The sequence below is a fragment of the Arachis hypogaea genome, chromosome 2 (genome assembly GCF_003086295.3).
Source record: "Arachis hypogaea cultivar Tifrunner chromosome 2, arahy.Tifrunner.gnm2.J5K5, whole genome shotgun sequence".
Taxonomy (NCBI): Eukaryota; Viridiplantae; Streptophyta; class Magnoliopsida; order Fabales; family Fabaceae; genus Arachis; species Arachis hypogaea.
Window position 1 is genome coordinate 96,012,661 of NC_092037.1, and position 144,179 is coordinate 96,156,839.

The 144,179-nt window shown below is 30.0% G+C and overlaps 8 protein-coding genes across 21 annotated transcripts; 2 read left to right on the forward strand and 6 right to left on the reverse strand.

Moving 5' to 3' along the window:
• Nucleotides 1–16,575: 16,575 nt before the first annotated feature.
• On the reverse strand, nucleotides 16,576–29,843 carry LOC112753394 (ATP-dependent DNA helicase 2 subunit KU80). 9 transcript variants are annotated; one of them, XM_025801612.3, is made up of 16 exons: nucleotides 29,550–29,843; nucleotides 29,293–29,426; nucleotides 29,053–29,121; nucleotides 28,637–28,944; nucleotides 27,415–27,568; nucleotides 21,528–21,620; nucleotides 21,360–21,411; nucleotides 20,575–20,706; nucleotides 19,935–20,341; nucleotides 18,535–18,749; nucleotides 18,236–18,431; nucleotides 17,924–18,130; nucleotides 17,600–17,767; nucleotides 17,218–17,523; nucleotides 16,983–17,106; nucleotides 16,576–16,880 (listed from the first exon to the last, which is right to left on the reverse strand). In XM_025801612.3, the coding sequence occupies exons 4-15, from the start codon at nucleotides 28,858–28,860 to the stop codon at nucleotides 17,008–17,010; spliced, it is 2,253 nt and encodes a 750-aa protein (XP_025657397.1). In that variant the 5' UTR covers nucleotides 28,861–28,944; nucleotides 29,053–29,121; nucleotides 29,293–29,426; nucleotides 29,550–29,843; the 3' UTR covers nucleotides 16,576–16,880; nucleotides 16,983–17,007. The 9 variants fall into 9 exon arrangements, with proteins under 9 accessions (XP_025657397.1, XP_025657394.1, XP_072077327.1 ...); XM_025801609.2 differs by having other exon boundaries at nucleotides 17,924–18,145; XM_072221226.1 differs by having other exon boundaries at nucleotides 29,053–29,124.
• Nucleotides 29,844–46,987: 17,144 nt separating this feature from the next.
• Nucleotides 46,988–51,020, reverse strand: LOC112753476 (glutathione S-transferase zeta class). 3 transcript variants are annotated; one of them, XR_003177886.3, is made up of 10 exons: nucleotides 50,710–50,970; nucleotides 50,488–50,544; nucleotides 50,301–50,386; nucleotides 49,735–49,806; nucleotides 49,069–49,122; nucleotides 48,891–48,963; nucleotides 48,698–48,759; nucleotides 48,539–48,598; nucleotides 48,021–48,138; nucleotides 46,988–47,284 (listed from the first exon to the last, which is right to left on the reverse strand). XR_003177886.3 is itself a non-coding variant. In XM_025801616.3 (9 exons), exons 1-9 carry the CDS (start codon nucleotides 50,777–50,779, stop codon nucleotides 47,171–47,173), a joined length of 648 nt encoding a protein of 215 aa, XP_025657401.1. In that variant the 5' UTR covers nucleotides 50,780–51,020; the 3' UTR covers nucleotides 46,988–47,170. The 3 variants fall into 3 exon arrangements, 2 of the variants coding, with proteins under 2 accessions (XP_025657401.1, XP_025657402.1); XM_025801616.3 differs by lacking the exon at nucleotides 48,021–48,138 and having other exon boundaries at nucleotides 50,710–51,020; XM_025801617.3 differs by lacking the exons at nucleotides 48,021–48,138; nucleotides 50,488–50,544 and having other exon boundaries at nucleotides 50,710–50,923.
• A 957-nt stretch (nucleotides 51,021–51,977) lies between these two features.
• On the reverse strand, nucleotides 51,978–56,674 carry LOC112753460 (ATP-dependent DNA helicase 2 subunit KU80-like). The gene is made up of 12 exons (XM_025801615.3): nucleotides 56,517–56,674; nucleotides 56,229–56,321; nucleotides 56,055–56,106; nucleotides 55,442–55,573; nucleotides 54,640–55,043; nucleotides 54,191–54,477; nucleotides 53,894–54,089; nucleotides 53,569–53,775; nucleotides 53,038–53,205; nucleotides 52,618–52,938; nucleotides 52,359–52,489; nucleotides 51,978–52,264 (listed from the first exon to the last, which is right to left on the reverse strand). Exons 1-12 carry the CDS (start codon nucleotides 56,529–56,531, stop codon nucleotides 52,207–52,209), a joined length of 2,064 nt encoding a protein of 687 aa, XP_025657400.1. The 5' UTR covers nucleotides 56,532–56,674; the 3' UTR covers nucleotides 51,978–52,206.
• A 22,145-nt stretch (nucleotides 56,675–78,819) lies between these two features.
• On the reverse strand, nucleotides 78,820–84,102 carry LOC112753507 (ATP-dependent DNA helicase 2 subunit KU80). 2 transcript variants are annotated; one of them, XM_025801619.2, is made up of 12 exons: nucleotides 83,946–84,102; nucleotides 83,662–83,754; nucleotides 83,494–83,545; nucleotides 82,708–82,839; nucleotides 82,114–82,520; nucleotides 80,697–80,911; nucleotides 80,398–80,593; nucleotides 80,086–80,292; nucleotides 79,762–79,929; nucleotides 79,380–79,685; nucleotides 79,144–79,268; nucleotides 78,820–79,041 (listed from the first exon to the last, which is right to left on the reverse strand). In XM_025801619.2, the coding sequence occupies exons 1-12, from the start codon at nucleotides 83,955–83,957 to the stop codon at nucleotides 79,005–79,007; spliced, it is 1,950 nt and encodes a 649-aa protein (XP_025657404.1). In that variant the 5' UTR covers nucleotides 83,958–84,102; the 3' UTR covers nucleotides 78,820–79,004. The 2 variants fall into 2 exon arrangements, with proteins under 2 accessions (XP_025657404.1, XP_025657403.1); XM_025801618.2 differs by having other exon boundaries at nucleotides 80,086–80,307.
• Nucleotides 84,103–91,395: 7,293 nt separating this feature from the next.
• On the forward strand, nucleotides 91,396–95,296 carry LOC112753575 (uncharacterized). The gene is made up of 7 exons (XM_025801623.3): nucleotides 91,396–91,599; nucleotides 91,699–91,755; nucleotides 91,944–92,069; nucleotides 94,274–94,343; nucleotides 94,550–94,636; nucleotides 94,735–94,848; nucleotides 95,046–95,296. The coding sequence occupies exons 1-7, from the start codon at nucleotides 91,430–91,432 to the stop codon at nucleotides 95,097–95,099; spliced, it is 678 nt and encodes a 225-aa protein (XP_025657408.1). The 5' UTR covers nucleotides 91,396–91,429; the 3' UTR covers nucleotides 95,100–95,296.
• A 291-nt stretch (nucleotides 95,297–95,587) lies between these two features.
• On the reverse strand, nucleotides 95,588–98,345 carry LOC112753591 (proteasome subunit beta type-1). Its single transcript, XM_025801624.2, has 7 exons — nucleotides 98,152–98,345; nucleotides 97,941–98,048; nucleotides 97,644–97,725; nucleotides 96,645–96,774; nucleotides 96,424–96,566; nucleotides 96,249–96,335; nucleotides 95,588–95,969 (listed from the first exon to the last, which is right to left on the reverse strand). The coding sequence occupies exons 1-7, from the start codon at nucleotides 98,196–98,198 to the stop codon at nucleotides 95,895–95,897; spliced, it is 672 nt and encodes a 223-aa protein (XP_025657409.1). The 5' UTR covers nucleotides 98,199–98,345; the 3' UTR covers nucleotides 95,588–95,894.
• Nucleotides 98,346–98,426: 81 nt separating this feature from the next.
• Nucleotides 98,427–100,877, forward strand: LOC112753533 (pentatricopeptide repeat-containing protein At1g10270-like). The gene has a single exon (XM_025801620.3). The coding sequence runs from the start codon at nucleotides 98,540–98,542 to the stop codon at nucleotides 100,352–100,354; it is 1,815 nt and encodes a 604-aa protein (XP_025657405.1). The 5' UTR covers nucleotides 98,427–98,539; the 3' UTR covers nucleotides 100,355–100,877.
• A 169-nt stretch (nucleotides 100,878–101,046) lies between these two features.
• LOC112753549 (AT-hook motif nuclear-localized protein 1) lies at nucleotides 101,047–105,812 on the reverse strand. Of its 3 annotated transcripts, XM_072221256.1 has the most exons (7): nucleotides 105,632–105,803; nucleotides 105,407–105,510; nucleotides 104,133–104,556; nucleotides 103,561–103,628; nucleotides 103,061–103,192; nucleotides 102,087–102,248; nucleotides 101,047–101,767 (listed from the first exon to the last, which is right to left on the reverse strand). In XM_072221256.1, exons 3-7 carry the CDS (start codon nucleotides 104,506–104,508, stop codon nucleotides 101,450–101,452), a joined length of 1,056 nt encoding a protein of 351 aa, XP_072077357.1. In that variant the 5' UTR covers nucleotides 104,509–104,556; nucleotides 105,407–105,510; nucleotides 105,632–105,803; the 3' UTR covers nucleotides 101,047–101,449. The 3 variants fall into 3 exon arrangements, with proteins under 3 accessions (XP_072077357.1, XP_025657406.1, XP_072077363.1); XM_025801621.3 differs by lacking the exon at nucleotides 105,407–105,510 and having other exon boundaries at nucleotides 105,632–105,812; XM_072221262.1 differs by lacking the exons at nucleotides 105,407–105,510; nucleotides 105,632–105,803 and adding an exon at nucleotides 104,786–104,892.
• Between the last annotated feature and the right edge of the window lie 38,367 nt (nucleotides 105,813–144,179).

Sequence of the window (144,179 nt, forward strand, 5' to 3'; positions counted from 1 at the left end):
CAATGAAATTGTATTATATGATCTCATCTTTTTAATCTATAAATTGCATTCTTTGGTAATCTTTTATAAATATTATTTTTATACTTAACATGGTGAAAGAAAGGTATATTTTTATATAAATTATTTGTTGCAGATATAACTAAAACAATTTATTATCTTGGTGATTATTAGATGTGATAGATATTGATGACCCAGAATTTTTTGTCGGCATTGCGACGCCATGATATGGTATGAGGAGAGATCAGAGAAGTCCAAAACAGGATCCAATTTTGAGTTCTCAATATGTTGTATGCGAGGAAAGGTACAACTGCCGTTTTGAAGCACTTGATCGGACGCTCAGGAATCTTATGTCAGTTACCGATCAACATAAGACACATAAACCATTTGGTGGTAAGATTGTTGTTCTAGGAAGTGATTTCAGACAGATACTTCCGGTGATTCCGAAAGGAAGTAGACACGATATATTAGCATCTGCTATTAACTCATCCTAGTTTTGGTCATTTTGTAAGGTTCTGAAACTGCATACGAATATGAGGCTTCTAATGTCTTCTTTGGATCAAGATGAAGGTGAAATGAAGATATTTGCTAATTAGATACTTGATGTTGGAAATGGAAATATTATCTCTGTTGTTGGTGATGAATCAGAAGTTAAAATTTCAGATGATCTATTGATTACAACTACTGATGATCCTCTCTCTCATTTGGTAGACTTTGCATATCCAAATTTGTTGCAAAACATGTCAGATTACATATATTTTCAGAGTAGAGCAATTCTTGCACCCACACTTAAGAGTGTCGAGAAGGTAAACGATTTTGTCTTGACAATCTTTTCAGGGATGGAAAAGGAGTATTTGAGCTCTGACACAACAAGTCAAGCTGATGAGAATGAAGATGTAAAACAAGAGTGGTTCACATCAGAGTTTCTAAATGACATCAAATGTTCGGGACTACTCAATCACAAGTTGACTTTGAAGCCAGGAGTCGCTGTAATGCTACTGCGAAACATAGACCAGACTTCAGGTTTATGCAACGGGACAAGATTAATAGTTAACAAACTTGGTAGCAACGTAATTGGAGCGACGGTAGTGAGCGGTAGAAATATTGGAGATAAAGTGTACATTCCAAGAATGAACTTGATCCCTTCAGATTCAGGATTGCCATTTAAGTTCCAACGGAGACAATTTTCATTAACAGTATGCTTTGCAATGACCATTAACATGAGTCAGGATCAATCATTATCACATGTACGGCTTTATTTGCCAAAATCAATGTTCATCTATGGACAACTTTATGTTGCTTTGTCAAGAGTTAAGAGTCGCAGTGGTCTCAGGGTTTTAATTCTAAACGAAGACGGCAATCCAAAGTCATCAACAACAAATGTCGTGTTCAAAGAGGTTTTTAATAATATTTAGGTAAGAATAATATTATTTTCATTTTAATAGCATGTTATGATTTACACTTTTGTACAAATCTTTACTATAGATATAACTAATTTATCTATAACTCTTTTTTCAAATTTGAAATGAAATGTGTAACAAGGAGCACAACATCCAATGATTTTCTAATGAAGTTAGTAAGATATTAGGTTGTTGATAAATTTTTATTAGCTTTTTGATATAAAATTTAGGGTAAAATTAACATGCTATTATTATAGTTATATATGTTCTTTTTTTTATCTCCCTCCTTATGGTTCAAGAATATTATAAACTTCGAACTCTTCTATTCATATTTTACTTTGAATAAAGATAAAATAACATATTTAACACGTTTATTATATAACGATGATGATAGTGTTATACTAAATTTAAAAAATATATGATTATAAAATATTATTTTTAATTTAATTTATCAAATTTAAATATAAGCCCGTGCATCGCACGGGTTTAACACTAGTATATGACAGTTGCGATGAAGAAATTCATTGTGCCTCCAGCCACGTGTCACACATGCAGGTTAATGAGCCCACCAGGATGTATACACTCCAAAGCTGATTCAATGCCCCCATTCCCTTTTACTTTCGAAGCAGCAACACATTCTTCTCCTCCAATCCCACCAGCTTCATTCATTTATTCTTCTCTATTGATGAACTCAAAGACGGAGTTTAGTTAAGATAATGGGAGTCATAGTTCCTAAACTTTTGTTAAAAAAATTAATAATATTTTTTAAAAAAATAAAAAAATAGTTCAGTTGACTCAAATATTTTATTATAATTTAAAATATTAAAGTTTAATCTTTATCTTTTGCTAATTTTTAGTTTTAAACATTTAAAATATATTAGATTTGGACTGAATCGAGTGTATTCACATTTTGTAATTCTCTATTCAATAAGTAATACTCCCTCTATCTTTGAGTTCAAATATAAAAAATTAAGTATTTTTTATTTATGTAATTTAATATTATTTTATATTTTACTATTTATTTAATTTAATTTTTTATATGATAAAAATATTAAAATATTTAATAAATATTAATATTATTGTATTTATATAAATTGATAAAAAAATTTAATAAATATTATAAATTTTAATATTTGTCCTTCTAACTTTTGTTTTACATATTTTAACGGATATATATTCAAATTTTTATATAAAATAATCATGAAAAACCAAAGAATTGATGCATTTTTTAAGAGGAAGGCTAATATTCAAGAAGAATAATATATAATTTTTACAATATTAACACATATAGATAGTTCTTCTACTTTAATGAATCACGAAGAAAGTGAAATATAACCTTCAAAAGTTTAAAGAATTGCATCTGATGAGTTTGACCTTAATTCTTTGGAACGAGACCGTAAAAAACGACTTCAAATTCGGCAATAGAGGTTAGACGAGTTTATCTTAAATGGGGCTCATATCAAAAGTATATTGACAATTATCTTCTATCTGGCCCCCAAAATTTTGTTTTAAGCTCCGCGACTAGATAAACTTTTGAATAAAAAAATTGGACCACTCATTTTTAGCAATGTCTAAAAGAAGTAGAATAAAAGATGTCAATCGTCCGGAGTTCCACATTGCTAATTATCTTGATCATCTTAACTATGTAAATTTTTATTTCGAAAAATTTTATTTTAATTAAAATAATAATTATAATGTTAGAAATTAGTGTAGTAATAATTTTTAAATATTTTAATTTAATTAAAATAATTTTAGGAATTAGTAATAATAAATTATAATGCTAATGTTAGAGATTAGGGATTAGTGTAATAATATTGTTTAGAAAGAAGGATTATTGTACATTACGATAATAAATTAATTATTGTTATTAATAGAATAATTGCAATAATAAATGGCTCAAGATCCTTACTTTCATACATGATATTTAATGTCACATTATATGCAAATATTTTATTAACAATTGTCTTATTTCAGTCTCATTTCTCTTCTATAAAGACATAATTTATCGAGATCTCGTCATTTTCACAATTTTCAGATACCTGAACGTCTTCTACCGTTAAAACTATATCAGAATTTTGGACAATTGCAGGTGTCTTTAATATGTCTTTTTCAACAGGAATAGTATTTACTTCTTTTCTCTTTCGAGAATTTTTGTCTTTGGAATTAACCGACAGGCCTGCCACGCTTCTGGCGTGTATTTGCTTTGGTAGCAATTTGTCCAACTGGGACGTCAACTCGAATTGGGGCATTTTCTTCTAGTATATAAGACTTGGTTATCCTCTTTGTATTGAAAAATGCATCAGGCAATTCATTTGCTATTCTTTGCAAATATATAATCTTTTGAACTTCTAGTTCACATTGCCCTGATTGATGATCTAAATGCATCAAGGATGATTCATTCTAATTAAGTTCCTTTTCAGGAAGCTTATTCTCTCTCCCTAATGTTGGAAATTTTGATTCATCAAATTGACGATCTGCAAATCGGGATTTAAATACATCTCCAGTTTGTATCTCAAGATACCTCACTATAGAGGGAGAATCATATCCAACATATATCTCACACCCAAATATTCTTAAATGGGAAATATTTGGCTGTTGGCCAAAAGCTAATTGCATAGGAGAGAATTTATGGTAACGCGTTGGCCTCAAACGAATAAGTGTTGCGGCATGTAAAATAGCATGCCCCCAAACCGAGGTTGGGAGATTTGTTCTCATAAGTAAGGGTCTATCAATTAATTGGAGGCGTTTAATAAGTGATTCTACTAACCCATTTTGTGTGTGAACATAAGCTACTGGATGTTCAATACTTATTCCATTAGCCATACAATAAGCATCAAAAGTTTGGGAAGTAAATTCACCAGCATTATCAAAATGAATTGCTTTGATTGGATTTTCTGGAAATTGTGCTTTTAATTGAATAATTTGAGTCAGTAATCTCGCAAATGCCAAGTTGTGAGAAGACAATAAGCACACATGTGACCATCTCGAAGATGCGTCTATTAAGATCATAAAATATCTAAAAGATCCACATGGTGGATGAATAACTCCACATATATCGCCTAGAATCCTTTCTAGGAATTCAGGGGACTCAAATCCAATCTTTACTAGTGATGGCCTTAAAATTAACTTTCCTTGAGAACATGCAGCACAACAAAATTCACTAGATTTAAGAATCTTCTAGTTCTTTAGTGAATGTCCATGGGAGTTTTCAATAATTCTCCGCATCATGGTTGTTCCCGGATGACCCAATCGGTCGTGCCAAGTTATAAATTCATTTGGACTAGTAAACTTCTAGTTTACAGTGGCATGTGATTCAATTGCACAAATCTTGGTATAATATAATCCAGATGAAAGTGAGGGTAACTTTTCTAATATAATCTTTTTATTTAAATAATGTTTTGTGATACATAAGTACTCATGATTTCCCTCATTCATAGTTTCAATATGATATCCATTTTGGCGAATATCTTTGAAACTCAACAAGTTCCTCAGAGACTTGGTAGATAATAGTGCATTATTTATTATGAATTTTGTTCCTATAGGAAACAAAATGATAACTCTTCTGGAGCCTTCTATCACATTACATGAGCCAATAATAGTATTAACATATTCTTCTTTTGGCACAAGATGGGTAAAATATATATCACTTTTGAGAATAGTGTGCGAACTTGCACTATCCGCAAGGCATACATCTTCATTATATATCCTTGCCATTTTCTTCAAAGATAAATAATAATAAAATGAGTAGTAATACATGCACAATTAAATTGAATTCTTGATTAGAATTATTTTTCTAAGAAACACTGCACATAATGTCATATACTAAAATTTTATTTTAAAACTTGACCCATTTAATGATTTCAAAATTGATAAACATTAATATTTCATTATTTATATACATCATATTCGAAACTTAAATATATAGAAAATAAAATTTAACAATAAGTTCTTTGCATTGTTTATTTACATAAATACTTAACAATCTCACATATTAAACTATTCCATCATTGATCAAATGACCAATATTTTTTTCAAGATCCTCAAAGAAATCAGATACATCATAATGAGTGGTGAAATTTTCAACATCATTTGAAACAAAATTCGTTTCCTTCCCTTTGTCATCCTTTTTCAAATATACTTGATAAATATCGACTAGGTACTTTGGTGTACGACAGGTACGCGACCAATGACCATTTCCACCACAACGAAAACACTTATCCTCTGTTGATTTATTTTACCCAATATTTCTTTCTTTATCCCACTTCTGGTGAGATTCTCTCTTTTGAACATAATTCCTTTTTCTTCCGTAGTTTTTATTGTTACTAAAGCCTTGTCATTTACCTCTTCTAGGGTAATAATTTGCCACATTTACTTCACGAAATGGGACAGCGCCAGCTGGGTGCGCTTCGTGATTTTTTAAAAGCAACTCATTGTTGCGTTCAGCAACAAGAAGGCAAAAAATTAATTTAGAATATTTTTTAAATTATTTTTCTTGATACTGATGCTGCAGGAGCACATTCGAGGCATGGAAGGTTGAGAAAGTTTTCTCCAACATATCATTAGCAGTTATATTTTTCCACATAATTTCATTCGTGAGGTGATTCGAAATATTACATAATTATATTCATTATGGATTTAAAATCCTGTAGACGCAGGTGCATCCATTCATATCGGGTTTGAGGAAATATCACCGTCTTTTGATGATTATACCTTTTTTCAAGGTCTTTCCACGAATCTGCAGGATCTTTTAATGTGAGATATTTATTTTTCAATCCTTCGCAAGATGACGACGAAGGAAAATCATGATATTGGCTTTATCCTTCTAGGATACATTATTTTCAGCCTTAATGGTATCTCCAAGATCCATTGAATCAAGATGGATTTCAGCATCTAGTATCCATGATAAATAGTTATTTTCAAATATATAAAAAGCATTAAATTCAAGATGAGAAAGTTTCAACATAATAAAAATTTATTATCTGAGTCTTCCAAAAAATTTGATCAGAGTCTCGTGCTGATAACGTGTTGTAAAATAAATAATTAAGGAAGATATAATAAATATAAAATAAAAAAGTGTAAATAGAAAACTCTAGTATTACTATTCACCACAATTATTATCTCAATATAATAGAAATGGTTTATATATATATAAGTATTCAGTAAGAAAAGGGAGAGAATTGATTTTTTATTACTGTTATTGATATGTACAAAAAAGAGAATATGTTATTGTTTTACATTAATTCTCTAGAACCTTACTATTTATAAAGGTAAAGTATTGATTATTCATATATTCCAAACTTCATTTAATTTCAATTTAGATTGAAAGCTTCATATTTTTATAGGAAAGATCAACCATCCAAATAATAAATGGACATCCACCTCATTTGTGTTTATCTCAACATATAATTATTTTATTTTAAAATATCTTAATTCAAGAGAAAAAAAAATCATTTATGCAATATAAAAATAAAAAATTAAAAAAAATATTCCCCAAAGAACTAAAAAGGTTAATTATTTCGTATATCCTGTAACGTTTCTCTTAAAAAAAATTAATGATGAGACTCCACTTTTCTCTCAACAATTTTCTTTCCTAAATTGTGTGATTGATAAAATACACACTTTTATAGAGTTATAAAAGGATGCTTTTTCTAAAATATATTAGCATTGTTAATTTGTTATGTTTAATAAGAATTTGATTTCCTAACGCGTGCTTAAACAAATTAGACATAAGATTCAACTCCCTAAAAACGTTTGGATTATTAAATGGTTTAATAATAAAATATATTCTTTTAAGTTTTTAATAATTAATAAATAATTTTTATTTAATTTTAACTACAATTTAATTCTTTATATATTATTTTATTATTAACTCTATCCTCTATTTTATAAATTATTACTTTATTATTTATCTATCATTTTTATTAATAATTAAAAAAAAACAATAAAATGGATCTTCTATTAATAAATATTTTAGAAATGCAAATCAATGAATTTTTTTTGCCATAAAAATCGTGTTTCTTGGTAATCCAATAGATCGAACGTACAATACAATCGATTGAATATCGCACGGTTCTTCAAAATTCAATTGATTGGAATTGTTACACAATCGATTGAATTGCACTATTGAATATTGTAACACCCTAATTTTTAGCACGTCATGATCGTACCAAAAGTGAGGTGTTACTAACCTGTTTTTCTTATTTACTACTTAATATTGAGTCTTTAATTCAATTTCGCGTTTCAATTTTAATCAAACTCATTCATCAAAGAATACCAAGTAATAATAATCACATAATTATTAATAATAAAAAAATACCATACAATAAATTCAATATAAAATTCGAATACAACACCTATCCTTCTGGATAAAATAAAATCCTAATCGGTAAGGCGAGAAAACTCTACGAAGACAACTCAACACATAACTTAGCTCAAATAAGACTAATAATCGCCGGCAGCTTCAAACTGAGTCTTCAAACCTATGTCAATGAAAGGGTGAAAGATTTTGGGGTGAGAACAAACCACGCGTTCTCAGTAGAAAATGAAAATGCCATAAGAGTAATGAAATAAAATGCAAATAATTAACTTTACTCAATAAAATTATATTTTTATCAAACATTTTGAAAATACTTTTTACTATTACTTATTACTTTATATAATTAATTACCTTTTTAAAATTTTTGAATTTAAGACAAATCTCAATCATAACTTCAGTTCTCAGTCACCTCAATACACAAACTAATAGCACAGGAAATAAATCAACACACAAACAAATAGCAATAAAACAAACAGCATAATCACAGAGAGACAAGATAAGCAAACACAATCAAATGCAAATATGCAAACAATGATGATGCATGTCTATCCCTAACGCAGGCCATGAGCTCAAGTGTCGGTTGCCTACCCGCTTCCGACATTACCGGGCACAAGTCCCAGATATGGCTTTCCAGATGCATACAGTATGCTTATAAGTCGTACGGCTAGACCGCATACAGTGTGACTTTAAGTCATATGGCTAGGTCGCATACAGTGTGACTTTCCAAATTAATAAGCGTATATCTGAAAAACAGTTCTCAGTGTGTGGGCGTCCCTACTTTACATTTGGCACTAAGACTCAAACAATGTCGCATCTACTCTTCTGTGGCAGTCATTTCATTAATTCATATATTCCTTTAATATTTGTTCTCTGTTCTCCTGTGGCAGAGATTCCTTTAATTATCTTTCTTTCCTTTACTTTTCGTTCTTCCTCTTCTTTTCTTTCTTATCAAATCGAACTTAAAACATAACTTAAAGCAAAATCCCTTCTCAAAAAATTGAGTTTAAAACATCATACTTTTCTTAATAAATCGGTTTAAAAACAAAACTCTTTTCGTAATAAATCGAAATCAAGTAATATTCTTAAATTAAGTTTGTTTTTAAATAACACTTTAAATAAAGTCTTAGAGTTTTATAAAAATTTGGCAGCAATTCCTTTAAAATTCGGATTTTGCCACCCTTCAAGGGTCCAACCTAACCACCTTTCAAACCCTTTTCAAAACATTTTCAAGTAACAAATTATTTTCAATATTCACACCATTCAAAATATCAAATAGAATCAAATCATTTTCTTTAAAGCTATGCCTCTTTCTATTTCAATAAAATTAGCTCGTTTCAAATCTTTTACTTTTAAAATTAAAGAAAATTCATTTCTTCATTCAGACTTTTCAAATCCTTCCGACCATACTTGTTTAACATTTAATACTAACTAAAATCACATTCTTGCGTATTTTTACCGGTCCTTCATCAACACCTATTCATCATCAATTCAAATTCAATTCATAAACTCAAATCACATTTCAATTTAACAAGCAATACCAAATTGACCAATACTCACAATTACAATCAATTTTTATCAATTAGACACACAAAACACGTGTAAATTATTTGCAATTACTCAATAAACTTTTTGACATTCTTAAATTAAAAACTTGTAATTTTAAAAACGAAACCTCCTATCTCCGTATGAAATCAAAATCAACAAAAATTTTGAAAATTTTTTTTAACCGAATTGGTGAAAAGAAAACGTCAGAAATAATCTATATCTTCTAGAACTCCAATTAACCAAATTCAAGGAGAAGAAAAGTTACGTCATCGTTAACTTTTATCAGATAAAAATAACGCTAACATGTAAAAGAGAAAGATATAAACACTTTTACCGAATTAAATTTTTAATTGAAGTTACGAGAACTCGGACTCAAAAGAGTTGAGGTTCCAAGATTTTTCGTTCTTCTCACTCATGGCTTACTCTTTTTTTTTTCCTTTTTAGTTCAATTGGTGATTAATGAAAAGGGAAAAGGAAGATGAGTATGGATTGATAATATTAACTGAAGCTTTGTGGTTATCAAAGCTTCATTAGGTGTCATTTGTATTATATACATATACATGCATACATGCCACGTTTCATGTATATATAACCACGTTTCAGTTTCAATTTCATATATATATATATATGTACATGTGTATATAAGTTATGCTTTAGTTTTCTTTCTTTTTAGTTCCTTTAAGGCTTCGGCCAAAAGGAAAATAAATAAGTAAATAATATAATATAATAAAGTAAAGATAATAATAGAGTGAAATTAAGTGATAATAATAATAATAATAATAATAATAATAATAATAATAATAATAATAATAATAATAATAATAATAATATAGTAATAATAATAATGATAATAGTATAATAATGATATTAATAATAATAGTAATAATAATAATAATAATAATAAAAATTAATTCAATTTTTTTGTCTATCAAAATATTTTTTTGATAAATAATTTAAGTTTAATAAAATAAGTTTTAATTAAATTAAATTTTAATAATTATAAATTTTATTTAATTATTTTTGTGATAAATAATTTTTTTTAAAAACAAAATCTCAATATAATATAATAACTCATAAATAATTAATTATTTAATTTTCATAAATTTGGGGGTTATAAATATAAGTTTTTTCTTATTCAATGGATTGGTAGTGTTGCCCAATTAATTGAATTTCATAAAGCAATAAGGATATTTTCTTATTCAATCGATTGGCATGGTAATACAATGCGATTGAATTGTGCTGTAGAATGAGTTTTTTCAAAATTCAATCGATTAGTTTTGTAACACAATCAATTGAATTTTGTATGTAATTAAGGTATTTTCGTATTCAATCAACTGGTATGATAATACATTGAGTTTTTTGGGGTTTTTCAAACTTTCTAGGATTTTTAGGATTTTTTAAAATTTTTAAAGATTTTTTAGATTTTATAGAATTTAGAATAATCTAAATTTGTATCCAATTTATTATAATCATGCAAAAATAATATATCCAATTTGTTTCTTCATCATGTATTATAAGTATATAGATATTATTTAAAGTATAATTTTTAATATTAAAATTGTTTAATTAGCCACGATTAAATAATAGTAAAAATTACAAATTTTCAAAACAAAAATAAAAAAATTTCATGTTAAGAAAATTTTTGTTGGCTCATCATTCACTTTACTTTACTGTGAATTTTCCTCGTCGTTGCTGCGCTTTTCTTCTTTAATTGTTTGCCTTCACATTTTGTATTCCACCATTTTTGTTCTGTTTCTTCTCCAATTTTTGTTAAGGAATTTCTTTTTCTTTTTTTTTTATTTTGATAAAGTGTGGGTGCTTGAGCAGTTTCATAAAATGGGATACAAAGAGGAACAAATCAAATGAAATTAGAAATTAAACCTATTTTAGTCTGATTTCTGTATCAGAAGTCTCTTGTATGAGTTGTGAGATGGATCAAGGACTTGCGAGTCTGGACGGTCGCCAGATTATCTGGCTGGAGCAATGGGGTGGTACCTGCAAAGACACTCTGACGCTCAAGTTAAAATGGATTTGAGAGGTATAAGGTATGTAAAATGAATAACGTACCTAAGGGGACCTTTGTCTCCCCTTTATATAGCTAGTGGTAGTTATCTTATCGTATCTTGCTAAGATAAGGGAGGTATTTGGATTTGAATGTTGGTTAGAGATTGTGGGGCCGGTATGAACCGTCATCATCTTATCTTATCTAGCTAAGATAAGGGAGGTATTTGAATTTGAATATTGGGGCAGGATATTGGAAGTTATTGATCCATATTTGGGCCGTGAGGATGACCCAATCTTGGGATTGCCGGATTTGGTGACTGTTCCGAGAAAGAACCTGAAGATCGGATCCGAAACAGTTGCCCCTAGAGCATGAGAGCATGCTTGCTTGTTCTCAATGCTGAGTTGTTGGGGAGCCTGGTTCTCTGTAGTTCGAGAGACTATGAGGGACTAGAAAGGATGTGACGTCATCCTGCGCTAATTGGCAGAATGTTGGTGAGTTCCGCTTTTCGCGAGTTGAAAAGTCATTAGCTTATACTTTGATGCCGCTTTTGTTGACGAGTTTGATTTTCTATTATCGGGATGTCGTGAGGGGTCTAGAAAGAGTTTGACGTCATCCTGCGCCATTTGGCAGGATGTTAGTGAGTTGGCTTTCGTGAGTTGGAAGACCGTCAGCTTAAACTTGTTTTTTGTGGCATTTTTGGACCGTTATTGTCAACTTATTTTAAACCTATTAGTGGGATGATTTCAAAACTTTACTTCTTTACCTTATTTGGATATCTATTTTGTTGGCCTCAGAGGTGATCAGTTTATGGGGGTAACCGTTTAACTTATTTAATTTGGATATCCACTTTGTTAGCTTCGTGGGTGATCGATCTCCGGGTCATCGTTTTTTGTTATTTGGATATCCGTTTTGTTGGCCTTAGAGTGATCGATCCCCGGGATGCCTTTTTTTGTTATTTGGATATTCGCTTTGTTGGCCTCCGGGTGATCGATCCCCGAGTAGCCATTTACTTATTTGAATATCCGTTTTGTTATTTGGATATCTGCTTTGTTGGCCTTGGGATGATTGATTCCCTGGTAGCCGTTACTTATTTGAATATCCGTTTTGTTATATGGATATCCGTTCTATGGACCTCGGGGTGATCGATCCCCGGATCACCATTTTTTGTTATTTGGATATCCGTTTTGTTGGCCTCGGGGTGATTGATTCCTAGGAAGCCGTTTACTTATTTGGATATCTGTTTTGTTATTTAGATATCTATTTTGTTGCTTTGGAAGGATATTTCTACATATAATAGCCGTAAGTTGGTGGTATTCCAGGATCTCGGGAGCTCGGTCCCGTCTAGCCTTTCGAGCATGTAGGCTCCTTTTTCGATTACCTTCTTGATTTGGTAAGGACCCTCCCAGTTAAGCGTGAACTTTCCTTCTCCGAGAGTGGAGGGACCAATGTTGTTTCATCGTAAGATGAGGTCTCCTAGTCAAAAGTTTCATCGTACCGTGCTGCGATTGTACTTTAGGCTTATCCTTTATTTTAGGGCTAGCTCCCGTAGGTGTGCTATACTCCTGACCTCATCTACGAGGTCCCGTTTTGCTTCTTCGTCGTTTCCTCCCACAGTTCTGTGTGAGTTGGGGTCTTGGCGTGCATCGAGGAGGTCGACGAGGAAGATGCCTGCCGCGTCTCGGGATCTCTTACGGAGGGCCAAGCTAGTGTTGTCGCACTCTACTGCGACTTTTTGGTGCCCGTGTATCGTTCTGATGGTGTCGTTATCAGCTTGGAACTTCATTATTTGGAACTTGGTGAAGATGACGGCGGATAGGTCGTTGATCGTCTTTCTTCCAAATATGATGTTGTAGGCAGTTGAGTCCTTGAGGACTACGAATTCGGAGAGGATGATCTTCCTTTGGCATCCGGTTCAAATGGTTAGTGGTAATACTATGGAACCATCCGGTTTGAGAAAGTTGTCCCCGAATCCCATTACCCCATTGCGGTAGGTCTGCAAATTTTTATTTCAGAGACCCAGCTTGTCGAAGGCTCCTCTAAAGAGGATGTTGGAGTCTGCTCCGGTGTCAACCAGTATTCTCTTTACGAGTCCGGTCACGACTTTTGCCAAGATGACAAATGGGGCGTCTTCCGTCGAGGTGCCGTATTGGCAGTCATCGGGGGAGAATGTGATCACTTCTATAACCAGAGAGGTTAGAACTTGGTTTCTTAGGGCTAGGATTTTAAGATCCTTTCCTAGTGGCGTTTTGACTTTTCCAACGCGTCCTTTCCGGTGATAATGTTCACAATTATAGTAGGGTCGGCCTCCGGACTTTCCTGGGGTGCTTGTCGTAATGTCTTCGGATTGTGCCCTTCCCATTCTGGTGATCTTTCTTTTTCAGTTCTTCTGAGTTTCTGGATGATTTTGGCGAACTCGGGGAGTTTTTCGTCTCAGATGGTTTGTTCGAAGGCTTCCTTCAAGTCGAAGAAATCTTGAGTTTTATGCTCGTATCCTCGGTGGTAGTCACAGTATAGGCTCTTGTTGCCGCCTGTCCGTTCCTTCAGTTGTCGCGCCTTTGGGAGGATGCCTCGTTCCGCTATTTGGTGGTAGATCTCCGTGATGGGAGTGAGTAGGGGGTTGTAGTTTGAGAACTTTCCCACCCTGGGTGGCCAGTTAGTGTTTACGGGTTTACGGTGTTCTTTCTGGGTCTCTCTTGGTGGCGGGTTATTACGAGGTACCGTATTGTCGTGCTGCCGTTTGTTGGCGGCCACGACTTGACTCACCTCTTCGTCGTGTATGTATTCCCTTGCGACGTTTTGAATCTTGTGCATGGTCCAGACCTGCTTAATGGTGAGGTATTTCCGGAAGTCCTCATTTATGAGGTCATTGGTCAGATAAAAACTGGTGACTGAGTTCATGAGTCTGTCGACCGTCACACTCATTGTTGAACCTATCGAGGTATTTTCTCGTGGATTCATCTTGTCTCTGGTTGATTCTGAGAAAGCTAATGGGGTATTTAGCTTTGGTGATCCTAGTGGTGAACTTGGCCATAAACTTTTGGGAGATGTCGTGAAAGCTGGCTGTGGAGTTGTTCGGGAGGGCGTTGAACCATTTGATTGCGGGACCAGCCAAGGTTATTGGAAAGGCCCTGCACCGGACCGCATCGGCGGCTCCATCCAAGTTCATCCTGGCCTCGAAAGTCGTTAGGTGTTCTTGGGGATCTTTGTCCTGTCGTATTTCATGTCAATGAGATTGTCGAAGCACTTCGGGAGTTTGGCTCTCGAGATTCTTTCTGTGAATGGGGTGGCTCCCATTATCACATGTTCGCTTCGTGCTTGTTTTGTTTCCCAATTGATACGAAACGTAACCCAGGATAAGATGGAAGATCAAAGAAAAGGGACTCCTCTACCTCAATTTGATTTCTTGATGCAACAGCTAAGGGAATCACTCTACCTCACCTGTTCACACCAAAGTTTCTCAAAGAAACTCAAAGAAAATTTCATTCATCAAAGTTAAGGAAAAAAATGGCTACCAAGTTTTAGAGGGTTTTTATACATCTTAAATTTAAAACCCTAACTCATAAGTTCACTAGAATAAAAAAATGGGTCAAATCATAACTGGGCCTAAAACAAACAAACAACAAAAATAAAATAAACATAAAATAAATTCTAAGAAGGTGGTGTCTCTTTTAATTCATCTTGACTAATGAGAGTCTTCAATGTATCTTGTAAAATAGTAAGACGTTTGACTTTTGATAATCATTAATCATTGTCTTACCCAATTCTTGATGCATCTCCTGAACACATGATTTAGCCGTATTTACAAAACCTTCTTTTATTCTCTTAGTTGTTGCTCTTGTAATTGGACCAATTGGCATATGACAGTTCTCAGTTTGTCCCACATGACTCGTATCACCAATGGTGCCATCGATCGTCTTCTCCACGTCGATGTTTTGGTCTCGGGAAACGCTGCGGTCGTGTTGTTTGCTGTGTCGCCATTCTGGGACCTGTTGTTCCTAAGATCGCAGAAAGATCGGGTTCTAGCCAGGTGATACCGTTCTTTGGGCGTAACTCGGCCTTCGAGGTTTTGCACCCTGAAGTACAGCTCTTGGATTATTTTTCTCTCCCAATCCGTCGGGTGCCCGGGCTTCAGTGGGTGGACGGTCGTCCTCTTTTGGCTGCTGCTAGACCAGGGTTGGTTGATGATGCACAATGCTCATTATCCTCCCGTGGGTGGGAGGAGTGTTACCTTGGAGTTCGACAGTTGGGTTTCGTGGGTGTGAGTCATGATGGTGGTTTGAGGATTGCTCCTCGAGATTCTCCGTCATGCCGCCACGATTTGGTAGTCTCCACAGACGACACCAATGTACTAGAAGTCTCTAGTACGAGTTTTGAGATGGATCGGGAACTTGCGAGTCCGGACGGTCGCCGGATTATTTGGCTGGAGTAATGGGGGTGGTATCTGCAAAGATACTTCGACGCTCAAGTCAAAATGGATCTGAGAGGTATAAGGTGTGTAGAATGAATAACGTACCTAAGGGGCCTCTGACTCCCCTTTATATAGCTAGTGATAGTTATCTTATCTTATCTTAGCAAGATAAAGGATGTATTTGGATTTGAATGTTGGTTAGAGATTGTAGGGCCGGTATGAACCGTCATCATCTTATCTTATCTAACTAAAATAAGGAAGGTATTTGAATTCAAATATTGGGTCAGGATATTGAAAATTATTGATTCGTGTTTGGGTCGTGAGGATAACCCAATCTTGAGATTGCCAGGTTTAGTGACTGTTCCGAGAAAAGACCCGAGATCGGGTCCGTAATAATTTGTATATAGCCTTAACATGAGAATTGAAATTTATTAGAATTGAAATAAGTGCTATTTTTTTATATCAAAATATGAAATAGAATTATAATTCTCTAGAGAATTCTATTTCGAGGATTAATCAATGTAAAACATATTACTCTAAAAAATAATAGGAAATTAAAAAAAAATCTACGTAGAGATTAAAAAATATCAATTTATGTCACAAATATCTAAAGAATAAAAATAACATTAATATATGCAAACATATTAATATATGCAAACATATAAATAGAATGCAAAAAATAAAAAAATAAAAAATATTTTTTTATAAACAAATAAATTATACGAAATAAAATATAATTGACAAGACATAATATTTATATGACATGGTTGTTGAAATAATAAATGAAAATGATATTACTTCATTGTAAAAATATGAGTTTTTTAAACTAATAGACTAATAAATCTTATATATTTTCATAATTACAGGTATAAAATTTGTCCCTATAATAGATTTAGACAAGATATAAAATCAATAAAACACTTATACAATAAGTGGATCAAGTATTTGCTTTTTAAATTCGAAACCCTCAAGAAATATAAATTATACATCAAAGTTTTCGATTTGCTATTTCTCATAAAATAAGTGCTATAACATAAGGTGAGAGTACTGAATAAAGCTTTGCCAAATGTTCCAAAACAAACGTTTATATAACTGTATTAGACAATCTATTCTAATTTTTAACAAATGATTATCAAAAAGTTCTACCCATTTCAGCACATCCACCTGAGGAATCATTCAACTTTTGGCTCATCTTCTTCAGTAACTTGGCTGTAAGGTGAAACACAATACTGAGTTATGGAGAAAAAAAATAAATGAACAATGAAAGAATCATGCAAGATGCAAGCAAAGGAAGTAGAACAATGCAAAAACCTGTCTAAAAATCCTGCTTTGGGGATTAAGGTGAGTCCCTGGAAGCAAGATATCCACGGAAATTCTGAAGGTTTCTATCGAAATTCCAAAGACGGCGAAGGAAATCGTTGAACTGTTCCGATTCCTTCAGAGAAAATGCAGATGAGTTTAACCAGTTATATAATGATGAACCTCAAATAAAAAGTTAACATATAAAGTAATGATTGAAAGTGTGATAAGAAGTAAGATAGATTACTTGATCAACAATGCACTTCTCTTGAAGTGCTGTTAAACATTGCAATGCTTCAGGATAGTTATCACCATCATTTGATTCATCAATCAGTTCAAATATTTTGTTTCTCCTATCTTTGATTGCTTTCACAACAGAGTCTTGAGTATTTCTGCTTCCAGACATGGCTTCAAAAACTTGGGGTGGAGTAGGATTGCAGACGCTATCGACTTTAACCTCGATGAGATTCGAAGGCAGTGGGGTAATGTCTCGATTACAATCTTCTTCGCTAGAAGAACTCTTCTCAAGCAATAAACGCCTCAATTTCTTATGCTGCAAGATATTTTGAATGTAAAAGTTGTTTATGTTTGCAAACCATAACAACTAAGAGTAAAGTGGACATTCTTACCCTGGGATTTTCATTTGGCTCGAAACACCTCCGAAATGAGTCTATCACAGACTTGTTTTTCAAAACTAGGTTAGAATCAGGCTCTGTAATTTTCTTGAGTGTCTCATCAATAGGGGGTACTGCAGCACCCGGATTTTTTGACTTCAGCTCAAGACAACGATAAAAGCGCTGAAAAGATTTATGAATGTGTGTTTTAAGATCCACTTGTCAAAATCATATCCTTCTTAGAAAAAATAAAGTCAAAAGAGAATTGAAACATGAAAATAAACAGAATAAAGAATGTAGGAAATAAACTAGAAACAAACAAATGGGGCGAATTCATGCCTCTAGGACTGGATTTGGTGTAAAATCAGGTAGCAAAGCTTTCTCTTTCCCACATGGTGCAAGATCAAGCATTTCTACTAAATTAGCTGCTGCCTCTAGCTGCTGCTGATTCGGCTGTAACGCTGCTGGGAGCTTACTGAAAGAAGGGAACTGGAACTCACGCACATCCTCGGCGAAAGGAAGTACATTGAAGTAAAATGAATCAGGCTGTAAGAGCATGATCTTGGAATATGTTAAGTCATTTTAAAACAAATCAAGGCAGGGAAAGCAAACTAACTTAAAAAATGAAAAAAGAAGATTGACAAAACTCACAATATTTTCTTTATCAGATATATTCGGAGTCAGGACCCCAATAACAACTTTGGTTTGTCCCCGTCGCCACACACAACGTAGTATCGCCACCTTATTCATTTCCTTCATAGCCCTTGCCAGCGCAGAAAGCGCAAGCATGGCGTTCGTATTTTCCGGTTCAGGTATGAAGATATTGACATCTTTCATGTAGTAGTGCCTTTAATAGACATTGTAGGACAATAGTAAGTAGAATAATGATTAAGAACTCTCCATTAGCAAACTCAAATCAAATGAAGCATATTTGTATACATAATCTTTACCTCAATACATTAGAAGAATTAGTAAATCCTAGAAGCTTAACACCCTTTTCAGGTTTGAACTTAACAGCATCCAACGCGACCTTCGACATAGGAACTAATTGAGGACCATAATGATAACCTCTGACCCTTTGATCTGAAGGGACAACTATATCAGGAGATTCATAACATTTCTTTAGATTGGGAAGCTCTTCTATTGTTTTCTTATACACCCATACCTGATTATCATTGAAGTTTTCATGAAAACATGAACAAGTAATCATCAATTCTACAATGTTGTTCTTTGCACACAACTAGATTTAAATAACCACACAAACAAAATAGCAAATTGCAGGAGCCAAAAATGAATCAATACGAGAAATATGATACTTATTTTCACAAATCACAACACAGAAGCAAACAGAAACAGTAGAATTGAAATCAGTGCTATTTTTTATACCAAAACATGAAATAGAATTTTAATTTTCTAGAGAATTTTATTCCAATGATTAATCAATGTAAAACATATTACTCTAAAGAATAGTAGGAAATTAAAATAAAAATTCTACATAGGGATTAAAAAATATCCATTTATGTCACAAGCATCTAAAGAATAGAAATAACATTAATATATACAAACATATAAATAGAATAAAAAAATAAAAAAAATTATTTTTTTATAAACAAATTAATTGTATGAAATAAAATATAATTAACAAGACATAATATTTATATGACATGGTTGTTGAAATAATAAATGAAAATGACATTACTTCATCATAAAAATATGAGTTTTTTAAACTAATAGACTGATAAATCTTATATATTTTCATAATTATAGGTATAAAATTTGTCTCGATAGTACATTTAGACAAGATATAAAATCAATAAAACACTTATACAATAAGTGGATCATTAATCTGATAAAACATGTATTTGCAGCACAAATCACAGCACAAAAGCAAACAAAAACAGTAGTATCCTCAGTTCACCATGGCTCAAAGTATCCAACTTAATCAGGGATAAAGGTTTATATTGCCCATGGATAACTCAAGCTTAGAGCATTCAATCATCATTGAGAAACAATTATCATTCCATTGATCATTTTCCTAATTAAGTAAAGTAAGAATTGACTACATTTTAATATTCCAAGATATTGAAATTATCAATTTTTTATCAATTTTTTACTTTAGGATGATCTAGAAATACTCATAATCATTTATTTACATAGAGTAAATAGGCACACTGCCTATTAAAAAATTAAATTAATATAACAATGAAAATGAGAAACTTTTACTTTAACAAATGGTTTATCGGTGGGTTGAGTAAAAAAAATGAATACAATGAACAATGACACATCAAAAACATATTCATCATAGGCCTAGAAATTGAACTTATGTTATACATCATACCACAGATCTCACCTTGATCTTCATTTTTGAGCTTAGCTCAAGATCACCTCTGAAAACTGTATGTGGGGTTTTATTCTGTGTTTTAAGAGCACCAAACAAAGAAACTGGATTCCCCACATACACTATTCTTGTAGATGTTTCCTTTGAAAAGATATTTAAAAGGCGATGATTCTCACTAGCTGTCGTCTTATTTGCCTTCTTCCGACAAAGCTTTCCTCTCACAATTATGCTTTCCATCCTTGTACCATGGACAGACATTTGTTTAGCAATGGTGGTAACTTGCTCTTCTTTTGTTCCTTCTATAGATGCTTTTATTGGACATTGTGCATTCGTAATAAGACAGAGTCGTTTCTTCACCTTGTTAGCTTTCGGATACATTTTTATCAGCATATCCATGCCAACAACAATAGCATCAAGAACTAATATCAGAATTAAGGTATCCACAAAAAGGTAAAAAGACAATATAGTAATGGAACAAAATATTTGTCACGAGACATAAATTAATGTAATATTATAGTTTAAAGTCAAAGAACTTGCACAAAGTCTACTTTTATTTATAAAGGGTCTGGTTATTAATCAGTAGCAACTAAGAAAACATAACATTGAACAAGTAAAAGCTTCAACAGTATGAAACCAATTGCTCTGTGGATACAATCTCCATCTTTAGTTCCTCGGGGCAGTTTTTGTAAAGCCTCAACCATATCTCCATCCACATCTTTAAGATTTTTCAAAACCACGACATGTCGATAACCACCAAGTTCCAAAGTAAGTTCGTTATAAGTTTCTGAAAATTTGAAGGTAAAGACAAGTGAGGGAAGCCTTTAAATTTGATCAAACTTTGTTACAACAAAATAAGATAACTCACTGAATCAAAGTAAACAAACAGCAATAGTGTGAAGATTCTACATAACAATATGAATAGCATAAGTAACATCAACAATGGTAAATCAATAGGCAAAAACTCATTACAATCAAACACAGATAGTGCGAAGATTCCCCGAGAATGAGAAGCAAAATCACAATATCATTACTAAAAGTTAATCAAGGAATGTTTATTGAGTTCTACCTCTACTAATCTACTTTCAGCCATTAAATAACTATTATCCATGATAGAAAAACAATAGCCCCATTTGATCATACAACAATCCACTCATATCGAAAAGAGTAATGATATAGTATCACAAAATCATTGCCATATATCCTCCTAAATACTAAAATGTAGATACTCTCAATGTCTTCAAATTTTAAAAAACATGCAATTCTTTCTTTATTTAGTAGTTAGAAGAATGTTGAAGAGGATCAAACATTTTCAAGCTAGAAAATGCTGAATTCTTGTTATTGTTCCGGTGCAAAACTTAATACCAAATTATGTAAAAAATGCAAGAGAACATCGTACTCTACAACTTTTGTTTACATCATAAGGATCAAAGTAAGCACCTTTTGTCCCAAATAACACAACTCCCACTTTATCATGCCTGTTGTAGATCAGCTGCACATAAATTAAAACAAAAACACGAAAAGGGTCATGCAATTGTTATTGTTGCAAGTTGCAACTATTAGAAAACAAAAGGTGAAGAATAACAGTAGCAGTAATGAATAGAAGACCTTCTTCTGCACAAGCATGGAACAAAGCTTCTCAATTACAGGAATAACAGAATGCATGGATGGACCCACATCAAGCAGCAAAACCAAAGCTTCCTGTGATCATTATAAGCAAAATAAATATTAAAGTTTGAATTTTTTTTAAATGGGTGTCTGTTATTCATCTTTCTATTAAAGCAGAAAAACCCAAAAGGCCAAAGCCCCTATGTAACTAAATTTTGGCAATGAAAATGGAAAAGTTATTTCTTTTATACAAAAAAGGAAAAAAAGGAATATGATTTGATAACCTTGTTAGCCATGGAAAAGCAGAGAGAAAGATTTAAGCTTGAAGAAGAAAGTATAGTGTTGAGGTGAGGTGATGGTTTGTCTGCGTTTTTTTTTTCTTTTTTTTTCTTCTTTATTTTTTCTCTCTGGTCCGCTTCAATGGTTATAAATACCAAAAGTCACAAGTGTCCTACCATTGCGTAATGTTGTCTTTGTCTCTTGTAATATCCGTCATGTAGGATTGTATGTTGTCTTTGATTTTCACACCTAATAATATCTGATTCTATTTAAGGGTTTTTTGTTTCGTGTAATTGTTATTCTTATATACTATATTTATAAAAGGTTAATTACAAAATTTTCAAGAATAAATTTTATAACATATCATTTATGCACCTCATATGATAAAATACCAATAAAAAAATCAGTAAATAATATTAATCAAATATTATTTTAGAATCTTTAATATATTATAAATAGCTTAAAAGAAAAATATTGGACTTATTTTCTCTTCCTAGTGAGACCTAAATCCATTTTGGAGGCTGTCTCTTTATAGGTCTGCACCTATTTATTAGTATCTTAATCAAATTTTTTGAGGGTGACTAGAGAGTCAGAGAGTGAAAGAGTAATCATAGGATAAGAGAAAAAAAAGGAAATAGAATTCTCCTTTTTATGCAGAATAGTCAACTTTAACATAAATTTTATTTAAATTTTTGTTTTATATATTGTTGCATTTATTATTGAAAATAGAATAAGATAAAATATTGAGGATAAGATATAAATAATAAAAACATAAATTTTATACTTTTATATTTTGTTTAGTGATAAATTATAATAAATTATAAAAATTTAATTTATTCTCATTTTTTTATTTAAAATTTTAATAATAATAATAAAATATAATTATAAAAAATTAATAAAAATAATAAAAAAAATAAAAAATAAGTTGTGTTCTTTGTTAGTGTGTCTATATCCTTCTTGTCAGAATGAATACAAAATATACTAATTCAGTGTCTCTGTACACAATGTCTCTATACATGTCTTATCTATCAAACACGACTCTATGTTTTTGTGTCTCTATACATGTCTTATCTATCAAACACGACTCTATGTTTTTGTGTGTTCGTCTCCGTATCCCGTCTCACTAAATTGTTGTCAATAGCTCTCATTTTGAGTATTTTTTATTTGGGTAAAAATATTAAATAATACTCAAAAGTCATATTGTTGATAAAAATTCTATTTTCCATCGGTACTAGCAGCCTATACACTATCCGTTCAACCTCTTTTCTCCCACTATCAGCGACGTTTCTCAATATCAGACTCTTCAGCTTCGACAACGAGGCAACTCGCTATGTGCGCAACAACACGAGATTCTCACACTCAAACACGACCTCATTATCACCATTTCTTATAAGGCAATTGGAATACACACATACAACCAAATATCCGCTACTACTAGACATTATGGCTAATTTGCGAAAGAATAAGGTGTAAGAGAAGCAGTGAACTTGTTGTGAAGAATATAATGGGTTTCATATCTATTTATAGCTGCTGAAAATTTGTCCTAACGTATTTTCTTTACACAGTAAACAAATTAATTTTACATGTATTTCGTTTACCGTGTAAACGAATTTATTTTACACGTATTTCGTTTTCACTGTAAACGAAATGCAGTGTAGACGAAATACGTGTAAAATAAATTCATTTACACTGTAAACGAAATATGAGATGCGACGCAATTTGGTAAAAACGTTGAAAATTATTTATATCGGTAAATAATAGAATTATTTTATATAAAAAAATCACACAAAAATTTTTGCACATCACACAAACTTAGTAAAAATCATTTTGCACATACACATAAATATTTATATAGTACAGAATTTTTTGCCCCTAACACAAAGTTTTACTGCGAATGTATTTTGTTAGTTGCTAAGTCAATATGTTTAGTATGTTGTCTTCAAAAAAAATTTGTACTGCACATTAAAATTATGTGCTGTGCGCCAAGATTTCTGTGCTATACCCCAAATTTATGTGCTATGCATAGGAATAACAAAATGGATCGAACCCGTCGAATCTGCTAAAAAATATGAAAAACGCTATGATTTTGAACCTGTCAATATCGAAAAACTGCGCTAAACCTACGAGTTTTGGTGCCAAAGATTTTTTTATAATAAAAAAGTGATTAATTATACAAAAATTAACAATCATATAATTTTTAATCATAAATTTTTCATTTTTTTTGTTCTTCTTTTTGTAATTCACTTTATTTATTTATTTTACACTTTTATATATATGCTGAAATTATGTAACTTATTTATTAAAATAAAGATGATTCAATTCGTTGATATTATTTTCAATAATTTTATTAAAAATAAAAATTTAAAAGAAGATAGCAAAAAAATTGTATTATAATTTAATTATTTTTATTTATATTTAATTTTTTAATTCTCATATGTTTATTGTTTTTTTTTTAATTAAATGTTAACCAGGCTAGCTCGCCAATCCATCATAAAAAGTGGGCCTGACTAGCATTTTAATCCCACTTTACTTGGCACGCACGAGGGGCTTTTTTATTGATGCAGCCTTTGGTAGGGTGGATTACCCATTTTGCCACCCTTAGCTGTGTGTATTTTTTGTTGGTTGAATTTTAATGTTTTGAGTGTAGTGCGTATTTTGTTATACTTTGTTGAGTGGGTGTTGATATTCTCAGACATGTGGCCCTTCGAAAATTTTTGTGTTTTATACTAAAATTTTTTTAGCTCTGCTCCAAAATTCATATGTTGTGCATTAAAATTTTCATACTCTAGTTTTATGAACATATATAGAAGAAGATTATGATAAAGACGACGAAGACGATAATAATAATGATAATAAAGGAGGATGAAGAGAAAAAAAGAGAATAAATTAAACAACAATAATAACAACACCAGTAGAAACAACAACAATAACAACAACGGTTGCAAAAATGACGACGACAACCGTGATGGCAACCATAATAATACCGACGTTGAAGAAAGAAGTACAAAATATATGTATGAAAAAAAGAAGCACATGATGATTTAGTTGAAAATTTGGTTTAAAATACACTTGGACATCTAACTTTATTAATTATTTATTATTGTTTTTACATCAAATATGAATAATTATGTTTTTTTATATATAATAAAAGAGTAAAGCATCGTTTTTGTCCTCAATATTTGGGGTAAGTTTCAAAGTTGTCCCTAACATTTCAAATTAATAATTTTGTAATTAAATATTTCAATAATGTTTGTTCATCATCAAAATTAAATTAGAGTTTTCCAAACTCATCAACTTCTTTTGATTCAACCTCAAATCACTCACACAAATCTCACAATCACTACCTTTTAATCTAAACTCTAACTTAGAAAAAAGAGAAAGTATCAAAGAGGAGCATAAAATCACTAACTAAATAAAAAAAATGAAGTCCAATACTCTAATACAGCCAAAAATAAGCAACTTTGAAAATAACAAAAAAATGAAGTCAATTTTTATGTAGCAACTTAGCTGTGAAAAAGTGAATCCAAAGCCTTCAGGTTGCATAGTTAACTGTAAATGACAAATCATCTACAACATTTGCAACTGGTTTTATTCACAGCCTTCATTGAACCTGTTTCTTTTGCACATGATGTGATGACATTGACAATTAATAGAAGCAAATAACTTTGTATAAATCAGTGACGAACAGAAGCAATGCTAGATAATAAAATTAATTGAAACAAAAACAGGTGTATTTTTTTATATTAAAATATAATTTAACTATAGATCATACCAAGAATGAAGAATTCAACCAATACTAATTCTATACATAGTTTATTCAAAAACTATTCCATAATAATAAACAAAAGAATTTGTTAATAGATATGATTATATTTACGATGGTCTAACGCTTTTTTCAGTCAAACACTTCTACCTACTATACTATTATAGCATGACTTCTTTCTGAAATCTCTCGCCCATTAAAGGGAACAGAAAGAGAACAAAAGAAGAAAAAGTAGGACAATGAATTGAAAAACAAAGACACCAAGTTTATAACATTAGCTATAACCTAGTAACTATTGATGACTATTTTTGGTATAGAATAGAATAGTTATTTGCTTGAATATTATGGTACATTTGGTTTGCGTTTTCATTTTCAGCATTTTCTATTTTCTGGATTTTGTAAAGGTTCCTGTTTTTTACTTTTTACTTCACAAAATCCAGAAAACACAAAAAATGAAAATGCAAACCAAACATACCCCTAGGATTCAACAATATAATCAAGAGATATGATTATTTTAGAAATGTATATTACTCACTCCTATTGACTCACCTACTCTCCTTAACTCACCTTCTCTCTTTGACTAAAGCTTATTCATACTTTCTCAATTTTGTGAAGGGGAAAAAGATCTAAATCAAGTACTACTTGTACAAAAAGATGAAATAAAAATGATGATTTATATATCTCTACCAAATTCATAAATCACCTATCTGTAAACAAAAATTGTTTCGATTATTTTTTTTCCAATACTCAGAGCTTGTCATGATTTTAACTCATTAGAAGATCCCAAACACAAAAAGAAAATTTTTTATTCAAAAAGCCTCATTATTTTAAGTAGTATTAGTCTGAAGAACACCTAATATTATGATTTATGACCTAAACACATTTTTTTATTAAAAAAGAATAAAAGAAAAGTACTCTGCTTTTATAAGAGCAATAAGTTCATAATAGAATGTAATAATCACATTTAATTTTCATTAGCTCCACAATAGCTTAAAGGTCTTAATCTATTGTAATCTTCTTAGCCTATTTCAAAAAAAATTTGAGACAAACCAAGACCCTCCCAAAACAAACTTGATAAATAGTGAACTAACTCACAAGCAATGTCCCACAAACCCAAATTCATGGTGCTCACATCCACAATAAGCAATTACCAAGGTCCTACAATAGATAATCCTCTTTGTGATTATGATTAGTTTATAAATATAAAAAGGCTCCTATAACAGTATAGCCTCTGGTACTTCAACATTGAAGATCAATGCGTAGTTATTTCCAATTTCCTTACACAAAATGGTATTATTATAAAGAAAGAAGCTAAATTTTCCTTTCAAAAAAAACTTCACTTCCATAAACTTTTAGAATTCCAAAATATTCTTCTGCTTCTTTTTTTTTTTTAAATCAAGAAGCAAAATCTCTTTATTATAAAGACAAAATATTTAAGCAAAGCAAAGCTACAGTCAAACTAACATTTGGAATCTAAACTGAATTTTAACAATTGCACAATTGTGGCCCTAATTTTCTGAATTTCCAACAAACAACAAATGATTTACATTTCAAATATAAATTCCAAAATTGTACATTGACCACTTACAATTAACAACATTGTCCAATCTTTTTTCTTTCTGTTAAAGAGTGCATTAACATAGAATGTAAAAGACATCAATTGAAAATCATAGCAGGTTGAAATAGCAAGATATGCACAAGATAGACCCACGAATAACTTGAACCAAATGCGATAGAAAAAGGTAAAATATGTGAACAGGGCAATGAAAGCAACTACCAAAGTATTAGTAACAATGCACTTGAATGTTGAAAGTTGCTTTTCATTTATTTCGTTAAGGAACTGACCTTGAAATCAGAGAACAATTGGTCCTTTTTCTGGAATGTGTCCATTAGCCATAGCAACTTCAGTTTCACAAGCTGGAATCTCATCCACTGGAATCCGCAAAACATATCACAAGCAACTTCAGAAGCATATTTTTTACTATTTTGATTCTGTTCACTGCATAAAAGCAACAAACATATCAATGGTGCCCTTAATTGAATTATATATTGCTTAGTCGTAGAAACCCAGATTTTAGCATGATAGTAGATATACAATCTTAATTGCATACTTCAAAATTTAAATACTTTTTGGAACTGATATGAGTTCATATTATTATCAAATAATGATGCAAGACTTAGTAAGTAAAAAAGATGAGATCTAAGAAGGGAGAGAGGGACAGCTGGTAATGCATATAATCGGTTCCTTTTGGAAAAAGAGCTAGCCATAAAGGATCTTGACGATCCTTTAGTGTCGAAAGCATATAGTGCAGTATTTACTCATCTATCTCCTACTTCCACTCCACTGCAATGAACTTCATAATGTGAAATCCCCATCCAAAGACAGGTAATTTTAGGATTAATCTTATTTATCATATCCATGGTAGTTCTCATATTGAAATGGGATGAAAAGGTTGGAAAAAAAAAAGAGGCCAAATACTAAAATTTTATAAGAAAACATCACAATGGACTAGAAAAGAGCTGAGAAAACTGTGTCTCTCACAGCAACGAAATGGGAATTTGAAATTGAACATTCAGGAGACACAGAATAAAAACCCAAAAAGCAGAGAAAGAACAAAAGAAAGAATTGTAAGAAAACAGATCAAAATATATATAGCAACATTTTCCACCAATTTTGACACGCAAAAGAGGTAAATTGAATGGATTTTAGGATTTGCTATTTGTGCAACTCAATTCAATAACTTCAGTGTCAATATCATTATAGCATATAGCAAGATTGGAAATTCTACTATGTGTACTTAAAAACAACAACCATTTATTAATATACACAAATAATAATAATAATAATAATAACTCATTTGATTGATAAATATAAATTTTAAAGCACAAGATATTTGTTAAGAATTTAAGATTGCTTAAAATTGAAAGTTTTAAGTCTTTTTTAAATAATAAATATTATAAATTAAAAAAAAATAGTCAAAATTCAGAGCATATTGCTTAAAATGAGTTTATAGAGTGTGCACATCTTGAATATAATTAGCCTCTGAAGTATTGAGAAAAACTGTACCTAGATTTGAATCTCTGAACTACAGCCCCAGTGCCCCTGAACCAGCGACCCTCTATGTTTTCTGCACAATCATCAAAACCGTGATATCCATAACTACCGTCTCTGACCGTCGCAATGGTAGCTGGGATACCAGAGCTTGATGCCACGCCCCCATGTCCCGCTGCTGCTTTCGTTGTCCACCTCACTGCAACCGATCTCATAACTCTCCTCTTCTTCCCCAACATCGCACTTCCTAGTAGCTGCAGCTACTCCATCAATGTAGGCGTCGATGGTCTGCCTCCTTTCAGGGTTCATGATCATCCGAAGATCTTATTATCATGGTAAGAGAATATTATTCATCAAATCCTTCTCATTTCTGATGATAAATAAATTTTAACCGAATATATTCTGGGAGAAGGAAACCCAATAATCCTTACCTTAACACGCTTAAAATATTCCTCCAGTTGTTGCATCCTCTTCACTTTATCCTCTTGCTTTCTCCTTTCCTTCTAACAGAAAATCGAAAAAGAATCATTCTTCACGAAGACCGAGTTCAAAAAAATAATTAAAATTATTCAAAAATACTATGAATTGCATAAAAGAAAATCAAATTCAATCTAATGCCTACAATTTCTAGGATACATGAGAAATCCTAAATCAATCTAAACCCTACTAACCTCCGAGATCTAATCGAAGATCTTCACCACCGACATCACCAGATCGGAGAATCAGAAAGAAGAAAGTAATCGAACTTGTAAAGCTAAATATCTTTCACTCCCAGAAATCGGTACTCATCTCTCTAACCCCTAACCTAATAGCACAAGAGAGCCATAGCAGAAAGTGGTGGTAAATAGTAAAATATTAAATCAAACAACACAAAAAGATAAGTGAAAAATGGAATAAACGAAGCAATCAATCAAAATAGAATGCTCACCAGCCTGAGCAGGAGGAACAGGCTTAGAAGCAGATGAACTAGAGAAACGAGAATATGCCATCGAATGTTTGTCGTGTGATTAATTCTTAGCTAAGGACTAAAGGTTATATAAAGAGCCAAGTGAAGTCGAGTAGTCTGGTTGATTCTTCACCCTTATTAAAAGTCTCTATGATGAATTGATGATAGCTTTGCTTTTCTTAAGTGGGCTCATCCCCCTTCAATTACACTATGAGTACTGGTGTCTAGCTCTGTGATCTTCATTTAAGACATACAACAAGTACTACCAAATAAAATACTAAATTTATATTTTGAGTTTTTTATTTGTACTTTCTAAAAAAATAAAAAAAATAAGTAAGAAAAAAATTATTTTTTTACAGTTTTTGAAACAAATATTAATATTTTTAATGTGAGATTTTTCTATTATACTCATCTTTAAAATTGAATAACATTATATTTGGTTATTGCTTGTTAAAACTAAAACATCAAATTTTTTTTTAAATTGCTTTGGTGTGTGCACACAGTAATATGTGTATACAAAATTTTGATATATATATATTTTTTATAATATTATTAAAAGAAATTATTTTAAATTAAAGTGTAATATATAACGTAGTTGTTTTTATTAATAATTTATGTAATTATTCTATTTTATATAAATAATACAGAACAATACTTTTCAAACACAGCATATAATGTCAAATAGTTTTTTATACAAGTATAATAGTGATGTGTTTGTTGACTTTGTTGTCAACACACAGTATTATCAATTATGTATGTGTATCGGTGGAGAGTGAGTATAGATTCTCCGTGTCTCGTTTAGACAGGGACAAGTAGTATTGCTCTGCTATCTCTATATTTGTCACGTGAAGTAGTAGTCAATAACTCAGTATGATGGGGTATGAAAGCAGCAGAGTTTTGTCTCCAATAATTTGTGATGTAATAATTGATGTGATGTTAAGTTTTTCGTTGATATTGTTGTCTTTATGGGCAAAAAAAAATATATAGGCTTTGATGTCAATTACATGGGGTTTTTTATTGTTTGAAGATTTTTTTGGTTTTGGTTTTCTTTTAAAATTAAAAAATGATTATTATAAATAAATAAAGTTATGAGAAAATAATGACATATAATATTTTTTATTGTTGGTCAAATTTAGTTTGTTTAACATTAAATATTTAAATAAAAAGTTACAAAATTAACTGAACTAATTAATTTTTAAAATAAATTAAAATAGTTTATGAAAATAAATTAATTATTTTTATTTTATTTTTTAAAAACTAATTGATTCAATAGGCTTAGTTTTTTTTTTATTTGACCATTCCGATGCTAAAAAAACTGAATTTGACATAAAATTATCTATGTCACATATGACATATCATAGTTTTATATTGTGTGATCGTATAATATTATTTTTTTTTTCATAAGTTTTTTAACTCCACTTTATATATTTAATATACCAAAATTAAACAAAACTGTAAGCTATCCTGCGTTAAATTACTTAGGTAATAGTAGTACAATATGTAGTTAAAAGTTAAAATTTATTCTAATATAGAGAAATTTTCAGGTATTCCACTTACTTTATTGGAACTTCAATGTTCTATGTACGATTAAGTTGCAGGTTAATTTTTTGTCATATAGCTATTCATAAAAAGACAAAAATAATCCTTCAATCGTAAAATAAAAGGACAAAAAGATAAGTACGTAGCTTGAACTTTAAAAAAACTTGCACTGCTGCACAGAGAAGTCATGTGCAGAAATTTTATTTCTTTATTTATTATAAGTTATATTATTTGTGGTAGGGGTGTGTATGAGTCGGGTGAAACTGAATTTGATGTGATTTAGATTTGTCCCGAAATATATACTGGACCTATTTATTAGATCCGAACCCGACTTTAAATCTGAGGAAATCTATACACTCTCGGGCCACGATTATACCGGATAAAAATTGAGTGAAAATCGGGCTGTTAACATTACAGATACTTTCTTATAAGCTAGCATGTGAAAATATCCAAATTTTCAAGGTTCCAACTATTATTTGACATGGTAAAATTCACTTAGAAAAATATAACAATAACCAACTCTTCTCTAAAATTAAAGCATAACCATAATCAATACTAATATTGTATAATAACACTAAATATTTAAATCAATACAAATAACATAATATTATGCATTAGTCTAAAATCTTATGCATTTTAAACATAAAACATTAACTTATAGTCTTATAATAACTAATAACACAAAATATTAAGATTTACAATACTTAAATTTCACATAAGAATAACCATTATCCATCACTAATAACACAAAATATTAATTGTGTATGATGAACGGGCTACCAGGCCGATTTAGGGCGATCCGAGCCATGGTCCGACCCGACCCGAAATAATGATCAGGTCTATTTTTGAGATCCTTACCCGATAAAATCATACCAAATTAACCCTTAAAGTGTTCGGACCGAGTCAAATCTTCAGACCGGACCAGACCATGCACACCCTAGTTTGTGGAATCTCATAAAAAAAAGATTTTATTTACAAGATGCTTAAAAATAAAATTATTTACAGTAGTTTGAGCTAAATGTATAAAACTAACAAATTTATTAAAAGAAACAACACTTTTCTATATTTAAAAAATTATATATATCATGTTATTGTATATTGATTAAATAATTATGCATCTATTTTATATATTATTTTTTAATTTGAGAAGTTATTATTTATATAATTGGCACATTGATTTTAATTAAAAAAAATTAAAACAATAAATTTTAATCTTATTTCATATATGATACATGACAAATTATTAAATTTATAAAGACTTAAATTTAATATTTGCAAATATGATAACATTATGATGCTACAATTTACTTCTTCATTGCTCATCAAATAAAATTATTCAATTTGAATAATTTATTTTTTATTTTTAAAGGTATAAATTGTAATTGTTAATTATGATAAATGATATGCCTAGTAAAAAAATAATTAAAACTTATTTTACTTATATTTTTTTAAAATCAAAATATTATTGGTTTTTAGAAAACTCAAATAAATTTTTTTAGTAAAAACTTTTCTTTCAAATGTATCAAATATGTTTAAAATTTAATAAAAATACTTTATTATTTTAAAAAGTTTTTTTTTTTAAAAATTCTAATCCAAATAATTTTTAAGTAATGTTACACATCTAAGTTTTTTTATGAATCAAGTCTAACTAAGTTAAACAATAAGATTTGGAATAATATTAGCTATAATTGATTTGATTTTTGTTACGTTAAACTAATTTGGTTATATTTGGTTATTCAATATATTTAATATTAATATTATTTCTCTTTAATAAATATAGATGAATTAAAAAGACAATCATACTTACCTTATATATAATGACTTCTTTCTTATATAATAGTATTTAAATATAACATAAGCATATCGATTTAAAAATATTTTTATAATATATTATTGAAATTTGTCTTTTAATACTATATTATTTTAAACAAGAAAAACAAAGAGAAATAGAAAAAAAAAACTAGAGATAAATATTAAATAGATCTCTATAATTAAAAATGATTTTTTTTGTTTTTTTCATTCTTTTTAAATTTTCTATTTCTTTACTTTTATTTATCTACTTATTTATAATATATTAAAGGTGAAATTTAATATTGTTATCTTAAAAAACTAACACATAATATAAGTAAAAAATATTGTACATACATCTTAATAATAAAGTTGATATATTTTTTTTCATTTAATATTTTCTTCGTCCATCTTTAATTTACTAATATTAAGATTTTTTTCGTTTCATTTACTTTTCTTGATTATCATAGGATATGGAAAAAAAACGTTAACAATAATAGTTATTAAAATCTAAATTAAAAGATGATTATTCTAAATAAATTCTAAAAAATCACAACAAAAAAATTCATATGTGCTCATTTATTTTTTATAAGAACTATCATTATTTTTTAAAATGTTAAACTAAATTTTATCATAAAATAAAATAGAAGAAAAGAGTCAAACAAAAGAATATTAATTTAGAACAATTATTATTTTTACCTGATCAGGCCGATGTATAGCTCGTTCTTTGATGGAGATCGGCGAACTTTCTTATTGGAGTGTAGTATACGTCGGCAATGGAGGAACAAAGGAGGTGAATATCTGCGAAAGACACTCAGACGCTCAAGTAAGTGAATAGATATATGGATAAACGTTATTTCTTAGAAAGATTGCATACCTTCTAAACTTTTTTTGTCCTTATTTATACTTGAGAGGACGAGGTCGACCGTTTCTTCTGAATAATAACGCCTAAAAAGAAAATTAACTACATATCTGACGTTATAGAATAAGGATCAGTTGTAACTATAATTAACTATATTAATATGTCGGTTATGATTTGAATAAGAGTTTTACCTTTTCGAGTAACTGGTCATATCAATTATAATTCTAAAATTTTTCATCCTTAACTTACAAGTGTAAGCAATTAGTTAATAAAACTTAACGAAAATAGATTTAATATTAATTTTAAATTTATTTATTAAATGATTTTTTATATTAAAAAAAATTAATTCATTATGGGTTTACAAAATTTGTGAGTCTATAATTCTAGCTTTTTTTTTAATTTGACTACGGTTTAGTTTAATAAAGCTTTTTGAAGAGGTGTTTGTATTTTTTAAAAGTACAAGTTTTTGCTTATGTTGCAGCTTTTAAAAGATCAGAATACTTTTGAAAGCAACTAAGGTGAAGCTTATTAAAGTTGACTTGTATTTTTCAAAATTTAAAAGTCTAATATAACCTTATATATTAACTAATTTTCGAATTTAATGTTTAAATTTATGTTTTTTATAGTATTTTTAAATTGAGAAAATTCTACTCCCCTCTCCTGCAAGATACTAAAATGATACTCCCCTCCTTCTATTTTATAAATGTATATTTCCCTCCCTTCTAACTTTTAAAAAATCTCCTCTTTAATCCATATTAAATTTTGTGTTAACTAATATTAACTTTATCCATTTTTTTAAGAAAAAATAAATTATTTTTTGAAAAAAGACCCATTAACAAAAATTTTATTTTTTATCATTAAATTTTGCTTACCAAAATATCCTTTAATAAATTATTTTTTTATTGATTAAATTATAATTTTACTAAAATACTTTTAAAAAAATTAATAATTAAATTATTTTTTTTAAGATATCTACCCTTCAACAATTTTTTAATTATTAAATTATGATTTTACCAAAATTTTTGTTAACAATTATTTTTACATTTTACTGTTAATTTTTTTATATCAATATTTATTATTTTAACATTAAATAAAAAATTTTTACCACTGTTAATATGTATAACAATTAATATATATTGATATTGAAAAATAATCTTACTAAAATTTTTATTTAATGTTAAAATAATATATATAGATATCAAAAAATTAATAATAAAATATAAAAAAATTATTAACAAAAATTTTGGTAAAATTATAATTATCTGGTGGTACACAACAGCAAAAGCAGCTCCAATGAAATGCCCAACCCAAAAAATCCACTGCAATGAAAAAAAGAACATATGAAATTCAAAAAGAAATGAGTGAAAAAAAAAACCGAAAACAAAGAAGACATATTTGATCATTCGATGCATGGTCTCTGTTGAAGATGATAGCAGCACCAAGACTCCTAGCTAGGTTTATCCCAGTTCCTGTTATAGGAATGGTTGCTAAGTGGACCAAAAAGACAGTAAACCCGATCGAAAGCAGCAAAGACTGGCGAGGAGTAGCGACGATCGGCGATCGAGCAAGGAGAAGAAACAGAAACGGCGAACAACGAGCGGCGCACAACGTCCACCCTCCCGAATTTGCTGGCGTCGATGTCGAAGAACAACAACAAAGAGCAGCGGCAGCAGAATCCCTTCCCCTTCCCTTCCTTACCTTCCCTTTCCCCTCTTTTTCCATTAAAAATCCACCCCAGCATGATTAACTCTTTCGCTGTTCCCCAGCCTTTAACCCATTTTTCTTTTTCTATATATTTTTTAGTTAGGAATAATTTGGTAATAAAAAATAAAATTTTGGTAAAAAGGACGATTTTAAGGTTAAGTTAAATCTTTGAGATCATTTTATAGCAAAAAAAAAATAGGGATGAAATAAATTTTCAACCCGTACCTTAGAAACCAAAATCATACTTAACATTTTTACCAAATTAAGCCTCCATATATCTTTCACTTAAAGATGTTAATTAATGATTTAATATTTTTTTAATAAATATTTTTCACTAATAATGTTAACTAAGCACAAAATTTATTATTTATTTTTTCTATCAACCCTTATTATTATTTATCTATTGTCAATTTTTAAGTTGTTCTTGATAAGTCCTACTCATAGAACTATCCATACTATTATCCTATATTATAATTTAGTTAACAAGAATGATGACATTAGCTTTTTCTTTAAGATTTATCATTGATTAATTTATTGAAAAAGATTTTAATAAATTAATTTTTTTAATTAATGAATACCGGATAAAATTAATTTATTGTGAAATTCTATTTTATCCTTAAAAATTTAGCACATTAAATTTAATACTTATACTTTGAAATGAATTTAGTTGATAAAATTAAAATATAAGTAATATTATTCTTGTACAAATTTTTATTAATATTATTACAGTGTGCTGTAACGAATAGGAAGAAGTCAGAGTACGCTAAGGTTAACCATGCTACCTATGCAGAAAATAGTAATAACAATCATGCCTTAGAGTCACATATGTTGGAGGAGGAATTAGTTACAAGTCAAGGACAGATGGCAAGTATAGGGATAAACCAAGGCTCAAGAAGAAGTGCAAGAGTGAGAACCACTAATAGGCGGTTAGCGGAATACGTTAGCGTGATGTGGTAATTCTCACTCTTTTCTATTATTTTCTCTAGCCTTTCTATTCTCTCTCCTTCTCTTCCCTTCTTTCTGTCATAGAAATTCTTCTCTAATCTCACCTTTCCAAAATTCTGCACAGGTCTTTAGATGAGGAGCGTGGGATTGTCTTTAATGCTTTTCTTCATAATTTTTCTTCTCTTCTTTATTATACTGACTCTGTTCTTGTTATACTGTTACATTGAAGCTTGAGTCCTCCACAGTGTATGTGTTATACCTGCTACTGTTATTCCATTCAATAAAATTCATATTACACCCTTCCAGATGTTTACTTGAGCAATTAAATTTAGTTTGTACTAATATTAAAATTGTCGTATTTATTATTCTAGTCATTTAAAATATATATATTTTTACCTTATTTTACATTCAATTAATTAAATTAAAAATATATTTAGTGACAATTCCAGTCAATATATCATTTTTTTTCAATAAATCAAATTAATAACACTTACCTTACTAGTAGAGTATTATTTTCTATTAAGCAAATATGTAAGCTCATTTTTTATAAAAGAATAGAAATCTTACAACAAAATCATCCGTCTAACTTGCCCAATGATGCAGTTTTAAATATATCTAAAACTAGTTTGAAGCTAAATTGAACAAAAAAGACATTTTCAAATCAATTAAACTGTTCAAAGGATATAAGGATTGCATGCCTATCATACAATTTCTTTGTGAATGTCCACAAAATTTTATTTTTTTAAATTTAGACCATTTGTATTTTTTTATATTAAATATGGTTGGTTACAAACAATAGAATAGTCATATTGCAAAAAGTACACTGGAACAGGTGAAAAGCTTCCTGTATGTTATTCTATCTAGGATTTTAATCAAATTAAATAGGCAATGTATGTCTAGGATTGATGGGTTGGAAACAATTCTTATATTCACTTTTCTAAATAATCATTTTCTATAGTTTTTTTATGTTGATGACACTTAACTTAACAGATCTATGTAGAAAATATATATTTGGGATGAAGGTTATGGAAAAGACAGGCAAGGTATCAGAGGAAAAGGGTTCTGAGCAAAAACACAGAAAAGCAAAATTCCAAATAATTTAAATGTTGTAAAAAAAATTATTGGTTGGTGGTAAATTATTCTTAACTTAATTATTATACAAAGTTAGACCAAAAATGAAAAAAAAAGTATGATATGCTAAAAAGGTTAATTGAATGACATGGTGCTTACTATGTAGTATGTGATACTATGAACGATGATATCGGATTAGAATTTTATAGACGTTATCATAGTTATCATATTTTGGTTTAGGGTTTTTGGTTGAGGAAGATTGTGTTATTATTAGGTGGAAAATATGTTTTTCAAATTTTTTAATCGCAAAAATATATATTAAATATGTGAGTTTTTAATTATAATGTCATTTTTATAAATTATATATTAATACCATAAAATATCTAATATAAAAATTAATTGCTTAGGAGAAATGGAAGCAAAATAGAAAGGTCATGTCTTTCTTTGGAAAAATTGGCAACGACACTCATTAAGAATTTGACTATATTATTTAATTTTAAGAAAGAAAGAAAAAAACATTAAGAAAGAAAGAAAAAAACATAGAACAATAAAATTTATGAAATGTCTAGGATCCTTATAAGTCCCAATCTCTTGTAATATTATCTTGGCCTAGTCTACAAACCAAAAAATCAATAAGTTAAAAGTTTAGGAAAAGTTTAATAGCAACTTCTAATTAATACCAACTTTTAAATTTTTTAGTTATAATTTTTGGTCTATTAGAGTTGTAAGTACTCTACTAGGATTTGAATAATTTAAAAAGTTTTTCATTGAAATGAATTCTAATTTTACACAACAGTGAGATCAATTCTAATTTTCTATCACCACATTAATAGAAGATAGTGGATCAAAAACTGACAATAAAAAAAAAACGAAAGAGACTGAAAAAAGAGAGAGTGATTCTCTTTGATAATAAAGACATTAAAGAGGATTTGGAAGTATGTAGGAGAAGTCTTGTAGAAAGGATTATAGCTAATAAAATCTTAACTATTGGCACTATTGAACCAGCTATGTACACTTTCTGAATGCAGCCAGAGGGGTTCTGAGCAACTAAACATGGAGATAATGTATTCCTTTTTTTTTTCGGAAAAAAAAAAAAGGACATGATCAAAATAAAAAAGGAGGTCCCTTGATTACTAAAAATCTAGATTGTCAATATTAAGCGATGGAGTAAGAATATGGAGATTAATAATGCTGAGTTCTCTTATGTTTTGATTTGGGTTCAATTATGGGATTTGCTAAAATACTATAAAATTTGTGACTTAGGAGTTAGGACGAAAGATTAGAGAAGCGATTGGGGAAGTCTTGGAGGTTGGGCTGTTTGCCATAAGGGGAAGAGAATTTTAAATTGTTAAGGTTAAGATAAATTTAGGTGTCACCCAAAAACTCAAAAAAAAATTGTTAAAGTGGCTGGAGCAAATAAAAAGTCGGGAAATGCAGCTAAAATATGAAAGAATAAGATTTTACTGCTCACTATGTGGATACTTAGGGCATGAATCAAGAAACTGTAATGAAGAGGTCGTGAATTTATCCAATGGGAACGCTGTGGAGGAAGGTTGGTCGAATGGTTGAGAGCAGAACAGTTGAGAAAGAAGATAGAACCCACAAAGGAGAACTTAAATCTCAACAACAAATCCAACACTTTTTACAACAAAAACTATATGCGAAAGCCTACACCAGTTAATTTTCGTAAAAGTATGACAATATTATCAGTGAAAGAGAAGAATAATTGTGACCAAGCTGATGGAGTGGGAAGAATGGAGGATAGGGAGGTAATGGTGGGAGGAAAAAGCACAATTATGGTAGACCTTACCAATATCCAGAGTTAGGAAAGATGAAATGTAAGAAATCAAATCAGAAGTGAGAAATGGGCACTTTCAATTGTAAGCATTGATCAAAACTCAAAAGATAGGCAGAACACAATGGATGTAACTAAGGTGATTTGTTCCTAAGGTTTGGACAAAACGTATAAATCAATAAGAAGCAGCAACAAAAAAATCGAAACTCAAGCATCTTGCAAGAGGGAGAGGAACACCTATAATAAATATGGTGGGTATCAAGAGAGGGGCAGGTGAAATATAAGGGATGGAGGAATGGCAATACAAAGGATTGGATGAAATGGAGGTTGCTGAAATGGGAAAGGTGCCAACCCACAAATAGCACTCCAAATGCCATGAAGATGATGATGTGACCGAGGGTTGAAAAAAATCTTGGCAGTTCACAATATACAAGGGATCTGAAGATCCCATTCCCCCGAAGTGATATTCTTGCATGAGACAAAAAAAATAGTGCTTTGTTCGTTCGAAAACAGTGTGAAAAGTTGGATCTTAGTGAGTTTTTTCATGTTATCCCTAAGAAACAATGGATGAGTTGGCTTTGGCTTAGCAATCAAGTGTTCAGATGAGAGTGATTGACATGGATGAGTTCTTTATTCATTTTACTTGGTATGACAACCTTAAAAACAAGACTTGGGATGTAATCGTAGTTCACTTGCACAATAATGATCAAATACGTAACACTCAATATTTAAAGATGCTAAATATGGTAGAATCACTTGGAGAGTGGTATGTGGTAATAGGAGATTTCAATGCTATCTTGGCTTATCATGAAAATGAAGGAGGAAGAGTTAAATCAGCAAATTTTATAGATTGGGAGAAAGTTGAAAAGACACAATAGAAGCAGCAATGAACATGCATGGACAATGAACGTAGTGTGTCATATATATAATAAGGCTGACGAAGCTAGACAATATTTAGTAGGGGGCAATATTGTTTTTAATTTTTTTATTTTAATTAAAAATAACAAGTTAGACTTAGAATTAACTTTTTATAAGATAACTGAACATATCGTATATTAAAATAATTAAGCACAAATATCTCAAAATTTTTAAATATTATAAATATAGATTGTTACATATTTGTTTTTAGAATTTTTAAATACTATTCAATTTTTTTTAGACGTTTTCTGCAAAATTATTAAAAAAATGTATTATACTTCATGTAAATAATTTAAATCACAACCATAACTTATGCAACAAAAAAATTAATAATAATATTATTAGAGTTGAAATAAGTTAAAATTTGTAATTTACATAGACAATTGAGTTCGACGTTTTTTTCTTAATTCAAAGTCATCTATTATTAAGAATTTACATAGATAATAAGATAAACTTTATGTAACTTGACTAAATTCAATTTATTTTATTTTTTGTAAATCAATAATATCAATGTCACAAATAATTAATAATGAGAAAAAATTAAAAATAATACAAGAATAGCATTATAATTACATGATCATCATCTTCAATTTTTTTTAAAACCTAAATTATTATTGTAAGATTATAAACTAGATAAATAAATAAATATATAAATTATTAAAAAAATAACTTATAAAAATAACTTATAAAAAAAGAATAAGAAATAATAATAGAAGATCAAAGATTATTTATTATTTTTTAAGTTGTAATAATAAAAATATGAAATGATATTTTATTTTTTAATTGAAAAAAGAGGGAAGAATAAAAGAAGTAATTTATTGACTTGTTGTTACTGTCCTTTCAAATTCTTTATTTTTAATATAAATTAAGATTTTTTTTTAACTAAACATATAGTCCATAACCTTAAATAACACACAACTTTTCAATTATTTTTTGCTGCATTGAATAAGAATTAGTGACAACCATACATTTTTTAAAAGAAGATGAGACCAGACATTATTTTGAAAAGAGGGGGGTATTTTTTATTTTTTATTATATTTGTAAACAAATTTTTTTCTTTTGGGGGGCCACTGCCTCTCCTGTTCTATACGTAATTTCGTTTCGGCTGGATACGTAAATACATTATGATATTTAAGTGTGTTTAATTATATCTGACAAAAATATTTTTTTTTAAAATACAATTAATTAAATGCAGAAATTAAAAAGTATATATATTATCGTATCTAAAATATGTCTAATATGTAGACACCGTAATTTAACGAGGTGTATGTCCGTACTTCTTAGCAAACTATATACTTCTGTATGACTGTATTAATCTAACGATCCATTTTGCCCTTAATAAGCATCAATTTCATGCACTTACCCACAATTCAGTTTAAAACTTAGTTTTACCATTTCTATTCTAAAGCTTATGTTAATCATATACATATAGGCAATCTCAGATTTAAATAACACCTCATGCAACGTAATTATTTGTGAACAGAATTATTTATCAGGATTTCAACGTAATAATATTTCATTTCCTATTATTTTATATAATATCACGGTAAAAAAGTGTCACACACACGTTTAATTTCTATACGTATTGGTGAAATATTAAATGTATTGGTGAAATACATTTCATAAGTTTTAATTTATGACATTTTCAAAGAAAAACTGTTAAAGTTTATCTTTGAAAATAATTTTACATATTTATAGGTTTCTGGATACACTTAGAAAAATTGCAGGGCTGGGTTATTAAGAGGAGTTCTTTTTTTTTTTGGGTTCGGATTTGAGTTTATAATATTAGTGCCATTATATTTTTAGGCTATTCTTACGGCATAATTTGGGTTGATCTAACCAATCTGAAGTAATTATATCGTGGGATATCAAGGTGCCTAATGTGTTTATGCATGTGTTTAATTGTTTATACTTTATATATTTCAATAGTTCTTTTATTGACATTGCATAGAATAAGTAAATTTAAAATAATCAAAGTAAATAACAAATTCATTACACTTTCGCATATTAAGTTTATATATGTAAAGCCCAAAATTAAGGTCTCAGTTATTATTATTATTTTGGAGCTCTCAAAATACATTTATTTTGACCTATTATTAATTATATTATGGAAACAAGGCATATATATTATAGACACACGCATGCTATTATTCTATAATTATGGTAATTGTTAGGGGTGTTCAAATTCAAACTGATCCAAAATAAACTGATAATCTAATTTAGTCACAAAAAAAAAACTGATCATTTAATTCAATCTAAACCGATCGTTCAATTCAATTCAAACCGAAAATCGATTAAAACCGCATTAATTCGGATTTGATTGGATTCTATTTTTTATAAACCACTGGATCGGATCGGATCGGATTTCGGATATATTTTTCATAACCGATCTAATCCAATCCAAACCACACAATGTATTATAATATTATTATTTTATTATTATATTTACAATTATATTTTTTATAACATGTTCAATTTTTTATAATTTTTATATTATTCATGTATTATTATTATTTAATAAATATTTTATGTTCAAAATGTTATTTATTTATTTATTTTAACTAACCTATAATTTTATTTCTATCGTTATGTTATCGTTGGCTTTTTAAGATATTATTAAGACTTGTTATATTATTGTTGATTATTTAAAATTTAATGTTGAGACTTGTTATATGTATTTAATTTTTTTAATTTATAAACCGCAAATCTAATCCAATCCAAACCGCTTGAAATTGGATCGTATTGGATCGAAATTTTTTTTAAAGCATCCAATTCAAACCGCACCACAAGTAAAATTAGTGTTCAGATCGGATGAGTTTTTTACTCAAAACCGATCCAAACCGCACCGCGAACACCCCTAATAATTATAGTAGCTATATAAATTTAACAACTTAAAAAATATTATTAAAATCAAAGTATTGTTTTGTTTATTAGTTAATGACGCTTTTCAATTAAAAAAATAAAAATATTATCAAAATAAAAAAAATATAACTTTAATTGTAATGATACTTAAAATATATTAAGATTTAGTTAACATGTATTTTAAGGACACATGATAAATTTATTATTAGTAAAAAATTTTAAATATTTTTATTTAATAAATATAAAATAAATATATTAAAAATTTAAATTTTTTATATTATCAATAAAAAAATTTTTGTTTTGTAATTTTAACACATGCCCTAAGAATAGGATATATAATAGATAAACCCAACATATTATTATGCTTACATATTAGGTTTAATTATTCTGTTAATTCCTATAGTTTCACCAAATTTTTAATTAGGTTCTTATACTTTTTTCTTTTTAATTAAGTCCTTACACTACTTTAATTTTATAATTAAGTCTTTTCTAGTATAAAAAATATTAGAATCAATTAAATATTTTTTTGTAAATTAAAAGTGTTTATAATTAAAAACTTAATTAAATCTTTGATCGCATATATTTTGGTAAAAATATTATATTAATTTTAATATTTTTAACATATAAAAGGACGTAATTACAAAATTAAAAAACTTAATTAAAAAATATAAAATTTAATTAAAAATTTAATAAAATTATAAAAATCAACAGAATAATTAAACTTACATATTATTATGCTTATATAGCTATTATAATCATCATAATCATAAGCACTTGCCATAAACTGTAATATGCTTATATAGCTATTATAATCATCATAATCATAAGCACTTGCCATAAACTTCAGTTAACGATCAGACAACAACAACCTAATGGAGTAGGAGAAGTAACACAATGTCCTATAACATAGTACATGTCTTGACAGTACTTATAGCAAGCATCATCTTTTAGGTGCTGAGGATCTGGACAAAATAATTTAGTTGCTTCATCAAAGCACTGCATACTCTGCTTCTCATACATTGTTCTTGCTGCCATTGTGCAAATTGCTGCTTCTGCAATATTCAATACACATTGTGGTCATTAGAATTTGTATGTGCAAAAAATATATAACTTCTTTGAAAATAAATATATTCGTGAAAAAATTATAATATAAAGACAAAATTGGTTTTTACTTCTATAGGACATTTTTTTTCCTCTTTCTTCAGAAAAATATAATAAATAAATTCCCTTAATATCTATCCAAAATTTTAATTTTGTTTTTAAATTTTAAAAATTTTAATTTGTTTTCTACGATGTTTTTTTACCACGACAAACTAGGGACTAATATGTTGCAAATTATAACTCCGTTTAAAGTTTTATCGTTAACCAATGAGTAGTTACATGCACAAAATAAAATTTAAACATATGACACTTGTTTAAGTACGAAAGTATGCGGATTGAATTCGATTGGATATGACCAAAATCTCTATCCAATACACCATAAAATCATCAGATCGGATTTAATATGTGTTTCAAATCGAATTTAATATATTTTTTGAGAAATACATATTTAACGTTAGTTTTTTTTGCAAGATTATCTAACATTAAATATGTATTTTTCAAAAAATACATTAGAGATTGAATTTTGATACAATTTTTTTCAAGTATGATTAAAAAAATGAGATATTATTATTTTTAAAATTTAGTGATTTTTCGTTAAGTATATATTTTTTTGTTAACAACTAATAATATTTTTAAAAAATTACAAAAAAATATATACTTATGAAAAAATTACCAAATTTTAAAAATAATAATATCTCATTTTTTTAATTATATTTGTAAAAAATTACATCAAAATTCAATCTCTAAGTCAAATTTTAAAAATATATATTTATTTTTGGACATTTTTGTCAATAATAAAATTTGGATGTATTTTTATCAGTATTTAAATAATTCGAAAATATTTTCGGTGGTTAACTGTATATATATATTGGCTCGGCCTTCTTAGAGAGCCTTCTTGCAAGAAAATCCAATAATAATTTATCAATTCACATATTTGTTGTATTCGTTCTGTTTCAAAATAACCGTGGTTTTATTTTTTTAATACATTAAAAAATTTAATAAATTTAGACCTATTTGTATTAAACACACTATTTTCTAATATATAAAAAAAGTCAAAGAAATCATTATTTTAAAATGGATGGGGAAATATTTTTGCTTACCTGAAGCCAAAAGCAGAGCAACAAGAAGATTGCATAAGAAGATTTTTGTATAACCGTTGATAGCCATTGTAGAAAAGTTTGTTTTGTTTTCTTGAAAGATTAATAATCAACCTCATTGTTGAGATTATTTATAGTATCATGGAAAACTAATTAAGGGTGTGATTTATTAATGATTTTTTCCTTAAAAATTTGTGAATAACATTATCTTTTGGGTCCCCAACATATCCTTGTTCTAACTTCTAAGTAATATTTATTTTTGGCCATTGGGTCAACAAAAAATATCCATATATGTTTAATGCCGAAAGGAACTTTTCTTTTGGGTAGAAATAATAATTAATTAGAAGGCATAAGAAAGTTAAAATTATAATATAAAAATGAATTTGAACTTGTTCAAAGATATGGACTGTTTATTGATTGATATTGGTTAGAAATAAATACTAATTTGATATTTGGAAGATTTTAACCTTGACAAAATAGTACATAATTTTTGTTATTTACCTTTTTTAGTCAACTATAAGATTTGTATCTATCTACAAAGAGATTTTTCTTTAATGTTTAAAGATAATGTTATTACAATTCTCTAAGAAAAAAAATCATGAACAATCACACGTTTACTTAGTTTATCATGAAAGACGAATTAGATCAAACATATATAAATTTTATAAAATGAAAAAAAAAACCTTCAAAAATCAAATTTCAAGTTAAAAAAAGCTCAAGTTGTATAATACTTTTTTAAGAAATTAAAAAACACAACCATAATTAGTTTTCGTAACACCATAAATAATCTCATCAATGTTATATTTAATATATTGTTCTAAAGGTCTCTGAATTTTTTTCCTTAAAAATTATTATTTGGATATAAAAAAAACTACAAATCCTATGTATTTTAATGGAATATTTTGATTGATTCAAAATACTTTCATAAAATAAAAATTTTCAAATTTTTTTCCTTATCTCTTTTTTTAAATTTGACTAATAACAGAAAGGAAAAAAAATCAGGATCAAATTTGCCACATATGTATACCTTTTTATTTTCTCTTATTGCAGATAGGAATAAAATATTTAAACTTACATGAATCTAAATTTTGACAATGTAATTACATAGCATTTTAAATTCCTGAATTTTTCTATCCAAACATACTTAAGGTTGTTTCAAAAGAGGTGAAGATATAATCTTTCTGGTCACCATTAAGCAAATTATTGCTTCTTTGCAATAATTATATTGATACACAATATCAGTAGATTAATTTGCATGATGCATCTTACTATGCTCTTACATGTGAATTTTTTTTTCAAAAATGCTCCATAAATGTTAAAATTTAACCATCATATATATATTTATGTATATTTATACATCTTATTTTGTATAATTTTTTAATAAATAATTAATTATCGAAGTAATCATAGTAGAATAATCTCCAAACTTCTTAGGTTATTAGTATTTTGTTTGTAATTTTTTATCTGTTAGTCTATTACGAATGCGATTTTGAATGTTTCTCACTCTCATTTTGAGTTTAAATGAATGATTATAACTATAAAAAAATATTATAATCAAATTTTTTTATAAATAATAAACACGTGCATATTCTTATAATTAGTTTATTGGTGATTACTTTTTAATATACATATAATATTTCTTTAGTATACCAAATATTTTTTAGTAAACTATGAAAAGTTCTGTTATTACCTGAAGCCAAAAATAGCAGAACTATAGAGGGTAAAAAAACTTTGGAAAGATATAAATATAAATAGCTTTATTTTTTCCACCCCTAGTTTTGTGTAGAAGGAGGACATGTTACAAAACATTCAAAATTATTGATCCATTAACAAATTCAAAATATTACAAGTTTACAGCAACAATATTCCCTACATAATGAAGATATAGAAGATCTCTACATAATAACTATTGACTAGCTAGTCAAAGGTTATTATTGGTAATGCAAGCATCAGGTTGACTTTGTGGTGATGAGGCATGGAACTCTGCTAAACCTTTGTATGTTTCAGACAACCTCCTCAGAGTAGGGTATTTGGACTGTAAAAAACAACAATTTTAAAATGTTCATTTTAATATAATGTTTAACGATCTATCGTAAAATTTCTTTCAATGTTAGAGAAAAAATCTATCGTAAAATATTTTCCAATATTACCAAAGTTTATGTAAGATTATTTCTGTAAGTGTTATGAAAAAAAGGCCTATGTAACGCTCTTGCTAAATATTATTGAAACTTTTAGAAGAATGAAATTAAAACTTTGGCGACAGAAGGTATATCTAGGGCTGGAAGGGAACCAAATTGACTGAGTTAGACCAAATTCAAATTCGACTCACGAAAATTATGCTTGACTCATGACTCCACTCATTAACAATCAAGCCTATTTCGTAAGCTTAACCTTAGCTCAATAAAAGCTTATGAACTAGCTCCAGCTCACGTGCCGACTCAAATAATAGAAACATAATCTATAATTCTATATCAATAAATTATAACTTATATATATTAAAAAAAATAAACTACCTATCAATTATAAATTTTTTATTTATGTCCTACATTAAAATTATATTTAAAAAATGTCTATAAAATTTTAAATAATTAAGAGCATTAATATATATATATATATATATATATATATATATATATATATGCATTTAATCTATACTTTTAATATTATATATATAATCGAGCCAACTCATGAGTTAATGAGCTGAGCTTGTCCAAGCTCAAGCTCGACTCATTTAATTTATGAGCTCAATTCTAAACTCAAGTTCGGCTTACCAGCTTACGAGTTCACTTATCGAGCTATTAACGAGTCGAGCCCGAACTGGCTCATGAGCTGGCTTGACTCACTTCCAATCAAGTATATCCAACACTTTTATATGATTTGACAACACTTCTGAAATATTAGGAAAAGCCAAGTATGTAGTTGTGCCGGTCAGAAATCACTTATACTGTTATACACCTAGCTTTTCTATGTTAACCACAAATATGAGAATTGTATCAATAAACCATGAGATGTATATATACTTTTTGAATAAATGAACAAAATTACACATGAAAGAGTTTGAGTGGACAAAATTACGCACCAAAGTTCGTAAATATGAAATCACACCCAAAATACTGATTTCAAAGGACAAAAATACATTCCTAAGTCTTACAAAATCACTAACAGCATGACAATGTTGTCCATTGAAAACAATTTTCCGGGTGTACTTTGATGTTTACAATCTTGTGTGTACTTTAGTCCATCCCAAATTCTATCACGTGTACTTTTGTCTATTTACTCTATACTTTACCATATCAATATCAAACCTATTAACTGCTTGCATAATCTGTGGAGCCAAGAATACATCAGCCTGCACATTACAAGTTTTTTTTCACAAAAAAAAACACTTTGTTAGATATGCATCTTTTAGTATGATATCTTTAATCTTTAAGAGCAACAAGAAGTGCACCATGTAGATATGTTCCCCTGTTGCATATTTTCCAGCAACATCCTTCAATAACTTCTCAAGAGCTGCACATATAAGAAAAGATTTTGAAATTGTCAAGAGCTGCACATATAAGAAAAGATTTTGAAACAATTTCAAAATGCAAAGGACATGCCATATATACATATCTTAGTGTGGTAAAATTGTGCTTAATTACCCAAGAAACCTTTGTCAATCTTATATTGTGCCCACTGTTTTGTTTCAGCACCAAACATTTTCTCCATATCTTTCTATTAGGAAAAAGGAAATCAGATAAATGAAAAATGTCAAAAATTGCAAAAACATTTTGTGTGGATAGAGGCAATCCTAGCATTTCAAATGAAAAGAAGATATACCAAAGCACTAATCATATGATAAGGTTGAATGCTGGAGTTAATCATACTTGCTATCTGTGAAACAATACAGTATAATCATTAGATGATACGAGGCCTCGATGATATGACCATATAATAATGTAATAAATGCAGGTATATGTACGATTATATCTCTATCACATCCACTCATGCAAGATCTTCTTTTGGAAAATGCTAAATCTTTTTTTTTTTTCCTTTTGGGGTTAAAGATTGATTGAATTCTAAATCTTTTTGGTCATAGAAACTCTTATACCATATCGTGAAACTACTTGTTCTAAAAGTTTAAGCCGATAGTAGGAGGCACACACATGGTTATATATCTAACATCATGTAAAATTCAACTATTATCCATTAAAGATTGGATTACAGAATCAAGAACTAGTTGAAAATGCTTACAATGCATGGTTTTCTTGTTCCTTTATATATATATTGCATTCTGTAGAAGCTATATATCAGAATATTTGTAAGAAGGTTTTATTTATAATATTCTCTCTCCTATAATAATTCTCAAGATGATTTGATTTGTTCCTATTGAATTCTTTTAGAAGATGCTAAACCAGTAGGATTAAATGAAGTAATGAACATGGATTCAAGAAGCATTCATGTTAGTTGTCACTAATCGAAAATTTCAATCATACCAAAATTTACCTGAAGATTGAGAGCACGGATCTGAGGATCAACTGGCAAAAGTGGCTTTTGAGTATACTTTTCCTCCAAATACTAATCAAAAAGGACGAAGCGGAAGACATTATTTTATTGTTTTGGTATAAATTTGAACGAAGAACACCAAACCATAATCAGTGACATGCATCAAAACGAAATTCAAGTATCAGAAAATTTTAATAATTTTCCCACTTAAGGGCCATCATTAAGCTTGATACAATAATGAATTTAATTTTGATGGCCAGTGCAAAATATTTTACATGTACATTTAATTACGAAATTCTACGAGAGCAAAAATAACTCATTTTCCCGTTAACCGCGTGAATAGATGTAAAAAAAAAACGAATGCCATTGAACGACTGTATAAGTATCATACTAACAGCACATCAAAATTAAACTCTACAATGATATGACTGAGAAATCAACAGATTTCATTGTTTTCCTTCTCAAGATTTTAAAAGCAAAAAAACACTGAAAACTCGAAACAGAAAATGAAAACAGAAACCACGCAACCAAGCTTTTTTCTAACAAATTGCTAGCATTAAACATACCAGAAAGATTGCATAAGAGTCTGAAACCACCACATGATCATCAGCTAATACCGGAACACAATGGAGAGGGTTCAATTTCTCAAACTCTGAAATTCAAGCATAGATTATTGATTCTAAATCAATACATTCAACAGTAAAAGTCAATTTTTTTTCCTTTGATCCACATGTACTCTAACTATGCATTCACCTGGACTAAACTGTTCCCCTTTTACAAGATCCACTGCTTTATACTCATAAGGAATCCCTATTCATTTCAGATCAATAGAAAAACCAAAATCAAATAAAGTCTACATTACTTGTCCCAAAGAGCTGCAATTTCTGAACTCTCTAGAAATAAAGAACATATTTTTAAGACAAAACTTGGGAATCGTTGTGTCTGAATTTGCAAATCAAAATCCCAAAGCTTTACCTTTGAGGCACAAAGCAAAGCGGATACGCCATGAGCATGAGCTTAACCAATAAGAGTACAACACAATCATGGTAGTAGTAGTAATGGAGAAACTGATTTCTAGTTAGCTACACTACAATGGTAGATGCTAGATTAAGTAATTTACACTTGAATCTACTTTGCGGTGTTCTTTTTTGTTCTATATGGTCAAACATATCTACTTTGACAAGTGTCACTGTGTCAAGCAACGTGTGAAAATTTCTTATACATATGGATATGGTTGTGGACTAATCTCTCCAATATGAATAATAGATAAGTGTTTTTTTCTTTCTGCTCTCTTTTTTTAATGTGATGTCTAATATAAGTAAGTTTAAATAGTAAGAATGATTTAATATTTATTATAATTGGACACCTCCACTAAATTGAGTAAATTGTTGCTTAATAAAATTAGATGAGATTGAAAAATCGAATCTATTAAAAATTTAACTGAAAATTAGTTAATAAATCAAGCCAATCTACAAGGAATTACAGTTTAATTAAACCCACGTGACACTGAATTTCATTAGATTGATTTTGTATCATGTAATTGCTTTTTTGCAAACACTATTTATGTATCAAAGTCAAATTTGCAAAAGTGACATTCTATGGGGTTTTTTGCCTTTGGTGCAACAATTCCATCAGTCTAACTAGTAGCTAACTAATCTAATTCAGATTTGTTGAGATTGAATAAACATTAATATTGTATAAGTATGAGAGAAAAAATATCATATGAAAATGTTAGTTGTGTCTAAATTTAGCTATCATTAAAAAAAACTGAGTATATTTTATATAAAACTAATTAGATAAAAATTAGAAAGTTAAATAATGTTAGTTCAAATATAAAACGAAAATAAAAAATAGTCACCAAATATTTCTCATATATAAATACTAGAAAAATAAGACAAATTGATCCCTAACTGTCCGCAAACATTTAAATACTTGAAAATTTAAAAATACATTTAAATTTCTAACTTTTTCAAAATCTGAACACATCAACCCTGAGTCTAATCTGTCTTATTTTAAAAATTCTACTACGTGTACATCCATATCAATCAGGTCAGTACAACGAGAATCACATTTGATTTTTTTATTGGATCTGATAGACCAGGTGAATATGAAGGATTAATATGTCCAAATTTTAAAATAATCAAAAACTTAAATGTATTTTTAAATCCTCGAGGATTTAAATGTCTGCAGATCAAAAGGTCAAAAACTTATTTGTCATTTTCTCTAAATACTATTATTAACACTTTCTAAAATTCAGTGATTAACTGTATTAAGGGATTTCAATAATAATATCCAAGTGAAATAGGGCAATAAGGGTTAAAACCTTTGTTTCTAATGAAGAAAATCAAGTGCAGTAATCTAAGGCCAGAGTACAAATAATATTTACAATGTATTGTTACAGTGGCCTAACAGAGATGCTTATATAAGAAAGAAAGGACCTAAATATTTCAACACATCCAGTTAAGTAATCGTTCAAACTTTTGGCTGAGATTTGACTAAGAAACTTCTTGCTTCATCTTCAGTAACTTCACTGTAAAGTTAAACCAAATAACAAGTTATTGAAGAAGAAACATTGAATTTTAAATGGTCCAACCAAGAAAAAGATAAAAAAAAAATCACAAAACCTGTCTGCAGCTTCTGATTTGGGGATCAAGGTGATTCCTTTTGAAGAAAGAGAATCACAGAAATCATGAAGGTTCTTCTCTTGACAGAAACTCCAAATATCACGAAGGAAACTGTTGAACTGTTTCGGTTCCTTCACAGAGAAAAATGTTATCAGTGACTTCAAATACAACCAAGAGGAATAATAGAGGAATAAAAATTGGTTAGACATGGAAAGTCATGACTTGGCTCTATGGTGCAAAAGCGAGGGAGATGGATTACCTGCTCATTGACACATCCCTTGCGGAGCGCAGCTAAACATTCCAATCCTTTCGAATTGTTATCGCCTTCGTGGGAATCCTCTATGAGATCATGAATTTTATTTTTCATAGCATCGATTGCTTTTACAACCCAATCTGGATTATCTCTGCGCGCAAACATGGCTTCAAAATCTTGTACAGGAGTCAGATCTCCAATGTTGTCGACTTCAACATTTGGCTTATCTTCAATGAGATTCGAAGCCAGAGCAGGTATTTCTCCTTTACTATTTTCCTCACCGGAACCATATCTTTCCTCTCTCAATAAACGCCTTGACTTTTTATGCTGTAAGACAGTTCAATTCAAACATGAAAGATATACAATGTTCGTATAATGTAAAAGAAGTTTGATATCTTGTATAAACTAGGCACAAAAACGCCTTACCCTCGGATTTTCCTTTAGTTCAAAAGACTGACGAAATTTTTCTATCACAGATTTGTTTTGTTGAAGGAGCTCATCATCAGGTTCTGTGATTTTCTTGAGTGTATCATCAAGAGGGGGTACTGCAGCATCCGCATGCTTTGACTTGAGCTCAAGATAGCGATAAAATCGCTGAAAAGATATATGAACATTCGTACGTTAGCTTTATCCCAAGGTTACCTTTCATTTTTGGAGGTGCATATGCTAAATTTGAAATCTCTATTGTACCCTTCAAGTTATCATAATGCTAACTTTTACACAATGGGGGTAATACGTGATTGGCTCAGATAAGAAAGATAGCAAGGACAAAGCATAATCGAAAAATTCGGAAAATACAAATTCACAGCCCACAAGCAACAAACATTAGATAAAGAAATCTCATGTCATGAATATCAAAATCATAATCTTCTTTAAAAAAATAAATAAGAAAAAAAATAGAGGGAAAGAATGAAACACAGGAGATAAACTAGAAAACATAAGTGAGGGAATTCATGCCTCTAGGACTGGATTTGGTGTAAAATCAGGTAGCAGAACTTCCTCTTTTCCTTGTGGTGCAAGATCAAGCATTTTTACCAAGTTAGCCGCAGCCTCTAGCTGTTGTTCATTTGGCTGTATCGGTGCAGGGAAATTACTGAAAGAAGGGAATTGAAACTCTCGCACATCCTCAGCAAAAGGTAGTACATTGAAGTATAACGAATCAGGCTGCACAGCATGACCATGCAACGGAATTATTTCAAAACAAATCCAGAAATCATGTCAGTGGAAGTAGACCAATTAAAAAATAAATTAAAACAAAATAAAAAGAGATGGAAAAACGCACAATATTTTCCTTATCAGATAGATTGGGCGTCAGGACCCCAATGACGACATTCGCTTGTCCATGTCTCCAAACACAACGTAGTATTGCCACTTTATTCATTTCCTTCATAGCCCTTGCTAGCGAAGAAAGTGCAAGTGTGGCTTTTGTATTTCCTGTTTCAGCTATGAAGACATTGACATCTTTCATGTATTGGTGTCTTTATCGGATGGTTTAGGAGAAAAGAAAAGAAACAGAAGAAACAGAGTAAGAAAATCTCCATCGTCAAATTCAAATCAAATAAAGCATATACAATTTTACCTCAATACATTGGATGAATCAGTAAATCCTAAAAGCTTCAGACCTTTTTCTGGTTTGAACTTAACAGCATCCCACTCAGCTTGGGATATGGGAACTATTTGAGGCCCATATCGATAACCTTTAATTCTTTGATCTGGCGGGACAACTTTATCAGGTTCTTGAGAACTCTTGTACTCATAATCCACTTTGACTTCATGTGTAGCAAATTTATCGGTTGAAGCAGCCTTATCGGAAAATTTCTTGAGAGTTGGAAACTTTTCTTCTGCTGTTTTCTTGTATACCAAAACCTGTTCAAAACTTAAGCATTCAATAATCATGTACATAAAAAGTTTGTAAGTGGCATAGGAACATTAATCACCAAAGTAATGAGATAACGAAAAAAAACATGTCAAGAACGTAATCTTTATCTGCATTGATGGGCACGGCCAATAGGGCTATGAATATCTCACCTTAATCTTCAGTTTTGGGCTTAATTCAAGATCCCCTTTAAAGATTGTGGATGGAGTTATGTTTCGGGTTCTAAGAGCACCAAGCAAAGAAACTGGATTCTCCACATATGTTGACCTTGCAGACGTTTCTGTTGAAAAAATACGCAACAGTTGATCGTTTTCGTCCATTATTTTCTTGTTTGCATCTTGACTAAGCTTTCCTCTCAGAATTATACTTTCCATCCTCATACCATGGACGGTCATTTGTTTAGCAATGGTGGTCACTTGTTCCTCTTTTGTTCCTTCAAATGGCTCTTTTATTGGACATTGTGCATTTGTAATAAGACATAGACGCTTCTTTCCCTTGTTAGTTTCTCCAAACTTTTTTATCAGCATATCCATGCCAACAATAATAGCATCAAGAACTAACATTACAGTCAAGGTATTCAAAACCACAATATGGCAGTTAATCACTCAAAATCCACTAGCAGAGTCAACTGACTGCTAGTGAAATGAATGAACTTTCAAAGTAATACTACAGCTGATATCGCTTCAATTTTATTAACAGAAACAGAATAGAGCTCAGGAAAAGATAAACTGAGTATATACCAATGTTTGGAGGTGGGGTTGAACAAATCAATAACAAGGCACAAGTGGTGCAGAATATTACACAGGACAAATCAGCAAAAATTTTACCATATAAAGTCAAATAGTATGAATGTTTTAGTAACGGTCAAAATGTTAGAGCATAAAATTCTTTCATTAAATATATAAATAAATAATTAAAGCTTCCAAAGTATAGAATCATGAACATCAAGGATACAATCACCATGTGTAGCTCCTCGAGGCAGTTGCTGTAGAGCCTCAACGATATCTCCCTCCACAACTTTAATATTTTTCAAAACCACAACATGTTGATACCCTCCAACTTCTTCCGTAAGTTCGTTATCAGTATCTGGGAAATTTCGACATAAACATGGGTGAGGAAGGCCTTTGAATCACTTCATGGAAAGAAAAAAATGAATTATCAAATCAAAGAAACGATTTGAAGGAAACTTCAATCAACCCATTTAATTGTAAGCATAATAGTAAAACTCCACGGGAAAAACAAACTCGGTACAGTGAATAAATCAGTGTGAAGATTCTACAAGAATGAGACTGAAACACAATAAACATTGCTACAAGATAATCAAATAAGAACCATGGACTTCTTAGTCTCCATTTTATCATCACAAATAACTAACATCTTTTGGTACAAGAAAACAATGTCACCATTCGATTCTTATTACCAACCCCAATTATGAGCAAAATACTGAATTGCTGTTATTGCTGCATTGCAATCTAGAACTTTATGCCACATGACATGATAATAAACACTAACTGAATGGTGATAATGGTGCATTGTAGGTTTGCATCATAAGGGTCAAAGAGAGCACCTTCTGTTCCAAATAAGACAACACCCACTTCATCATATTTGGTAAAGATCAGCTGCACACTCATCAAAAGAAGGGGAAAAAGATCATTTTAATGTTACAGGTCTCAGCTCTTTGAAGACAAACATCAAACACAAGGTGGGCAAGGAATGTCAAAGGAGAAATAAATATAGCAACCTTCTTCTCCACAAGCATGGAACAAACTTTCTCAATTTCAGGAATAACAGAGTGCATGGATGGCCCCACATCCAGCAGCAAAACCAAAGCTTCCTGCATTTGATTACAGCAATTACAAGAAAATACACATCTATGCATTCATAAATAGTGAAAAGTTTAAATTTTTTAAAATGGGGTATCAGGCTTTTCAGTTGGTATAGATTATAGAAGAAAAACCCTAAAATCCTTATAGTGTTGGGGAATGAAAACGGGAAAAAAAAATTGAAAACAAGAGAGAAAAGATGGAACCTTGTTTCGAGCCATGGAGAAGAAGAGAAAAAGAGTCAATCTTGCAGAAGAAGGCGTTGAATTTGAGCTGAATGATTCCTCTTCCGGATTTTTCTTTGTTCCCGCTTCAATATATTTATGCGAAATAACCGATTTAAAATAAAAATAAATAAATAATAAATAAAACTTTTCGTAGATGTTTTTGGGCTTATATTTTTATTTTATTTTATTGACGAAATAACTGTATAAGTCCATAAGATGAGATTGTAGCACTTTTTTTTATATTTCATATTGAAAAAAGATGGAGTATGACACGGTTATGGGCATTCATGATGCTTCACGCAGATATGACAGCTGCGATGAAGAAATTCATTGTGCCCCAACCACGTGTCACACATGCACGTTAATGAGCCCACCAGGATGTATACACTCCAAAGCTGATTCAATGCCCCCATTCCCTTTTACTTTCGAAGCAGCAACACATTCTTCTTCTCCAATCCCACCAGCTTCATTCATTTATTCTTCTCTATTGATGAACTTTGAGGCGGAGTTTAGTTAAAACAATGGAGCCATGAATCCTAAACTTTTGTTAAAAAAATTAGTAATATTTTTTTAAAAAAATAAAAAAATAATTTAGTTGGTTCAAATATTTTATTATGACTTAAAATACTAAAGTTCAATCTTCATCTCTTGCTAAATTTTAATTTTAAACATTTAAAATATGTTGGATTTGGACTGAACTGAATATATTCATATTTTATAACTCTCTATTCAATAAGTAACACTCCCTTTATCTTTAAGTTCAAATATAAAAAATTAAGTATTTTTTATTTATGTAATTTAATATTATTTTATATTTTACTGTTTATTTAATTTAATTTTTTATTTAGAATATTCAATAAATATTGATATTATTGTATTTGTATAAATTAATAAAAAAATTCAATAAATATTATAAATTTTAATATTTGTCATTCTGTTTTACATATTTTAACGAATATATATTCAAATTTTTATATAAAATAATCATGAAAAACCAAAGAATTGATGCATTTTTTAAGAGGAAGGTTAATATTCAAAAAGAAGAACATATAACTTTTATAATATTAACACCTGTAGATAGTTCTTCTACTTTAATGAATCACGAAGAAAGTGAGATACAACCTTCAAAAGTTTAAAGAATTGCATCTGATGAGTTTGATCTTAATTCTTTGGAACGAGACCGTAAAAAACGGCTTTAGACGAGCTTATCTTAAATGGGGCTCATATCAAAAGTATATTGATAATTATCTTCTATCTGGCACCTAAAATTTTGTTTTAAACTCCGTCACTGGATAAACTTTTGAATAAAAAAAATTGGACCACTCATTTTTAGCAATGTCTAAAAGAAGAAGAATAAAAGATGTTAATCGTCCGGAGTTCCACATTGTTAATTATCTTGATCATCTTAACTATGTAAATTTTTATTTCGAAAAATTTTATTTTAATTAAAATAATAATTATAATGTTAGAGATTAATAGTTTATTATAATGATAATGTTAGAAATTAGTGTAATAATAATTTTTAAATATTTTAATTTAATTAAAATAATTTTAGGAATTAGTAATAATAAATTATAATGCTAATGTTAGAGATTAGGGATTAGTGTAATAATATTGTTTAGAAAGAAGGATTATGGTACATTACGATAATAAATTAATTATTGTTATTAATAGAATAATTGCAATAATAATTGGCTCAAAATCCTTACTTTCATGCATGATATTAAATGTCACATTATATGCAAATATTTTATTAACAATTGTTTTATTTCGGTTTCATTTCTCTCCTATAAAGATATAATTTATCGAGATCTCGTCATTTTCACAATTTTCAGGTACCTGAACGTCTTCTACCGTTAAAACTATATCATAATTTTGGACAACTGCAGGTGTCTTTAATATGTCTTCTTCAACAGGAATAGTATTTACTTCTTTTCTCTTTCGAGAATTTGTGTCTTTGGAACCAACAGGCCTGCCACACTTCTGGCGTGTATTTGCTTTGGTGGCAATTTGTCCAACTGGGACGTCAACTCGAATTGGGACATTTTCTGTTGGTATATAAAATTTGGTTATCCTCTTTGTATTGGAAAATGCATCAGGCAATTCATTTGCTATTCTTTGCAAATATATAATCTTTTGAACTTCTAGTTCATATTGCCCTGATTGAGGATCTAAATGCATCAAGGATGATGCATTCCAATTAAGTTCCTTTTCAGGAAGCTTATTCTCTCTCCCTAATGTTAGAAATTTTGATTCATCAAATTGACGATCCGCAAATCGGGATTTAAATACATCTCCAGTTTGTATCTCAAGATACCTCACTATAGAGGGAGAATCATATCTAACATATATCTCACACCCAAATATTCTTAAATGGAAAATATTTGGCTGCTGGCCAAAAGCTAATTGCATAGGAGAGAACTGATGGTAACTCGTTGGCCTCAAACGAATAAGTGTTGCGGCATGTAAAATAGCATGCCCCCAAACCGAGGTTGGAAGATTTGTTCTCGTAAGTAAGGGTCTAGCAATTAATTGGAGGCGTTTAATAAGTGATTCTACTAACTCATTTTGTGTGTGAACATAAACTACTAGATGTTCAATACTTATTCCATTAGCCATACAATAAGCATCAAAAGTTTGGGAAGTAAATTCACCAGCATTATCAAAAGGAATTGCTTTGATTGGATTTTCTAGAAATTGTGCTTTTAATTGAATAATTTGAGTCAGTAATCTCGCAAACGCCAAGTTGCGAGAAGACAATAAGCACACATGTGACCATCTCGAAGATGCGTCTATTAGGATCATAAAATATCTAAAAGATCCACATGGTGGATGAATAACTCCACATATAACGCCTAGAATCCTTTCTAGGAATTTAGGGGACTCAAATTCAATCTTTACTGGTGATGGTCTTAAAATTAACTTTCCTTGAGAACATGCATCACAACAAAATTCACTAGATTTAAGAATCATCTAGTTCTTTAGTGAATGTCCATGGGAATTTTCAATAATTCTCCGCATCATGGTTGTTTCCGGATGACCCAATCGGTCGTGCCAAGTTATGAATTCATTTGGACTAGTAAACTTCTAGTTTACAGTGGCATGTGATTCAATTGCACAAATCTTGGTATAATATAACCCAGATGAAAGTGAGGGTAACTTTTCTAATATAATCTTTTTATTTAAATAATGCTTTGTGATACATAAGTACTCATGATTTCCCTCATTCATAGTTTCAATATGATATCCATTTTGGCAAATATCTTTGAAACTCAACAAGTTCCTCAGAGACTTAGTAGATAATAGTGCATTATTTATTATGAATTTTGTTCCTATAGGAAACAAAATTATAGCTCTTCCGGAGTCTTCTATCACATTACCTGAGCCAATAATAGTATTAACATATTCTTCTTTTAGCACAAGATGGGTAAAATATATATCACTTTTGAGAATAGTGTGCGAACTTGCACTATCCGCAAGGCATACATCTTCATTATATATCCTTGCCATTTTCTTCAAAGATAAATAATAATAAAATGAGTAGTAATACATGCACAATCAAATTGAATTCTTGATTAGAATTATTTTTCTAAGAAACACTACACATAATGTCATATACTAAAATTTTATTTTAAAACTTGACACATTTAATGATTTCAAAATTCATAAACATTAATATTTCATTATTTATATACATCATATATTTGAAAGTTAAATATATAGAAAATAAAATTTAACAATAAGTTCTTTACATTGTTTATTTACATAGATACTTAACAATCTCACATATTAAACTATTCCATCATTGATCAAATGACCAATATTTTTTTCAAGATCCTCAAAGAAATCAGATACATCATAATGAGTGGTGAAATTTTCAGCATCATTTGAAACAAAATTCATTTCCTTCCCTTTGTCGTCCTTTTTCAAATATGCTTGATAAAGATCGACTAGGTGCTTTGGTGTACGACAGGTACGCGACCAATGACCCTTTCCACCACAACGGAAACACTTATCCTCTGTTGATTTATTTTGCCCAATATTTCTTTCTTTATCCCACTTCTGGTGAGATCCTATCTTTTGAACATAATTCCTTTTTCTTCCGTAGTTTTTATTGTTACTAAAACCTTGTCATTTACCTCTTCTAGGGTAATAATTTTCCACATTTACTTCACGAAATGGGACAGCGCCAGCTGGGTGCGCTTCGTGATTTTTTAAAAGCAACTCATTATTGCGTTCAGCAACAAGAAGGCAAAAAATTAATTCAGAATATTTTTTAAATTATTTTTCTCGATACTGATGCTGCAGGAGCACATTCGAGGCATGGAAGGTTGAAAAAGTTTTCTCCAACATATCATTAGCAGTTATCTTTTTTCACATAATTTCATTCGTGAGGTGATTCGAAATATTGCATAATTATATTCATTATGGATTTAAAATCCTATAGACGCAGGTGCATCCATTCATATCGGGTTTGATGAAATATCACCGTCTTTTGATGATTATACCTTTTTTTAAGGTCTTTCTACGAATCTGCAGGATCTTTTAATGTGAGATATTTATTTTTCAATCCTTCGTCAAGATAACGACGAAGGAAAATCATGACCTTGGCTTTATCCTTTTAGGATACATTATTTTCAGCCTTAATGGTATCTCCAAGATCCATTGAATCAAGATGGATTTCAGCATCTAGTATCCATGATAAATAGTTGTTTTCAAATATATAAAGAGCATTAAATTTAAGATGAAAGAGTTTTAACATAATAAAAATTTATTATCTAAGTCTTCCAAAAAAAAAATTTTATTCCTGTTATTGATATGTACAAAAAAGAGAATATGTTATTGTTTTACATTAATTCTCTGGGTCCTTACTATTTATAAAGGTAAAGTATTCATTATTCATATATTTCAAACTTCATTTAATTTCAGTTTAGATTAAAAACTTCATATTTTCATAGAAAAAATCAGCTATCCAAATAATAAATGGACATCCACTTTATTTGTGTTTATCTCAACATATAATAATTTTATTTTAAAATATCTTAATTCAAGAGAAAAAAAAATTATTTACGCAATATAAAAATAAAAAATTAAAAAAAATATTCCCCAAAGAACTAAAAAGTTTAATTATTTCGTATATCCTGTAACGTTTCTCTTAAAAAAAATTAATGATGAGACTCCACTTTTCTCTCAACAATTTTCTTTCCTAAATTGTGTGATTGATAAAATACATACTTTTATAGAGTTATAAAAGGATGCTTTTTCTAAAATATATTAGCATTGTTAATTTGTTATGTTTAATAAGAATTCGATTTCCTAACACGTGCTTAAACAAATTAGACATAAGATTCGACGCTATCAAGACGTTTGGATTATTAAATGGTTTAATAATAAATATATTTTTTAAAATTTTTTAATAATTAATAAATAATTTTTATTTAATTTTAATTACAATTTAATTCTTTATATATTATTTCATTATTAAATCTATCCTTTATTTTATAAATTATTACTTTATTATTTATCTATTATTTTTATAATAATTAAAAAAATAACAATAAAATAGATCTTCTATTAATAAATATTTTAGAAATGCAAATCAATAAATTTTTTTGCCATAAAAATCGTGTTCCTTGGTAATCCAATAGATCGAACATACAATACAATCGATTGAATATCGCACGGTTCTTCAAAATTTAATCGATTGGAATTGTTACACAATCTATTGAATTGCACTATTGAATATTGTAACACCCTAATTTTTAGCACGTCATGATCGTACCAAAAGTGAGGTGTTACTAACCTGTTTTTCTTATTTACTACTTAATATTGAGTCTTTAGTTCAATTTCGCGTTTCAATTTTAATCAAACTCATTCATCAAAGAACACCAAGTAATAATAATCACATAATTATTAATAATAAAAAAAATACCATACAATAAATTCAATATAAAATTCGAATACAACACCTATCCCTCTGGATAAAATAAAATCCTAATCGGTAAGGCGAGGAAACTCTACGAAGACAACTCAACACATAACTTAGCTCAAATAAGACTAATAATCGCCAGTAGTTTCAAACTGAGTTTTCAAACCCGTGTCAATGAAAGAGTGAAAGATTTTGGGGGTGAGAACAAACCACGCGTTCTCAGTAGAAAATGAAAATGCCGTAAGAGTAATGAAATAAAATGCAAATAATTAACTTTACTCAATAAAATTATATTTTTATCAAACATTTTGAAAATACTTTTTACTATTACTTATTACTTTATATAATTAATTACCTTCTTTAAATTTTTAAATTTAAGACAAATCTCAATCATAACATCAGTTCTCAGTCACCTCAATACACAAATTAATAGCACAAGAAATAGATCAACACACAAACAAATAGAAATAAAACAAACATCACAATCACAGAGAGACAAGATAAGCAAACACAATCAAATGCAAATATGCAAATAATGATGATGCATGTCTATCTCTAACGCAGGCCATGAGCTCATGTGTCGGTTACCTACCCGCTCCCGACATTACCCGGACACAAGTCCCAGATATGGCTTTCCAGATGCATACAGTATGCTTATAAGTCGTACGGCTAGGCCGCATACAGTGTGACTTTAAGTCGTACGGCTAGGTCGCATACAGTGTGACTTTCCAAATCAATAAGCGTACATCTGAAAAACAGTTCTCAGTGTGTGGGCGTCCCCACTTTACATTTGGCACTAAGGTCCAAACAATGTCATATCTGCTCTTCTATGGCAGTCATTTCATTAATTCATATATTCATTTAATATTTGTTCCCTGCTCTCCTGTGACAGAGATTCCTTTAATTATCTTTCTTTCCTTTACTTTTCGTTCTTCCTCTTCTTTTCTTTCTTATCAAACCGAACTTAAAACATAACTTAAAGCCAAATCTCTTCTCAAAAGATTGAATTTAAAACATCATACTTTTCTTAATAAATCGGTTTAAAAACAAAACTCTTTTCGTAATAAATCGAAATCAAGTAATATTCTTAAATTAAGTTTGTTTTTAAATAACACTTTAAATAAAGTCTTAGAGTTTTATAAAAATTTGGCAGCAATTCCTTTAAAATTCGGATTTTGCCACCCTTCAAGGGTCCCAACCTAACCACCTTTCAAACCTCTTTCAAAACATTTTCAAGTAACAAATTATTTTCAATATTCACACCATTCAAAATATCAAATAGAATCAAATCATTTTCTTTAAAGCTATGCCTCTTTCTATTTTAATAAAATTAGCTCGTTTCAAATCTTTTGCTTTTAAAATTAAAGAAAATTCATTTCTTCATTCAGACTTTACAAATCCCTCCAACCATACTTGTTTAACATTTAATACTAACTAAAATCACATTCTTGCGTATTTTTACCAGCCCTTCATCAACACCTATTCATTATCAATTCAAATTCAATTCATTAATTCAAATCACATTTCAATTTAACAAGGAACACCAAATTAATCAACACTCACAATTACAATCAATTTTCATCAATTAGACACACAAAATACGTGTAAATTATTTGCAATTACTCAATAAACTTTTTGGCATTCTTAAATTAAAAACTTGTAATTTTAAAAACGAAATCTCCTATCTCTGTATGAAATTAAAATCAATGAAAATTTTGGAAAAATTTTCTCATCGAACTGGTAAAAAAAAAAGCGTTAGAAATCATCTGTGCCTCCTAGAACTCCAATTAGCCGAACTCAAAGAGAAGAGGAGTTACGTCACTGTTAACTTTTATCGGATAAAAATAAAACTAACGTATAAAAAAAAAAGATATAAACACTTTTACCGAATTAAATTTTTAATTGAAGTTACGAGAACTCGGACTCAAAAGAGTTGAGGTTCCAAGATTTTTCGTTCTTGTCACTCATGGCTTACTCTTTTTTTCTTTTTAGTTCAATTGGTGATTAATGAAGGGAAAAGGAAGATGAGTATGGATTGATAATATTAACTGAAGCTTTGTGGTTATCAAAGCTTCATTAGGTGTCATTTGTATTATATACATATACATGAATACATGCATGCCACGTTTCATGTATATATAACCACGTTTCAGTTTCAATTTCATATGCTATTAGTTTTCTTTCTTTTTAGTTCCTTTAAGGCTTCGGCCAAAAGGAAAATAAATAAGTAAATAATATAATATAATAAAGTAAAGATAATAACAGAGTGAAATTAAGTGATTATATAATAATAATAATAATAATAATAATAATAATAATAATAATAGAGAAAATTATATGGTACAGATCTAAATCTGTACAGATTTAAAGATTTAAAGATGTGGCAAAATCTAAACCACACATCCTAAAGCTACACTTTTCACTCAAAACCGTAATTCTTCACAAAGAAAAGCGTCACCTAATGGAAAAAAGTAAATTAGAAGATTTAAGAGAAGAAATAATTAAGTTATCAAAATTAATAGATCAAAAATTAATGATTTTAACTAATGTTAATTGTAATGACACCGAATTCTTAAAATCAATACAAAATGATTTTTCTCAAAATCTTTATTTTACTATAAGTTTTATTGAAGGACTTCAAAAACCTGAAAAAACTTATTTTTCACACAGAATTTCTAAAAAATGTTACCATGGAAATGATTCCCCACATCTTTATCATACCTTCAACCCACAATTAAATTCTATAGTAGATATGCTTGAAGAAATATTAGTATCCATAAAATTTCAAAGAAATAAGGAAAAAGAGAATCCCAAAGAAGAAAAATTTCAAAATATAATCAACATAACAGACTTAAAAGTAAAACCACCATTGAAATTATGAATATTGAAGAAAAATTAGAAGAAGTTACAATGCTTTTTAAACAATTAAAAATGGCTCAAGAAAATAATATTATGGAACATGGTTTTCAAATAGAAGAAGAATTAGTAAATTCTGAAAACATAGAAAATGAAGAACACATTCTAGATTATTCAAGTGACGAAGAACCAGCAATTCCAATACAAGTAAAAAATGAAGCTGGAACATCTAAGGATAATCAATCTCAATTTAAATGGGAAACATGTTTTGATAATTATGCCTTTAAAAAAAGTTTTATAAATAAAGATTCAAAATATACAAAAATACCATCAAAATACATTCCTAAAATCCAGGAAATGGAAGGAGATAGAATGCTCGATTTAGACTGTAAAAAGAATGAAAAAGAAATTTTCGAAAACTGGTTGAATTCCTTCTTATTAGAAGCCTTTACTAATCCAAAACTTAGTGAATTGTCTGGAAGAGACATTTGGAATTACATAGGGTTTAATACTAAAGGAACTATAAGAGATTATATGACATCAATAGAAAACCAAATAATAGAAGAATTAGAAACAAAAACATCAACTTATGATAAGATATTATATATAATGATGATTCTATATAAAGAATTTTTTGGAAAAAATATTATAGATCATAGACAAGAAGTCTATAATAAAGAATATCAAGAAGCAAAAAATCATTTAGCTAATATTCAGATATATGATTTATGTAATGTGGAGTCTTATATATGTGAATATAGAATACATTATTACAAATTAAAAGAAGAAGATAAAAATCATTATCTTAGTATGTATATAACAAAACTTCCATATCCTGCTAATGAATTTATAATGGGAAGATTTATAAGAGAAATAAATAGAGGAACAATTGAAAATAATTTTGGTGGAGCAGCCTCTGCAATAAGAGAGGAAATAAAAGAACGTTGTATGCAAGAAGCAACTCAAAAAAGATTTGCAAATATAATTAAAATTTGCTGTCAAGATAACGAGGAGATACCTCAAAAATATGGTCTTAATAAAAATTTTCAAAGAAAAAGAAAATATCAATTTAGAAAAAGAAAATACTATCCAAACTGGAGAAAAAAGAGATATTTTAGAAAGGAAAATAACAATAAAAATAAAAGACAAAGAAATAACTATTGCCCGAATAAAAAAGAAAATTGTAAATGTTGGTATTGCCAAGAAGAAGGACACTATGCAAATGAATGCCCGAAAAAGAAGGATAAAAAGGATCTTACTAAACAAATAGAAATTGCTAAGTCTTGTTTCATGGAACCATTAGAAGAATCTGATGACAACTTAGACTATATTTTTGAATATGTCTCGGAAACAGACTCAGAGACTGAGTAATAATGCTACATTTATTACTATAAAAATAACAGAAAAGTTTATAAATGCTTTCATAGATTCTGAAGCAACACAATGCTTTGCTAGTTCAAATATAAAACTTGATTGGAAAAAATTAAAGAAACCATTAAGAGTTAGAATAGCTGACAAATCAATACATAAAATTGACCAAAAAGCAGAGATGGTTGAAATTTTTATTCAAAATTATAGGTTCATTGTTCCATCAATATATATGTTAGATTCTGGAATGGATTTTATTATAGGAAATAACTTTTTAAAGCTATATCATCCATTCATTCAAGAATTAACATATATAGTTTTAAAAGCTCCACACGATTCTTCAATAAATCAAAAATCAAAACGAATAAAAATACCGACTACTACTATAGATAAGATCTTAAAATTTAAAATATTCTCTATATTAGAGACATGTTATTTAAATCTATACTTTCAGATAAATATCCCAAAAAATAATCTTGAAATAAAGATAGAAGAACTTTTGGATGAAATTTGTGCTGAAAATCCTTTAGATATTAAAAATACAAATAACGAATTAGTAAGTATTAAATTAAAAGATCCTACAAAAGAGATAAATGTTCCAAATAAAATTCCTTATTCCGCAAGAGATAGAGAAGAATTTTCATTAGAATGTAGAGATCTTTTGGAAAAAGGAATTATAAGATTAAGTAAAAGTCCTCATGCGGCTCCAGCCTTTTATGTCGAAAACAATAATGAAATTAAAAGGGAAAAACGAAGAATGGTTATTAACTATAAGAAGATGAATGAAGCAACTATTGGTAATGCTCACAAACTTCCAAGAAAAGATTCTATTTTAGAAAAAATCAAAGGAGCAACTTGGTTTTCATCTCTTGATGCAAAATCAGGGTATTGGCAACTTCGTTTAGACGAAGAAACAAAGAAATTAACTGCTTTTACTTGCCCAACAAAAGAATCAACAAGTGTGTTGCTCTATGAATGGAATGTATTACCATTCGGATTAAAACAAGCCCCAGGTATTTATCAAAGATTTATGGAAGAAAATCTAAAAGAGTTAAATGAATTTGTTTTAGTGTACATTGATGATATACTAATTTTTACAAAACAGGATAAAGAAGATCATCTTCAAAAATTATTAATAGTTTTAGAAAGATGTAAAGAAAAAGGATTAGTTCTTAGCAAAAAGAAAGCAAGAATAGCAAAACAAGAAATAGAGTTTCTTGGGTTAATTCTATCCACTCAAGGAAAGCTAAAACTGCAGCCAAATGTCCTAGAAAAGGTAAATTTATTTCCTAATAAAATAGAAGATAGAAAATAATTACAAAGATTTTTAGGGTGTATAAATTATATTTCTGATCAAGGATTTTTAAAGAACATAACAGAATACACTAAAAGCTTATTTCCAAAAATAAGTACTAAAAAAGAATGGAAATGGGATGAAAAAGACAGTATGCAAATTCAAATGATTAAAGAATTATATGAAAAACTTCCAGAACTTTATATTTCAGAAGAAAATGACTACTTAATAGTAGAAACAGATGCTTCAGACATAACTTGGTCGGGATGTCTAAAAGCTAAGAAAGCTATAAAAAGTTTGGAACAAGAAAAAGAATCATTAGATTCTAAATATTTCTCAAAGGAATTACTTTGCAGGTATATTTCAGGAACTTTTACTCCAACAGAACAGAGATATACCACTCATGAAAAAGAAACTCTAGCAGCCATTAAATCTCTTAAGAAATGGAAAATCGATTTACTACCCAGAGAATTTACATTAAGGACAGATTCAAGTTATCTAACAGGTTTCATACGATATAATTTAAAAGTTGATTATAATCATGGACGATTGGTAAGATGGCAATTATTTTTGTTACAATATCCAATAAAAATTGAATATATTAAGGGTGACAAAAATGTTATTGCAGATACATTAACAAGAGAATGGAGTTCGTCTACAACGCATTAGATCAAGAAATTCAGAAATACGAACAAGAACTTGAAAAATGCAAGCATTGTCATCAAATAAGAACACAGATCCAATCCCTCAAGAAGGCCATCGAAGCAATGAAATCAACACAACATCCAAAACCATCAGAGTTCAGCCAGCTAAGCATGGTGGACAAATCAGGTGAAGAAAAAATTCCAGAAAATAAAACAATTGCTGAAATTATCAAAAAATTCACCCAAGATAAAAAATATTATGTAATTTATAATGGCCCCATGAAAGAAGTATATGATGCCTGGGAAAAAGCAGCACCATTTACACATCAATCAAGGATAATTCATAAAGGAGGGTTTTTAACACTGGAAGAAGCAAAGGAATCTTTCAGGGAATATGAAGCTCTTCATCCAGAGCAAACCCTAAAAAGAGCAGATAAAGCTCCAATTCAAACCCAGAGAACAGGAATAATAAGAAACATTCCTACAAGGGCTGAAATCAAGGAAAAGAAAAGGGTCTGTAGATCAAATCTCAGAGAAACCCTTAACATAGTCCTAAATTGGACTGAAGAAAAAAGGGCAATCTTGGGATATTATCCTATTGCCAAAGAACGGTTAACAAAGCTGGTTATATTTCCAGAAGCTTCCCCATCTGACACCTATCAGTTTTTCCAGTATGGATTAATTGATACAATTTTAATTTTTAATGATTTAAAAATTATTAGTGAGTTTCCTGCAGGATTCGTTGATGCAGTAAAGAGATTTAAAAATATGATTGACAACGTAAATCCAAGGGATATATCCCTAAAATTTACGAACAGTCAACCTATTTTTAATGAAGAAGAAGAATGCTTGGTTCCAGCACACCAAGTAATATTCATGTCCGTCTTCCCAGGAAATTTTCAACCAATTGATCAAGTTCAAGATTTAACAATCTACAGTCATGAAGGAAGACTAGCCAGCACACTAGCAAGGGTCTTCGAAAGAACTCAAAAGATAACAAGGAAATCTCACACAAGAATCAATTATAAAAGCAGAAATACTTTGCTTGTGTCCAGTAAAAGGAATGAAATTGAAGAGAGAGAGATGAGACTCTTAGTGGAATTTGAATCAGCATTCTACAACTTATCTGGACTCTTAGAAAAACTCCCTGAAGGGATAAAGAGGAATCTCTGCTATTTGATAAAAGACAGAGAAGACCACAAGTGCCAGCTATGTGTCTCAGAGTTATCTGAAAAAAGCAATAATGAAACGGAATCAACCCACATGATAAAGGAAGAAGACAACGCATCTGAAGGTCACATGATGAAAGAGGAGGACAGCACATCTGAAGCATCTCTCAACATTATTGCATAGTGACGTAAGCGCTTAGGTCATAGAGCACCAACAATTTAGCTGGTGCAAGATAATAAACAATGACGTAAGCAATGACGTCATAAGAAGGGTAAGGATGGGAATTGTCCATCAGACCCAACCATTATAAATAGGTTGCTTAGGCAATTGTAGAGATCATCAAACAATAGAAAGCAGGAGGCTAAGAGTACTCATATGCTAGGAGAGCAAGGAGGAAGTGGCCGAGGCGATTCTATAGTTTGAAGAAGAATTTCCTTAGGAAAAACCAATCCTAAACTCCCCTCTGGAGTTAGTATTTACAATCTCCCCTCTGGAGATAAAAACATCTTATGTAAAATATTCTAAATAAAGGAAGTTTTTCTCCAGAAAGGTACGTCTTTATCTTAATTTCATAGTCATGAATTATTTAGAAAGTTTAGAATTAACGGAAGAATCTGATTATTATAGATTATCTGCCTTATTAGATAATGAAAAACAGGCTGTTCTAAAAACAGAATTAAATCTCAAATCAAATGAAAATTTTAATAAACAAAATCTTTTAAAAGAAGTTTTTAATAGAAAAAATATAATATACTATGGAAAAATTCAACTTGAAGCCCCTATAAAGATAAAATCTGCTAATGGAGAACTTGAAATAGCTTTGATAAATGATGAAGAATTGAGTAAACAGATTGAGAAAATTAAGGATCAACAAAAGAGATCTAAAATTGGATGGATTCATATTAGTACTATACAAGTCTCAATCAAATCTACATATATGAAAGGAATTAATTCACCAATAAGCTTAGCAATCTGTGACAAAAGAATTACTGATGACCCAATAGATCAAATAATTAGAATTGTTCATGGAAACTTGGCAAACGTAAATGTTAAATTCAATACCCATCTTGGATATGCTATACCTTTATCAACTGAAAATCTTGGAAGATCTATAAGTTTGGCTTATAAATTTCACAGAAAGAATCTAATGGAACAAGACGATGAACCATTTTCAATTACATATGCAATAAATTATACTTTAACAAATAGCCATCATAGTATAATATTTAAAAACAGAGAAAGAATTTATGTCGATGAATTATTTCAGAAAATTGTAAAAACAGAAATACCAAAATATAAAGCTATTGAAAACCCAGTTCTTTTACTAAAAGAACCATCAGGAAAATTAGTTTCATCAAATTTTCAAATAAGAAAATCCAAAATTAATAGCCCTTTAAGTTTATCTAAGTTAAAGATTAAAGAAGAAAATTCTGAAATAAAAGAATTAACAAAAAAGGTCGAAAAATTAAATGAAACCCTAAACACTAAGTTATGACAATAAATAAAGAGAAAATATATGTAACCTATCAAGACAAGAAACAAGAGCTCTTTGAAAGAGAAAATCAGTTGAATTATTTACAGTTTTCTGAAATAAATCAAAGAGCATTTGAAGCTCTAAAAATAATCTATGACAAATTGAAAGGAGAAGTTAAAGAGTTAAAAAAATTAATAGAATCTCTAGAAAATAGTGATGAATCGATGATAGAATTTGCAGAAATTCTAAGATAAATAATGAAGTATACAAAAATTAAAAGACCAGAAAACAAAATAAAAAGAAAAAGGGCAAAAAAATTAAAAAGTAAAATAAAAGAGTATAAAAGGGAGTTAAATAATCTTCAGTTCGAAATTAATGACCTTATAATAAAAAGGATAGAAATAAGAACAAATATAAACAAGTTGGAACTAAACTTAAAAAATTTATAAATGCCTGGAACACCATATTATGATTTAAAAGAATTAAAGCTGTTGAAAGAAAAAATGAAAAATGAAGTTGAAAAATTAAAAAGACATTTAGAAACAACAGAAAGTGTAGAAATAAAAGAAGTTTTGGAAGATTTGAAAAATTATATTAAAGAAAAAGACAAACAGATAAAAGATTTTATATACAATAATCAATACAAAAAAGAATATTATAAACTAAAACAAGATTGGAAAACTATAAAAATGAAATCAGAATTAGTAATAATAGAAATACTCAATACTTTTGATTATGAAATTACAAATTATAAAGTACCACCAACCAAATCTATACAAATTATAAACTTATTCGAAGCAAAATATGAAGAGTTAATTTTAAAAATTGGTAAAATTGGTATCAGAGCCAAGTTAACGATTAAGTGTAACACTTTTTCTTTAAGCAACACTTTTAGTGATACACTTTTAAATCAATAAAAAACAAAAATCTGTAAATTTGTACCAAAACTCATCTGTACACTAGATGGACCCTAATAATAATAATAATAATAATAATAATAATAATAATAATAATAATAATAATATAGTAATAATAATAATGATAATAGTATAATAATGATATTAATAATAATAATAATAATAATAATAATAATAATAATAATAATAATAATAATAATAATAATTAATTCAATTTTTTTGTCTATCAAAATATTTTTTTTTGATAAATAATTTAAGTTTAATAAAATAAGTTTTAATTAAATTAAATTTTAATAATCATAAATTTTATTTAATTATTTTTATGATAAATAATTTTTTTAAAAAACAAAATCTCAATATAATATAATAACTCATAAATAATTAATTATTTAATTTTCATAAATTTGGGGGTTATAAATATAAGTTTTTTCTTATTCAATGGATTGGTAGTGTTGCCCAATTGATTGAATTTCATAAAACAATAAGGATATTTTCTTATTCAATCGATTGGCATGGTAACACAATGTGATTGAATTGTGCTGTAGAATGAGTTTTTTTCAAAATTCAATCGATTAATTTTGTAACACAATCGATTGAATTTTGTACGTGATTAAGGTATTTTCGTATTCAATCAACTGGTATAATAATACAATGAGTTTTTTTAGAGTTTTTCAAACTTTCTAGAATTTTTAGGATTTTTTAGAATTTTTTAAGATTTTTTAGATTTTATAAAATTTAGAATAATCTAAATTTGTATCCAATTTATTATAATCATGCAAAAATAATATATCCAATTTGTATCTTCATCATGTATTATAAGTATATAGATATATTATTTAAAGTATAATTTTCAATATTAAAATTGTTCAATTAGTCATGATTAAATAATAGTAAAAATTACAAATTTTTAAAGCAAAAATAAAAAAAATTTCATGTTAAGAAAATTTTTGTTGGCTCATCGTTCACTTTACTGTGAAATTTCTTCGTCGTTGCTGCGCTTTTCTTCTTTAATTGTTTGCCTTCACATTTCTTCTCCAATTTTTGTTAAGGAATTCTTTTTTCTTTTTTATTTATTTTGATAAAGTGTGGGTGCTTGAACAGTTTCACAAAATGGGATACAAAGAAGAACAAATCAAATGAAATTAGAAATCAAACCTATTTTAGTCTGATTTCTGTATTAGAAGTCTCTTGTATGAGTTGTGAGATGGATCAAGGACTTGCGAGTCCGAGCGGTCGCCAGATTATCTGGCTGGAGCAATGGGGTGGTACTTGCAAAGACACTCTGACGCTCAAGTTAAAATAGATTTGAGAGGTATAAGGTATGTAAAATAAATAACGTACCTAAGGGGACCTCTGTCTCCCCTTTATATAGCTAGTGGTAGTTATCTTATCGTATCTTGCTAAGATAAGGGAGGTATTTGGATTTGAATGTTGGTTAAAGATTGTGGGGCCAGTATGAACCGTCATCATCTTATCTTATCTAGCTACGATAAGGGAGGTATTTGAATTTGAATATTGGGGCAGGATATTGGAAGTTATTGATCCATATTTGGGCCGTGAGGATGACCCAATCTTGGGATCGCCGGATTTGGTGACCGTTCCGAGAAAGAACCTGAAGATCGGATCCGAAACAGTTGCCCCCAGAGCATGAGAGCATGCTTGCTTGGTCTCAATGCTGAGTTGTTGGGGAGCCTGGTTCTCTGTAGTTCCGGAGACTACGAGGGACTGGAAAGGATGTGACGTCATCCTGCGCTAATTGGCAGAATGTTGGTGAGTTCCGCTTTTCACGAGTTGAAAAGTCATTTGCTTAGAATTTGATGCCGCTTTTGTTGACGAGTTTGGTTTTCTATTATCGGGATGTCGTGAGGGGTCTAGAAAGAGCTTGACGTCATCCTGCGCCATTTGGCCAGATGTTAGTGAGTTGGCTTTCGTGAGTTGGAAGACCGTCAGCTCAAGCTTGTTTTTTGTGGCATTTTTTGGCCGTTATTGTCAACTTATTTTAAACCTATTGGTGGGATGATTTCAAAACTTTACTTCTTTACCTTATTTGGATATCTATTTTGTTGGCCTCAGAGGTGATCGGTTTATGGGGGTAACCGTTTAACTTATTTAATTTGGATATCCGCTTTGTTAGCTTCGTGGGTGATCGATCTCCGGGTCATCATTTTTTGTTATTTGGATATTCGTTTTGTTATTTGGATATCCGTTTTGTTGGCCTTAGAGTGATCGATCCCCGGGCTGCCATTTTTTGTTATTTGGATATTCGCTTTGTTGGCCTCCGGGTGATCGATCCCCGAGTAGCCATTTACTTATTTGAATATCTGTTTTGTTATTTGGATATTCGCTTTGTTGGCCTTGGGATGATCGATTCCCTGGTAGCCGTTACTTATTTGGATATCCGTTCTGTGGACCTCGGGGTGATCGATCCCTAGATCACCATTTTTTGTTATTTGGATATCCGTTTTATTGGCCTCGGGGTGATTGATTCCTAGGAAGCCGTTTACTTATTTGGATATCTGTTTTATTATTTAGATATCTATTTTGTTGCTTTGGAAGGATATTTCTACATATAATAGTCGTAAGTTGGTGGTATTCCAGGATCTCGGGAGCTCGATCCCGTCTAGCCTTTCGAGCATGTAGGCTCCTTTTTCGATTACCTTCTTGATTTGGTAGGGACCCTCCCAGTTAAGTGTGAGCTTTCCTTCTCCGAGAGTGGAGGGACCGATGTTGTTTCATCGTAAGATGAGGTCTCCTAGTCAAAAGTCTCATCGTACCATGCTGCGATTGTACTTGAGGCTTATCCTTTATTTTAAGGCTAGCTCCCGTAGGTGTGCTATACTCCTGACCTCGTCTGCGAGGTCCCGCTTTGCTTCTTCGTCGTTTCCTCCCACAGTTCTGTGTGAGTTTGGGTCTTGGCGTGCATCGAGGAGGTCGACGAGGAAGATGCCTGCCGCGTCTCGGGATCTCTTACGGAGGGCCAAGCTAGTGTTGTCGCACTCTACCGCGACTTTTTGGTCCCCATGTATCATTTCGATGGTGTCGTTATCAGCTTGGAACTTCATTATTTGGAGCTTGGTGAAGATGACGGCGGATAGGTCGTTGATCGTCTTTCTTCCAAAGATGATGTTGTAGGCAGTGGAGTCCTTGAGGACTACGAATTTGGAGAGGATGATCTTCCTTTGGCATCCGGTTCCGATGGTTAGTGGTAATACTATGGAACCATCCGGTTTGAGAAAGTTGTCTCCGAATCCCATTACCCCATTGCGGTAGGTCTGCAAATTTTTATTTCAGAGACCCAGCTTGTCGAAGGCTCCTCTAAAGAGGATGTTGGAGTCTGCTCCGGTGTCAACCAGTATTCTCTTTACGAGTCCGGTCACGACTTTTGCCGAGATGACGAATGGGGCGTCTTCCGTTGAGGTGCCGTATTGGCAATCATCGGGGGAGAATGTGATCACTTCTGTAACCAGAGAGGTTAGAACTTGGTTTCTTAGTGCTAGGATTTTAAGATCCTTTCCTAGTGGCGATTTTGACTTTTCCAACGCGTCCTTTCCAGTGATAATGTTCACAATTATAGTGGGGTCGGCCTCTGGACTTTCCTGGGGTGCTTGTCGTAATGTCTTCGGATTGTGCCCTTCCCATTCTGGTGATCTTTCTTTTTCAGTTCTTCTGGGTTCCCGGATGATTTTGGCGAACTCGGGGAGTTTTTCATCTCAGATGGTTTGTTCGAGGGCTTCCTTCAAGTCGAAGAAATCTTGAGTTTTATGCTCGTATCCTCGGTGGTAGTCACAGTGCAGGCTCTTGTTGCCGCCTGTCCGTTCCTTCAGTTGTCGCGCCTTTGGGAGGATGCCTTGTTCCGCTATTTGGTGGTAGATCTCCGTGATGGGAGTGAGTAGGGGGTTGTAGTTTGAGAACTTTCCCACCTTGGGTGGCCAGTTAGTGTTTACGGGTTTAGGGTGTTCTTTCTGAGTCTCTCTTGGTGGCGGGTTATTACGAGGTACCGTATTGTCGTGCTGCCGTTTGTTGGCGGCCACGACTTGACTCACCTCTTCGTCGTGTATGTATTCCCTTGCGACGTTTTGAATCTCGTGCATGGTCCAGACCTGCTTAATGGTGAGGTATTTCCGGAAGTCCTCATTTATGAGGTCATTGGTCAGATAAAAACTGGCGACTGAGATCGTGAGTCTGTCGACCGTCACACTCATCGTTGAACCTATCGAGGTATTTTCTCGTGGATTCATCTTGGCTCTGGTTGATTCTGAGAAAGCTAATGGGGTGTTTAGCTTTGGTGATCCTAGTGGTGCTTGGCCATAAACTTTTGGGAGATGTCGTGAAAGCTGGCTGTGGAGTTGTTCGGGAGGGCGTTGAACCATTTGATTGCGGGACCAGCCAAGGTTATTGGAAAGACCCTGCACCGGACCGCATCGGCGGCTCCATCCAAGTTCATCCTGGCCTCGAAAGTCGTTAGGTGTTCTTGGGGATCTTTGTCCTGTCGTATTTCATGTCAATGAGATTGTCGAAGCACTTCGGGAGTTTGGCTCTCGAGATTCTTTCTGTGAATGGGGTGGCTCCCATTATCACGTGTTCGCTTTGTGCTTGTTTTGTTTCCCAATTGATACAGAACGTAACCCAGGATAAGAAGGAAGATCAAAGAAAAGGGACTCATCTACCTCAATTTGATTTCTTGATGCAACAGCTAAGGGAATCACTCTACCTCACCTGTTCACACCAAAGTTTCTCAAAGAAACTCAAAGAAAATTTCATTCATCAAAGTTAAGGGAAAAAATGGCTACCAAGTTTTAGAGGGTTTTTATACATCTTAAATTTAAAACCCTAACTCATAAGTTCACTAGAATAAAAAAAATGGGTCAAATCATAACTGGGCCTAAAACAAACAAACAACAAAAATAAAATAAACATAAAATAAATTCTAAGAAGGTGGTGTCTCTTTTAATTCATCTTGACTAATGAGAGTCTTCAATGCATCTTGTAAAATAGTAAGACGTTCGACTTTTGATAATCATTAATCATTGTCTTACCCAATTCTTGATGCATCTCCTGAACACATGATTTAGCCATATTTACAAAACCTTCTTTTATTATCTTAGTTGTTGCTCTTGTAATTGGACCAATTGGCATATGACAGTTCTCAGTTTGTCCCACATGACTCGTATCACCAATGGTGCCATCGATCGTCTTCTCCACGTCGATGTTTTGGTCTCGGGAAACGCTGCGGTCGTGTTGTTTGCTGTGTCACCGTTCTGGGACCTGTTGTTCCTAGGATCGCAGAAAGATCAGGTTCTAGTCAGGTGATACCGTTCTTTGGGCATAACTCGGCCTTCGAGGTTTTGCACCCTGAAGTACAGATCTTGGATTAATTTTCTCTCCCAATCTGTCGGGTGCCCGGGCTTCAGTGGGTGGACGGTCGTCCTCTTTTGGCTGCTGCTAGACCGGGGTTGGTTGATGATGCACAGTACTCGTTATCCTCCCGTGGGTGGGAGGAGTGTTACCTTGGAGTTCGGGAGTTGGGTTTCGTGGGTGTGAGTCATGGTGGTGGCTTGAGGATTGCTCCTCGAGATTCTCCGTCATGCCGCCATGATTTGGCAGTCTCCACAGACGACACCAATGTACTAGAAGTCTCTAGTACGAGTTTTGAGATGGATCGGGAACTTGCGAGTCCGGACGGTTGCCGGATTATTTGGCTGGAGTAATGGGGGTAGTATCTGTAAAGATACTTCGACGCTCAAGTCAAAATGGATCTGAGAGGTATAAGGTGTGTAGAATGAATAACGTACCTAAGGGGGCCTCTGACTCCCCTTTATATAGCTAGTGATAGTTATCTTATCTTATCTTAGCAAGATAAAGGATGTATTTGGATTTGAATGTTAGTTAGAGATTGTAAGGCCGGTATGAACCGTCATCATCTTATCTTATCTAGCTAAAATAAGGGAGGTATTTGAATTCAAATATTGGGTCAGGATATTGAAAATTATTTATTCGTGTTTAGGTCGTGAGGATAACCCAATCTTGAGATTGCTAGGTTTAGTGACTATTCCGAGAAAGGACCCAAGATCGGATCCGTAATAATTTGTATATAGCCTTAACATGAGAATTGAAATCTTATTAGAATTGAAATAAGTGCTTTTTTATATCAAAATATGAAATAGAATTTTAATTCTCTAGAGAATTCTATTTCGAGGATTAATCAATGTAAAACATATTACTCTAAAGAATAATAGGAAACTAAAAAAAATCTACGTAGAGATTAAAAAATATCAATTTATGTCACAAATATTTAAAGAATAAAAATAACAATATATGCAAACATATAAATAGAATGCAAAAAATAAAAAAATAAAAAAATATTTTTTATAAACAAATAAATTATACGAAATAAAATATAATTGACAAGACATAATATTTATATGACATGGTTGTTAAAATAATAAATGAAAATGATATTACTTCATTGTAAAAATATGAGTTTTTTAAACTAATAGACTAATAAATCTTATATATTTTCATAATTATAGGTATAAAATTTGTCCCGATAATAGATTTAGACAAGATATAAAATCAATAAAACACTTATACAATAAGTGGATCATTAGTCTCATAAAACAAGTATTTGCTTTTTAAATTCGAAACCCTCAAGAAATATAAATTATATATCAAAGTTTTCTATTTGCTATTTCTCATTAATAAAATAAGTGCTATAACATAAGGTGAGAGTACTGAATAAAGCTTTGCCAAATGTTCCAAAACAAACGTTTATATAACTGTATTAGACAATCTATTCAGCACATCCACGTGAGGAATCATTCAACTTTTGGCTCATCTTCTTCGGTAACTTGGCTGTAAGGTGAAACACAATACTGAGTTATGGAGAAAAAAAATAAATGAACAATGAAAGAATCATGCAAGATGCAAGCAAAGGAAGTAGAACAATGCAAAAACCTGTCTAAAAATCCTGCTTTGGGGATTAAGGTGAGTCCCCTGGAAGCAAGATATCCACGGAAATTCTGAAGGTTTCTATCGAAATTCCAAAGACGGCGAAGGAAATCGTTGAACTGTTCTGATTCCTTTAGAGAAAATGCAGATGTGTTTAACCAGTTATATAATGATGAACCTCAAATAAAAAGTTAACATATAAAGTAATGATTGAAAGTGTGATAAGAAGTAAGATAGATTACTTGATCAACAATGCACTTCTCTTGAAGTGCTGTTAAACATTGCAATGCTTCAGGATAGTTATCACCATCATTTGATTCATCAATCAGTTCAAATATTTTGTTTCTCGTATCTTTGATTGCTTTCACAACAGAGTCTTGAGTATTTCTGCTTCCAGACATGGCTTCAAAAACTTGGGGTGGAGTAGGATTGCAGACGCTATCGACTTTAACCTCGATGAGATTCGAAGGCAGTGGGGTAATGTCTCGATTACAATCTTCTTCGCTAGAAGAACTCTTCTCAAGCAATAAACGCCTCAATTTCTTATGCTGCAAGATATTTTGAATGTAAAAGTTGTTTATGTTTGCAAACCATAACAACTAAGAGTAAAGTGGACATTCTTACCCTGGGATTTTCATTTGGCTCGAAACACTTCCGAAATGAGTCTATCACAGACTTGTTTTTCAAAACTAGGTTAGAATCAGGCTCTGTAATTTTCTTGAGTGTCTCATCAATAGGGGGTACTGCAGCACCCGGATTTTTTGACTTCAGCTCAAGACAACGATAAAAGCGCTGAAAAGATTTATGAATGTGTGTTTTAAGATCCACTTGTCAAAATCATATCCTTCTTAGAAAAAATAAAGTCAAAAGAGAATTGAAACATGAAAATAAACAGAATAAAGAATGTAGGAAATAAACTAGAAACAAACAAATGGGGCGAATTCATGCCTCTAGGACTGGATTTGGTGTAAAATCAGGTAGCAAAGCTTTCTCTTTCCCACATGGTGCAAGATCAAGCATTTCTACTAAATTAGCTGCTGCCTCTAGCTGCTGCTGATTCGGCTGTAACGCTGCTGGGAGCTTACTGAAAGAAGGGAACTGGAACTCACGCACATCCTCGGCGAAAGGAAGTACATTGAAGTAAAATGAATCAGGCTGTAAGAGCATGATCTTAGAATATGTTAAGTCATTTTAAAACAAATCAAGGCAGGGAAAGTAAACTAACTTAAAAAATGAAAAAAGAAGATTGACAAAACTCACAATATTTTCTTTATCAGATATATTCGGAATCAGGACCCCAATAACAACTTTGGTTTGTCCCCGTCGCCACACACAACGTAGTATCGCCACCTTATTCATTTCCTTCATAGCCCTTGCTAGCGCAGAAAGCGCAAGCATGGCGTTCGTATTTTCCGGTTCAGGTACGAAGATATTGACATCTTTCATGTAGTAGTGCCTTTAATAGACATTGTAGGACAATAGTAAGTAGAATAATGATTAAGAACGCTCCATTAGCAAACTGAAATCATATGAAGCATATTTGTATACATAATCTTTACCTCAATACATTAGAAGAATTAGTAAATCCTAAAAGCTTAACACCCTTTTCAGGTTTGAACTTAACAGCATCCAACGCGACCTTCGACATAGGAACTATTTGAGGACCATAATGATAACCTCTGACCCTTTGATCTGAAGGGACAACTATATCAGGAGATTCATAACATTTCTTTAGATTGGGAAGCTCTTCTATTGTTTTCTTATACACCCATACCTGATTATCATTGAAGTTTTCATGAAAACATGAACAAGTAATCATCAATTCTACAATGTTGTTCTTTGCACACAACTAGATTTAAATAACCACACAAACAAAATAGCAAATTGCAGGAGCCAAAAATGAATCAATACGAGAAATATGATACTTATTTTCACAAATCACAACACAGAAGCAAACAAAAACAGTAGAATTGAAATCAGTGCTATTTTTTATACCAAAACATGAAATAGAATTTTAATTTTCTAGAGAATTTTATTTCAATGATTAATCAATGTAAAACATATTACTCTAAAGAATAGTAGGAAATTAAAATAAAAATTCTACATAGGGATTAAAAAATATCCATTTATGTCACACACATCTAAAGAATAGAAATAACATTAATATATACAAACATATAAATAGAATACAAAAAATAAAAAAATAAAAAAATTATTTTTTTATAAACAAATTAATTGTATGAAATAAAATATAATTAACAAGACATAATATTTATATGACATGGTTGTTGAAATAATAAATGAAAATGACATTACTTCATCATAAAAATATGAGTTTTTTAAACTAATAGACTGATAAATCTTATATATTTTCATAATTATAGGTATAAAATTTGTCTCGATAGTACATTTAGACAAGATATAAAATCAATAAAACACTTATACAATAAGTGGATCATTAATCTGATAAAACATGTATTTGCAGCACAAATCACAGTACAGAAGCAAACAAAAACAGTAGTATCCTCAGTTCACCATGGCTCAAAGTATCCAACTTAATCAGGGATAAAGGTTTATATTGCCCATGGATAACTCAAACTTAGAGCATTCAATCATCATTGAGAAACAATTATCATTCCATTGATCATTTTCCTAATTATTAAGTAAAGTAAGAATTGACTACATTTTAATATTCCAAGATATTGAAATTATCAATTTTTTATCAATTTTTTACTTTAGGATGATCTAGAAATACTCATAATCATTTATTTACATAGAGTAAATAGGGACATTGCCTATTAAAAAATTAAATTAATATAACAATGGAAATGAGAAACTTTTACTTTAATAAATGGTTTATCATGGATGGTGGGTTGAGTAAAAAAAATGAATACAATGAACAATGACACATCAAAAACATATTCATCATAGGCCTAGAAATTGAACTTATGTTATACATCATACCACAGATCTCACCTTGATCTTCATTTTTGAGCTTAGCTCAAGATCACCTCTGAAAACTGTATGTGGGGTTTTATTCTGTGTTTTAAGAGCACCAAACAAAGAAATTGGATTCCCCACGTACACTATCCTTGTAGAAGTTTCCTTTGAAAAGATATTTAAAAGGCGATGATTCTCACTAGCTGTCGTCTTATTTGCCTTCTTCCGACAAAGTTTTCCTCTCACAATTATGCTTTCCATCCTTGTACCATGGACAGACATTTGTTTAGCAATGGTGGTAACTTGCTCTTCTTTTGTTCCTTCTATAGATTCTTTTATTGGACATTGTGCATTCGTAATAAGACAGAGTCGTTTCTTCACCTTGTTAGCTTTTGGATACATTTTTATCAGCATATCCATGCCAACAACAATAGCATCAAGAACTAATATCAGAATTAAGGTATCCACAAAAAGGTAAAAAGACAGTATAGTAATGGAACAAAGTATTTGTCACATGAGACATAAATTAATGTAATATTATAGTCTAAAGTCAAAGAACTTGCACAAAGAAAACATAACATTGAACAAGTAAAAGCTTCAACATTATGAAACCAATTGCTCTGTGGATACAATCTCCATCTTTAGTTCCTCGGGGCAGTTTTTGTAAAGCCTCAACCATATCTCCATCCACATCTTTAAGATTTTTCAAAACCACGACATGTCGATAACCACCAAGTTCCAAAGTAAGTTCGTTATAAGTTTCTGAAAATTTGAAGGTAAAGACAGGTGAGGGAAGCCTTTAAATTTGATCAAACTTTGTTACAACAAAATAAGATAACTCACTGAATCAAAGTAAACAAACAGCAATACTGTGAAGAGTCTACATAACAATATGAATAGCATAAGTAACATCAACAATGGTAAATCAATATGGCAAAAACTCATTACAATCAAACACAGATAGTGTGAAGATTCCCCGAGAATGAGAAGCAAAATCACAATATCATTACTAAAAGTTAATCAAGGAATGTTTATTGAGTTCTACCTCTACTAATCTACTTTCAGCCATTAAATAACTATTATCCATGATAGAAAAACAATAGCCCCATTTGATCATACAACAATCCACTTATATCGAAAAGAGTAATGATATAGTATCACAAAATCATTGCCATATATCCTCCTAAATACTAAAATGTAGATACTCTCAATGTCTTCAAATTTTAAAAAACATGCAATTCTTTCTTTATTTAGTAGTTAGAAGAATGTTGAAGAGGATCAAACATTTTCAAGCTAGAAAATGCTGAATTCTTGTTATTGTTCCGGTGCAAAACTTAACGCCAAATTATGTAAAAAATGCAAGAGAACATCGTACTCTACAACTTTTGTTTACATCATAAGGATCAAAGTAAGCACCTTTTGTCCCAAATAACACAACTCCCACTTTATCATGCCTGCTGTAGATCAGCTGCACATAAATTAAAACAAAAACACGAAAAGGGTCATGCAATTGTTATTGTTGCAAGTTGCAACTATTAGAAAACGAAAGGCGAAGAATAACAGTAGCAGTAATGAATAGAAGACCTTCTTCTGCACAAGCATGGAACAAAGCTTCTCAATTACAGGAATAACAGAATGCATGGATGGACCCACATCAAGCAGCAAAACCAAAGCTTCCTGTGATCATTATAAGCAAAATAAATATTAAAGTTTGAATTTTTTTAAAATGGGTTTCTGTTATTCATCTTTTTATTAGAGCAGAAAAACCCAAAAGGCCAAAGCCCCTATGTGACTAAATTTTGGCAATGAAAATGGAAAAGTTATTTCTTTTATACAAAAAAGGAAAAAAAGGAATATGATTTGATAACCTTGTTAGCCATGGAAAAGCAGAGAGAAAGATTTAAGCTTGAAGAAGAAAGTATAGTGTTGAGGTGAGGTGATGGTTTGTCTGCGTTTTTTTCTTCTTTTTTTTTTCTCTCTGTTCCCGCTTCGATGGTTATAAATACCAAAAGTCACAAGTGTCCTACCATTGCGTAATGTTGTCTTTGTCTCTTGTAATATCCGGTCATGTAGGATTGTAGGTTGTCTTTGATTTTCACACCTAATAATCTGTGATTCTATTTAAGGGTTTTTTTGTTTCGTGTAATTGTTATTCTTATATACTATATATTTATAAAAGATTAATTACAAAATTTTCAGGAATAAATTTTATAACATATCATTTATGTACCTCATATGATAAAATACTAATAAAAAAATCAGTAAATAATATTAATCAAATATTATTTTAGGATCTTTAATATATTATAAATAGCTTAAAAGAAAAATATTGGACTTATTTTCTCTTCCTGGTGAGACCTAAATCCATTTTGGAGGCTGTCTTTTTATAGGTCTGCACCTATTTATTAGTATCTTAATCAAATTTTTTGAGGGTGACTAGAGAGTCAGAGAGTGAAAGAGTAATCATAGGATAAGAGAAAGAAAGGGAAATAGAATTCTCGTTTTTATGTAGAATAGTCAACTTTAACATAAATTTTATTTAATTTTTTATTTTATATATTGTTGCATTTATTATTGAAAATAGGATAAAATAAAATATTGAGAATAAGATATAAATAATAGAGACATAAATTTTATATTTTTATATTTTGTTTAGTAATAAATTATAACAAATTATAAAATTTAATTTATTTTTATTTTTTTATTTAAAAATTTAAAAATAATAATAATAATAAAAAATATAATTATAAAAAATTAATAAAAATAATAAAAAAAAATAAAAAATAAGTTGTGTTCTTTGTTAGTGTGTCTATATTTTTCTTGTCAGAATGAATATAAAATATACTAATTTAGTGTCTCTGTACACAATATCTCTGTACATATCTTATCTATTAAACATGACTCTGTGTCTTTATGTGCCCGTCTCAGTATCCCGTCTCACTAATTGTTGTCAATAGCTCTCATTTTGAGTATTTTTTATTTGGGTAAAAATATTAAATAATACTCAAAAGTCATATTGTTGATAAAAATAATTCTAAAAGTTACGAATAACAAATAAATCTCTAAAAAATATAAAAAATACAATAAAAATAAATAGATATTAAATATATATTTTTTAAAAAATTTAAAAGTTAAATTTTAATACAATTTTTTATAAGCATTATTAAAAAAATAAAATCTTCATTCTTAAAATTTAGTAATTTTATATCAAGTAATTTTTTTAAAACAATTTTTTTATTATGAATAATCAAGTTTTTTTAAATTAAAAATGTTCTAAAAATCAAAATTTGCTCTAATCTTTTTGTGCACCTTCTAAATACTAATAGTTATTCAAATATCTCTACAAAAATTGAAATTAAATGGATAAGGTGTTTATTAAATATTACTTTTTTTATTATTTTTAAAAAATATAATATTTATTGGTTGTTTTGTTTTCAAATCATTATTCGTATCTTTAAAAGTTATTTTTATTAGCGATATAAATGTTTGGTATAATTTTAGTATTTTACTCTTTTATCTTATTTTTTATTTGTAAGTTTTAGTCTTTTGGCTAATTATATATGTAATTTGTGCTTTATTTAAGATTCTATTGTACCTTATATATGATTATAATAAAATTATTCTTTTAGTTTAAATAATTTGTGATTTTTATTTTTTATATTAATTTTTTTACATTTTTTATCTTAATATATTTTTATTATTATTTTATTTGATATATTTGCTTGTTGATAATTACTATATGATATTAAGACTCTTGTATTATTCTTGTGTTAAATTTGTATTATTTTTTATGCTAGGTTTTTTCAAAAAATAGTATGAATCTAACACAAATAAATTTTGTGGTTTGACTGAATGGTAAAACTATATACGAGTATATGGCTTTGTTGTTTGTTCTATTAGAAAAGTATAATAAATTAAATGTATAAAATTATATCAGCGAATCGAATTATAATTTTTTTATATAAATTAAATAATTTTATTATTTATCGATATAAATAATTTTTAACGTTTTTATCAAATTACGTCGGATTGGTAAAAAAAAAGATTATGATTCTGTCATCTCGGACTCCATAATTACAAATGTAACGAAAAGTATGTTGTCATTTTTGTTTTGTGCTATTCCCATAAATAAAAGTCTATCATATTTTTTATATAGATGCGTGCCATCTACGGATATAAACGACTTCCAGTGCTTGAAGGCTTTCACACAGGTAGGGAATGTCCAAAAAACTTTGTCAAACATACTGCATTCACGTATCAGGAGGTGACCATCATAGTATGGAACAATACTGATATCACATACTGTTCCGGGACAACAATTCTGTAGTGCCTATAGGAACCTTGACATCTTGTTGTATGACTTCTTCCAATTACCGTATATCTGAGCAATTGCCTTCTACTTCGTCATTCACACCTTCCTGTACGAGGATTTGAAGTGATAGCTTTGTCTATCCTCACGGATGGGTTGGATTGCATCAACGAGAGGATGACACGACAGATGAGAGTATTGTCCAATTGTCAGTGGGAGCTAGACACGTGTGCGCGCCTCCCACCCTACAAACCTCCCTAAAGAAATAAAAGTAGTTTTTTTATATGTACATTTACCATAAAAGTAATGGCTAAGAATATAGATGACATTTACACTTACCAATATCTGAGATTCTGTCGGAAAGCGACGCGGAGACTCCAATGGCAGCCTGCTTCGTGTTGTCGGCAACGCACATGGTACTTTAATCGATCAGACTCCAGTACTCGGTACTCTGCACTTTGACGGATGCTGTAATTCTTCACCCCCTGCAGTACTGCATCTCTGCTTTTGAATCTGTGACCCACCCTGAACTCCAGACTCCCATCTAACTTGTAATCGTCTTCACCCGTGTTGGAAAATTAATTTTTCTCTTGCACTACATCCATGTCCAACGTATGATAATGACTTGGCACAGACGACAACGCTGGAATTGGGTGTGGGGCCGGCAAAAGATACTGGTGTGATGGCTCCACCGGAGTCTCGGACACAAGCTCCTCCTCGTCATCATCTTGTGACGAATCGCTGTCATTACTATCTGCAATATAATCCTCGTGAGATCCATCACCGTCAATGTCCATGCCATCCAACGGACTAGCAACATGGATGGGCGATGGTGTGAGAGGCGAATCATCCTGCACAAAGTCCGATTGTCCAGATCCACTACCACCAACATCACCAACCTCCGCGGAGAGCTCCATCACTTGTTCGGCCATGATTCTACCATGGATGTCGAACATCAGCCGCACATGCTCGTCGTCATACAGCCAAAACAGACGAAATCGAAAAATTCTATTTTCCATCGGTACTAGCAGCCTATACCCTACCCGTTCAACCTCTTTTCTCCCACTATTAGCGACGTTTCTCAATATCAGACTCTTCAGCTTCGATAACGAGGCAACTCGCTGTGTGCGCAACAACACGGGATTCTCACACTCAAACACGACCTCATTATCACCATTTCTCATAAGGCAATTGGGATACATACATACAACCAAATATCCGCTACTACTAGACATTATGGCTAATTTGCGAAAGAATAAGGTGTAAGAGAAGTAGTGAACTTGTTGTGAAGAATATAATGGGTTTCATATCCGTTTATAGCTGCTGAAAATTTGTCCTAACGTATTTTCTTTACACAGTAAATAAATTAATTTTACATGTATTTCGTTTACCGTGTAAACGAATTTATTTTACACGTATTTCATTTTCACTGTAAACGAAATGCAGTGTAAACAAAATATGAGATGCGACGCAATTTGGTAAGAACATTGAAAATTATTTATATCGGTAAATAATAGAATTATTTAATTTATATAAAAAATTCCCACAAAAATTTTTGCACATCACACAAACTTAGTAAAAATCATTTTGCACATACACATATAAATATTTATATAGTACATAATTTTTTGCCCCTAACACAAAATTTTACTGCGAATGTATTATGTTAGTTGCTAAGTCAATATGTTTAGTATGTTGTCTTCAAAAAAATTTTGTACTGCACACTAAAATTATGTGTTGTGCGCCAAGATTTCTGTGCTATACCCCAAATTTATGTGCTATGCATAGGAATAATAAAACGGGTCGAACCCGTCGAATCTGGCAAAAAAGATGAAAAACGCTATGATTTTGAACCTGTCAATATCGAAAAACTGCGCTAAACCTGCGAGTTTTGGTGCCAAAGATTTTTTTATAATAAAAAGTGATTAATTATACAAAAATTAACAATCATATAATTTTTAAACATAAATTTTTCATTTTTTTCTTTTTTTCTTCTTTTTGTAATTCACTTTATTTATTTATTTTACACTTTTATATATATGCTGAAATTATGTAACTTATTTATTAAAATAAAGATGATTCAATTCGTTGATATTATTTTCAATAATTTTATTAAAGTTAAAAATTTAAAAAAAGATAGCGAAAAAATTGTATTATAATTTAATTATTTTTATTTATATTTAATTTTTTAATTCTCATATGTTTATTATTTTTTTATTAAATGTTAAGCAGGCTAGCTCGCCAATCCATCATAAAAAGTGGGTCTGACTAGCATTTTGATCCCACTTTACTTGGTACGCACGAGGAGCTTTTTATTGATGCAGCCTTTAGTAATGTGGATTACCCATTTTGCCACCCTTAACTGTGTGTATTTTGTTGGTTGAGTGTTAATGTTTTGAGTGTAGTGCGTATTTTGTTTTACTTTGTTGATTGGGTGTTGATATTCTCGACATGTGGCCCTTCAAAATTTTTTGTGTTTTATACTAAAATTTTTTGAGCTCTGCTCCAAAATTCATATGTTGTGAATTAAAATGTTCATACTCTAATTTTATGAACATATATAGAAGAAGATGATGATAAAGACGACGAAGACGATAATAATAATGATAATAAAGGAGGATGAATAGAAAAAAAGAAAATAAATTAAACAACAACAATAACAACACCAGTAGAAACAACAACAATAACAACAACGGTTGCAATAATGACGACGACGACAACCGTGATGGCAACCATAATAATACCAACGTTGAAGAAAGAAGTGCGACATATATGTATGAAAAAAAGAAGTACATGATGATTTAGTTGAAAATTTGGTTTAAAATACGCTCGGACATCTAACTTTATTAATTATTTATTATTATTTTTACATCAAATATGAATAATTATGTTTTTTTATATATAATAAAAGAGTAAAGTATCGTTTTTGTCCTCAACGTTTAGGGTAAGTCTCAAAGTTGTCTCTAACATTTCAATCGTCCTATTTAAGTCCCTAATGTTTCAAAATTGACTCAATATTGTCCTGCCGTTAAGGATCCGTTAATAGAATTGATGGCGGGACTTAAATAAGACGAAAACGATACATAAAAATAAATTTTAATTTAATTTTATCTTTTAATAATATCAATTTTTTACTGTACATAGTATTCAATTATTTTTTAATTACATCTAAATAAATTACACTTAATCACATTACTTTCCTTTTAAATAAATTAATTTTTTTTATAATTTTAAAGAATTTTGATAAATTAGAGACAAAAGGTATAATTTATATTTTATTGTATATATATTATTTTTCTTTTCTGCAAGTTTATATACTAGTCATTCTACAAACATTTCATGATAACTAAAAATCTTTAAGAGTAAAATTATAAAAAAATTAATTTATTTAGAATGAAAGTAATATGATTAAGTGTAATTTACTTAGATGTGATTAAAAAATAATTGAATACTATGTATAGTAAAAAATTGATATTATTGAAGGATAAAATTAAAATTTATTTCTATGTATCATTTTTGTCCCCAACGTTTTCATCCTATTTAAGTCTCTAACATTTTAAAATCGTCTCAATTTTGTTCTGCCGTCAACTCTGTTAACGAATTTCTAACGGCAGGATAACATTGAGTCAATTTTAAAACGTTAGAGATTTAAATACGACAACTGAAATGTTAGAGTCAATTTTAAAATTTACCCCAAATATTAAGAACAAAAATGATACTTTATTCGTAATAAAAAGAGTTAACCGAGGCACTGGCGGATCCAAGGTGGGCCTAAGGTGTCCATAGTCCCCCTATTTTTTTTTTAAAAAGTAGTGTTATTAATTTATTATTATATAATTAATATATATATTAATTATAGATTAAACACATTTTAATATATTACACACTAAAAAAAATATATTAGTAATTTAATATGTATAAATTATAATGTGTATTATAATATATTAGTAACAAATAAAAAATAAATTTAAAAAACAATAAAAGTTTATAAATATATAAATAATTAAAAAGTTATTGAAATATATAGGTTTGGATTAATGTAAAAAATTAATAATTATAAAAAAATTTATTTTGACTTTTTCTATGACAACAATAACAATTGAATAGACTTTTTAAACAATAAAAATTATAAAAACAAGATAAAAAAAACAAATTTTTAGTAAATTATATGATTGTATATATTGAAAAAGAGAATATTTTAAAATTTATTTCAAATAATAAATTGATAATTTTAGTTATATGAAATATCGCAAAACAATTTTAAAAATACCAAAACTTAAAATATGTAGTTGAATATTAATTTTTATATAATATAATTATTAATTTTAACCTATATACTATAAATTATATTTTGTTAACTTTTTATTATATTATATTTTAATTTATTTTATATTTAATTTGACCCCTCTTATAAAATTTCTGAATCCCCACTGAACCGAGGTATTAGTGTATTACAATGAAAGGAATATGAGTAGAAGGCATTGACAAGTTATTTAATATATAAGAAAATGTATGAGAATAAGTCCGAATATTCATTGGTTGAAAAGAAACAAGTACTATCATGGTATTACTTGAAATTGACCAATACTATAAATAATTAAAAAATATAATTGTTTCTCTTTCTTCTAAATTCAACAAACTTAAGAAATTGTGATTAATTATTTCCCTAAATATGCTAAGTTTTCCGTTGTCAAAACTCAAATTTAAAGCCATTAAAGAAAAAAAGAGAGCTTAACTTCCACTCAATGACTCAATTATCCCATGACCACTAACCAATACATGAGACCATGACTATGATTCTTTAATATTATGTAACTAGAGACGTGTTTAAAACATTTTTACAATGAAATAAAAACTAATTATTATTAATAAAAAAGAAATACAAAGTTGCCAACCCCTTTTCCGTGTGAGAAAAAAGTAAAATGATCAAAACGCCGCGTTAAAGATGCAATATATGAATATATTATTCACACACGTGACTTATATATATAATACTTTGCTCTAAACACAACCTTTCAATTTTTTAAGCTCTTTTCTTCATCAATGGCAGCATCTTCATCCAGCACCTTCTACACCAACCTCAAGTTTTGTACCAAACCCAGCAACAACAACAAAGCTTCTTCTCTTCTACGTATTAGTCTCTGTCACAAGAATAATAATAATAATCATGAAGACAACAACAATAACAACAGCAACAGCAACTTGAACCGAAGGTTCTCTTCTTCCACACTTTGTTATTGAATTGAAACTGTTGAATTTGAATGCCCATTTTCTGAAATTTCTAAAGTTCAAATCTTTTTACCATTTTGAAGGGAACTCATATTGAGAAGCAGTGAAATAGCAACCGTTGGTGCTATCTTCAATTTCAGGTAACTTCCTCCTCTGTGTTCTTTTTTCTTTTTCCTGTTTTTCCATTATCATCATTTGAAGTTGTTCACTTTTTTTTATTATATTATTATTGTAATGCAAATTTGGAATATCCTAAATTAAGATTTCATGTTTCCATTATTGCATATTTGAGTGATGAGAATTGAGAATTAAGGGGTCTTTTGTGCAGTGGAAAAAAGCCTGATTATCTTGGAGTGCAGAAAAATCCTCCATCATTAGCTTTGTGTCCAGCAACTAAGAATTGTATATCAACATCTGAGAATATCACTGATACCATCCATTATGCACCTCCTTGGTAAAGTTTCCTTCTTTTTGTGTGTGTTAATCTAACTATTGGTTTTCTAGTATTTAATAATTAGCTGCAATTAGAATAATGTTCTATTTTTAGCATAGATTTCAATAACATGTGAACAATTTATATGAAATTATGAAAGAGAAAATCCCAAATTTTGTTATCAATTTTGTTTGAGTGGAATTTTATCTCATGAACATAAACATCATAACATGAGAGTATCATAATCCTATAACTTATGTTTGTCATAAAACTCAGTAGCATTTTGAAGAGGGTTTATATGAAAAGGAAAAGTATAGGTAGACAATGGAAATATTAAACAATGTGAACAATGAATATATCGGATGTTCAATTCACTAGATGTGTGGATGGTTATTTACTTATTCTAACACTAAATTTTAGGTGAGTAATTTGGAGTGTAGTGTATTTTAGTTGAATGGGCCAATTTAAAAGTCCGTTGTTCATGTTGTTCAAGAAAGTCATTGGTTACCTAGTATGATCCATATAAAAAATACTTGTGTGTTCATAAAACATATTAGAGTCCCGCCAGGGAGACAATGAGGTATCTATACAATATATACAATGAGCTGTTTATTTGGCCAATATGTATTAATAATGTGAATTAAACATCATTTTTCCTAATTTTTAGTTGTTTTTTGTGATAGCTACCCCCAATTTATCCCAAATTATTCTTTCACATTAACCCTTGATCACATACCATTACCTACCCTCCAAAAAATCCCATTGTTTGTTCTGCAGAAAACCCCCTTTCTCCACCGCCCCTCGTAGCAACCTGCGTTCTACCGCTCTGTTTCTGTGCGACGTGTAGCCTCCGTTCCTGCCAACCAGAACTGTCGCACTACGCCTCCTCGCGCCAACGCCCTCGCCGGAAGAACCTCCGTCACTCCTCACGCGGCCGAACATCCGTGATCTGCAACTGTCAGTGTCGCCGACTTGAGTTGCAGCCCCGAACCCCCGCGCTCGCATCATCACAGCGCTGCTGCCTAGGTCTTGTTGAATTACTCGAAGAATAAACATCCACGAAAACTGAGGAAGTGAACATCCAAAATCATACAAAAACGAACATCCAATGTGAACGTGCATAAATCCAGCAATCATCATCTACAACTAGGAATCCAAGAATAACCATCAACGTTCACAAAGAAAGTGAACATTCGGCGACGGGAAAAAGGCACAAACGGGCTGCGATGGAGGCACTGGACATCCGGATTGCTGCGGTGCTGCGAGCTTGACTCACACAATATGCGCGTCCTTCCTACGTACGGTGGCCTGTGCGGACGATGGCGACTGGTAACCATGGCGACACTGTACCGACTTTTGCTTCGAGGATAGAGTAAGAGAAGAGTTTACACCGTAATGAGAGAGAGAGATAATCCTAATTTGATTCTAGCGGGAATTATGATTTGATTCAAATTTTAAATGGAAACTACTCAAAATTAATTAATTGTCATAACTACCCAAAATTAATTAATTGCCATAACCAACGAAAATCATAATTTGATTCAAATTTTAAATTGGAAACTACTCAAAATTAATTAATTGTTTCTAATTTAATTCTAATTTCAATTTAACCCCATTGTACACATTGTATAAAACATACATTGGCTCCTCGTACTTTCCCAACATATTATTACCACTCTTTTTTAATATAATGTTTGAACTTTATAAATTAACTGAGTGATTGAAAATGTTGTTTAAACAATATGCTTCAAGATTTTGTAAGTGTTTCTATTTTCACCTTCTCCATCAATGTTTAGAAGATAATAAACTTGGTTTAGTAATTAGTACCAAAGGAATCTCAGATGGCGTATCCATGTGCATTACATTGAATTCATGCATTCGCAATAGTTTATCAATTCTCAAACTTTGAGCCACGTGAGTTTAGTGTAGCTGATGAGTAATGTTTGTTGGTTTGAGCTGTTCAACATTGACCAATATTAAAATAAACATGGGTCGGTGAAATAGTGTACTTTACCACTTATTGTTTTTTTTTAGTTTAATTCTTCTGTAGCTTGGCCCTACAACATTTAATACTTTATTGTGCAATTACCAATACATGCATGTTGTCACTTGTCTAAAAATTTAATTTTGTTACAGGAATTATAACCCTGAACATTTAATACTTTATTGTGCAATTACCAATACATGCATGTTGTCACTTGTCTAAAAATTTAATTTTGTTACAGGAATTATAACCCTGAAGGTAGGAAAAATCCTATAAGCAGGGAAGAGGCAATGGAGGAACTGATAGATGTGGTAATTAATGATAAATCTGACTCAATAATCATGGTTCTTACCTTTGGATTATAAGGGTCTTTTAGGTTTTCAGAAAAATATATCTATATCCATTTTATATTTTCTATATTACTAATGAATCAAAATGTATCAATGTATGCATCAATGTTCACTTTTTTATTTGATTGAAGTAAAGCTTATGCCAATGCATAATGATAATCTCACAGATAGAATCAACACCAGCAGACAAATTTACACCACGAATAGTTGAAAGGAAAGAGGACTATATCAGAGTGGAGTACTCAATCTTGGGGGTATGTGCAATTCTAGATTGAAAATAAATAAAAGTAAACCTTTTGTGCATTTAGATGGTTTCCGAAACCAGCTTTAATTCCAATTCTCTCCTCTTCAGTTTGTGGATGATGTTGAGTTCTGGTTTCCTCCTGGTAAGGGTTCAACAGTGGAGTATCGATCCGCATCGAGGGTTGGAAACTTTGATTTTGATGCAAATAAGAAAAGAATTAAGGTAAAACTTCATAACTGTTTGGTTTTGGGGATCTTCTCCATTGCAAAACTTTAATCATACACTCGACATGATAAAGGATCTCATGTAATTTATTTTTTACTTAAGATAAACTATAAGTAATTGTACAAATTTGGTTAAAAGATGAGGTGGAAAAGTAGACAATCACTTCCTGATCAAAACTTCTTTCTTAATCGCAGGCATTGAGACAAGAATTGGAGAAGAGAGGATGGGCATCTGCAGAGACGATATAAGCAACCTATATAGAAATCATATAATCAATGGCAACAAAAACAACTTGAGTTCAACTTGAATAATTTTTTATCAGACCATAACCTATTGAACCATTGAATGAAAGACATGTCTGTGTTCATTTGAATTGCAGAACTCAGAGTGCACAAATGTAACCCTTGTTCAAGGAATGAAATAAATATCTTGGTTGTTTTTCCAATTGATATATTCCTTCACTACGAGTTTCCATCATGGTTTTGCATTTCTTTTATTGACAAAATGGTCAAAATTCCATGCTGGATTACCTAAGTAAATTGAACTAGCACTTTTTCTTCTATATCAAAAATAAATAGCAAGGGTGAGAGTAGTTTTCTCCATGCACCTATCACTTTTAATCCCTAACCAAATACACACTAAGAAGAGTAGGCACCAATGCTCAAACATTTGTCAAATTGAACTACATGCTTCTAGCCATATGAATTTGTATGCATAAACCAAGTAAAGCACACTGTATAAAACACCAGTTAGAGCTGATTAGATTTTGCTGAGATAATACCATGATCAAATTTCATAATCTTTTACAACACAGTGGATTTGCATTAATAAAGATCGGATAATATCCAATGCAAATTTAATTGAAAGCAAAGTCTAGTACTCTAGTTATAATGTAAACAAACTAGCACTTCCTCGAATTGGTTCCACACTGGAAACGCTTTTCTCAACTTTGCCTAATGGGAAATATCAACCATGACATACAGTATTTCAAACATTCTCAATTCAAATCCAGCACCTCCAACAGAACATTTCATTGTAGAGCATCAATCTTTCCTTAGATCCATGTACTCTCTATGGATACCACTAGCATTTAGGATGACGATTTCAACCTTATCTCCCTGTAAAAAGAATAAAAGTTAGCAACCAAGTTTATTCACATGTGGCAAACAGATGTGCTATACAGTATGAAATGAACTTTAGACAGGAATTTTGAGAAACAAAATCCTACAATTTGCAATGATGGACTTCTGTACCGTTAAGAATTACTGTGGGTAGAAATCAATGGAACAAGTTTTGGAAAGGAATTTTCAAAATCAAATTCATAGAATTTGCAAAGATGCACTTCCATACCATTAAGAAATACTGAATGGCAAGCTACAAATGTTATACAAACTTACAGTGTATATATCTCTCTCGGTTGCAGATGCAAAAACAGTTTTGACCAGCTCGACTGCTTCTGCTTCAGCCAATGGAGTAACAGCATCCTGCAAGATATCAAAATTGTCACATAGATATCAACCGAAATTTAGAGAATCAAACATTTCAAGATAAGTATTAATTTCAGAACTTTACCACAGGTGGATATAGGAGTGGGCTGGGAGACTTCAGTTGGTTATCCAAAAATGGTGTAATGAGTGTTGAACCAGAACCTTGAGAGCTATAACCGACCCTCTCATATGAACCAACAGCATCATACGTGAAAACACATCCCTTTCCTATTTCAGGTTTAAGTAAGTTATTAGCAAATAAAACAATGGTACATGGACAAACATAGAAGGGTAGATATAGTGTACCTTCATTGTCAAGACCACCCAAGACATTGAAAGAATAATAAGGGAAGAAACGTTTGTAATAGAGAGTGTTCGAAAGCAATTGAGCCATTGCAGGGCAGCTCATTTGCTTGTTGTGTTGATGCTGATAAATCTGCATTCAAATGAAAAAGACAAAATCATTTAAGTACCAACGCAGCTCCCACATTCATTGTCAACATATGATAAAAGCAAGAATCACAAAAGGTACAAAACAATTCATAAATACAATTCCGCAGTTTCCTCATTTTCACTACTAGCATCTAACAACATAATCGATACAGCATGTCCTTCAGGGAAACAAAACTATTCAATTCAAGCATATCTAAATGCACATGGAATCAATTCATAGATATCTTCGACTGCATAGTAGCTTTTCGAAAATTGATAATAGACAATGGAAATTCCAATAACTGAAACCAGCCTAATCCTAATACCATAGTTTCCAAACCTTTGAATACATGATTACATGGTCAGAAAAGAAAATGTATTTGGTCCAAATAAAAAGAATGAAAGCTCTCATATAATTAATAAATGTCAAATCAGTTCCTAACAGCTTCAAATCCAATTCAACTTATGATGCAAAACAAGTGGTCGCAATGTACCGCTTCAACTCTAATGGTTGAAGATAATAGTTTTCAGCACAGAAAGATTGAAAACAACTCAACCAAGAAAAGTTCATTCATCCAACTTAATCTGAACTGAAATATCTACAATCTAAGAAATAAAACAACAAACCATACAATGATAGGATTAAACGTAGAAACATAATATCTAACTTGCTATGCCAGCGGCTAGCCTAGAAGAGCTTGAATCCAAAACAGCATTTCAACTATTAACTTATTAAACACAAACAGCTTCCTAGGAGAACATATACTAAGTGATTAATAAGCATATTAACACAGCAGTTGCTAACTTGAAAGAACTCACACGCAAAATAAACATCTTTGGCAAATAATACAATAGTTGAGAATGTTGACTCACCAAATGCCTAGCAGACAACACCTTCTGCAAAGCTTTAACATCAGCTTGAAAGCCCGAAGAAGCCATAACACATTTTTCAGCTCTGCCGCAAAATTAAAGAAAAAAAAAAACTCCAATTCATATTCTCAAACGATATTAACATAACCACACACATAAACATCAAGGAAACTTTGCCCAATTAACAATTTAACAGTTCATGCAGCTCTCAAGTATAAAATAACCCACTAAATTTCAAATGATTAAAAGAAATAATAAAACTTAATGATTAATTAAGAGTAATAATTAGGTTGCACATACAATTGGGAGATTTTGGAGTATTCCCGAGTGAGGATGTTGTAACCAGTGGACATTCTTGTATCCGCTGCGATAACACAGTAATCAGCTCCGGCAATCGCAACACAGGATCTATTAAAGGCAAAAATTAATAATAATTAATAATTAATTAGACAAAAAAAATTCCCCAAACAAAAAACTGCAACTGAGAACCAAAAAAGGGAGAGAGAAGTACCCTCCATTGTTGTCATAGGGAGACCAATTAGCGTGCTGCTTCGTCATCGTTGTTGAATCACAGAGTCACAGCGATGAAAGTTGAAGAAGAAGAAGAATGAGTGTTGGGGTTTTTTGTGAATGTTTCAGTCTAATAGGGTTCGGTTTTCGATCTGTCTTTGCTAGCACGAAAGCAAAGTGACGAGCTCTTTTTTTTTTTTCTCTCCGAAAAGTGACACAGTGTTCGTTTTTATAGAATGGGCTTTTTTGAACTAATTGGGACTTTTTGTTAAGTGAAAATTAATCGACAGACCCAAAAAGAACAAAAAAAAACGCAACTCTTAGTAGAGTGAGACTGAGTGCTTGGTTGGTTCTCTCTCTCACCTATTCGTCACACCATCAACGAAACGATGCCGCTTTACCGCCTCCTCCTCCGCTCCCTCCGCCGTTTGTCGACGCTCCAAGATGTTGCCATTTGTGATTCTCGCCCTTTCCCTTTCACTGCACAGAGTCGTTCATTCGCGTTCTCCTCCGCCGAAGAAGCAGCCGCAGAGCGCCGCCGCCGCAAGCGCCGCCTTCGCATCGAGCCTCCACTGAACGCGATTCGTCCTCCTCCTCATCAATCCGCCGCCTCCCGTGACCCCAACGCTCCACGCCTCCCGGATTCCACCTCCGCCCTCGTCGGCCCCCGCCTTAGCCTCCACAACCGCGTCCAGTCTCTAATCCGCGCCGGCGACCTCGACGCCGCCTCCGCCGTGGCCCGCCACTCTGTGTTCTCCGTCACCCGCCCCACCGTCTTCACCTGCAACGCCATCATCGCCTCCATGTACCGTGCCAAGAGGTACCAAGAAGCCATCGCTCTCTTTCATTTTTTCTTCAACCAGTCAAATATTGTTCCCAATATCGTTTCCTACAATAACCTAATCAACACCCACTGTGATGAGGGGAACGTCGACGTGGCGATCCAAATCTATCGCCATGTCATTGCCAATGCCCCTTTCAGCCCTTCCCCTGTGTCCTATCGCCATCTTACTAAGGGTCTCATCGACGCCGGCCGCATTGGCGAGGCCGTTGATCTCTTGCGTGAGATGCTGACTAAAGGCCACGGTGCCGACTCTCTGGTGTACAATAATCTGATTTCTGGTTTCCTTAACTTGGGGAATCTTGACAAGGCCAATGAACTATTTGATGAGTTGAAAGAGAGGTGTTTGGTGTATGATGGGGTTGTCAATGCTACTTACATGGAGTGGTACTTCAAGCAGGGTAGAGATAAGGAGGCAATGGAGTCTTATAAATCCTTATTGGATCGCGAGTTTAGAATGACGCCTGCTACCTGCAATGTCTTGTTGGAGGTCTTGTTCAAGTACGGCAAGAGTACGGAGGCTTGGTCTTTGTTTCATCAGATGTTGGATAATCATACTCCTCCGAACTTTCAAGCTGTGAACTCGGATACCTTCAATATAATGGTCAACCAGTGTTTTAAGCTGGGGAAATTTGGAGAAGCACTTGCCACTTTTAAGAAGGTTGGGACCAGGGCAAATTCGAAGCCTTTTGCTATGGACGTTGCAGGATACAATAATATTATTGCTAGGTTTTGTGAGAATGGAATGCTATCTGAAGCGGAAACACTATTTGAAGAGCTGTGCTCGAAATCTTTGAGCCCTGATGTGCCAACTCATAGGACTTTGATTGAGGCATACTTGAAGATGGAGAGGATTGATGATGCTTTCAGGGTGTTCCATAGAATGGTGGATGCCGGTCTAAGGGTGGTTGCAAGCTTTGGTAATAGGGTGTTTGATGAATTGATTAAGAACGGGAAAGCTATTGACTGTGCTCAAATTTTGAGTAAGATGGGAGAAAAAGATCCCAAACCTGATCCTACTTGCTATGAGGTCGTGATCAAAGGTCTATGCAGTAATGGTTTGCTGGATAAAAGCCAAGAGTTGCTTAATGAGGTTATAAGGTATGGCATCGGCCTTACTTCTCCCTTGCAGACATATTTGATGAAGACTTTCCAGAAGGCTGGGAGGGAGGAGGAGATTTCGAGACTGCTAAACATGAACAGATTTGGATACCGTCCACCAACACCACCACCAAGATCCTCGCCTCAAACGGCAGGAGGGCATAGTCCGCCTTCTGGCCCTCCACCACAAATAGCAGGACATCAACCTTATGGAACACCATACGGACATCGGCAAATGGCGGGGCATTATCCACCTTCTTAAGGAGGACAATATCAGCCTCTGTCAGGGTCAGGAGCAACTCCTCAGATTTCCAGATCCACTCCTCCATCATATGGAGCTGCAAATCAAATGTCGCCCCACCACTATACAGCCCCTGGACCATATTCGCAGACAACTGAACCTCATCATCCATCATCAGGAGCCCCTTCTCACATTCTAGAAGTGATGAACAAGTAGCTGCTTGATTTTTGGAGTTCAAGTAAATTCTTAGTGATCCTGGTTCTCTTTTGAATTGAAAGAAGAGGTGATTTATCATTACGGTATCTTTTTGTGTCTACTGATGCTGAATTATGATCTTCAGAATTACTAGGCATTCGTGAGATTATAGATGATGATAGAAGGATCTATTTTGATATATTAGTCCATGATAATTCATGGGATATGGGCATGTTTTAATTTATTCTTGTAGCTCAACCTTTAATTTAATGTCTGGCATAGATTTATATGTTGTATTGCTACTGATGTTATATGTTTGCTGAAATGATGATCGAAGATATTAGCTTGAGAGCCTAAATAATAACAAATAAAAAATATTAATGTATGAATACTACTAGTGTTGCACAATACCCAATAAACTGGGAGTAGTGCACAATACCCAATAAACTGGGAGTAGTGGTATCACTATTAGTATTCATACATTAATAAAAAAAAATGAAAATAAGCTATAAGAAAGATAGGTAAACAAGTTTGAATAAAAATCATAAAAAGGCAAACAAGCTTGTTTCGTTACATTCAAATTAGCCTACTCATAAAAACTGCATACATAGTGCAGCATCTACCTAATCAGCCGACAAATCAGAATACTCTACCTAACTACAACATTCTTAATAAATAAGAAGAATAGTAGTGAGCTAAATCATGCTATGATGGTGATAAAACATCAGACAACAATGTTTTGGAACAATCTTAATGGACATATAATAATAGAGAGAACACTGTAAAAGACACTCGGTGATAACTCAGTAATGAACCCTTTGTTTTGTTTTGTCAGTGAAGACTTGATTGGTGATGCATCAACCTAACTATCCGAGTCTTGTTACATGTACGAGAATAAGTGAATACAGATAACATTTCTCTTTAACTATCTGGCAAAGATATGTTGATGTCGGTAGCCGACTTTCTCGAGTCTTGTTGCATGGAATGCATGTTCACCCAATTTTCTCTTCTGAAGGGAGAAGGGGTAAGGTTTGATGATGAGTTTTGCATCACATGGTGTGCACCACCCATCACATGATCATCTTTCTCAGCATTGCTCGGGTGACTTGGTGCAGAAGACATCGAGATGACTGCCGGAGTAACAACCGGAGTAACAACGGGCGTGGAATAATCAGTTGGCTTTGGCTTCTTTGGTTTCTGATCTTGTTGGTTGCTTGGCAGGAAACTTCCCACCACCACCTGAAAAAGTGCATTGACCAAGTTTCTTAACCGAGGAAGAAAAATCTCTTCTTTATAAAGAAAGCAGCATTCTACAATTTTGTTTTACCAAAAAATATAATAGAAAATAAACATTTTATCAGCAAAACTCCGCAGGAATATACATAGCACATTACAGTATATGTTATGATTTGAACCTAGAGTAACCTTGATGTCCCTATATTGTTAAGGGTCTAGGGGGAAATCGGTAGTTCATTTTTCAAAGATATGAAAACAAAAACTAATACATAATAACATTGTTTGCGTATATCCTAAATGGGAAGTATGGCAGAATGCTAACCTGCACCGGACTAGCGGCTACTAGAAGTCCGGCAACACCACCACCTACAACACGACCATCAGGGCTTGCCAACGAGACACTCATCCCACCCGTCCTGCTTCGTGTTCCTTGGTTGTCAGTAGGCATGAACGATCCCGACAAAGAAAGTATATCGAAACGGCCCTACAGAAGTTAAAGAAGTGAGGTGAAGAATCATTTTAGCACCATGATGAATTTATGTCAACAATCACATAAAGAACCGCAGTTCTTAGATCACTAAAGAAAGCTAGGTCCATATGATCATCAGTTACCAATCCTTTTCTTTCTATGACTAAAGTGCGAATCAATTGGCAGTATAAGTTATATATTTCTGCTACATATTGATATGTCAAAGTTCTGGTTCTGAATATAAAAAATTACTAATCCTATTACCATCTGCAAAGCCTATGTTCATAGCTGCTGATCAAGGAAGTGATTAAGTTAGAACAACCATCACCAACTTTAGCAATGACTAATGAGTTAAGAGTGTGTTTGGAAAGCATTAAAGTGAAAAAAGAATTCTATTTCAGATTCAAATCCATGATTTGGAACAATTAATTGCATGAATGAAATTAATTATGTGTTCTTTCCTATTTTGTCCTTGTGGTTTCTTTATTTGTCTTTATTTATTTATTTATTTATTAGGGACAATTTTGACATTTCAATCTTCAGTAATGATGGAATTGCAAATCAGACCTTTTTTGGTCTGATTTGGTTTGAACACTAATGTGAGAATTGGAATTCTCTTGAGAATTGAAAATGACACTTTTATTGTATTCCAAACCAAAGAAAAGAATTCTTTTCTTGAGAGAATTGTATTCTCAAGGTGTTCCGAACACACACTAAAAGTATCACATAAGCAACTGAACCTTATCAATAAGCATATCATTGATAAAATGAAGGTTTGAGAAAAAAGAAATAGAAGTGAACTTTAATGAATGGCTACTCTGCTTCACCTCATAGGTCAAAGTGCCGCCAGAAGAATCAGGTTGACGAAGAGTGACATTCGAAATTACACCACTAGCAGATAAGATGCATATAGCCCGCGGTCCTTGCTGAGAAAACGATATAACCTTCATGGTAATGTCCTGTGCCGATGAGACAGTAAAGGAAAATAACATCATTATTCATTACTCATCTCATAAGCAAAGATTAAACATCATATCATAAAATATGCAGAATGGGAAGGTATGGATGAAGGCTTTTTCATAAATACAAAACGTTGTGCTTGTGCTTGTGCTTTTTCTCTTCTGTTAAGAATATCAGTTTTGAACTTCACCCAATTTCAGAAACTTGAAGTTGAAGACATTAGATATTTATACACATTCATATATGATGGATCCATAAGGGTAAGTATACAACAAAGGATATTAAGAGAAAAATTTCAAGGCAAACCTATATGAACTAAATGAAGCAAAAACCATTGTCCTGTCCCCTAACCCCCTCTGAAGCATACCTCTCCAGCATTAACAGTGATGATATGTGGCAGAAAGTTTGTACCATCAGCACATGCATTATATTCACCTACACAAGCACCAAATAATAGATTAAGAAATTCGGAAAACCATGAAAAATAATCATCTCGCTTCAATGCATGGAAACAACAAATTTGCACATTAATTCGTTGCTAGTTTTGCGAAAGCTTTCCATATACAAGGATGAGTTCAATAAATTATCTAAAAATAAGAAAGATGCCTTTCGTTCATTGCATGTATCGAAACTGTCATGAAATCACTTCTCCCAAAAGCTTAAGCTGAGAGAGAGTGGCACATAAATGGTTATATCTCTAACAAAAACAAGGAAGATCAAGGAACTTTGTCAAATGAAATTCACTTGATAAACCATGGTCCATGACGGTTAGGTTACACAGTTTGGATTAGAGCATTAAGCATAAGAGTGTTCAAGTAGTATATTCAAATGAACAAATCAAGTGACAAACTATAAAGCAGGACACTATTTATTTAATTCAGTGAATTGATGTAAGACTAGACTATTCAAACTTGAAAATTCTAACAAAAAGACCATTACCTAGTTGATCAAACCCAAGTTTTTTCGACTGCTTGTACTCCGTCCCCTTAGATTTCCCCCGTTTACCGGACGAAAAGTCATTTGAATGTGGACCTGAAGATGAGAGTGGCAATGGTGACAATGCCATAGTGACAGATCCATCCGGCCCATATTTCCTCGGTCTACCCCGTTTCTTCTTAAGCATCGATCCATCTATCCCCACACTCACCGGAGAAACCCCGGCAGCGGCAGCAGCAGCCGCAGCCACAGCTGCCGTGCCTCCCTCAGGCACATGAACCTGGTTTGGAGCTTCACTCCTTGGTGCCACATGATATGCTGATGGAGCTTCTGCCCCTATCACCGTAACCCCGGAACTAATGCCTTCTCTAGCTTCCATGCATATATCAAATTACCACCCCAAATGTCTATATAACCAAACACAAACCTGAAACCCCAGAAATCAAAATAGAAAATTTAGAAATCACATGGGTTACTACTATCATTCTCAGCACCAAGATCATAACTTTTAACCAAACCCATCAGTGCATTAAAAGTTAAAACCTTCTAGAGCATGCTTCAAAAGGCACAGGAAAAAACCCATCAAAGGGTCTCATAGATGATATACAATGTTAAGAAAAGACTCAAACTTTCGATTCACATGAAGCTATTCTCACCATCTTTATCAAGAGATCCAACTTGGAAATTTAGCTATACATTGAATCATTAAAAAGAAATGCAGTTATTTTGAATCAAAGTTAACTTCTTTTATCTTTTTTATAAACTATTATCTTTGAAAGTTGAATACTTGCTGAGTTTTTCAATTACTAAAACCAGAAATTTACCACAAAACATAAGACAAAGTAAAGGGAAGAGGGGGAAATATATATTAAACAATAAAAGAAAAAAAATACAAAATTTTAAAAATTTAAATAAACCCACTTGGACAAGAAAATTTATTGAAAAAAATAATTTAAAAAAAAACAAATAATAATTTAAAAAAATTATTTGCTCCAAAGATTTCCCAACCTGGTAACTCAAAACTAAAACAGAGGAACAAATTATAAACCCTTTTGCTAAACTCATAAATCTGCTTCAAAAAAACATTTTGCTAAATTTTGAAAGACAGAAAACTGATACTCAAGAAAATAAAAATGGTAATATAAAACCAAAAAATAAAAATAAAACAAAAAAACACACACAGATAAAAAAATTTCAAGCCAAAGCTTCTTATAATCTTTATAGAAAGCATATCAACATCATGCTGAGGATATTCTTCAGAATGCAAAGATCATGACCTGTCACTATGATTTTCCACACTTCAGCAAGCTTCTTCTAAAGCTGAAAAACCTTCTATTCAGATTTCTTTTTCAGCTCAAAACAAAAACTTACTTAACTCACTCTTACCCCAGAAAGTAAAAATTAAAAATTTACAAACAGAGAAAAAATAATTAAAAAAATTATACATTATATATGTATATGAGCAATAATGGTGACGGTTCCAGAAATTCAAAGCAACTTACAAATTTTCAGGTGGTGAAAAAAAACTCGTTGGCTGGTTGGTTTTTCCAAAGCTGCTAGAATTCAAAGTTGTAAAAAGAAAAGTTTTGGAAAGCTTTGAAATAAATGCTACTGTTACAATATAATAAATTTATTTTAAAGAAAATAATTAATAAGGCAAGGAGAAAAAACCAAAGATAAAACAAGAGTGATAGTAAAGTGTGTTTAAATATTAGTAAGATATATCAAGATTAAGATTTTTTTTAATTTTTTGGTTTGAATAAATTGCTAAACCCGATAAATACAATTTGGTTAAGAACAATTTGGAGTCCGGGTAGGGGCAATTATAAATTTTATCAAAAACAGAAATTAAGTATTTGGTAGCATGGTTAGTATGGTAAATTTGTAAAAAGTGATTGAAATTAGAGTGTAATAAAGTGACACCTTTTATTATTTTCTTACACATATTAATTAGTTTTCCCATTTAAAGCTGCAAAGGTAGTGTTGGACGGCCTAACCTTTATGTTTTCGCTGACCTGCTTTTTGTCTTTTTTCTCAAAATTAAAGACCATAGGTTATAATAATTTATGCCCTTCATTGCACTCTCAAATTTTTTGTTATGCCACCCTAGGGAATTTAAGTTCCCCTTTTTCTTTTGCACTTTTTTTTTCTAACTTAATTTTGCAAATTCATTGAATGTGTTAGTGTTAATTAAGAGTGAAATAGTGAACTGATGTAGTATTTGATTTTGAATTGTGTCCATAAAAAAGTCTTATGATTTTATCCATTCTGGTCTATAGTCTATAATTTTCTAATAAATATCTTCAATCTATATATTAATATATGTTGGTGAAATAGCCTAAGTTTTTTTATTTAAAAAAAAAACACTCATTCTTCTTTTAATTAAAAAAAAAAAGAAGCAGCTACTATTTTGTCTTTATTTTAATATTGGTAATCACAGTTTGAAAATGTTTAAATTTTTGTTATATAAATATTGAATGCGATGTAAATCAATTTATACATTAGTGGATATAATATGTTTAATTCAATACTTATATACTTCAACATCATATTTATTAATTAGGATTACTGTATATTACTTTGCCGCTTAAATTACTATACTAAAACAATGAAATTATTTATAAAAAAAAAAAAGAAATGATCAATTATATGTACTCGTGTTAAAGTGGAAATGGGGCCAAGTTTAATAATATAATATAGCAACAGAATATTCCGTGATAAAAAAGGATAATTTGTTTAACAATAGAACAAAAATTGTAACCTACATATTTAAAAACTTAAAAGAATTTATCTTTCTTTATATATATATATATATATATATATATATATATATATATATATAGTTTCAGGAAATCATGAAATTAAAACGTATATAAGTACATTTATATATGTATGGTTAACATTGACATCATTAACATTAATCTATTTTTTCTTTGGAAAAATAATTATTCTTAATCTTTAACAAAGGGAGCATTAAAGTGGAATCATATGCCATCTTTATTATTACATAATATGTTAAGAAAAACCATAATGTTGTCTTGAAAATTTATTAGGTGTGTTTGTTTCAAGTGAAAATGGAAGGAAGGAAAAAGGAAGGGAAAGAAATAGGAAAAAAAATATTTTTTTTTTGTTTGGTTTAAGAGAAAAATGGGAAGGAAAGAAAAATGGATAGAAAAATATTAGTGAGACTCATCAATTTTTTTTCTCTAATAATAAAAAGAAAATAGAAAGAAAACTAAATCTCTCTCTTTATTTTTTTTTATATAATTTATAATATAAAGGTAAAATTGTCTTTTTATAACATTTTTTTTCTTTTTTTCCTTTCATCTAAACACATCTAAAAAAAATAAAAATTTACTCAATTTCTTTCCTTTCCTTTCTTTTCTTTCTATTTCTTTCCTCTCTATTTCTTTCCTTCCATATAATTTGCTAGAGTAAGAAAATACACAGACTTTAGTAATCTTGTAATTTATCCATCTTAGGACTTGTTTGGTAAGTTTCTAAAAAAAATCTTTTTTTGAGTTATTTTTTTTAAAAGATTTTATGAAAAAGTAAAAATAATTTTATATTTAAATATCTCATACAAAAAGATATTTTTATTTATCAATTATGTTTGAGTATAACAATATAAAAGTACTTATTTATTTATTTATTACATGAAAAATATTATTTTAAGGAAAAAAGATCTTTTAAAAAAAGATGTAAATTACAACTTCTCAAAAAAATATTTTTTATTTTTTTAGTGCTTTTATTTTTCCTACTAAAAATTTGCCAAATACACTAAAAAAATTGATTAAAAAAATCTTTTTTTATCAAAATAATGATTCCCAAATAAATACTTATAATCAATAGAATAAAAAATATTTTTTAAATTTAACAAAATACTTCTCTAAACAAATTAACTTATTTTATATATATATATATATATATATATATATATATATATATATATATATATATGTGTGTGTGTGTGTTTGTCATTATTTATATTCATTTGTTCTACCATACATGCATTTTAATGATGAATTGTTTTCTTATATTTAACACTGAATTTTTTTTTTTTTAGGCCATAGTTAATCAAAACGCGTGAGCTTTAAAGATGATGCCATAGCATTCGTAGATTTTTAATTTGAAGTCTTCATTATTTATTAGTTTTAATTAGTTGCTATTTGTGTAAAAGAATTTCAATTTATTTTCGGAAATCATTTATGGATCGGAATATATTATTATTTATATATTTGTTTGAAATTTTAAAATCTAATTAAAAGAAGTTATTCTCAAAAATAATTTCTTATCTAAAATATAAAATTTTATTATATTAGAAAAAGTCTGAATTTTATATTCCCATTTCAAAAAAAAAGTTAAGATATAAAATTACTATTATATTCCTCAATTATTATGTTTCTTGTCCAAGAACTCATCTTTTATTATTAGTATTGGAGTTATTCTAAATATTAAGAATTTATTCTCAAAAATATGTATAATAGAATAAATATACCTTAATTTATTCTCATAAATATTAAAAATAAGAAAAATTCTTAATTATCTGTAGCAATAACAAACAAATTTTTTATAATTCTCAAATACAATATTCTCCGGCATAATAATATTTTTGAGAATTTACCTCTTTGGAATATATATTTTAATCTCAAACATATGTGCACTAGTATCAAATTTCCACAATAATGCAAAGCATTAATTCAAGTATTCAACTGACAATGATAAAAGGTGATCATGTTAGTTCTCAAAAATCTATTGTTTATATTAGAATTTAAACCTAACCAACTTTTTTCTTCAATGTTCTTATCTTTTCAATCGAGTATATATAACATCTTTGTCTAATCTTTATTTCCCAAATACATTATTAGTACAAGCACAATCATTAAGATGAGATTTTTTTTTTCTTAGTGAAGAATCCAACCTTTTGCTTTCTTTGATATCATTATTACTGAGATCTAGCAAATAAATTCGTATTTGAAAACAAGCAATTTTTTAGCATAAAGAAAAGGAAAGAAATGTCCAATGTTGAAAGATGAGAAAGACTCATGAGGATAGATATCTTCCTAACTCGTTTATATAAACTTGTAAATATACTTACAAGTTAAACACCACATCCGTTTTTAAATTTTTGTTTTTATTAAAAAATAAGAAAAAAATATTAGATAAAGAAATTATTTTTGTAATTAAATTCAATTAATTTCTTTTTTTTTCTTCTTAGCTTCTAATGTATTTTTCTTTTTCTTTTTTTAAATTGTGATAATAAGTTATTAGACCAACTTATTAGTTGGATTTAGTTATTAAAATAACTACAACAGAAGCATTGAATAGCGACAATCTAGTTTGCGACTTGCAGCGGTTTAAAACTGTCGCAAATTCGATCTCCAACAGTTCTCCCACTAACATCCTTTAACGTGTAAGAATTAATTTTTGCGACAATTTTCAAAAATCGCAGATATAACTGCCGCGATAAGTCCAAATAGGATTTTTTTTTTTGTTTTGTGATGAACACAAACCACCGCTAGTTAGTGTTGCTAATTTTTTATTTTTTCATCGGTTTATAACCGCTACAGATCCCAGTTTAAATTGCCACAAAAATATTATATTTTGCAGCATAAATCACCGTTATTTTTTTAATATTAAAAATTTATTATTTTTTCTCTAAAATCTAAATTGATGACGAAAACTCATGAAAATATAACTGCAAAATAAATTAATATATTTATATTAATATTAATAAAGTATATCTCTAATTAAGAGTTGCATAGTCAACTTAAAAAAATGTATACTTCAAATAAAATAACATCAAATTCTAATATCTATTTTTTATTCTATCCCTCCAAGAAATTCATTCTTGCACTGACGTCTGGTGACAGCTCTCCACCTTGCTGTTGAACTAGATATCTTAGAACATTTTCTATTGTCTGTCTCTTTATCTTCTCTGCTACTATTTCATTCTCCACTGTTTTTCTTTTCAATTTTTCGATTGCAACCCCTGCCTGTAGTTCAAATAACACCCTTTAGGTCTCCTCTGTTTGATCTCTACCACCCAATTGATGCAAATTCGCACCAAAGAATTGATTAGGAGTCTGTCTGAAACCTATCTCATGCACTCCACCCGATTGCTCTTTTTCGAAAATTTGGACAAGCGAATCATTTTCAAACAACACTCTAGAAGATTCATCATGCTGCCCATTTTGTTCAATGTCTATAATTTTTTCCTACACACATAAATAAACAAACATAAGTAATTACAGGTTAGAGCATATTCAATACAATTTTATAATTAAAACCAACAAAAAATAACATAAAGAATCTCAACATAATACTTACACTAATGACACGAGCTTCTTCTTCATAGATATAGGAGCCATCACTTCATTTGTGCGCTAAATTCCATAACTCTTCTCTACTAATTTTCCTCCCTTGAAGTTCTGATTGTAATAATATAGTTTATACCATCATCATATTCCACCCAAATTAAAAAATACTGTCGAAAAGACAGTTCAAAGTGAATTCAATACTCTTTATCAATTTTCGGCGAGCATTTCTCAATATTTGTTCAAGCATTTTCACTTAGTCTTTAATATTCATGATACAACTTACTCTTTGTATCATTCTAAAACTTCTTTAGTATATTTTTTAAAATTGTATTCTTGATACTTTTAATGCTATCTTCATTAAAATATGACAATAAATTCAAACTATTATTAGTAATTATTAAATGAAATTAATTTGATTCAATAACACTATAAATTTTTATCTAATTTTTTTCCAATTTTTCGCACAAATAAAAAATTTATTATAGTCATCAATATCCAGCAATCCAAAAACATAATTCAATAGATCAGTTCCATCTGCAATTGGTTATTATGCAAATCAAAAATAAATTGACTAATTTATCCTCTGTCCTAACTAGTACATAAAACAATAATTTTTTCTGTAATTAGTTTGCCAATTTATTCTCTTTCATCACTTATTTCAATATTGATTACAGTAGTATTAATAAGGTATATGAATGAAAATAAAATAGTAAATGTTTGCTTGAAATTTGATTTTGAAACTAAGGTTGTCCAATCTTATATTAAGATTTCAATTCGAAAAGTATATAGGTATTAATTTCGATTCGATCTAGGAATTATAGATTTGATGTCAAATAGAATAAATAACTTTATTAATATTGGAAAACAAGAATTCGTAAGAATATTTGAACGAAACAAGATCAAACATCAAATTGAAATGAAACTAGAAACTAAAAGTTAATAATAGTTGGAAAGGTAAATGAAGAATTGAAGAATAAAACTGGAAAATAACAACATATATTTATATGCATATACACATTATACTCTATCTTTTCCCACTTTATCGATATGACTTAAATTTTTTTTGGAACTTTACTCTATAAGTGAGTTGTAAATTGAAAGTCCTTTCTTCAGTTCTCAAACCCTCTATTTATAAAGAGTCAAATTAGGTATTTACAGGGCAAAATTAGATAAAATATTAGAGAGAAACAAAAAATATTTATACAATAAAATAAGATTAAAATAAAATTTAAAAAAATTAAATTAAGATTTATATATAATTTATATATAAAAAATTAAAATTAGAAAAGTTATTACCTCCTTTCCTACGATATAACTCTGCTCTGAATATTTGCTCAGAAAAATGTGTTAATTTAATGAACAACATAAAAAACTTTGTCAATGAGTGATTAACAAAATTCTATACCGCAAAAAAGTATAGAAAAACTATATTTTCAATTTTTTTCAATTACAATCAATTCATGATGAGTTATAGTTATTTTAAAAAATTTAATTTTAAATTTTTAACAAGACAAAACTTTAGATAAAAGTGAATATAAATAGGATTTTATTCACCTGTATGTTATGATCTTTGAAAACAATTAATTTCTAATGAATTAACTAAACATACGAAAAGTTTTTTTTTTTTACTATTACCTTCTTAATAAGTAATGACAATGCTTAATTAAGAAATTAAACTTATATGAATATGTATGAACAATTTTGGAAAAAAAATGTGTACAATATATAGGTTATTTTTTTATTTATTGTTAGTGAATCACTTAAGGTGTTTGCTTCGATACGACGATAAATTTATATGTACCGATAAATAAAAATGTGACAAATTAAAACACGACATATAGATTATGTTTTCTCTGTTAATAATTAATTTTTTTTAAATACATATCATATCAATACTTTTACTAAATTATTCTTATATTTTAATAAAAATAAAAAATAAATTTTATTTAATTTAAAGAAAAAGACTTAAATATTTTTTTCTTTTGTATTGAAAAAAATAATCCTAATCTTTTCAATTTGATCAAAATTTAATTAACTTTAGTTTTATAATTTTATATCTGAATCAATTTAAAAATCAAAACAAAAATACATCTCATTATTCATATATATTACCAAATTACTTTGTCTCCCATAAACCCTAATCTAATTTCTCCTACCGCATTCATACCCAAAAAAAAATTATTTTTCATCTTTGTATACCAATCTAATGATAAAGAGCAACCTCACCCCTAATCCCCTACCAGACAGCAGCAGTATATCCTCACCCTCTCCCTTCCTCGTAGCAGCACTTCATCTCCGTTGGTCTTCACGCATAGCTGCACGCACCAGCAATCGCTTATCATTCTCCGTCGTTCTCCTCTCCGTCTAGACAAAAAAGAAGAAGAACACAGTTCCTCCAGCAAAGACTTTTTCTGACGACACCGTCAGCTCTATTGCCACTGTAGCTCACGACACTGCTCTTGTCGTTTACTTGCATTTCTTTGCCAACATCATCCAGGTTCCTCAGCAAAGATTTTTTTCTGTTAATTTATCAAATAATTTCTCATATTCTTCATGCAATCTCTGGAAAGTAATTTATCATTTTGTCATTATACTTGAATTATGTCAATTTTAGTAATTCACTAATTCAGCTGGTTTGCTGGTAATATTCCAAAATGTTCTCTTTGAAAATTGATTGGAAGAAGATGGAGTTGAACCCTTGGTTGGAAATTTTTGAATGTAGGAGGGTGTTGAAGCCTTGGCAGAAGATGTTCTAGCAAAGCCTGTACCTTCTAGGCAAAGCAGAGTAGCAGAAGTTCATAATTTGTCAGAAAAGGTTTTTTTAAATTCCTACCGTGGATTTTTACGGTACTTGGTTTTGATTTTATTCAAACTTATGGTAGTTTTTCTTTTTGAGCAGAGAAGAAGTGGGATCAATGAAAAAAAGAAGGCCTTGCAACATCTAATTCCGAATTCTATCAAGGTAACTCCAGAATTTCTTTGATAACATAATTTTGCTTACAATTAATAACATTATAACAGGAATTGGGGGCTTCTTGTGATGAAGAACTCAAAGCTTATGCTTAGATTATATATCAAGCTTTAGTAATAATATTCTATTTCAAGTTGTATAAATCTTTTCAAGTTCTTGACTGTTCTAATTGCTTTTACATGCTCTTTTTGTTGTAGGGCTGATGTGATCTAACGTAAGTTTGACTTGGAGCAAAAGAGATTAGATGAAGATGCTTTTGTTTATAATTCACTTCAACAGCCGCTTAAATTCTCACCAGCATACCGGAAGGTATACTGTTAATTCGAGTCCATCATAAGAGGATTGAAAAATATCTTTGCTTCAATTTTGTTGCAGAAATATGATAATGCTATTTAAATGATGCTTTAGTTTTCTTAAGACATTTTGTATTATCTAGTTAATTAGCTTGCCTTCTGCTTATGAAGTATCTCTTATATTAGGGTAAATACCCTTTCCGGTCCCTGAGCATTTTAAATTGGGACATGTCACACCTTTATCATCCAGAAACCTCAACCAGGTCCTCAACCATCAACATTAGTGGACGTATCGACTCCTGTGACCGGTTGCCAACAGGTTGCCTGGATGACATGTCAGGTGGAGGCTGAGTTGTCAAATGTAGGTGCCACGTGTCACTAGAAGTTGTTGCAGGGACTAAAAACCCCCTCCCTGCCCAAACTGTTCTCATCCCCACCGGCAACACCCTCCACCCACCACCCCTCCCCAGCACTCCTCCACCACTGCCACCGCCGCCACCACTACAACTGCCTCACAACCTTCGCAACTCATGTGAGTCCTCCACCTCTTCTTCTTTCTCCACAACCTCCCAAAGCTTCACCCAGTGGAGGTTCTCTCTCCCGACAACACCTTCCACCACCACCACCACTATTCCTCCGCCACAATAACCACCACCAACGCCACCACCACTTCTACTTCCCAACAATCTCGAAGAACTGTTTCACCTCTCCGAACTTCAACTCACTACCATCGCCTCACAACCTTCGCAACTCATGCGAGTCCTCCACCTTAAAGAGGGATCACATCAATAAAGCCAACTTCTTTAGCCATTAGAGCCAACCTTGCTGCTCTTGCAATGACTCTCCATGGCCTCTTCTGCTGTGCAGCCACCATAACAGATTGCTCAATGAGTTTCCTTCATCATAAAAAATTGTCAACTCCCTAATCTTCTTCAATGCACTTTCATTATCATAAATTCCTTCCATTGCATAAACCAACCACTTCAATTTTTCTAAAATACCATCTCTATTCAAACAAGGCATAGTCCACTCCACAACCTCCTTCACAAAACCAACATTGGAAAACAAGAACTCAGTAATAGGCAGCAATGGAAGAACATGAAAGGCAAGTGTATTCCATTTAACTCTACTTTTCTTGTTGTTAGAATATAGAACCTCCATTAACCTATTCTCCTTTCTAAAATCCTCAAATTTTTCATCATCCCTCTTTAAATGGCCCCACATTTGAGCAGCATGAATTTCCAATGCTGCAAGAGTTGAACCAATATTACTCTAACAAAAAAATATTGTTGGAAAGATTGTGAGGCGGTGGTAGTGAGTTGAAGCTCGGAGAGGTGAAAGAGTTCTTCGAGATTGTTGGGAAGTAGAAGCGGTGGTGGCGTTGGTGGTGGTTGTTGTGGCAGAGGAGTAGTGGTGGTGGTGGTGGAAGGTGTTGTCGGGAGAGAGAACCTCCATTGGGTGAAACTTTGGGAAGTTGTGGAGGAAGAAGAAGAGGTGGAGGACTCGCATGAGTTGCGAAGGTTGTGAGGCGGTTGTAGTGGTGGCAGCGGTGGCAGTGGTGGAGGAGTGCTGGGGAGGGGTGGTGAGGGGAAGGTGTTACCGGTGGGGTTGAGAACAGTTTGGGCAGGGAGGGGGTTTTTAGTCCCTGCAACAACTTCTAATGACACGTGGCACCTACATTTGACAATTCAGCCTCCACCTGACACGTTATCCAGGCAACATGTTGGCAACCGGTCACAGGGGTCGATACGTCCACTAATATTGATGGTTGAGGACCTGGTTGAGGTTTCTGGATGAGAAAGGTGTGACATGTCCCAATTTGAAATGCTCAGGGGCCGGAAAGGGTATTTACCCCTTATATTAATATGCTATGTATTCAACAAAGATGTTTGAAGTTGGGGCTTGCATAGACAAGGCGAAATCCCGTGAATTGGTAGAGAATAGAGACGACGAATTTGCTGACATTTCTTTTGAAGAATTACTAGCACAAGAAAAGAAAGATTCATTCTCTTAGTTTTGCTTTTACTGTTTATCTTGTTCCTCTTTCCTTAAGTTTTTTAAGTTCATGAGAGCATCCTATTCACCCAACATTATTTTGTGTATTTAGACAGGCAAAAAAATGGAAAATAAAGATTGTTGAAGCTAATAACAGTTACTGGCATGGCTAACTATAGTTAGTTTAGTATGTAATTCCAAAGTTTACAATAGTGTATGTCACAGCAATGTTTTTTTTGGTTCTTTATTTGCTATTTTTGCTTGTTTATGGGATATAGATATGAATAAAAAAAATATTGAGTTTCTTGGTAGAGTTTCTAAATGATATATCGGTATTGAAAAAGCTTCAAATCATAATTTGGTAAATTCTCATCTCATAAATCCTATTAAGTGTTTGGTGTATTTATTTTTTGTAAGATAACTGAGTTGATTTATTTAATGTTTATCATTGAACTGAATTTTAATGAGATATAGTATGTTATCCAATAATAGATGAATTATTACAATGTTATATGCAAAATTAGTAGAATAATCAGTTTTCATTCTTGAATGTCCAAAGAGTATCTGTCTAATTTGTGTTCCAAACAGAAAATCCAAAATTTAGTTACTAGTCACGACTCTATTACATCTGTTTTCTTTTGGATTAAGTAATTGAACTAAAAACTAAGATTTCCTAACACATAAAAAGAGTTAGTTGATACAAAAGATTTACTCTAAAGTTAAGACAATGAAACTAAACTAACTTTAATCACAAGTTCCTGAATATTCATATTATCAACTTAAAACTAATTTAAAAAAAAAAAGGCCATAACAAAGGCATATAGGAATGGAATGATAGGCAAATTGTATTTACACTATTACTAACACGGACACAAATTTCACTTTGATTATTGCTCTCAGCTGAAAGATCCTTCAAATTGTTTGAACTCTGATATACCGTTGAGGCTGTATGTAACACCCTATCACACAGAGCTTTACGTTTAAGTCGTAAAATAGAGGTGGTGTGGTATTACTACCTTTAAAATAATATATATATATATATATAATAGTTGAAAAAGTTTTATATCTAGGAGCCTTTGAAGAAATGGGTAAAGCAAAGTCATGAAACTGAAAAGTGCCACGCTCGTGAATAACGTTTACTTGCGTACGAAGAAAAGCTTAAGCACAAATAAATACATATATACAAAAGAGTAAAGGATCAAGGATATATAGTAATCAAGCTCCAAGCTCAGCCTGCGAAACTAAGACTGGTCAGAGAATATTTGCATACACACATACATATAATCCCATATCTAAAGTTCTCAAAATAAACCCTAGTTCTCTAACAAAAGCCTCTATGAGGTACCAAGGTATAATACATAAAAGGATAAGTCTAAGCATTTATATATACATAACAAAATATAAAAGCCCAAACTCCCGTCTTCGCTGCAATAGAACTTCAGACGCCTAGCGAAGTGTCTCTCGATCTGCATCTAAAAAACAACAATATCGTATGGGGTGAGAACCGAGGGTTCTCAGCATGGTAAAGGTACCACGTTCATAAGATATAAGGTCCTGGGAATGCCAGAGGCAATCATAGAATGCCGACACTCATATTATAATACTTAATGGACTAAAATAGAAACCATGAATCAGGGTGGTTCTCTAAGGCTTTCTAAACTTAACCAATTCTTTAAATCTAACTAAAACTTAACTAGAACCCTAAATCTCTCCGCCTTTCCTCTGTTCCTCTATTTTCAGTGAAATTATACAGACAAACAAGTAGACAACGGCAAACACAAATAGATTACAGATACAGCAGGTAGCAAATACAGCAAGTAAGCATAATAATCACATAGGCAAGTCCAATCAATGCACGAGCAAACAAAACATACATATGCATATGATGAATGTCTATCCTACTAGCTGTGAGCTCACGCGTCGGTTACTTTACCAGAACCCAACACATCTAGTAGCTAACCCAGACATTTGTCTCTAGGTTGCGCATCTCTAGGAGGAACTTTAACGAAGGATAGTGCCTTTTCACATCAAAAGAGAGTGTCTTTTCACATCGAAGGAGTGTGCCTTTCCACCTTGCAACTAGAGAAAAATGTGAGAGAAATAATACGAAGGAGAGTGCCTTTCTACCTTCCCCTCATCCCCATCACAACAAGAGAGGGAACTTCCATTCTCAACCTGCCATCCAAATACATTATTAAGTTAACATGCAAGAGGGTTCGCACCCCAAATCTTGCCATCTCGACCATTCCGGCCATACCCAGTCATTGCCAGTCTCAACAATCACGGATTCACCCCTAAATTCTAATTCAGTCACATCTTAGCACTTTTCATTCTTAATTCGTCATTTTTCAAGCTTACTTCACCCCCCAAGTTATCATCTCTCCCTAGCTTCACTTATCACTAGGCATACTACTAAGGTTTAGGGGCTAAAGGAGTAAAAATAGAGGTTTAGAGGTTCAAAATTTGGTTTGAAACGCAAAATATTCATTTGCTGAAAAACAGGGCTATGCGTACACATGTCATGTGTATGCATACACATACGTGTAATTTTTCCCATTATGCGTACGCATTGCCTTGTCTGCGTACGCATACTTGCCAGATAGAGACTACCCTTTGCGTATGGAGGGGTTCACGTACGCATACAGTGCAGATCAGTAAAAATGACAAAGTTTGTAGAATTTTCAATTTTGCACTCCAAATTTTCGACGGCCATAACTTCTTCATTTTAAAAAATTTTCATATGAAAGAAGTTTGAAACAGTTTGTGAGTCCAGAAGCCGAGTTATGGCTCGCCGAAATTTGGCCAAAGATCAGATTTTCATAAAATCTTCCAAACCTTTATTTTCACAAAATATGAATCACTAACCATATCAACTCAACCATACCCTAGTCCAAAACATACTAAAATCATAGCAACACAGCCCTGAATACTACCACAACCAAACATGCCACAATCCTAAACAATCTTATATATGAATTAATCAATTATACCAACAAGTGCATCAATATATTACCACACACTCATATTGATTCATATCATATTGTCCTTCATCATTAATCATCATTCAACATTCCATTATCATCACAACCATCAATCACCAAACCGATACTCAACCTATCCAATAATTATCATCAAAGGTGCTAAGTAATTAACATAATCATACAAATCCAACCTATCCTATGGTTATCTAGCCTAAGTTTTCACAAGATATTATATATTAAATACGAGAAACCAAAATCATACCTCGGCCGATTTCTCTCCTAAGCCAAAAACACCCAAATTGACGGGGTCACAAGCCTCCGACACCGAAATCTCAACACCCAAGGCTTAAACAAGCATCCAATCTCACATATACACTACCTAACATATATATATTATCACATTCACATACACCAACTTAATGCTCATTCACAATTAACAAAGGGATTCACTAGGGTTTGAGGATCCTTACCTTGTATGTGCCTTAATCAAACAAGAGCCCGCTAATTCTCCAAGCTAGATTGACCCTAAAACATCAAATTCACCAAAACCTCAACCTCTAAGCTACTAAATTTTGAAATTAAGAAGGGAGAAATTGAGGAAGAAAGCGTGACTTCCTTACCATACAAAGTACTGGCTTTGTAGAGCTCAACGCTGCGGTCACTTGGCTACAAACAGTGCGGCGATCGGAGCTTCAGATAAAAAGTTATCTTGATTTAATTGGAGGGTTAGGTTTTGGAACTCAAATCTTTCTCTCCTTGACTTGTTTCAGCGTTCATGCTGAATGGAGGAAGAAGATGGGGTTTTTATTAAATGTATGTGTCTTGTGGGTTGGGCTTTGGGCCCAATACAGGTCCGGTTCGCTCGGTTTGATCCGTTCGGCCTAATCTTGGGCCAAATTCTTTGAATTTAGTGTCAAAATTTTTATTTTCATCAACTCTATCACATTAAACTACAAAATATTATTTTTTATTTTTTTAGGTTAAATTACACAGTTGGTCCCTACATTTTCAGTGAAATTACAAATTGGTCCCTACATTTTAAAAATTTGTAATTGGGTCTCTAAAGATAATTAAAATTTGTAATTTAGTCCCTGATGGTAAAAAAGTGTTGATTTAATAGAATATTCTTAGAATATACTGAGAATATTCTATTAAAATAGAGAATATGTTGAGATATAAAATTATTGAAGTGAAAAATTAAGAAAAAACAAAACAAAATCAGATTGATACAACATCTCAAGCACATGCAAAGAGGAATTAGTGAATTACCAAAATGGATATAATTCAAGTATAATGACAAAGTGAGAAATTATTTTGCAATTCAATATTTTGCAGAGGTTGCACGAAGAATATGAGAAATTATTTGATAAATTTAACAAAGAAAAAGTTTTTGTTGAGAAACTTGGATGATGTTGGCAAAGAAATGCAAGTAAACGACGAGAGCGGTGTCGTGAGTTGCAGCGGCAACGAAGTCGACGGTGTGGCCAGAAAAAGTCTTTGCTGCAGGAACTGGATTCTTCTTTTTCTTTGTCCAGACGGAGAGGAGAAGGACAAGCGGCTGCCGATGCGTGTGCTGCTATGTGTGAAGACCGACAGAGAGAAAGAGCGGTTACGAGGAAGGAAAAGGGTGAGGATAGACTGTTGTTGTCCAGTAGGAGATTAGGGGTGAGGTTGCTCTTTAGCATTAGATTAGTATATAAAGATGAAGAACAATTTTTTAGATTTTTTTTTTGTATGAATGAGGTAGGAGAAATTAAATTAGGGTTCTTGAGAAATAAAGTAATTTTGTAGTATATATGAATAATGAGATGTATCTTGATTTTGATTTTTAAATTGATTCACATATAAAATTATAAAACTAAAGTTAATCGAATTTTGATTAAATTAAAAGGATTAGGGTCGATTTTGTCCAATACAAAAAAAAATATAAATACATATCATATCAATATTTTCATAAAAATAAATTTTATTTAGAAAAAGAAAAATTAATTACTACGTAGAAAATATAATCCACATGTATTTAGAAAAAGAAAAATTAATTACTGCATAAAAAATATAATCTACATGTCGTATTTTAATTTGTCTACATTTTTATTGTATCAATACGTATAAATTTATCGTCATACAACAATAAATACCATCACTTAAATATTGAGTGATTTAATGTTTAACCAACTTTTGAATCGTTACAATTTACAAGAAATGTATTGTCAATTCGTAAAAATATATTATAAAAAAAATATTTTTTTATTTATAAAATTACAATTCATAAAATACGTATTGACAATATACGGAGACGTATTGTCAATTTGTAGGGACGTATTGCTACTTTCTATTTTTTTTTTTTAAACATCATTATTCTGTCCAATAGGTGTGTGTTTCACACACTGTTATGCAATATCAAAACAAAAAATCCCAATATATATGCATTGAATAAGGGTGAAGGACCAAAGTCCAAAGTGTTGTCCTTTGTATTCCAAAGGGAACTCGGTTTTCTGGAGTTGAGCAATAATAGAAGTGTCCGTTGCATTTGTGAGTTGTGACTTTATAATGTTAGTTGTAGTTGTGTCAATGTGTGTCGTAGGGTTGTGAATTATATGTACACCCACTAGTCACTATTTATATTACTCTACTACGTACTACCTTAGACTCATTAGGTGACTATACCCTTGCCTTCAGGCTTCGTCTTTCTCAGCTAAGTGCATGCCACATGCCTATGTCTCATTCTCAATATACCTAATGGTCAAAGTCAAACCCAACATTATGACCCTTTCTTTGTCTTTTATATCTTTCAATTTCACAGATACTTTAACCAAGATAGCGTCAGGTGAAGATGATATTATAAATTGATAAATAGATGGACAGATAATTAACTTTTAACGTATTAAATTATTTAATGATTTATAATATTATTTTTATACAAAAAAATTAAAAATATTTTTTTATAAAAATATCCACTTAATAAATTTAGTTTTAAATCTACCAATTTTTAACATAATATAATTTTATATACTAATAAATATTCAAATTTACTATTATGTTTATATTTATTATGATATTTTTAAATTAAAAAATTTGTTTTAATAACATAATTATTATTATTTGTATTTATTAAAAATTATTTTTAAATTAATTTATCAAACATAAATATTATAACTTTTAGACCGTTATCTTTTAAAAATTAGTTTTAATAAATTACTTTTAAAATTTAAAATTTTATCAATCCCATTCTAAATTCATTAATTATTAATTAGTTCCTAACTACTTTCTTATGTGTTTTTTTGAATTGAGTAATTTTAAATAGTATTTGAGTTGCATTTTAAGATACATACAAAGACACTAATTAAGTAAGCTAAGTTTGTTGGGAAAACAAATATAGGTATTGAACATAAATTTTTAATCTTTTCTTTTATTTGCATTAAAACACTTTTAATTTGTATTTTCCATCACTATAAAAAGAATGGCAACAATGAAAAAAAAGGAAAATATTGAACAAAAAATGTCTCCCAATAATATTGTTATTATATTTGCATTTTTTATCGTCTAATTAATTTTATATTTTTGTTTTATAAAATATTCCAAATACTACTTTAGCACAAGTTTTTAGCATATTATAAGAGTAAAATGTTTAACTATTTTCTTTTATCTACGTTTATTTATGTTTTAGAATCCCAAAAATCTCAAATTTATTTTAAAAAAAAATAGAATCTTATTATGATAGCAATTTGCAAATGCTTTTCTATTGGCGCCCGTGAATAAGCCAACAAATTAAATATTATTATTTTCATCCTTATCTTCTGTCGTACTCTTCAGTCCTTTTTTTTATATATTTTTCTCAATTTATGTAGGGTTTGCATAAACCAGTTTAATTATTTTTTTAAAGTACAAGTATACAACAATATTTTATTTTATTATGTTATGATGAGAAAAGCTTAATAAGCACACTACTTATCGTTATCATTTTAACTTTTTTATATATTTAATTAATCTAAACGCACATCTCAAAAAATTTGCATACACAGAAAGAAAAAGATAATAACATTTTTTATCCATTATTAATATTCTCTACTTGATTTTTTTAACTAAAAAAATCTATATTTTTTTCCGTGAGCATTGAGAAGCCACCTAGCAAGTTCTAAGATCATTTTCAGTAGAAAATTTATTTCAGTTTTTATTTATGATCCACCTGTCATAAAAAGTAATTTTATATCAATTTTTACGTCATAAATAATAAATAGAAATTTAAAATATCTTTTTCTTTTTCATTAAGAGGAACTAACTTTAGTTCCTATTGTGATCCCACTTAATTAATTAATTAAAATACTTGAAACTAATGTAATTAATTTTTTTTAATAATATAATTTAAATATTTAAATTTAAAAATAATTCACTATTAAAAGATATTAATATTAAATAAATTCATATATAACAATAATACACAATATATAATTCGGAGTTATACTAATTTATAAAATTACTTAATACAAAAAAAACATAATTAAACTCTATAGTTGACGACAAACATTGTGAAATTGCCATATGTGTTCAATCAAATCCTCTTTCAATTAATATAAACTATTAATTAAATAAAAATTTAATTATTTAATCTAATTAATTATTATAATGATTAATAAATTAATTATAATTTAATTACTAAATTAATTATTATTTAAATAATTAATATAAATTATTAATTAAATAAAAATATAATTATTTAATATAATTAATCATTATAATTATTACTAAATTGATTATTATTTAATTATTTAATATAATTAATTAAAATTTTATATAATTATTTATTTAAATAATAACTTGCCAAATGACAAGTTATTATTGGCTTCTCAAAGTTCTTGCTCAGAGGGCCTCATTCCTCTAGAAATTTGTGTGGGACCTTCTCTTCTCTTGCTCCAATGGCTAGGACCTCTTACGCTGTATTTATTTAGATGGAAATTGGGGGGAATTGAACATAAACAAAAAGAAAAAGGAAAGAAATATGATATTTCACTTGTTTAGGAATGAAAGAAAATGTAAAGAGAAAGAGAGAGCAGTAACAAAAATTTAGTAGGACCCACCAAAAACTTCCTTCTCAACTTAAGGCAAGAAAATGAAAAGAAAACGCATTCCACTGTATCATTTCCAAACTCTACCCTCTTCTTAATTCATTTTTTCTCTTCATTTTTCTTTCAAACAAACAACATAAATTATTTATCTTTCAATATCTTTTCATCTTATTTTCCTTCCATCCAAACACACCCATAGAAATTAAATTTCACTTCCATTTCTTTCCTTTCTATTTCTTTTCACTCAATTTCTCTCCTTCTTATTTCTTTCCACCCCAAACAAAGTGTTAATGTCAAAAAAAGTAAAATTGGGTCTCCTTCATTGGACTTGCTCTAAACAAAACTGTTCCAAAGTAAAAAATATTTGGTAGAAATTCAAGTGCAATCGATTTTACGTAAAGTTGATACCTAAGAGTTGTTAGATAATTTGACTAATTTGACTAAATTTTTATCTAATGGTTCTTAGATATAAATTTCAAAGTCGACTTCAACTGAGTTTTCACCAAAAATGTAATTAGCACCACCATCATGCATTTATTACTAATATTAATCTTTTTATTACTTTTATTTCTTAAATACAATGTTAAGCTTATCTTGTTTAAATTTCTCTCAAACTACATGTCATTTTCATCATTTTCTTAAAGTAAACTAATTAATTGGGTTAAGATCACAAGATTACAATAGATATATGACTTCAATTTTCAAAAAATTTAAAAATGCAATTTATTAAGGTATTTTTATTTTATTTTTTACATCACTTTGTATATATAGAAAATATTACGGTCCAACTTTTAAATTGAACTTAAAGTTATAGCTAGTATAAGAATCTCAATGCAAATAGGTATTTTTTAAAAATTATTCAACATTTAATCTTTAAAAAAAAACTAAAAAATAAATATTTAAATTAAAAAATTAACTAAAAACTGAAAATTTAAAAGATAAGTAACATGCCTCTTTCTAAAAGTATGTTGATCTGTATATAAAAAACGAAATTTAGATCATATCTACATAAAATTTTGTGTATTTGATAGGAATATCTATCTGAATATTTTTTTAAAATTTCTTTCTGAACACTGTAAATAAAATTATGAATCTAATTTATGGTATCTATCCATTCTCATAGACTATTACTAAATTGATGTTAGTTACTCCTATATAAAGCGCAGACAATGTATTCAATGAATCGGTGGGAAAAAGGGAAAGCAAAATAATGTTTGATCAATGATCATGGAAGTCAAATAATGTGGTTGGTATTTCATTTGATAGAAGCATTCAATATAGAACTAAATTCAACTTCTACAATAATATTACCAATCAACACAACAAACAATGCTGTCCCAATCAAAATGAATGAAAATTGAAGCTATACCTATAAGTACATAACTATATATATATGATAAAATCAAATGCTCTAATAAGAAAAAAGGGTGATATATTTTTATATTTTAATATATATTTTTAATATATATTTTATATTTTAACGTATATTTTATACTGATAATCGATTCTAATATGCACGTAAAATAATTATATACATATATCTTATATATTAGACTCAACTTAGTTGATAAATTTTCACTTAGATATTATTAGTTTGATTTATGAGTTTTAACCATATTCAGTTTGATAATAAATTTTATAATGATGAATTAAATTACTTTTTTTTTTACTAATTTAGTAATAGATATTTATATATGTATGTAACTAGGTAAGGTTAATTGTACTGCTATTATGATAAGTTGATAACCTAATGAATAGCTTATATTACACTAAATGGCTTAATTTAAGTCTCTTAAGAGACTAAAATGTCATGTGAGTTAGTTACTCATTTTATTACGATAATAGACTAATAATAAAAGAATAACTTGTTTTATATTTATATAGAAACTAAATTAAACAAACCATATTTAAAACTCAGAAATCAAACTTATTATCGATAAAAACTTAGGAATCAAAAGATTGTTAATGTTATATAAGCAAATATAAATAGAGATGTGATTTCTAAAACGAATTATTTAAAAATTTTTATTTTTATTAACAATTTTTATAATAATGTTAAATATATAAATTTTTTAGTGCTTAAAATCAGAGATATCATGACTTGATGAAAGTAGCGTGTTAATTTTTGTCTGATCCTACAAGATACAAACAGAGTAATAAATACTATGAAAAATACGACATTAAAATCGTATTTGCAGCATACAAAACTTCTAATATCTTAAAAATAATTTGAGATGAATATTCAGAAAAATTGCTCTACACCCCTTAATCCCTTAAAATTTTATTTTGTTTTTTTATTTGGTTGTTTTAAATTTTTGGTCACCAAAAAAATTATAGATAGGTCACTCAAGTCCAAATGCATGGCCGAATGGCAAGAATGTCTTTTTGGTCTTATCCAAATGTACTAAAGTGGTGTGTCTCTGTATGTCACATCCCATCTACTCTATGTTCGGTTGCATTGTATTACATGTACTATGTAATAATAAATTATATATATTTTTTTATACATTTTTTATGATTAAAAAAATAAAACTTTATTTTTAAACTCTTTTAAAAAATATGTATATAAAAATAATGCATATAATGTTTTATATGTAAATTCAACTACACATGTGTTCAATAAAAGTTTCAGCTTCCAAACCAGTATATTCCAAATTCCATTAGATTCTTTTTTGGACGGGTTAATTTGTTAATGTGGACATTAATTAGTTTGTTTTATCTTATGTATGTTAATTTTTAAAAATATTTAGCAGAAATTAGTTTAAATTAATTTATATTAAATTTTTATTTTATTTTTATTTGTAATCTTATATTTTTTAGAAATAAAATATGTTATGTTTATTTTTTTTGAATAATTTTTAAAATTATTTTATTTTATATTTGTTATTAATTTATTTTAAAATAAATATTAAATATTAAATATAATAAATATATAATTTTAGATATTATATACATAAAATTATAAATATTAAATTAAATAAAATAATTTTAAATTATTATCTTTTTAACATTATTTTAATTTTTTCCCAATTCCGTAATTGACTAATGATTATTAGCAATTTTCATAACTTGATAGGTCCTTTCGAGCTATATCCTTTGTTCTCATGTTTCTATACTAATTAAGGTGTTTCTCTATCTTACCATTTAGCAATTTTATTATGGAAGATAGAAAAATAACGGTAATATTAAGGAGATAGTAATTTAAATATTTAATTTAATTTAATATTTATAATTATATATATAATTATATATATACAATATATATAATTATATATTGATTTACATCCAATACTATTTTTATTTATTTTAATAACAATTAATGAATACAAAATAAAATAATTATAAATTAATTTAGGCTGATTTTTATTTTTCTTAAATATATTTAAAAAAATAATGACATGCTATAAATATAACACTAATTAGTAAGTGTATTAGTCATTTCAAATAATAAAAATAATGAATAAAATATCGCTTTCATGAGGAATTGTCAAGCATCGAAATTATTTTTTCAATTATTATTTGGATTATAGAACTTAATTTTGTTGTTTATTTGATTGTGTGTTATAGAATGCAGTAAAAATATAAAGGTTTAATTATTCTGTAAGTCTTATATACTTTTTTTTTAATTAGGTCTTTATGTCATATTAAATTTTTTAATTAAGTCTTTATTAATGGTAAAAATTAAAAAAACGTTTATGAAATATAAATTTACTAATTTACCTTCATCCCTTCTCTTCTTTTTTCATCCTCACCTCCTTCATCTTTTCGTCCTGGCCTCCTTTTCTGTCTCCACCCTTCCTCTACCAACAAGCTCCCTTTTTTCATGGCAGAAATTGTCATACAACAAAAATTCGAAACTAAAATTTTTGTCATAATTAACTTTTAGCATGATCAAAAATACAATTTATGTCATGACATAATCATTTAATTACAATCAAAACACATAATCAGAACTCATAATCAGAATTTTTTAACACAATCAATTTTGTTTAACATAATCATTGAGCAAAAGTAAAACAATTCAAAAACAGAAGTATAATAAAGCAAAAACAAAATGAAGTTGAAGCAGAATGAAGCAAAAGTAAAATGAAGCAGAAGAAAAGGTAAAAATAAAATGAAGTAGAATGCTGGCCGAATTTGAGACGGCAAATACCGACAACAGACACGAAGGAAGCAACTCGTCGATAAACATCTTCTAATAATGATGGCAGCAGCCGTGTCACCCTTCGCCGCCTCGCTCTTCCTCAACCCCTTTCTTGCTCCTCACAATGTGATATCTCTTTTGTGGTCTCTCTGTCGTATTGTCTTTATCTCTCTTGAGGCGTGAAGGATGGAGAAACAAGGATTCAACGATGCTCCTGTTCGATTGATACAACAGATCTGGGAAGGTGGAGAAGCCGAATGTGACAGTGTCGGAGGCTGTCTCAAAGGTGTACACAACAGATTTGGGAGCTTTTATTCAGTGGAAATCCCAGCATAGTTCCGAGAGCTTTTCTTCAGTGGAAAACACATAGGTTTGGACCTTCTTCATCGCCAGCATCACCGCCACTCAGCAGCATCGACACCTGTGAACTTTTCCAAAGCGATAAACTTTCATCAAATATTCTCTTTCGCCCACAGTTTCTCCAACTCCTTTTTCCCTTCAATCCCATGTGTTTCTGGTTATTGAATCGAGTTTGGGAGGTGGAAGGAGAGGTGGTCGGGGGTGGAATTGGAGAGGAAGGAGCAGTGTGGTGGAGGTGGGAGGAATGAAGGTGAGAGAGAGAGAGGTAGGAGCAGAGGAGGGAGACGAAAAGGTGGAAGAAGAGTGAAGAGTTAATTTTGTCTTTTTCAAAATAAAAAGGGAGACACAATTTATGAATTTAGAAAAAATTGAGAGAATATTCAATTTAGGAATAGAATATTCCGTTAAATCAAACGGTTTTGTTACGGTAAGGACCAAATTGAAAAAAAAATATTGGTTCAGGGATCTAATTGAAAAGAAAAAAGTATAGGGACCTAATTGAAAATTTGGTGAAACTATAGGGACCGACAGAATAATTAAACCAAATATAAATATTAACAAGAGCAGTTAACCGAGACACTTTTTGTATGCAATAAATCATACACTGTAAAAAAATAAGTTTTAAAACAACTTGATTTACTAGTGGAATTTCTTAAAAAATTTAACGGTATAAACGTCGCCAGTAATTATTTACTGAGAAAATCAAAAATTTTCGCCAATAATAACTTTTAAAATTACCATTTTCATTTGTATCTACTGTAAAAAAAAAACAGACGATAATATTAGGTTTTTTTATTTTCTTAATTCCTTATTTACCATTGGAAATGTCCATTAGACATTCCAATAATAATGATATTTAATAAAATAATTAAAAAATTTTAACTGATACCGTCATATTTATCCCACACAAAATTTTATGGTAATATTTTTGTAATAAAAAAAAGATAAAATATATTTTTTGTCCTTAACATTTTTAAAATTCTTCAAAAATACTCCTAACAATTAATTTGATTCAATTTTATTTTTAACGTTTGAAATACACTTCAATTTTACTCTTTATATTAATTTTTTGTCACTAAAATTTTTTTTTCCAATTATACCCTCATCACATACTCATCATCACATCATACCATCTTTTCTCATCTCTCCTCGTTTCAACAACCTCTCTCCACTTTCATAATCACCATCAACATCCTCTCTCTATACCTTTCTTACTCCACCGCCACTGACTTTGCCTTTACCACCCCACTTCCATCATCAACATTAACTTTTCGTCTCTCCAATCTCTATCACCACACCTTCCTCACTCTACCACCATTGCTACTGACCCACCTCCACCAAACCTACCTTCTAATTTCGAAACAAAATAAAAGAAAAAAAAAGTGATAAAATGTTGCCACCGTAATCTAACTACTCTATCACCGTAACAATATTAACATATCTGCTGTGAAGCCACAAACCAATATGAGCGCATTAACGCACAAAGTTGATGCGCCTTCAGTAGGGGTCAGCGTCACCGAGAACAGTAAAGACTATTCAGCAGCGTTAAAATCCAGCGGCTCGCCATAGGAAGTAAAATTTACTGTGGTGAATTAGGGTTTAGGATTTTTGTCTTTTCAAAAAGTAAACAAAATGAAAAAACTGCTTACCTCTAGTGCGGTGATCTTCGACAGTGATGATGGTGGTGAAGTGTAACTTCCATTGGCGACGGATAGTGATGACGATGGGTGGAGACGCGATGTTTTACACTGCTCTGAGACTCCCATAGTAGCGGCGCCCACGTTCTACACTGTCGCGACGATGAAGGAGAGGTTGTGGCAGCGACCACTAATGGAGCAGACGAGAGGGAGAGAGAAGAGGGAAGAGGAGATGAGAGAGAGTGAATTAGTAAAATGAGGGAGAAGGGCTCGCGTTTTAAATTTAACCCAAATTTATCATCAGATTTATTAGCGAAAACATTTCGACAGTAACAAACTGATAATTACCAAAACAACGCGTTTTATTTTTAGCGCTATCGTTGAATTTTTTTTCAGTAAATTTGACAGTAATATTAGCACTATTAAATTTTTCATTTGCGTAAAAAATTACCGTCAAATTTTAAAACGGATGACCAAATCCATTGGTAATATTTTGGCTAGACAAATTATTATAGCAATACCATATAAAATTCGACTATTAATTTAATAAAAACGTCACATCTTAAATTCGATGGTAATCAATAAATTTTTTATAGTGATAATTGTTATGACATTTGATTTCACCACATTATGAAATATAATATGTTAGATTTAGTGTTTTTCAATGTATTTGCAGTGAATTTAATTTGGTCAATTGTCCTAATGCAGTTTCTAGTCTTTTTCAAGATTTAAGAAACTCTCTTAAACTCACTTCGATGTACTAATTTCTTAGCTATAGTGATGCTATCATTGCTTTGAGAAATTCTAAATCAACCTTTAAATATGATGTGTTTTTTTGTCCATTTTTTCCTTTATTTTTTTTCTCTGCGTCATTTTTTTATACTCAAATGATCAACACATTGGTTATGGAACTCAATCTTTTTGTTTGGTTGTATTTTTTTTTAATAAAAAAGTATTTTAAAGATAGATTGATGGAAAGAATGATGAGATTTTTTATAAAAGATAAACCATAATATAATAAAGTGAGTTGGTAGAAATAGTATGAGAAGTAACTATAAAATGAATTGCCATATGTATTGCTCCTTTTTAGTTTCTTTTTGTTTTATTATATCTAAAAATAAGAAAAGAAAGCGATGAAATAAAAATGACTTTAAATTAAATGAACCTAAATAAAAGATAAATATTTTATTAAAAATCTTTAAAACTAAAGTAATTAATTATTATAAATATGATAAAAATTATTTTTTATTAAAGAATTATCAAATAAATATAAAGCTTTTTCAAATTTTAAATTATTTATATATATATGTGAAAAAATAAGCAATTTAAAAGAAAAGGGCTTAAGTTCAATTTTTTTTATCATTATTGGACTTTTTATATATATAAAAAAGAACAATACATACGATAAATAATACAAGAAAATATCTTTTATATATATATATATATATATATACTACAAAAAAACCGGCAGATAGCAGCGGTTATTCAGTAGTGGTTAATATTATACCGCTGCTAAATATAATATGCCAGCAGTTCTTGTTGCGGTTTTAGCAGACGCTACCAAATGATCACATTTTGCAGCATTTTTTTGGTAACCGCTGCAAAATGTACCGTTTTGTAGCGTTTTATGTAGCGGTTTGAGTAGACGCTGCTAAATAATCTCATTTTGCTCAATTGAGTGGATGAACATATAAAGAATAAAAGAGGTGTCATATTTTATTATAAATTCTTTTTTTTTTTTAAATGTTACTCGACATTTGGCAGCGGTTTTAAATCTGCTGCTATATTCATAACAGGATTAGAAAACGTATGGCATTTTGAAGCGGTTGACAACCGCGGCGATCTCCCTTAAATCATATTTTCACGATTTAGTAGCGGATGAAACCGTTGCAAAATAATTTCGCTGCAAAATACCATCTAGCAGCGGTTGTACCAGCGGTTACTAATAACCGCTGCTACGGGTTTAGCCGCACACTATCTTTCAGCAGATTTATAAACCACTACTATCCATTTTGCAGTAGTTAAAAACCGCTATTAATTCTACACATAACCGCTGCTATCTGCCGGATGTGGTGTAGTGATATATATATATATATATATATATATATATATATTAAAAGTATAATTTTCTTTTAAACAGGGTAGATTATTTTTTTTCTCCACAAGAAAAAGCAATATATATACGTGTAAAGCCGAAAACAAATACATCACATGCAGGCACATATATAAAGAAGAAGAGTTCGATCAAACGTTTTTCTATTTTTTATTTTTATAATAACACTTACCATTTTAAGGTCTAAAATTTTGTTTAGAAAGAAGAATTTTGAACTTCTCAACATAATTTGAGTAAAGAAGAAGGCATTCTTATCTTTGGTGTTCTTGGAATAAGAGAAATCTAGACTACTCTAACTTATTCTCTTTTTTGTAAATGTGAATTAATTAATTAACAAATAAATAAAAGAAAAGAAAGTCTTTTATGATTACTCTAAGAATGTGCAATAAGAAAAATCTAACAACAAATAAATATACCCTTGTAATATATAAAAAAATTGGTCAAAATATAATAGATATATCATAAATTGGTGGACTATATGTATAAAAGGAATCCAAGTTGAACATAATTCTCCAAAAAGGTGTTTGCCTCAGCCAAATCTGATAGGGTTTTTGCATAAAAAGTCACACAAGTTACATAATTAACCAAGTTAAATACTACCTATACCATCATCAATACTTATTTCTTTGTCTTGCTAGTTGTGACTTTTCAACACCAACCAAAACTTAAGGAGAAATAAAGTTGGGAAATATATTCTATATTTCAATTACAATTTCAGTGCCTTTATTTTCTTTCACAAATAATTACATACAACCATATATATGAATTAATTTTTTGATGGACTCTTCATATATATGAAATCATTTTATACATATATCTAATTATATAATATTATATTAATAAAAATATCAATTTTTTATATTAATTACGTGAATAATTATTAAAAAAAGATATAATTGAATAATTATATAAAATATTTAAAATAGTTAATGAATAAAAAATTTTAAATAATATCAAAAAATTAATATTATAATAGCCAATTTCAATTAATATTTTAGCATGTTGCCAAATAAATTCAATATAAAATTTACTAAATTTTATTTATTAAATTTATATTTTAAACATTTTTAAATTAAATTTTAGATGTTCTTTTCTTTACCATAAAGGTTGGCTGCAGTGTTGGTTCCTAATATTTTATCACATATATATAAGGAAAGAGACGAGAACTTGGAGGATAAAGAAGTAATTTACTGTTTATAAATACAATAAATAGAAAAATATAATTCATTAATTCACACATACACATGAATTTAAATTTTTTAAATTTTGGATTTTTATTTTAAAAAATAAAGTGAAATTTTTTACTATTAAATATTTTTTTTATATTTTTTTAATTTTATCTATAAAATAAATAATAATAAATAATATTTTATTTTTTAAAATAAAATTTAAAATTTAGATAATCCAAACACTCGCACATATATATTGATAGATACTCGAAAGTCCAAGAAAAACATAATTCATTCACCCACATATATATTGACAGATATTGGAAACTGAAAACTCCAAACTAGACATATATATATATATATAATGAAAGTAACCTCCATAATAGAATATGTCCTCTTAAAATAAAGAGATAATACTCAATTTGGTCCCTGAATTTACACGCGAGTCTCAATTTAGTCCTTGAGGTTTCAATTGCTTCTATTTAGTCCCCGAAATTTATAAACATGCCTCATATTAGTCCCTGAGACCATTTTTAGTATAAAAACGTTAATAGAGCGCTGTTATAGACTATCACATGTCACGTTAAAACTTGTAAAATGATGCAATTTTGGTTTTGATATTTAAATAGCTCAAAAAACGACTTTGTATTACTTATTTTGTTAGGTAAAATTTTAATAAACACCATTTAGGATATTGTTTTGGGTTATTTGAGTACCAAAACCAAAACGACATCATTTTACAAAGTTTAGTGTGACATCCGGCTGTCACGACAGTGTTCCATTAACGTTTGTACGTTGAAAATTGTTTCAAGGACTAACATGAGTTATGTTCACAAAGTTTAGGAACCAAATAGAGGCAATTGAAACTTTAAGGACTAAATTGAGACTTGCGTGTAAATTCAGGGACCAAATTGAGTATTATCTCTAAAATAAATTAATGTTTTGCACTTTTTAATTTAGATGTGGGAGAAAAAATAGTGTAGAATATAAATATAAAGTGTATAAATATTTTACGTGAGATCATCTGATTTTTAAGTACACAAATCAGATTTTTCGTTTTTATCAAAATTTAAATTTCCTCTTTCACACTAATCGGCTTAATTTTAAAAAAAAAAAAATCAGATGATCCGATTTCTTCACATCCATGTTTAACATCTACATTTTCCACAATAATACACAACACACACATGCTTCTCATATAAAAAAAATGAGCCCAATGTTTTGTAGGTATACAAGTAATATTTAAATGATTATATTACATGTACGCTAAAATCAGCCACTAAAATTAGTCATCAGTATAAAATATATATTAAAAATAAATTAAAATACATATATTTATATATAAATATATTGATGGCTGATTTTAGTGTACAAATAATATTTTTATTAATTTAATTATTAGCTAAGTGTAATATATAATGCCATGTCAAATCATTTAATATATATATATATATAAATCCAATTTCCCCTACCTACAAACTGGTACAGAAGGGACAAGCTAGAAATTGAACTTAAATACATCAAGTTTTACGACAGATCATAGCATGTGAGCTACTAACATGAATGAAAAATATTATTTATACATTAAATAATTTTTATATTTGTATAAATATTCATACAAATATACTATTGTTACTAATTATTTATGTATTTAAATTATTTTTAATTAAAAATTTGTGTATAATTATTAAGAAAAGATGAATTTATATGTTTAATAAAAAATAAAATATTAAATAAGTCATAAAAATTTCTGTAATAGAATTATAAATATCATAAAATTATTTAAAAAAAATTAAATTGAAAAAAGAAGTTATATAAATAATTATTTTTTTTAATACGCTTCTTATACAATAATTTCTTTTTGAATTTGTGTGAAATTTATATCGACTTTTGCAATAGTCTTTTTTTGAGTTTGTTAAGATTTATTATAATTAAACTATATATATACCTATTCTTAACATATAGTTCGACATAGGAAATATCTATTTTTTTTTTAATTTGGATCTAATATTTTTTTTTTCGTTATCTATAAGTGTTATTGAATTTTTCTATGAATATTAAAAAAAAAACTTTATTTGATACTTTTTCCTTTTCAAAGATCTGTAAATCAATTGTAAAATTTTATTAAAAACTTATTTAATACTCTATTTCTTTAGAGACTAATTAATAGATCAGCCACAAAATTTAATTCATAAGAAACCGAATTATCTTATTTCTTGTATTACAACGACAAAGAGCGAAAGATCATATGCTATCCAATTAAGAACACAATTGTCTATTTATTTGTTTTATATATTCATTTAATTAACACACTTTCTTTTATTTGACAGGATCCGAAATTAACATAAAGACAGATAGAATTCATTTGAATTAGTAGAGTGGTTAATTTATTTGTTGGTTTAAATAAATATTGAGAGTTTAAATTTTGTTTTATTTATATAGTATAATTTATTGGTTGCCATAACAAATTTTTAAATAAAATTTAAATTTGTAATAAATTATTTTTTAATTTGTCAGACTTAGAAATACCGTAAAAAAAAGACATATCAATAGATTTATATGATAATAAAAATGATGGTGAATTCTATCCAACCCCCTCTAAAATAACATGTAAGTTACCTTTCATAATGTGTCACACTTTAATTGGTTATTATCTTAACTATAGTTAGGTTATTTTGTAATTTATTATTTTAGATGTTTAATTGTATAATTTCTTAAAATATTAAAATTCTACCCAGTAAGCAGCACTGACTTAGTTGCACACAATCTCTTTCTACAGTGCATCATTCCTTAACGAGTCGTTGAATTCCTATGGCTTGTAACTTTCTCGTTCTTCCCAATATAGCCAGCGCCGACTTCATTGCTATCTCCTGTCCTCTCACTTGACCCCTTTTTTTATTGTGGATCACTCCTTACCAACATAATTAATGGTTAGTTCGGTTATTAAATTTTTTTCATTAAAAATAATATATGGAATATATATTCATATGTAAAATATAATATAATAAAATAAATCTATTCAGAGTACTTAAAAGTATAATTAAAATCAGGAATATACAAATATAATAATAAAATTTGTACTCTAAACAAGTAAATATATCTTTTATCATACATAAATTATTTAAAAAAATATAAATTATTAAAATTAATAACACAAATTTAAAATGATAAAATTCAACTTTCTTACAAGTATTTTTATTTTTTTAATTTTTAATTTATTAATATTTTATTATTTAATTAATGATTAAACAAATTATTTTCATGAGAAATTATTTTTTGTATAATCTTAAAGAAGAAACCAATATAACAGTTTAAAAATTAATGTAAAAATGATATTTTAAATAAAAAATAGTTAATATTAAAATTTTTAAATACAAAAATAAATTGTATAGATATTCAAGATATAAATATGAAATATATGTTTAAAATAAATAAAGAAGACAAAAATAATTATTTATTTCTCATGAGTACTTTCATTTTATCTGTTTTATTTATTTTATGCATATATTTATATTTATCTTTTAAATATTTATACAAATTATTTTTGTATTTAAAAATTTTAATATTAAATATTTTTATTTAAAATTTTATTTTTACGTTATTTTTTAAACTATTATATTGGTCTCTTCTCTAAGATAATACAAAAAATAATTTTTTATAAAAATAATTTGTTTAATCATTAATTAAATAATAAAATATTAATAAATTGTAAATTAAAAAAATAAAAATATTATAAAAAATACAGTAAAAAATTAGATTTTATTATTTTAAATTTGTATTATTAATTTTAATAATATATTTATTTTTTAAATAATTTATGTATGATAAAAAATATGTTTACTTGGTTAGAGTACAAATTTTATTATTATATTTATATGTTCATGATTTTAAATATACTATTAAGTATTTTGAATAGATTTATTTTATTATATTATATTTTACATATGAATATATATTCCATCATGTAATTAAATAAATACATATTTTTTTAATGAAAAATTTAATAACTGAACTAACCATTAATGATGTTGATGTTGGTAAGGAGTGATTCATGGGTCATGGCCAAAAAAAGGATTGAGTGAGAGGACAAGAGATAGAAATGAAGTCGGCGCTGGCTATACTGGGAAGAATGGGGAAGTTACGAGCCATGAGAGACCCGTTAAGGAATGATACACTGTAGAAAGAGATTGTGTAAGAACGTGCTTCAATTAACGGGATAGAATTTTAATATTTTAAAAAATTATATAATTACCCATCTAAAATAATAAATTACAAAATAATTCAAAATGACCAATTAAAATGTGACACATCATAAAGGATAACTTACATGTTATTTCAGAGAAGGTTAGATAGAATTCACCAAAAATGATATATAAGCCGACTTAAAATAGATAAAAATAACACAGCTTATCTCTAAAAATAGAAAAATGTATGTTAAGATACTTTTTGAAGGAAAAAATTAGAAAGTTGATTAATATTGAGTTATTAATTAGTTCAAATACAAAGTAAAATAATGAAAAAGTATTAGTCATTGCCATCTCTTTGTCTTTTTTTTTCTTTTATTTATTATTTTAATTTTCTCTTTTCCCCTTTTTCTATTTAAAAAAGCTGTCAAATCTATTTGTATTTTAATACTTATGCTTACAAAGTATATGAAATTGATTATTTAAACCATTATTAAGGCATAAATTTATATAACATAACTTTTCAGAAATTTTTCTTTGATAGAACATTTCCTACTGTCTAACGGTTGATGAGTAGTAATTTTTAGAAGAAAAAAAAATACAGAGAACTGACCTTTAATGAGTTAATATTAATTATATTTTATTAAAAAAATATTTTATTTTGGAAAATTTAATAGGGTATAATAAGAGTTTAGTATATACAAGGACGGACATTAGAGGATGAGTGGAGGGACGGACATTAGGAGGTGGGTGGAGATTTGACCCCTTCAAACTTCTTTTTTTTTTAAATAATAATAATAAATTATTAAATATGATTTAATTTTTTAAAAAATTTATTTAATATTTAATTTAGTATAATAAAAATTCAATTCAACTTAAATATTAATGATTTATAATATTTAAAAAGTAAATAATAATATATTATTATTAATATTTTTTAATTAAATAAAATTTTTCAAATTTTATAAAATGGATTTTTTCTTTTTGTAATTGTCTTTTTTATTTATTTGGTATTAATTTTTTCTGTTTTAACTGTTACAATTAAAAAAATTTTTTAACTATGAATATTATAAAAAATGACTCAGAAATAAAATGAAATATGAATTTTTTATTAATTATCTTTTAATTATATTAAAAAAATTACTGTAAAATTTGATATAAATTCTATTATCGATTAATTCTATGATATAAAAAAGAGATAATACTCAATTTGGTCCCTGAATTTACACGCGAGTCTCAATTTAGTCCCTGAAGTTTCAATTGCCTCTATTTAGTCCCCGAAGTTTATAAACGTGCCTCATATTAGTCCCTGAGACCATTTTTAATATAAAAACGTTAATAGAGCGCTGTTATAGACTATCACATGTCACGTTAAAACTTGTAAAATGATGCAATTTTGGTTTTGATATTTAAATAGCTCAAAAACGACTTCGTATTACTTATTTTGTTAGGTAAAATTTTAATAAACACCATTTAGGATGTTGTTTTTGGGTTATTTGAGTACCAAAACCAAAATGATATCATTTTACAAAGTTTAGTGTGGCATCCGGCTATCACGACAGTGTTCCGTTAACGTTTGTACGTTGAAAATTGTTTCAAGGACTAACATGAGTTATGTTCACAAAGTTTAGGGACCAAATAGAGGCAATTGAAACTTTAAGGACTAAATTGAGACTTGCGTATAAGTTCAGGGACCAAATTGAGTATTATCTCTATAAAAAATCGATCACTTCGTTAATAAAAAATTTATACATATTTTTTATATTTTAAAATATATTTTTTATCAATTTATTTTTATAATACAATTTATTTATATACTTTTTTATATAATTTTTTAATATTACATATATTATTAACCTCTTATAATAATATTTCTGTATCCATTCCAAAACTAAATGAGATATACAACAAATCCTAATGAAAAAGCTAAGTAAGATAATAACCGGAGTAGAATATGCACGGTATATACTTCTTAAGTTCTTATAACATTTTCTCCTTTTTATACTGCAAAAATAATAAAATAGAGGAATAATGAAAAATAGAACATTATTAGAGTTGTGGTGATATGAGATAAACACGTTGTTTAATTTCTTCCCCCTGATTTCACTTTAATTTCTTTTCAGTTACTCCCTAATACACTTAATAATAAGTATAATTATTAATAAATTATTTAATTTCCTATGTTTTTCTTCAAGAATCACCCTTATATAAAATTGTTGAATAATTTATAAAACCAACAAAAAGAAAACAAAACATAAAAATAAAGTAAAAAAAAATTGATCGTAAACTCCAATTTTTACCTTATTATTATTATTATTATTATAGAATAAACAAGATTATTTTAATCAGAATAGAGAGCCACAGATAATTAAAGCAGAGACGTGAGATTGATGTTAACCAAAGAATCGACAACAGAAAGAGACAAAAGAAAAAGGAAAAACTGAAAAAGCCTTTCATAATAATATTTTAAAAAATATTATTAAAATTAAAATAATAATTTTTTATTATTTAATAATATTTTAAAAAAATATTGTTAAAAAATTACTAAAATATAATTTTAATTGTATTTGTAACAATATTTATAATTAATTAATTATGGTAACTATTATAAATCTAATCATACTAAAATTTAACTTTTTATTTTTCTCTTTTTTTTTTGTGGTTTACTTATTTTTCTCTTTTTAACATAATGGCAAGTGATACAGAAAGCAATAGACAAAAACACCACAAAGCCCAACCCAAAATAATGTATAAATAAATATTATTAAAAAAATACTAAAAAAAATCAAATTAAGTTAATCTAATGATTAATTTATTGGTCTATTTAAATAAATGTTAAAAATTCGAATCACAACTTGTATATACAGCAATTTATTTGCCAGGCCTGTCAGGCGAAGAAATATTGTGAGAAACCAAATAAAAAAAAGGACCAAATAAATAATGCAAGAATACTACTTGCTCGCAAAACTTATTTCTTTGGAACTAAATTGCATTTTAGTCGTCTCATTCAAATTTCAATTGTTTTCTTTTTCATTAAAATTTTAAAATGTATTCTTTTAAAGTATATATTCACCACTAGACACAATTCTTTTATGCTTTATAGGTCATTTAAATTAAATGTTTGACAAACTCTGTAATTGATCTAATCGTGAATAATTTGGGTTATGTATAAGGTTTTAGATTCATACTTTATTGTGTTATATAATAAAAAAATGTTGACAACAACTTTTACAGAAATGTCAAGTCTGAATAAAATTCAAACTTTTTATATTAATTAAAAGAATCTAATTTTTGTTTGCATTTGAAATATGCACCATAAAAACAATGGCTAACCATTAATTAATTTTTAAGTAGAATTAGAACCGAGTCAAATTAATTTGTAAATTAATTTAAATTTAACTAATTAATAGTTTGATAATTATAAATATTTAACTTGTAAAGAGGATTAACAGAGAATTAATTTATCATTTTTAATTAATAATAATAATGATGATGATTAATGTACAAATATTCAATATATCTATATTAATTTTTTATATAAAATTTATAATTATCTTTATACATATATAATTATGATAGAAAACATAGTCCAAAAATAATATATGTAATTAAGAATTTTTATATATAAAAATAATTAATTTAATTATTCTGTTAATTCCCATAATTTTATTAAATTTGTAATTAATATTTATATTTTTTTAATTAGATCTTTATATTATTTTTAATTCTTTATCAGTATAAATAATATTAAAATTAATAGAATATTTTTCATAAATTAAAGATACTCATAATTAAAAACTTAATCAAATTTTTTATCACATAATTTTTAAGAAGAATATTTTATTAATTTTAACGTACTTTTTTATTACAAAAATAGCTTAATTATAAAATTTTTATAAAAATTTAATTAAAACTATATAAAAAATTAATTATAAAAAAATTAATAAAATAATTAAACTAATATAATTGATAAACAAAATTGAATTTAATTTGATTTGACTCATGTATTTAGGTACTTTATAAAAAAGAACTACAATTTTTTTCTATGGAATGAAAACAAGAACCATCAAACCAACCACATTAACACGTTGTTTGATTTGAAAGAATATGAGTGGAAAAAAATGTACAGAAAAAGAAAATAGATGAATAATTAAATTTTTTGTTATTTGATTTAGGAGAGAAAATAGAAAGAAAAAAAAAAGTGACATGTAACTCATCCAACTATTTTTTTTTTCATACATAAGATGAAAACGGATAAAAAATATGTCAACAATACTAAAATTACATCTTTGCATTTTATATAATATAAATAGTAAAATTTTTAAATTTATTCTCTTTGAAATTTCAAAACACATCCTCCTGCTCTTTAGTTAGAAAAAATATTTTTTATTAATAAAAATAATTTATTAAAATTTTAAAAATTAATTTAGATGATTATTTTTTTTGAAAAAAATTACTTAAATATATTAATAAATTATAATTTATATATAATATAGATAAAAATATTAATATAATTTTATTCTATTATCATTTTTTTATTTTTTATTCAAATAAAAAAATTCTTTTTATTTTTTATTTATTTTCTTTTCATATAAATAATACACAAATAAATTTATTCATTTTTTATTTTTTTTTCTATTTTTTTCTCTCATTTTCCATTATAAATCTAAACAATGTGTAAGTTAAAAAGAAATAAATACATTTTTCCCAAGTTTTTTGTATTGAATTTTCACTGCAAACTAGAAATGGTTTAAATAAAGGAATATATACATTTTTTTTTAAAATAAAGCTCAACACATTAAAGTGGAGAAATCAGAATCAGACATTAAATCAAACAGACAACTAAAGAAATTAATACAATCACTGATAAAAAAAATTTTCATGTCATCTTCGGTATAGCCATCAACAACACAGGGAATGGACACCTCTCCACTCATTGCAGCTAAATAAGGTCATGTTGATAATTTCTTCTACCCCTTTGCTCTTATTATGAAAAATCCTCTTATTTTTTTCCAACTAAATATTATAAATGATCGCACAGAAGCACATCAACCATTGCTTTCGGTCCTTTTTTCTACGCGACACTTTTGTCCAACTAAGAAAATGCGCCTTCATCAAATCCGGAAGAGACCACTGGCGGCCAAAACCAGCTATCTACACACTCCACACCTACCAAACAAAATCACAGCCAAGAAACAAGTGATGGACCTGTTCATCTTCCTTGTTGCATAAGACACAACCAATATCATCCTGACTAATAATTCTGAACCGTCTCAGTCTATCCTTCGTATTCACCCTGCCTATCAAGACAAACCAAGCAAACAGCTCCACTCTTGGTGGAACTAAACTTTTCCAGATGGTCTTAGTGAAGTTGTAGCTAGTTACATCCTGGGGAAGCATTTTCTCCTACAACACCTGCACAAATGAGTTAGTCGAAAAAATACCTAGTCTATCATATTTCCACGCAACTTTCTCCTCTTTGTTATTTACTAGCCTCACATGTATCAAAGTCTCAGGTCGCTGACTCAAAGATCCAACTCCCACTAAAAAAAGCTCTCGCCTCCATTGAAAGTTCCAAATCTACTCTAACCCATCCCAAAACCCGCAATCCCCTATAACCGATCAACCTTGGTTTGAAACAAAGAAAAGTCGGGAGAACCGTTCTTTCAAAGCTCCACAATATAACCATACATCCTCCCAGAACCGAGTTCGTCGCCCGTCACCAATCTCTATGGACAAGCTTGTAATCATCTTATTCCTTATATGTTGGTCTTGGAATTATATTTGGCAAGATATCCTTCCATGGACCTCCTCTGGTGAGTAGCATTTGAGTGGATAGTAGCTTATTCGGATTGAGATTATTACATGAATAGACTACCTTCTTCCACAACGGGCACTCCTCCTTTGCGAACCACCACCACCACTTAAACAGTAGCGCAGTGTTAAGAATCATAGCATCTCCCACACCCAACCCACCTAACTTCCTAGGTGTCTGCACCACTTCCCATCTCACTAACGCCATACCATTCCTTCCATCCTTCTTGCTCCATAGGAATCTTCTATGCAAAGAGATCAATTTCTCAGCAACAGCCTTCGACATCTTATATAAACTCAAATAATACACCGGCAAGCTATTTAAAACTGATTTGATAAGTACCAACTTCCCAACTCTTTTTAGCACCTTAACTTTTCAAAGGCTGAGTTTGTCCTCTACCTTGTTAATTATAGACTTCCAGGTCTTTACCAACCTCGGATTTGCTCCTAAAGAAATTTCAAGGTATTTAATTGGAAGGGTACCTTCTTTACAACCCAACAAGTCACACATACGTTGTACCTACTACTCCTCATAATTGATTGGGATCAAACTGGACTTCTCAAAATTAATACTTAACCCTGACATCAACTCAAAGCAACGTAGAAGCCGCTTATAATTCTTCATAGTCTCCTCTTCCAGTGGGCAAAACAAAATAGTGTTATCAGCAAATTGAAGATGTGACAACTCTATACTGTATCTCCCAACCACCAACGGCAATATTTTCCTGTTCTTCACTGCCTCTTCAACCATTCTATGCAGAAAATTCACAACCAACACAAACAAGAACAGAGAAAGCAGGTCACCTTGTCTTAAACCCCTTTCCATCTTGAATGACTTAGTTGGCGAACCATTTATTAAGACTGACATAGAAGCAGTGGTCACACACTCCATAACCCACGCCTGTCATCTACGCCCAAATCCCATCTTCTGCAACACAATATCTACAAAACTCCACCTGACTCTATCATATGTTTTTTGAAAATCTAACTTGATAATCGCTGTCTC

What these genes read in the sequence shown, in the direction of transcription:
- LOC112753394 (XM_025801611.2), bottom strand. Translation starts at nt 28,860, where the DNA reads ATGTTGGGGAAGAAGAGGAGAGTTATGAGATCGGTTGCAGTGAGGTGG. An exon ending in AATTGTTCTCTGATTTCAAG is followed by an intron (nt 21,621 to 27,414) that starts GTCAGTTCCTTA and finishes TAATGATCACAG; the next exon opens with GAAGCTTTGGTTTTGCTGCT. An exon ending in GCTCAAAAATGAAGATCAAG is followed by an intron (nt 18,750 to 19,934) that starts GTGAGATCTGTG and finishes AATGATAATCAG; the next exon opens with GTATGGGTGTATAAGAAAAC.
- LOC112753476 (XM_025801616.3), bottom strand. Translation starts at nt 50,779, where the DNA reads ATGATTGTGTTGTACTCTTATTGGTTAAGCTCATGCTCATGGCGTATC. An exon ending in TCCGTGCTCTCAATCTTCAG is followed by an intron (nt 49,123 to 49,734) that starts GTAAATTTTGGT and finishes ATTGTTTCACAG; the next exon opens with ATAGCAAGTATGATTAACTC. An exon ending in ATCATATGATTAGTGCTTTG is followed by an intron (nt 48,964 to 49,068) that starts GTATATCTTCTT and finishes TTTTCCTAATAG; the next exon opens with AAAGATATGGAGAAAATGTT.
- LOC112753460 (XM_025801615.3), bottom strand. An exon ending in AGGAGCTACACATGGTGATT is followed by an intron (nt 55,044 to 55,441) that starts GTATCCTTGATG and finishes CTGTAATGTTAG; the next exon opens with TTCTTGATGCTATTATTGTT. An exon ending in CACCAAATCCAGTCCTAGAG is followed by an intron (nt 53,206 to 53,568) that starts GCATGAATTCCC and finishes ATATCTTTTCAG; the next exon opens with CGATTTTATCGCTATCTTGA.
- LOC112753507 (XM_025801618.2), bottom strand. An exon ending in AATTCTTCTAATGTATTGAG is followed by an intron (nt 80,594 to 80,696) that starts GTAAAGATTATG and finishes TGTCTATTAAAG; the next exon opens with GCACTACTACATGAAAGATG. An exon ending in TATCTGATAAAGAAAATATT is followed by an intron (nt 80,308 to 80,397) that starts GTGAGTTTTGTC and finishes ACATATTCTAAG; the next exon opens with ATCATGCTCTTACAGCCTGA.
- LOC112753575 (XM_025801623.3), top strand. Translation starts at nt 91,430, where the DNA reads ATGGCAGCATCTTCATCCAGCACCTTCTACACCAACCTCAAGTTTTGT. An exon ending in ATCCATTATGCACCTCCTTG is followed by an intron (nt 92,070 to 94,273) that starts GTAAAGTTTCCT and finishes ATTTTGTTACAG; the next exon opens with GAATTATAACCCTGAAGGTA. An exon ending in TGGAGTACTCAATCTTGGGG is followed by an intron (nt 94,637 to 94,734) that starts GTATGTGCAATT and finishes TCTCCTCTTCAG; the next exon opens with TTTGTGGATGATGTTGAGTT.
- LOC112753591 (XM_025801624.2), bottom strand. Translation starts at nt 98,198, where the DNA reads ATGACGAAGCAGCACGCTAATTGGTCTCCCTATGACAACAATGGAGG. An exon ending in TGTTGTCTGCTAGGCATTTG is followed by an intron (nt 96,775 to 97,643) that starts GTGAGTCAACAT and finishes ATTTGAATGCAG; the next exon opens with ATTTATCAGCATCAACACAA. An exon ending in GGGTGGTCTTGACAATGAAG is followed by an intron (nt 96,567 to 96,644) that starts GTACACTATATC and finishes AACCTGAAATAG; the next exon opens with GAAAGGGATGTGTTTTCACG.
- LOC112753533 (XM_025801620.3), top strand. Translation starts at nt 98,540, where the DNA reads ATGCCGCTTTACCGCCTCCTCCTCCGCTCCCTCCGCCGTTTGTCGACG.
- LOC112753549 (XM_025801621.3), bottom strand. Translation starts at nt 104,508, where the DNA reads ATGGAAGCTAGAGAAGGCATTAGTTCCGGGGTTACGGTGATAGGGGCA. An exon ending in GCGGCACTTTGACCTATGAG is followed by an intron (nt 102,249 to 103,060) that starts GTGAAGCAGAGT and finishes TAACTTCTGTAG; the next exon opens with GGCCGTTTCGATATACTTTC. An exon ending in TAGCCGCTAGTCCGGTGCAG is followed by an intron (nt 101,768 to 102,086) that starts GTTAGCATTCTG and finishes GCACTTTTTCAG; the next exon opens with GTGGTGGTGGGAAGTTTCCT.